At 33.9% G+C, this 101,006-nt stretch overlaps 1 protein-coding gene across 1 annotated transcript; it reads left to right on the forward strand.

Moving 5' to 3' along the window:
* The first annotated feature begins 1,474 nt into the window (after window positions 1–1,474).
* Window positions 1,475–61,417, forward strand: LOC149085633 (glutamate receptor ionotropic, kainate 2-like). The gene is made up of 16 exons (XM_089233793.1): window positions 1,475–2,000; window positions 29,480–29,635; window positions 30,594–30,848; window positions 37,831–38,009; window positions 46,374–46,427; window positions 48,491–48,646; window positions 50,679–50,834; window positions 52,123–52,227; window positions 52,464–52,577; window positions 53,141–53,344; window positions 53,836–54,200; window positions 55,026–55,224; window positions 56,289–56,514; window positions 57,828–58,096; window positions 59,760–59,804; window positions 61,077–61,417. The coding sequence occupies exons 1-15, from the start codon at window positions 1,895–1,897 to the stop codon at window positions 59,781–59,783; spliced, it is 2,568 nt and encodes an 855-aa protein (XP_089089919.1). The 5' UTR covers window positions 1,475–1,894; the 3' UTR covers window positions 59,784–59,804; window positions 61,077–61,417.
* Window positions 61,418–101,006: the final 39,589 nt, after the last annotated feature.

A 101,006-nucleotide genomic window follows, 5' to 3' on the forward strand; every position in this document is an offset into this window, starting at 1 on the left:
TTTTTCTTTTTCATCTTACGCAATGTTTGGTTAAATTGCTTTCAACCAGATTTGCAGTGATTTCTACTCTCAGTTCGGAAAAATTCTATTATTGACTTTGGGTTTCATTTCCCACAATTCCTGAAGTAAAAAAGAAAAGACTGTCGGACTTTTGATTTTCTTCTTCTTTTATAAGACAAAATGTTAAATTTTCTTCAGATTTAGATGTATAGAACGCTTCACAAATATTCAGAAAGTGTATACAGGGTGTCCAATAAATTCATAAAACTTGAAGGTATTGGTATATTTCACCACTGTTTGCGAAAAAGTTATTCTCACGGAGAAGATTTTTTTTTTTTTGGTACAGAAAAAAAAAAATGTAATTGAAATTTTCGTCTGAAGAGGGCACTACACGAAAGCAAATCACTGATCATGTAGGAGACTTACCAGATATTAAGCTGATAAAGAACAGAAAATCACTGGAAATATGCAAATCAGAGTCTTATAAAATGCAGTCTACGATAAACAGCTCATTTCTGTATTTTCTTGCTACTGGCACTTACATAAGGGTTTTCATTATGATATTAACATGATGAATAAAGTACTGTTGGTGAAGTGGTTTTACTTCAGCCACAAATTGCCGACTGAAGCTTAACGAATGTTTCGGACACTGAAAAGATAGAAGAAAGATTCGGTTCAAAAACAGTGTCTGTTATTTGCTTTCGTGCAACACCCTCTATAGACAAAATTTGTATTTTCTCCGTACCGAAAAAACCACCTGCGTGAGACTAAGTTTTTCACAAACCACATTCAAATATACCAATTTCTTCAATTATTATGAATTATTAAATTATTCACGAATTTATGGGACATCCTGTATATTAGTCATAGCAAGGATGTTATTTACAGTATACAGTACAACAAACGAAAAGTGTAGATGCATTTTCATCCACCCACAAATAATATTTCCCGGAAAAAAACTCACGAGTGAAAAATATATATATTAAAAGGAAACTTCGTTCGAAAAGTGTTGTATCATAACGATTTTTCAATAATTTCTTATTTCAAGGCTTTGTGCCTCGACAGTTATTCCAATTTATTAATTATGCGTAATATATACTGTATAAAACTGGAATTTTTGTTAAATACATTGCAGTTTCTGCAATTTATCATATTTGCATAAACATTAATTATAAAGTATTTAGATATAGAAAAAAGAAGCCGATACATAATTTCATTTTTTGGAAAGTACATTTTAATAATTATACTTAAAACTGGTTAAAAAATGCGCTTTTTTGAAGGGATGGCGAAACCCCACACTGAATGCCAAACATGTCAACATTTGGCTGAAACAGCGCCCCTCTCCTTCAGAAGAAGAAAAAACTGACTCCTTATCTTCATTTCAGGTTACTTCCATAGCGATTTACGTCAGAGGGGCAGTTGCTCGACGCTTGCGCAGTTTGCGACCGGGAAAAACCTTTCCTGGCTCTTCCGCATCCTAAAAGCTGGTGAGGGAGTCAGTTCAGAGATTCCAGAGGCTCCGAACAACACCATTGCATACCGACAATAAACGAGACGTCGTCCAAATACAAGGAGAAGACAAAAAAAGATCACATAAAGTGAATCAACCTTTTTCGATCTGCACGCGATTTTCGTTCGGCGTATATATCAAAGTTCTGTCTGTGAAGAGCATTCCTTCATATACTCTCCAAATAATTCCATCATCAACACGCTATAATTAACAACTGTATATTTATTTTTGATTTCTGTTGCCATTTGAAAGAGTTTATGAAGGACCTGTGTTTCTCTTCTGAAAGACAGGAGGCTGTTTTCGGTCACTTTTCACGATTGAAACATGACGAGATGACAATGATTTCAAGATCATCGGTACGTGTGTTTTGAAAGCACGGAGAGCATGAACGGAGATTGCAAGGGGTGTTGGCTGCACTCCGTCTCGGCTCTTATCGTGCTCTTGTTGATAGGACTGGCCAAGACAGACTTGCCTTCAGTCGTTAAAATTGGTAAGTTCATCTCATAATTTCAATGTACAGTTGATAACACATGTTTGTGATCTTTCACCTTTGTACCACGTTCATCTATTTCGTTTACGTTAATATATCTAAGCGGAGACGCTTATTTATAATGGTATAAATAATGATGATGATTAATGATAGATCACCATACTTGAGCAAGCCGCTGTGATACATTTCTGATGTTTACGACTGTCAATTATGATTTTCGATTAGGTACAAAATGATTATATGAGGCGTTAAATGGTTAAAGTGAGTTGTGCTAGTCACATTTTCAACAATTCTGACTTACCCTTTAACACCCGCACCTTGATGTGCTCTGAATTTCGTTTCGATATTGGGATATTTTGGTGAAATTGCACCAATCAAGAATATTCCAAGGGTTTTTTTAAAAACCAATAGCAAAAGCTGGACGACGAGTGTCTTCAATTGAGGATATCAAAATTTTACGACGTATTTGAAAGAAATGTTGAAGTGAAACGGAATTGAATGGTGTTAATTATTCACATTAAACTGTAATTGAAATAACCGTTACAAAAGAATCATTTGCATGAAAATAAGAATCTAATGTCGATAATAGGATTGAAAAAGCAAAAGTATCCACCAGATAATAAAATATACACACTTCAAGAGTCCATTTCTAAAGTAGAAATGGCTTCTCGAGAATTTATTAGATGCCAATCTGTGAGTAAAGATGTCATCTACATGTGATATTCAACATCTAGCTGCAAGGCTAAAATATTATATAAAGTCAAACCCTCACTATCCTCAATTGAGGACGCTGGGCGTAAACGGGTAAAGTCCAGAAATGCAATGTAGATGTGCTAAACTGTTGAAATAAAAAAATGAGCAAAGTCCTCAATTTCAATATTTCGCTTACAGATTATGAAATCACAAAATTTTTAACATGGGAACTTATGGCAACAATTCTAATAAAACCTTTTTCTCAAAATGAGGATTAATCGACTTTAACCCCCTCATATATTGACCACATTAAATTTTCAAAAAAAGTCCTAAAAAACACATTCTCTATTAAAATTACGTAGTTTATGATTCTGTGACAATGCGTCACAGAACTTCACAATGCGTCACAGATTCTGTGACAATGCGTGTAGGATGTTAATTTTTTTTCGAGTGGGAATACACGTGACCAATGTGGGCTTACGTGGTCAATCAACGCTTTTGATAATTATAGAAATATTTTAATTTTACTATAATTAACTATTAACTATAATTTTATGAAATAATCGAGTTGACGATATTTTTATTCTTTCGCATATGTTTTGTAATCTATTATTTTTGCTTCAAAAAGATAAACTAACATTGCATTTGTTTATGAATATTACAATAGAATTTTTGTATTTAAAACTACATTTGACTCATTTGCTGCGTAAATAACATGTTTGAACTTTTGTAGATTCTGAATGTGCTTCTGAATACGGAGTAAGGGTAAATTACGAAATTACGTCATTCAATATATTTTTGGACTCCATAAATTATATGTGGCAACATTAATTCTAGAAATTCGTAGCTGCTTTTGTTATCGAATTCCCGTTGCATTTTACATATCGTAAGTCAAAACAACGTAAACAATATTGTTTCGGTATACTGAGAGGTTTGTCATTGCCATAAAAGTCTAGTAATTTTCAATATATTTCTGAATTTTAATGGTAAATTACATGCATTAAACATTTCATAAGAGAATGTGTGGTTGTAATTCCAAAACTATTCGGATGAACTCCTGACTGATTTTTTTTCATGTTCCATTCTGAATAGTAGTCCGGATAGGGTAGTCCAATAGAATATTAGTCCAAGGGTCGCTTTATACAGTGAAGTTAATTTCTTATTCCATGCAATTTCTAGAACATTTTGCTCATAAGTAACTCGTTCTAACATGCAGTTTTCAAACAATAACAGTGGCTATAGGGATATTTTTCGAAAGTGGAGGGATAATAATTTAAAATGCGTTTTTCTCTCGCATCGTTGAAAATATCCGACTATACATTTTTTTGGAAAAAAAGCAGTAGGATATGCAGGATGACTATAATCAAACTGGCACTACACAAAGCCATGTGCGAATCGGTCAAACAACCGAGATGTAATGAAATTTCATATCCAGTCTAATAAAGACAATAGAAGAAGGATCTCTCGGTAATTTAAATTGGGTTAAAAATTAAAGTTTTAGTTAGATTAGATTAGCTTCAAAATTCACCGACGGGGGAAACATGTCACTTTAAAATTCTTAATTGCTTGTAATGTACAAAAAAATCGATTAAACTGATGAAACTGAACTGAAACCTCAGTTCCGTAAACAAACAGAAGTATGGCGACATGCTGAACAGTTTCGTCACCCAGCAACTTTAACGGGGACAATGTTTGGACGAGATAACTTTTGTGTCAAATCTCTATGCATAGAGCTATACCGGCACGGCAGTTTTTAAAGTATCACTATACAGACGAATCATCATTCGTTTCATTCTCATTGAATGGTCGCCTCAGTCCCTGGATCTAACCCCATGCAACTTTTGGCTGTGATGATACCTGGAGCCCAAATGTTATATTGGCAGTGTCCCGAACTTAGTAACCATTATAGATAATTGGACACGGGCTGTATATTAGACATTGCTTCAGAGATGTTGCGTTCGTATATTGTGTATAGGACAAAATTCTTATACCACAAAACTGGTAAGGGGCGGGGTACATTGAACTTCAAAGTCTGAGCGGAAATTGAAGTCTCAGACCAGTTTTGTCGCTGTAATTTATATTTCTGCCCACTGCAAGTTTGGAGGAATATATATATAAACCAGTGTATGTATGTTATATATATGTGCACACAATATGATTCCTGATTCAATATATAATTTTTAGAAAAGGAAATTTCAATGTGTTTGAACATTTTTTGAAAATTTTTCGGTGATAAAAATCTCGCAAATGGGATATCCGTTAATAGCATTTCGTCCATTTCATATTTTGTTCTTTTTTCATCTTTTTTTCTAGCTTTTTACGCTTTAGTTTGTATTTTTTTGTAAGTACGAATCGTAAAAATAGATAAAAAATGCATTAAAACATTTATTTAATCTTTATGGGGAATGCTTTAAGCGCAGGATATAGTGAAACTAGAATTATATGATTTCCAGGTGGTTTAAGACGATCCAGAATTCAGTTTTGAAAATGGTTTTCTTCATATTTGAAAATGATATTGAAGAATTGTAGGGAAAGGTTTCATGATTTTAGTAGAATCTGTTCTGTAGAAATTCTACAACTAGACCCCATTGTGAATAAAACCTCACGAATCTATGTAATTACTATTCAATCGCATACTACGGTAATTTACCCTTTCGTACGTTAATCACAAATTCAACTTTTCAGTGACAGTGCATTGAATAAAACCATGAATAATAGTTTGAAATGCTTGGAATGTAATTTCGAGCATAACAAGACAGAAATTTATAAAGGCTCTAATTCCCGCCTTACATGAGTCCAGACACAGAGCATCAACCGAAAAGATATCGACCGATTAAAACAAAAAACATTTTGTCATAAAGCATATTGTATCTTGATGATTTATGTATCGTCTTCATGATTCAATGATTTTTAACCGATTCAGAGTACTTATCACAATCGATTCGTTATTGAAACTGTTCTTAAAAGATTAAACCATTAAAGGATTCCAATCCGCATCCATACGTAATTGTATTCATTTATCTCCCGTGTCAATTGTTTTTGAATAAATTGATTGTATAATTTCTGAGATATTCCTGTCGATATCACCCCCCATGTCGTAATAAACCAGTAGAAGCGGTTATTTCAAAATAAAATGGTAATTAGCAATGCTATGGAAGAGATAATTGGAAATTAATTATTCCATTACATTAAGGAGTGCTAATATTTTTTGTTGGGAAAACAAAGAAAATTTTAATCCGAAAACCTCAATTTATATATGAACGTTATATATTTCTTCTTTAACCATCGAAGTCACTGAGTAATCTATAACCAGAAAAAAATAAATATATGATGAATAAATAAACCTGAAGTTTTTCTGTAAGAAGATATATGTATATGCAGTTATTCACCCGTTGATAGATGATAAAAATATTATACGATGACAGAATTCCTCTATGACGTGCCTTTGGATCTCATCAACATTCCCCAAACGAGATCACAATTCCTCGCAACCATTCATAAGTTAGTAAGTCAAGTGTGTCATATATATGGCGGAGGAAATAAAACATTGAGCTATTGCTCACTGATACTTCATTACATGGACAAAAAAAACGTACTTTATTGAATAGTTTGGCAGCTAGATTTAGATAGAACGTGATTTTATATTTAATAGTTACATCGGGGTAAGATCCAACGTTTACGATGTATGCGAACAATAAAGGTAACCAAAATACATTTGCATTTTTCTTATACATAACCTGTTTTCCAAAATTTTAAAATCAAACTTCACGGAAATAGTTCAGAAATATAAACATGAGTAATGTTCATGCGCATTTGATTGCATAAAAATAATTATCTTTTATTGAAATTAAAAGATGTATTTCAAATTTCGAAATTTTTTTAATTGCTTATTGTATTTACTAATGGCAATGTAGGTAGAAATATATTTTTTATAAAAGCGTACTTGCGTGAGATATTCGAGTCTGTTTCATCACACATTCTACTATTTTGCGTTTCGCAAACGCACTATTTCTCACTACTTCAAATACACAGATACTGTAGATAGATAAAGCCGCTCACAACCCCGGACTGACGCAAAGTAACTTACTTCCGTTACCTCCATTGAGGCAGTGTTGTATCGGAAAAAAGTTAGCGAAGACTTATAACAATGCCCCATCCTTGCCCCGTGCTCGCAAGTATCAAATCTCTCGCGTCGTTCTCCCCAGAAGACAGCCATCAAGTCGATGTAACGTACAAGCCATTTGACTTAAAAAAAAAGGATAGTTGAACCCAATGCCCAGGAGGAAACATTGCTTGTGCACCCGGTGCCTTTACATTTGCAATATGCAATATTCTTAACCACATTCACCGGATTTTTTTTCTGAGAATATTTTTTTCCATCGGGTATGGAAAACAAAAATAAGGTTTGCTTGGGCTGATCGTGTTTCTTCCTTTTGTATCCTTTGAATGTTGTATTACTTTAATGGAAGCGATACAAAATACTTCTGTTAGCCAGTCAAAAAAAAAGGTAGAAAAAATTTAAAAACAAAAAAGAAAATGTGAAAGAGCACTCAAAGAACTTACGCAATCTTTATTTGTAAGAAAGTGTTTCCCGGGAAACCAAATACTTAATGCACTTTTAAGGTAACTTTTCTGAATCGGAAGTATCTTCGATTCCATTAAATCTTCCTTTAATGTAAATAGACAACATCTACATAATACAACTTGGATCATATTATTTATAGCGAGTTGTATCAAGTAAATTGCCTATAATTCTTATATATTGCCGATTAAATATGATACATAGTTTCCAATCATGAAACTAATAAAAGAAAGTGAAAATATAAATTTTGATATGATGCTTATCATTGTTATAAAGCCCAAAAGACACTGATTCTATTTGAAAGAATGTTTGATTGAATATAATATTTTCTTTTTTAAATTTTTATACGCATACATTTATACGACAGTATGGTTATAAAAATTATTTCTCATATTTTATGATTGAAAACCATAAAAACATAAATCAAAGCAAAAATTATTCCCCAAGACACGCAGCTGGATCTATAGTTTCAAACATAGAACTTTGCGATATCATCATTTTTTTAATAATTCCAAAGCAATCAGTCGTAAGTTAATACTCTGAACATAAAAGATTGACACTATTATTTACGGAAAAAAATGTATGCGTCATTGAAAGGTTATTTTTCCATTTGGGTAATCATTCAACCTAATGTTGGCAGATGATTGAATGCTCTACCAGACCTTAGAAACAAGTTATTCAATCAATCATAGTGATATGATTCAGGATAAGCCCAAAAAGATGTTTCTGCTTCTTATATGGTAATAGGAAAAGAAAACCACATTTTTTCTTCCTTGTTTTGAGCATGTCACCTCTTCATATTTTTCGCATAAGGTCTGTCTGAATTGCATACATCTGGACTAATATTGGCTAAATTAATATTGGCTAATTAGCATCAATTTAAAATTTTAGAAGAATCTAGAAAAGTACAATCACATAAATTCTCTGAATATGGGTAATTTAAAAACAATATTTCCCTTATCTGGGGAAAAATAAATTTCTGAATGCCAAAATTAAATTCGGTTACTGCATTTTGTTAGAAGCTGCGATTTTAATAACCAATGTCTTGTATTACTCTTATATTATATATTATAATGTCACATTGGAATAGCTAACTTATATTGACATCGCTATTTCACTGAATTTTTTTAAATTAGAAATGAACGAATATACAGGGTTTCCATAAATGAATGAATGACACGATCTTAAATACTTATATTTTCAAAAATATCACACGTAATATAATCCGTGATCCATAAAAATAAAGAAAAACATTCAAAGTTTTCTTTCAAAATCGTTCAATAAATGAGAGCACTTCCCAGAACGCAGTGTCTGTAATTCAAACTGGTGAAAATGAGAGAAAATTTCTTTTGTGTATTAAATGTAAGTGTTGGAATATTAGAATATGCAAGGGTTGTTTCCCCTACTTCTATGCAACGTGAAATTAGAAATTTGTAAATGAAAAAAAATGCTATAGTCAATTTCAGTCACTGCGTTTTGCGCAAGTGATACTATCTATTGAGCGATCTTGTGGAAAAAAACTTTGAATGTTTTCCTTTATTTTTTATGTACCACAGAGTATATTATGTGTAATAGTTTTGAAAATATAAATTTTTAAAATCGTGTCAGTCATTTGTGCAAACCTGTATATTGAAATCACATTGTGCCGAATTTTTCAGAAATTTAGAATTAAATGACATTTTTCATAAAAATATAACAAAGTAGTTTTTTTAATCTTTATCTTATCTATCTTTCTCAAAAAAGAACTTCAAAATCATATCTATTCGCTAATTACTATTCAATAATTAGGAATAAAATGGATTTAGATAAAACACGATCTGAAATAAAAATCATTTATTTGGTTTTCTGAGATAAATATATGTTATAGTTTTTTTGTTGGAATATAATTATCAAAAATATACATAATTAATAAAATATCTAAATGGATCGGACAAAAAAAATTATAATATCATTATTATTTTTTTTCAAATACGGTAAATTTTTTCTCCCAGTTGACGTAAAACGAGAAGGAAAAATGTTCAAAATCTAGAATTTGAAGAAATCTAGAATCTATTTATTAAATTTGTTATCACTACTGTTGATAGAAATATGTCAGTTTGTAACAAAAAAATGGAACAATAATCAGATAAGTAACGAACTACGATCTTCAGGATTTCTTTTGTGTTATTTCTTGTTAGTACTGATCCGCGAGCTTGGTATCGAATTAAGGCAATGGACAAAAAAAATTAAATAAATAAAGGTACTCAGTAAGAAATAAAGCAATAACAATGTGGTGAAAGGGAGAGATTAAATATTTATTCAATTACCAGAAGAAAGGATAAAAGGAAAACACTATCTTGACATTTGTGATACAGAAAATCTTTATACTATTACGAAGAAAGAACGGTGTTATGTGTACGTACATGTGTGTATCTTTCCGTCTCTGTAGTCTGAGATTTAGTTCTCTGAAGAATTCTGTAAATATTTAAACATCTATTGCCCTTGGTATTTGTGCCAATTTGGAAATTAAATGATATGAGATTCGTGAAAATATTTGTACTATTACGTACTTTATAAGCCTTGATTGAATTTAAAACATTTACGATTTCATAACAAGTGTGTTGATAATAAACTTTTAAAACCTTAGACATTTCGTATGTATACAGTATTTCGTACTTCGAAGAAAAGCGATGAACTTGTTGAAAGTATTTCAGTTGCTTCATTTTCTTGCAAAAATCCGGACAAGTAGAATACTATGCAAAACAATTCGATCTATATACTTATAGCAAAGCCAACATTCCCGAATTATTAAAAAGCAATTTCAGGACCCAGGTGCGAAATAAAGAAGCAAACCTAACTCGATAACAAAACTAGGTAGAAGAAAAATGTCAATAACAAGTCATAGGACATTGTATATCAGAAATCGATATAGACAAATTGAGAAACTCACAATAATAGGCATCAAACGTCGGTGTGTGATACGTCTAACTTTAATTCAATCCTCTTTAACTTTATAATTAACTACTTTTTCTATCGGATGCACCAAACATTTTTAGTCACGGACATTTTCTACAGTAGTGAAAATCCAAACTATATTTTAGACGTTGTGCAGGGTGATTATAATTGAAGTAGCGATTTCAAAACGCTATAAAGTAAATACCGCTGGTTAGAATGATTTGAAAATTTACATGAATACTCCTGAAGCAATGGACTTTTTGTTGAGGAAAGAAAAAAAAGAACTTAAAAATTTACCGAGAACTGGCACTGTACTCGTGAAACTTCTATAATGCATGTCACAAAAATGAACACCGACAACTTACGCAACAAATGTTTAATATGTTGTCCACCGTGTCCTGCTAAATTGGAAGCTCAAAACTGCATGTCATAAAACTGACTGATCGGATTGTGTGCTTCACGAAGATCGGGTGCCGGTGGTAATGCTGTAGATGTAGTGCATAACACTGATTTAAAATTAGTTTATTTAAAACTAAATTTTAGTTTAGAATTTAGTTTAAATGTTAAACTTAAAAATTTAAATTTAACATTTAAACGTAATTTTGTTTTATATTTGCGGAATTTTGTTTTCCCAAACAAAATTTCATTGCTTCAGAAGTATTCATACAAATTTTCAAGTCACTCTGACCAGTAGTTCTTACTTAACTGCGTTTTTAAATCGCATGTTCAATTATAATCACCGTATACATTGATATGTTCTATATAGCACAACCTATTTCACAGAAATCCATCCTTTATTTTTAGTGTTCTAATTTTTACGGCAGAAAATACTGCCCCGCGGGAAATGAACAAAATGAGAACGCAATACATATCCCCATTTTAAAGTATGAAATATCGCATTCTTTCCTACTTCACAAAAGTAAAGTATATGCGTATATATTTATAACTGTCTTCTCGATGAAATTGCGAGTCCAATGAAGGAAACGGGTAGACACGAAAAATCTAAAATAAAATCTGGAAACTCGATGGACAGAAAATGATGAAATAAAAAAAATCCGACGCCAACTTGGTTGTTTGTTCAGTGCTAACGCCAATGGCTATCTATCCTGTGAAGGATCAAACCCCGTAGACCAGAACAGTCGGTAAAGATATCGATTTTACTATGTGTTCTCGCCCTCACTTTCTCCTGATTCCTCAACTAGATTCTGTGCTATATTTGTGAGCTTGTGTTTTCCCTTTCGACGTCTCTCGTTGCTGCTTCTTTTGTCCAGAAGGGCTCTTTCCTATTCCTTCCTCTGAAGCCGAACAGCAGTTTTCGAGGTGAACTGGAGATGAAAGTAGCACATTCTGTCGCTCTCTCACCATAACAAAGTATAGCTGCCATTTCCTCTACATTTCTGCGTCTCCCTTTTACCCGAAAACAGATCAAGTGTTAAAGTTTCGCTTCCTCCTCATTTATCCCAGATGTTGCTTTCAAACATTTCTCTCTCTCTCTCTCTCTCTCTCATTGCTTGGCTCACGAGTATTTCTCTCGCTCTGCTTTGAATTTTTCCCCTCTTCCCTTAGAGCTTAAACTATTTAAGAATAGAACAATCACCCATGTGTCCAGACTTCGACGACGCTCGTTTTGCTGTCCATTACGGCTGAGGCCTTTATACACGCTCATACCAATGATTATTTAGACCAAATAGCAAAGGAGCTGTTACAGCTATTTAACCCTTTAAGCCAGGTGTGCACAACCTACCTTTTTGGTACGCGGGCCAGATATGTGGTAATTCTACCACTCGCGGACAGAAATTTGTATATAAAGACTGACCATATGATCACTGTATTTTACGGGATATTCCGTAACTTTGTTGCGTGTGCGATCGCCTTAATTTTTTGTAAAATATCCCGATTTTCCCAATTTTCAAGATGACTTAATTGAATTTTTGAAATCGGGAATTAAGAATATTTTCCTAAGCTATAAATTATGCTCATATATAATTTATGATAATTACTTATAAATTATGTTATGGTAATTATGACTCTAACCATCATAATTAATTATAGCCATCTCACATATTTGTCAAACATATACGATTTTTTGGTGAATTACACTTTAATTATTACTTTTTACGCAATAAGACTTTTTCAGCAATTTTATGAATGGATTGCAATTTCGCTTGCCTTTGACAATTTTTCCGGCTGTGATTAGCAATTTTACTTGACTGTCACGGTTTTTTTTTGGCGATATCCTTTTTTTTACAAAGGTAATACTATCAGTCTAGGTATTTATCGTGTTGTGTATATTGATAATTTTCTACCGTAACAACTTTCGCGGCCGGGGGTTTTGCAGCCCTGCTTTAACCCTTTATAGGCCTCTTGGATAATAATTTCCCACCATTGAAAAATAAAGTAGTTATTGAAATTTATTATTTTTTCTTGTGAAGTTGAGAATTCTTTTCACAGATGGAAGCATTTTATTACATATGAGATACATTTCCCGCCTACAATGAAAGTTTTTCAAGAACTTGGGAAGTATATATCCCACTGGTTCGCTCGTTTCCGGCAAGGATATCATTGTTCTGTGGCGTTCGGATTCAAATTTTCCTTATTGATTTTTATAATAAGCAGTGACTTATTTGAAAGGCATGTAACAAATTTATTGTAATTTAATATATAATTTGGTATTAAAAATTTCTCGATGACGTCAAAAATCTTGCTCACAAGAGAGCTTTAAAGTGATAATGACCGTTTTAATTATACATTCTTAATTTTTCTTTTGTTTTTTGTCAGCAATGTGTTATAATTTATGATTTTTTTATTGTTTTCGAATTATTGAATGTGTAACCCTTATAAATAGTATTTTTTATTTTGTTCAAATGTTGACAAAGATGCTATAGGCAGTAATTCCTTTGTCATCGCATGCATAGATTCTAGCTCCTCGAAAGGCATCTATTCTAGGTATAGGCTTACAAGTAATAAGGAAATCAGGCTCCATAGGTCAAACAGAAAACATCTACATTCATAACTCATAACCATTAGAGATCCATACGTCATTCACAATTCTGTTCAATTTTAGCAAATGAATTGATAAGCACTTTCTGCTTCAAAAAAAGCCGTGGTTACGTACCCTTGCATGGAGTTTGTAAGAAGAGAAATAACCCTGATGCGATCGAAAATGAACTGCGTCTTTCAGATGTAGAATTACATATACCAATTCATATTGATAAATACAGGTGCTGTGTATTCTGCAGCACAAAGGCCAAAGAAAAAAAGAGCAACATCATTTGTAAGAAATGTGAAATGGCTTTATGTAAAGTTTTTTGTTTTGTTCCTTTTCACAGCTTTTATGTCTGATATTCATTAATTTTTTGTGCATGTATAATTTTGTGTATATTAGTTTTTCTTACGTTTTATACCTAAGAATAAGGTAATTTCATATAACTTCGATTTTAAATAAAATTTTGTTTCATTCACTTGATTTTTTATATAGATACAAAGTGGAAAATTATTATCCAATCACTCACTCGATGTAGCATGTTACGCTAAACGGGTGGTGGGATAAAATTTCCAACCCCATAATTTGCATAATATCAATGATGTTCATAAATAATTCCCACAGTAACATAATCTTATATACCTTCTGACATATAACAAGGTAAAAAAAGAATAAATAATCTGTGACTTAGTCTTTTGCCCTATAAAGGATTAAGTGGTTTATAAAATATTCCTGATTTGTCACAGCAGAAATCACTAAACTTTCTAGAAATCGCCACACCTATTTTCAAGAAGAATATTTTTTTGAATGCGTCAGAGAGAGCTGACAAATGCTCTCCCACCCCCAGCACTGAAAATAATAATAATAAATTCTCCTTCTTTCCTGCTATTTATGCAGTAAGCATTGTCCTATATACTACCTCAAATGGAAAGGAAAGACATGTTCTCTCTCCTTCAGCTATCAAACATTGAACAAAAGGTGACTCCGCTCACTGACAGTTGATCGACAAGTTGAAGGAAGACTGTAAAACGTGTTTGACTGTAAAAAAAACTTCAACACAGTAGTTGGGCTCGGGATTGGCGAAATGAGAGGGTTTTATCGAGCCGAGATGTTTCATGATTGCCGAAACGAAGCGGATTAACTTCCCCCATTAACTTGCCACTGTAAGTGTATGGTTAAAAAATTATAAATTCTTATGCTCGAAAAACATTATATAGTGAAACATCGACATGACGATACTCTGCGGACCAAGGAAATATATCGTTGTAGAGGGATTTACGTTATAAGGAGTATCGTTGTAGAGGGATTTAAGTTATAAGGAGTATCGTTGTAGCGATGATTCACTGTATTACATTATAAAAACTATTCATTACTTATTTTTCTACAGGATGTCTTGTAAGTACTAATGTGACCTATATCTCATCAACCGTTCGTCGTAGAGGTACGGTAACAATTTAAAAAATACCCAAAAGATGTTCAAAAATCACTCTGGGCCAGTTTTGACCTAAAGAAACTCAATTAGAAAGTTGTTGCCCTGTCTCATCTAAGGCCTACAAAAAAAATTCCACTTTTATAAGTGTCAATATTCATTGAGATATTTAAATTTAAAAATTGGAGATAAGTTGGAAAAACGACAGCACAAACTAACGGACAACGCTTTTCTTTCATTTATGCTGTTTTTCCCAACTTTCCTCCGATATCTTTTTTTTTAAATTCAAATATTTCAGTCACTATTCCACGTAGAAACGTATATTTCCTTTGTTGGCATCAGAAGAGACAAAGTAACAACTTTTTAACTAAGTTTTTAGAACAGGGTGTCCATATAAAAATTTTTACTGAGTGACACACTGTATTTTTACTCTCAAAACTAGCGCATGGGGATTTTTGATCACATTCTTAAATTGGTACCATACCTCTACGATGAACGGTTGATGAGATAATCGCCACATTAGGACTTAAAGGACACCCTGTATACATACGAAGGTTTTTAACCACTGTTTGATGCGAAGGGGAATTTAGGGAGTAAAATTTAACTGTCCTAGGGGAATCGAACCCACGCCCTCCCATTTGCCAGGTGAGCGCCCCAGACCCCTTTTTAGGCAACTACAAAGGCAACAAATTCCAATCTTTCCTTATAGCTCGTGTGCACTGCATGTGACCGAACATGAACGGTCGGACCTGACCATGTACACAGTCGAAGATTTTTATAACGGACATGTGTTATTGTGACCGTTTCATTATAATGACAGGTACAATGGGTCACTTTTTTCTAATCATACTATATAATTTTTCACCCAATATAACGACCTAAAAAGACCATTCAATCCAGTACAGCGCCAACCTCCGCTCTGCACCGCCTCTCTTTTGCAAAGACATGTAATTCATGCAAATTCTGAGTTTTTCGGTTGCCAAAACTGTGTTTTGACTTGTTTGGAAAATTTGTCAAACAAGTGCGTACATGTGATTAATTAACACATGCATTTTCATTGCAACTGCTTACATTATAACAAAATGCATGATATCCTGTTTTATTCAAATCAAATCTTTATTGATTTAGGCAAAAAGCCTCTGCAATAGGTGGCAACAAGAATACAACAAGAACAAATTGAAAATAATCATTTTACAAAAAAAATGTTTTATTAAACGTGTAAATATAAATTCTCTGGACAAACTGGTCATTATAACGAGCGTCGACATTGTTATACAAGTCGTCATTGGTTCGCCATTGAAACGTTTTTTGTTTTTAATAAGAATGTAAAATAAAAATAATTCTATTTTGAAATATCAAACTAGGAATTTTTTACACATTCATTTCCAAAAATCAGTGAAACATTTTTTCATAAATTTTCATAAAATTCTCCAAGCATGCATGTTCCATAACAGCAACAAATATTTCTGTGTTGACATGCGAAAAACATATATATATTTTTTTATAATTCATAAAACTCCTTCCGCGAATATGGAAATGAAAGAAATATGATACATGGAAATATCATATACTTGAAATCTCCTATTCGCCCATTATGATGGAAATTTTTTATACCGAAGCACAACGGTGCTTTTTCTTTTTCTTTGATTTTATTTTAAAAATTTGGACCATTTAACTTCAAAAGATACAAATTTCACATTTTCCGAATGCGTGTTCGTGTCTATTTATATCCATCTCGTACGCATAAAAAAATACACGCACACCGAATCAATTCAAACATTTTTATTGAAATAATTTTTGCAGAAAAAAAAAGGCAATACATTCGAACATTTTTATGCATGCGATTTGCATAATTCAATAGATAGACCATATTCGACTGTAGATCATATTTAGTATTTTACTACTCGAAACTGCATGCAAAAACGATATATAACCATGGTTTATAGAGGCCACTGCGTATATGACGAAATTTTTCGTAAATTTTATATATTTTCTGGAAAAATATATATATATTTAAATAAAAATAACGTGCCGCATGTTTTCGTTCGATAAAATTTCAACGGTAGTTGTAAGTGATTGGACGTAGAATCTTGTTTTCTTGTGGAGAATGCATTTGATATATTCACTTAAAAAGTAAAAATAACCTCTCCGGACCAAAACTGGCAGCCGTTTCGTCACAGCTATTCCTTGTTGTTGAATCTGTCAGTTGTCGTAACTTGACATTTTCGAGAGAGTAACCTAATATGTTGAGAAAAGGTTTTCATCTTTTTTGCTTTAAACTACCTTATTTCGTGGCTTATCCCAGGGCTATATAGTAAGGGCTGTCTCATGGCTTTGAAGTTACGCTTGCCGCCTTGGGTCAGTGGGCGTGGTCTCGAAGCTACTGCATAATGTCACTGCTTAAACATTTTTTTTAACAGACGACATCAGCACACGAGAAACGTGCTCTTTTTTTACATTTTTAGTTGATTATTTTACTGTTGGCTGGGATTACACGATAAAAGTTTTATTAAAGTTCTTTTACCGAACTTTTATAGTATAATCTCGACCTTAAGTGAGTGATATCTCGTTCAGGGTGCTGTTGTACTGTCATAAATATGCGCGTGTGGTATTTTTATAACGTTTTTTTATAATCTATAAGCGAGAAAATGGAATAAATTCAAGAAATAGTTGATAAGTAATAATGTCTATTGATATTAGCCTTCAAAAATGATAATAATTACTTCAAACATTTTATATTAAGATTTTCTTTATATTTGTTTCCCATGATTTCATGTTGCAGTTGTATTGGCAAAAACAAAGTACAAGGCTTCTAAAAGCTACACCTGATTCAAATGAAAACAAAAAGGTGATAAAAAATTATTAGAAAGTTCAGAAGATAATTTCAATTATCTGCCTAGAGTTGGCTTTCAATCAACCCTATAGAATATCAACTAACGTACGTGAATCAACTGAAATGGATCCGAGAAAAATATTCTCAGTTGAAGTTATCTCATGAGCAAACGCAAAATTTGTTAATTTAAATTTTGATATACAGTAGCTGAAAAAAGCAAACCAATGAATAAGCAGATACTACTGACAATGATCGAGAAGACAATTTTGGAAATAATTCAGGAATGGGTAGTAAGCTCAGCGATTGCAAACTATCGTAATTCTCAGGGTAGCAAAGCGGGCGAACTCTGTTCTGTTTGAGCAATGCCGTCACGCACGACGTCAACTGGTACCAACTACGACGCGTCATGAAAAACGTCCCGTATTACATAACACTGGGCTTATCCGCCCCGTCGCTTAGGTTTTTATAAATATTATTTTAAAAGTTTGCGGCCTTTATACTGATGCAATGGACACCTGAGTTTTTTGGATAGAATATTGTCGGATTGCCTTTGATAGAATCGTGTGGTTGTGAGATAGGTCACAACGGGTGATGGTTAACGGGGAATATTTGCTGATTGGACAGGTGTGAAGAATGGAGTTTTCAAGGAAGTGTAATTGGCCTATACTTCTTCACTTTTTACAGATACACTTGATCAGGGTATTGATGACATTGTTAGCAAATTCGCAGATAACGTTAAACTAATAGAGATAGTCGGGTATCCAAGCGATAGGGAGCTCCAGACGAACTTGAATATGATTACAACATGGGTTAATGAATGAAGCACGAACTCTAGTGTTGACAAGTTCATGGTCACAAATTTTGGTTGGAGCAACCCACATTTCACTTACGAGTTGAATGTTTCACTATCCCGGATGCAACTAGAGTCACCAGTTTGGGAATTCTCATTCACGATCGGCTTAGGTTTTGTGTGCATTGTTCAGAGGTGGTAAAAAAAAAAATATAGAATGCTCGGTTTTATTCTTGAAAAGTTATCTTCGCGTTTTTCTAAAATCATTCTTCCGCTTTTTCAGGGATTAGTTCACCCTGGCCTGGAGTATGCTGTACGGTTTTGAAAACCATACCCACTTGGCAGAATTAATCGTGAGGTTGCGGAGCGCTACGCGTGTTCTTGTTGGTACATGGGGCTTGAGCTATGCAAACACCAAACATGGCCCTCGCTCTGAAACAGATTACCTGCCAACTGGGCCATGCTGGAAAAACTCTCTTGATGTTCGGGCCCGGCAGGCATCCCCGGCCCGTAAGCCACAAGACCCAACCCCACAGAGGCCCTAGGTATCGGGGGAATATGATAGTAGCGTTTAAAATTTTCAACGGGATGGATTTTCCGCTGAATTTTCAGTAAGGGATAATTCCAGGTTGTGGTGTCGCAGGGAGTTTTCCTTTAATAGGGTTGTTAATAAATGGAATAGATTACCTCCGGGGTTATGAATTCCAAACAATTCTGCCTTTTAAAAAGAAGTGAGATAAACATAGAGGGATAAATCGATCGAAGCTATCCATACTTAGATAAGACAACCATAATTTTTTTTATGTGCAGTGTATTATATACAGGGTGGTGGTCTCCAAAACCTACAAAGGGACATAGACTTGGTTCAAGGTGTGCAGAGAAGCGTGCTCGTGTTGTCACACAAGGCTAGGGCTATGAATAAGGACTCGATTTCTTGAATATGTTTACATTGGAGGAACGCAAGTGTTGGGGGGGGGGGCATGGACATGATCGAAGTGTTCAAATTTTCAACGGGATGGATAGCATGGACCACGAGTTATTAATACACCGTCAATCAACTGTTTCGACAAGGGGACACCATATTGTTTAGTAAGGGATAATGCCAGATTGTGGTGTCACAGTGTGTTTTTCTCTAATTGGGTTATCAATAAATGGAATACCTTACCTCCGGGGGGTGCGAATTTTAACACAACTGACACCTTTAAAAAGAAGTTCGATAGACATAATGGAGTAAATCGAGAGAATCTATCCATACGTAGATAAGACAACCATAATCCCCTTTTTATGGACAGTTTATTATATATTTTTCTTTTTTTGGGATATATGCTTTTATGTTGGGTATTTTGGTTATATTTGACATCCATATCTTTTATGGCCAATTTTTTCAGCCACCTTGTTGGACAATTTGCTTGTTGTGGCCCTTGTATTTGTATTTGAAACAGGCTATCGAACATAATCAACAGAATTCTGTTTAAAAATGATTTTGAGCATTTAATAAGTATTTTTTGACAAATTTCATTGAATTATAATAAAACAGTGATTACATGTGGGATATAAATTTTGTTTGAAACGCGATGCTTATTCAAAGAAATACTGTTTTTTTTCTTTCCTTAGATGACTAATTTTGCTTATTCGAAAGTCGGAATAATAAATTAAATTTTTGCATCTCCTTATATTTGAAATGTCGATTATTTCAACTACAGATGCTCATTAAAAAGTATAAAATAATTTTATAAAGCAATAGAAAGATAAAACTTATGGATATTTTTGTCATCTTTTGTTCTCACTTTTTTAAAACAATGAGTTTATTCAAATTTTCCAATAAATATTAAAATAGCTTCTTTCAATCCACGGTTTCTTAGAAAATTCCTTTCCTAAAAAGTTTCTTCCCCTTCTCGAGAGTACAATTTAATTAATTAATATTACTCCTATTTAATCTCCTAGATGTACCAAAAATTGACATAAAAAAATAAATAAAATGAAAAATATGAGAACTTTAACTCGAGTTTTGGTTGTAATAGTTTGTTACAAACTAATTAATCTCTCTTGAGCTTCAGCTCTCAACTGAATTGATCCACTGATCATAATTCTTTTCATCAATTAATTCACCATGAACTGAAGAAACACAGCAAAATCACAAAGAATCATCAAAATTTATTCTTATAATTGACATGGAACTACGCTGACATTATGTTCAACTCAACAGCTGAAATATAATTTGATAAACATATTGGGATAATTTAGAAGACACCAACGAATAAGGCAAATACACAAAAAATAATAAAAGTCCTAATGCATTTCAACACCAATGGGTGCCGTCTTCAGAGGAAAAATTTAACCACTAGTTTCGCTGACCGAGTTTCCCATTTGGGTTGAATACCAAATTTTCACGCTCGGTTGCTCAGCGGAAGAAGTACGTCTGTTCACTTCAAACGTCGTGGTCAGCGTGAAGATTTGGTATTCAACCTAAATGGGAAACTCGGTCAGCGAAACTAGTGGTTAAATTTTTCCTCTGAAGACGGCACCCATTGGTGTTGAAATGCATTAGGACTTTTATTATTTTTTGTGTATTTGCCTTATTCGTTGGTGTCTTCTAAATATTCTTGGGCAAAGTGGATCAACTCTTCTATATTGGGATAAATCGAGAAGCTATCCACATAAGACAGCCATAATCTTATTCGTGGGCAGTGTATTATATACTGTTAATTGATAGTTTTTTTCGGCATATATTCTCTTATACTGGGTTGCTGTATTTTGGTTATAATTGACGAACATATTTTTATGGGAATATTTTTTTCAGTCACCTCGTTGGGCAATTTGCCTGTTGTGGCCTTTTGTGTTTGCATTTGTAATTGCACTTAGATTTTTTTTCCTTTGTTCTTAGATACAAAATTGCATACCGCATGCATATTTATCAACGTGTTAGAAGTTCCTCTTATTTTTTGGTCTACATTTTGTACACCCAATGGTACCCCACTTGGTACCAACGTGTAACACTCACCTGCTCTTCAGAATTTTTTCAGGTGAGTCTTATATATATGCCAGAAAATACCATAATTCATTTTGCCCCTTCATCACCATACACACTCTTGGCATAAACAAAGATGAAAGCCTCAACGATTGGCTCATTTCGACTTTCTCGGCGTTAATCATTACACATCATCGACAAGATATGATGATATCGACTCACACTGCATGAATGATCTCATCGATTAAATCTTATTCTAAACAAGTTTCAGTACCTGACAAAATCTGCAAACGAGTTAGTGCTAAAAATAGATGTCTTTTCTGCTAATAAACAAATCAATACTTCAACCGATGAAGAGATACGTGTTCAGAGAGTTGTTCTCCTCTGGCAAATTTTCCCAATTTTTTTTTTTTTTGGAAGAACACTCATTCATGATATGAGCTCATATTTATGGGTTTTTAAACAAAATAGCAGAAACAGATTTGCATTAATTTTTCGTGTTTGACGTTTAAAATTATTTGCTTACATCTCATGTAAAATAGAAAATAATAAACTCGAAAAAATAAGTGTGTGTTTTTCTTCTGGTTCAAGTTATTTACTTTTTTCAGAAAAACTCACAAAAATAGAAAATTAAACATGTTTTTCCCCATCACCATCATGGTTAAAAATACCTTTGTAAATTCAAATGCTTTCTTTCGACTCTCGCTTATCGCCTGAAGCTGTTTCTAAAAAAATAATTCTGATTCAGCCACGAAAAAAATAGATAAATATAACATACGCATTGTTATTTCATGAATCTACTAATTAATACCATCAAAATACAACATAAGTTTTTTAATCGCGATTTTTAGATTATATTTGAAGGGCTATCCGATACATTTCCAAAGTCTCTTGAAATTATCAACTATCTAGTTTTATTTTATATGAGTATATAATATTTCTGTTTGTCTGAAGTAGAAATCACTTCAGGATATTCAGCTCTGAGATTTGAAATTTTTATCTGCACAAGTCGAATTTTTATTAATTACGGTACAAATAAATTATCAATCCCTGCATAACATATCGAATTTTAAAATTATTCATCTTTGCGCACTTATTTTCAGATTCAAATGCTCATTTGTATTTTTAATTTTTAAATGTATGAACGACAACTAGTAAAATATTAAGCTGTTTATCGTTTCTCCTTTTAAATCTTCCTCCCATAATCATCTTCGTCCCATCTTCTTCATATGTAAATAAAAATACCGGAAATTCTTTTAGAACCGTTGCAAAATAACAACTTACATTTCTTATCAGTTCGAAGCTCTAGAGAGAAACGGATCAAGTTTGTTAATCTAGACACGACTGCAAGAAAACAAATGACTTACGTTTCATGTAAATATTCTATTTAAGACCGTCTTATTAAAACTAGTCTTCTAAAACAAGTCGTGAATATTCTAGAAAACCACAATTCCTTTATACCGATAATTGTATCGTAAATGTTATGTGTCGATATTTTCAATACTAAGTCTAAAACGATTAATTTTTACTAAATGTTCTCTTATTCATCTGATGAAAAAACTTACTGTTTGTACGAGGAGCGAATGCAAAAACTTAATTACCGTGCAATAGTGTTTCTCTTAGTATGCGTCAATCTTTGCAGGAGAATCGCGGTGAGCTGGAGACCTTCATTTGTGTTCCTATTTCGGCTTCCAGTGGTTCCTTTATAAGTGAAAATATCTACCAAACTATTCTGGGGAGCCGTAGATCGAATCATGAATTGGACAAGGGAACCGCAGGTGATGAAAGTTTGAGAACCAGTGTCGTGTAGTATATCTAGGATAATCTTTTCTAAATAAATTACAAGCACCATTGCATGTGACATCCATGTGAAATCGACATTATGCTTTGATCAATATGCAGGGGGGACGAGTCCTGGACGCATTTAAAAAATAAATAACAAATCAACCAATTAACATAAAAATATGCGGTTCGCAATAAATACTTATCACTGTCTAGAGAATTTTGGGTTTTTTATACAAGTAAAAAGTTTAAATTTCACTCACAGGTGGCACTGTAAAACGAAAAATTCGACATTACACGTAAAATGCAATACAAACTGCATAATTAATGTTTATGACAATTTGCGCTACACATAAAACTACCATATTTCAACATTTTTCAATGAACCATTTCACTCGTTCAGATGTAGCCCGAGCTAACAAAGTCGCTCATATTGAAATGTGATAGTTTTATATAGATTTAATTGTCATAAACATTAATTATTCACTGTTTGTGTTGCATTTTATTTATGTGGAGTTCAGCACCACCTGTGAGTGAAATTTGAACTTTGTTTCAATTTATAAAAAAAAGAACTTTTTTTAGGCCATGATAAGTATTTTAGTGCAAAGCGCATCTTTTCTGGACAGATAAGAAAGAATCACTTTGCCCGAGGAGGCTGTGATGCTGTTAAGACGGCCCTATAATTAATCAGAACAGTCGATTATTGACGTCATAACCGAAGTGTCGTTACAACCGTGTTCGTTATCACTGAGTTCAACAGTAAAATATATTAATACATTTTCTAAAAAATCTGCATAAATATAAAATATGCATGTAGTATGAATTTCTACTTCTTTATTTATAATTAGCAAGATAAAACGATAAATTTTATTAAAGAATTGAATACTCGTATAGAAATACGGTTAACCTCCGCTTAGGAGTTTTTAGGCTAAAGAAGATTTTTTCGCGATTTTTCTGCCTCGGCTAACGAATACGGATTCGTCTAATTCATTGATATAGATGCACATGGCTAACATAAAAACAGCCGCGTCGTGAGCTGATTTTTAGTGGCAATCGTCACATCAGAATTACTGTCACTCTGGCCCGACTAACTTATATTCACCTTAAAATCTTTTCCCAGATGTAACTCTGCTTCTCGTTCTGAAAGTTTTCGAACCATTTCACATAAAATGAAAAATTCAGCAAATAGGAAGTGAATTGGGAAAAAAAGGAGCCTATATTTTTAGAGGACGCGTTCTTTTGGTGCAAGACTCTTAGCATCGAACTGAGTAGTCTGGACATTCTAGGAGTTTATCTCTTCCATTTGCATGTATCAGACACAGAAATTTGCGGTCCAAATCACAAATGGATGGGGACACCGACGAACTCGATTGGATTATGTCAATACCTTTTTTATTTCACTCAATATGCACACAACTAACACCACCATTAGTCTAAAAAAGCTGGCATTGTTTGTGTGCATGTTGTGTAAAATAAAAAGATCTCGGTATCTCAATCTCTTCCTGCAGATTCTCATTTATCCAATTTCGGAGCTGCTCATTTTAGCGTTCGATCATTTTTTGTTTTTTTATAACGCTCCTTGGTGTTTTATAAAAATAAACTTGTCTCTAAATTTTGGGCTATACCTGAATCTAATTTAAACGAGTTTTCATAGAAACCTATGAGAAATCGCGTTTCGACTAACGAAGATTTCAGCTTACGAACGTGATTCCAAAACGAATTGTCTTCGTTAGACGAGGTGTCACTGTATTACCAAATATTACTCAAAAGATATTCAAAAATCAATGTCTAAATGGATATAAATTCCTAGATTCGGGTAGTTTAGTTTAATTTGATAAAATTTTTAATTTGTCGGGAAAACCTCACCATAGTCTGGGACAAATTGCAAATTTGAAAGAAATTCCTGACGAAAAAATAAATGAGCTTAATTCAAGGAAGTTTTCATTTATTGCTTGTCAACGCATTTTTATTTCGACCGAGCTTTCGTGAAAGCAGTTTTTATATATATACGTTGACAGAAGTAAAGAATAAAAATGAATGCATTAAGGTAAAAACTGCCGCAGGGTTGTTTACTTAGGACAGGAAAACGAATTATCGCTATCTTGATTAGTTTTGTATTCCCGATACGGAAAATAAAAGTTTAATAAAAATAGGAATCGAGTCCTATTTTCTCTCTTCCAAATGATTCTTGCACTTTTTTCTCAATTTTCTCCATCTTTTCTCCGTTATCACGAGCGGAAAATTGAATCGTTAGTTTCTTTACATAAAGTTTTAGCTGGTAGTAATCCTTTGTTTCCTCTCGTAATTGAGTTTTTTTATCCTTCAGTTCTAGGGTATTAATAGCTGGCTTATTTTTCCACGGCATAATATATTATATTACGAAATGTTTTTTTTTTTTTTGATTTTTTTTGCGATTCAAAAAATTGCACAAAACATTTAATCATGTTTTCGCTAACTATCCCACCATCAAATTTTGTAGATTACCATTTTTCCTTTTTAACCCATTTGTGCTCACGAGTATTTTTTCACCGAAAATTTTCTTTCTTTCAAGTCCGATCTATCGCCATGAGCAATTTACTACCGATTTATTTGTGCCGGAAGTGTGAGTGTACCTAGCAGTCTGAGTGCGTATATATTGTTTTGCGTGTGAGTTTTTAGTGCTGCCATCTATATTTAAAATTGTGAATGAAGTGTAATAATTGCATATCTGTGCCGTTGTCGGCCCGTTTCTCCCTCTGTGGCGAAACTTTTTAACGAGGAGATCAACTCGCATTCGTGCCTCGAAGTTGAGAACCAATTTCAGCCGACCTGCGACTGTGGGGTTTGAACCCGTGTCCTTGCGATGCGAGTCGATCACTATGGCCACTCGGCCACCACAGCGGATCCGAACAAACTTTACAACACATACGTTTTCCTGTAAAACTGTACTCAAAACTGGATACAAATGGGTTAATCCAGCATACATATTCTTATTGGCCTTCAGATGTTTTAAAAATTCAGGTCTGTATACAAGGTCCTGTAACTTCTAATTCGGCCTATATCTACTCAACTGTTCATCGTAGAGGTATGGCTCAATTTAAAAAATGCTGAAAATGTGTTCAGAAATTACCCTGTACCAGTTTCAAGAGTGAATATACACTGTGTCACGTAATAAAAAAAATCTAAATTTTCATACCCCTCCTTCCTTTAATTTCCAGTTAGAAAGTTATTACCTGTCTGTTCTGAATCCAACTAACAAATTCCATGTTTCTCGAAACAATATTTGCTGAGATGTTTGAATTAAAAAATCAGGGAGAAGATAGAAACAGAACTGCATAAATGAGCGAAAGAATCGTTGTCCATTAGTTTATACTGTTCCTTCTAAACCTTTCTCTTCAATTTGAATTAAAATATTTCAGTGAATTTTGCAGTTATAAACGCGCGCGTGTGTGTTTTTCGGGTTCAGAAAAGACGTGACAACAACTTTCTAATTATAAATCACAGAACAGTGGGGATATATACAAAATTTCATCGATTTTTTTTTCATTTTATGAGACGCTGTACCGTCACTAACAAAACTGGTTCAGGGTGATTTTCTGAACACATTTTGAGCATTTTTTAAATTGCAACCGTACCTCTAAGACGAACGGTTTATGAAACAAAGGTCGAATTATAGAACTTACAGGACACCCTGTATAGTTCCATTAATGTTCTTTTCCGCTTTTGTAGTGCTCATTAGCGGGGTTTTCAGAACAAAAAATATGAGTTATTATTCTCAACAAGGTCCATTAGGAAAAAGGGTTGTGTTAGAAAAAGAGTGTGTTGTTTACAAAAACAGATTCAAATTGGATTTGAATCAGATGAATTTTTACGTTTTCAAATGTTATGAAAATTTCATTATGCTTTCTATCATCTCATCGCCGCGGGAAAGACTGTAATGCTGATAGCCAGAAATAATTGTGATAGTCTGTTGTTTACCCTGGATTAGAAAGCTTGCTGTAAAGAAGCCGTACAACTTGGTGTCAATTTAATATTCAAAATTATTAACTATATTAACATATAGTTAAACTATATAATAACTATATTAACATATAGTTAAACTATATAATAACTATATTAACATATAGTTAAACTATATAATAACTATATTAACATATAGTTAAACTATATAATAACTATATTAACATATAGTTAAACTATATAATAACTATATTAACATATAGTTAAACTATATAATAACTATATTAACATATAGTTAAACTATATAATAACTATATTAACATATAGTTATTATATAGTTATATGAAACATAACAAACAATCACAGCAGTTAATAAAATAGGGTATCAGAAAACTTTTATCGAGAGCTTTTACAGCTATAATTTTTTTTCTTAAATTTACTAAAGGAAATAGTGATAAAATATATGATAATCATCGGGTATGTCATTATTAAACATATATTTCCATGAAGAAAACGTAAAATATTTTTTATCGTTTGGATGAAACAACTATTCATAATTTTCATAAAATTTTTAATTTCTATAATTTCTCTAATTATTTAACAGCAATTACATTTTATAGTTGTTTTCAACATATTTACTAAAATCTCCTTCAGTTACTTATATGAGTGAATGTTACTAACCCTTGTGTCGGATTTCAGTTTTAGACGTTGTTTAATAACAGAGTTCAATCAAATTAGCTAATGGATGTGAAGAAAGTTTGTATATAATGAGAATTGACGTTGCAGAGACGAGTATTGTACCTAGTCTGAAGTTGGATCAAATGTCGGTGATTATATTAGAAGTGAAATTGCAACGATGATCAACGGTTATTTTAATAAAATGTGCCGGGCCAGCGTTAAGATTCAAATTGTATTGAAAAAAGACATCCTAATTTATGGTTCACGTATGTGGTTTGTTAATAAGTATGTGTAAAGTATGTGTATATGGGTGGATAAGGAGTTCCAGGAAAACCAAATTAAAATATTCAGCCTTTTGGCAATAGGAATTGTCGTAGAAGACGACTGAGAATACGAATACTATAGGGAAACATAATAAGACATAAAATAGTGAACAAGATATCAATGGAAAAACTAAAGCATCTCCATCTAAAGATCTTGATCACTATTTACAACACTTATGATACGAAGCGATTGACAGTAAATCTAAAAGAAATAGTATAAAGTTGAAAGTTATGTTGCAAAAGATATGATCATCTCACTTATTTCAAAGAAATGACCCACAATGACACCCATCCCGTTACTTAACGAGCACGGATATTTCTAAAATCATAATCGTTTCTAAACAACAAATTCTGGTCTGACATTGGCCAACAAGAATGCGCGAACTTACAATTTTATCTTTTGCTTTTGCGATGTAAAAATACATGTAAAAAATGTTTGTGCTTAAGAAATAGAAATTCCTCAATCTTCTACGAATTTTGAAGAAATGCCCAAAATTGCAAGGTACAAGAGCAATTCAGAACTTGGCATCATAAATTCCAAATAACCCATTATGCTAAACATAAAAAGAAAACAAGTAAAACCGCGAGAGAATAGAACTTCAAGGATCATGACTTTGTCATATTGTTCGCGCTCGTAACTTTAAATCCAAGTTACGTATTCTTTCATTTTTTATGACCTGAAATTTCAAAATTTATACTTTTTGATTAGGGATCATTACCCAAGAGCGCTATCTTTTTAAAAGTACAAATTGTCTGCTCCTAGTAGATGAATAATACGACGTTGAATTATTTATGAGTTGCAAAGGTTGAAAACCACGTATTTGCATATATGTAAATGCTACTCCGTCTTCTCTTGAAAACTATTCCGTGTACCTAGCATTCGATTGCCCTTCCAGCTCTCTTTTATACATTGTACACTGAGTGAACTCTTCTTAAAAGAGAATGTTGTGACAGCTGCATCGGATCCAGACACGAGGTCCCTCTTATCACGGACGTCTTTGGAAATTATCATTTTTTTACTCTTTTTGTCTTTCTACGATGTACTAGAAATAAATAAATAAATAAGAACGATAAAAAAAACTATTGCGCATACAACAAGACTGTTTCTCTAGTAAGTATTTTTTGTATTCTCATAACCTTTGTGCTAATGAGGGAAAAAGATACATTTTAAGAAAAAAAAACAAAATAACGATTCTTAGTGTTATGCGAATTATTTTAATCAATTCATAAATTAGTTAAAATATTTGCTTTTCAAAATATAATTAAATTTTATTTTCACAATATATTGATAATTCATTATGCAATAGTTACATACCTGAATTTTTTCGACTTTCTGAAATTTTCGATGAAGTTTGAAGTCCCTTGACAATTTATAATTCTACATGTGAGAACATAAAACATAACCAATGAGTGCATTGTAGATTAGATAGAATTTAATAATAAGCTTTAAAATCTCTCAGATACATCCAATGAATAAAATATACTCATTATTATAGTCCGAAGCACTGAGAAAGTTTTTCTTTTGATATTTATTTTCAATTATAGGAGCCATATTTGATACGAATAGCGTTGAACTGGAGAAGGCTCTTATGAATGCAGTAGAATCAATCAACGGTGACATCAGCATACTCAAAACATCTCGGCTGGAAGCACATGCCAAGCGCATTGAGAGGGAAGATAGCTTTCATGCTCAAAAAGCTGGTACAAACACTAAGAATTATCGATTTTTGCATTTTTTTTTTAAATTTCCTATGTGTAGTAGTTTATTACTCTAAGCTTTCACACAAATTGTTGAAAATTTTGACAGAATTATTGAGATCTTTATTATATAAAACGAATGATCAAATGTACGTAACTTTGTACATGCAGTATATATTAGTTTGATCAAAAAAAAAGAGACCAGGCCAAGAGATGTATGATTATTATAAAATCCACTGAATAGTTAAAATAGAAAAGTTGACGCTCCTATCTATTTTTTAAAGTTTATCTACTGAATGGAAGAAGATTTCAAGTCCTTAAAAAAACATTCGACGACATTTTTCATTTTGCTATTTGAATTTTTAGTTCAATCATCTTTCGCTTAATTTAGATTACACATTTTGATGTACGGAAAATATTCGCTAATAACAGTAAAAATTTTATAAAAAAGAGATAACATCTGACATAGTATTAAAAGACTAAAGCTCTTCATTTCAACAATTACTTCCAATAAAAAAATGATGTACAATAACTGGGTTTGGAATAAAATTGTTTAAATGAAATGTCTAATTGCTTTAATTGGACATTTCGATTTTGGTAAAATGTTATTCGCTACCTCATGCTTTTAATTTTTTTCCGACCTCAAAAACTACAATTCATTTTCAGTAATGTAAAATTTATGTTAAAGTCACATGTTATTAATGCATCTAGTTACTTTTCAAATTGAAATCTCGCCATCGTAGGTTCTATCTATTTTTCTGATGTTCCTCCAACTCAAAATTATTGTTACTTATTCGTTGCGCTAAATATTTAAATCGTACAAACAAGGAATTCTCGGATTTGAAAAGTTTTTTTTTTTCTAGTATTGCTTCAGTTTAGTTTTTTAGAACAAATATTAAATAAACAATTGTACCTTTTCAAAGAAACGTTGGTTGTAAATAGTGCTCCTTTTGTTCCTTAGTATGTTCTCTGCTAGAAGAAGGTGTCGTAGCTATTCTTGGTCCAAGTTCAGCGGCAGCTTCTTCGCTGGTTCGTTCTGCAGCTGAAGCATTCCACGTCCCTCATATACACACTGGTCCCGATCTATGGCCATCAGTCGCCGAAAATTATACTATCAGCATCTATCCCCATCTTCCAACGTTAGGAAGAGGATATTTGGATCTCGTATCGGCGTTTGGCTGGAAAACGTACACTCTTATTTTTGAAGATACTGAAAGTAATATATAGTAATGTATAGTAGTAGTAGTATTAGTAATGCATAACAGGCTATACTTTATGTAACATTCAAATAGCTGAGATTCTCTTAAATAAAGTTCATAATTCTAACGTATTTTCCGATGCACAATGAGTGTTGTCTTCAAAGAAAGAGTTAATATTCGACCATCTGATCTCGCTGACCTGGGGGCCCTGTAAAAACTATTCTGACATTTCTGGACAGGTTGTTCAGTGAACAAAATAATAGCATGGCTGAGCAAGTCAGACGCTAAGATGCAGAACTCTTGATTGTAATTTCGTCTTTACTAGTTCTTTTCTTGATTGACAGTTTGACTGTCGTTGTTAAAGTATTACTGAGAGACAATACGAAAACGCGTTCGGCTAGCTAGGGCATTCAAAAATTTTCGAAGACTTGATATAAAAAAATGAAGATTATTCTTTCAAATGACTCGACCAATGAATTGAGCTGGTTGACGACACTTATTGCGTATCAAAACTTACGCTAGGGTTATAAACTATTATTGCCATTTCCTCTGGTTACAGAGTCTAAGAATTTTCCTTTTTTAGATGCTTATACTGTAAATATGTAAAATGTCATTACTTTCTAGCGAAGATATTTACAGTAAATAGCTATATCACTTTCTCATCATATTTTACTGTACAGTACTATAAGATTGCAACCGTCTTATAAGCATGTAAAACCTTTACCATCAGAGCTACAGCAGTACTTATCCAGTTCAGATCGTTACAAAGCCTCCTCAGTCGAGAGACTAACTCTTATTATGATTGTAAACATTTTTCAATCAATCATTCACATTTTGCTGCTCATAAAATGCTATACAGGTATCCCTCGCTTTACGCGATTCTTAAAAGTTGATTTTAGGAATTCCAAACTGCAAAATTCGGATTGAAGTTTAACGTCAATCCTGAAAATGGGCTTGCAAATGGAAGATATATATAACATAGTTAAATCCTTTGACGACGAAATACGTTGGATTTGATGATGTAGCTGAGAGAAATTCTCAGATACAACTCATCAGATATCACTGATGAACGACGTTTAGTAACACATTGACAATGCCATGAGAAATTTAATTAAAAAAAACGGTTCCAGTAAAGCTAAAATTTTCATATTTGCGAGAAATATGCGGAATTTTCTGGCTTTGCTACTAAATTTTTTATAAGGAGACGAAAAATACTGCTTGTCAGCCGAATCTCGACTGTTTCATTAAAAAAGAGTTATCAGCCTTCATTACCAGGCTCGTCAGGACAAAAGCATCCACGCTCACTAGAATCAATCAGAAGTAGTGAAGACAAAAAAAGTATTAATTTAATTCCTTCATATTGCCTAAATCCAAAGGGTTTATTCATAAGTTTGAAAAATTAATTCATTAAAAAAAGCTGTTGGGTTCAATGATTTAATCCTTCTTAAGAAAACCAACCTCTATTCCTATCTTTGCCATGTTAAATTCAACTCACTACACGATTTCGCCTTACGCGTCTACTTTGGCGAACCATTTAATCGGCTAAGCGAGGGACGCCTGTAGTTTCATTCTTTCTTTATAATTTAATAATTCCTAAATCGTATGACATTTTTATTAAATGATTTTAGAATTATAAACTTGAATACAGAAAATAACATTTTTTTCGATTTTAAGCTATATTCTTTTCAATAGAGCTGATTCAAAACTGAGCTCAATTTACGTAATTTAATCTCCCGAGCGTATATATATATATATATATCAAGGAATTTTTGTTTCCTTTACTTCAGGTAGCACGTAGTGGCTCTGTGTAACTCTTTTACTTTCCCAAACTATTTCAGTTTTTTCTTTTAGCCGTATCGAATATTTCTGCCATCTACCTGCAACGTTCGGAAATATACGAAGAATTCAATTTCGTGGCATTCTTTTCACGGACGGAACAATCGACCAACGAATATTTCGAAAAGCCAGAGAGGAATTACGGATTAAAAAAAAAAGGAAAAGTCCGCATTTCCTTCGTAATGTATATATATATATAAGAACTTTTTACGACAAAGAAGAGTAGAAGAAAAGCTGAAAAAGAAATATCTCGCAAAATCCTGTAAAAGCGACCACGAGTACCTCTTGAACAGCATCGTGAAAGGAATGGTTGTCCAACTTACTCTTTGGCAGAGGACACTAAACTACGGGTATTTGAAGTTGCACTTCAACTTATATATATATATATAGGAGAAAGAAAAAAATTCCCGTTAAAAGATCTTTGAGTGGACGTGAAATAAATGATTTCCAGTTTATTCCGTTGTGAACGAACTTTTCGAAAGTCGTAGAGAAAGGTTTTGTTCTTTTCTCTATATCATTGTCTGTCGTGAAAAAAAAGATCTCGTCGGTTTCCTGAAATATTTTCCGATCGATAGACGCTTATTATCATTCTGTCCAAAACTTGCAGCTATAATAATTCATATATATTTCTACGGTGATGCTTGTATGGATATTTTTTGCGCAGAAAATAAATTGGAAATTTCCAATTATAGAGTGTCATTGCTGTTCACGAATATGATCACTATCGATCCTAATTTCTTTTTTTTCTTTTTTTTTTTTTGCAACAAACACATACACATTCACATTACGCAAATACTGGACGATAACTAACAAAACTGAATACAATAGAAAAAAGATATACAAGGTGAGTAGCTAACAGTACTTGCCGCAAATTACTGACAAACCGTTGATCCTAGAGACATACTTCCTTGAAGATTTACATACTTAGAAAAATTAGAAAATGTATCTGTGTAAATGTAACGTGTAGATAAGTCGTTCATATTGCAAGGGGTTATACAGTTATTAAAATAAAGAAATTAAGTTTTTATACTGATACCCTGTGCTCATATACTCAATAAGAAAGTCGTTGCTTTATCTCTCCTGAGGCCAACAAAAAAATTCCACGTTTCAAAATGCAATGTTCGCTGAGATATTTGAATTCAAAAACCTGAGAATAGTTGGGGGGGGGGGAACATCATATAAACTAACGGATAACGCTTCTTTCCCTTACTTATGATATTTTTCGCTACAATCGCGACACTTTTCAGGACTTGTGTGCTCCCGAAACTAGAGTGCTGCACTATTATATGGAGTCCTCACAACAATCTAGACTCACTGATTCTAGAAAGAGTCCAGAACAGATTTCTACGTTACATGTTTTACAGGCAATTTCACGTCTACATCAATAACGTAAGTACAACTGAACTGCGACGTTTTTTCCATTTCGAATCATTGGAATGCCGAAAAAGGAGTTACCATCGCTTTTTGTATAAAATTGTCAATAATATAATTGATGACTGCTACCTTCTTCAACTTGTTGATTTTTTTGTGCCAATTGGAAATAGGCCTGTTCGGCGAACTTTTCGCCTCCCTAAACCCCGAACAAATATTTTACGACGGTCCCCTATTTTTGAGATGTGCGAAATATTCACATCAGTGAGATGTGAAACCCGATATGTTCGATTCAACTATAAGAGAATTTCTTAAAAGTAATGTGTAAGTATTGAATATTCATGTTATTATGCTTTTCCGTATGTATTTCTATTGTTCCACTCGTGTGTTTTTTTTTTTTGTTTTTTTTTCTTCTCTTGTCCATCTATCTCTGTAATTAGGAAATCCTTGCCTGTTGAGACGTGAATAAATAAATAAATAAATTCTTTCCAAACTTTTCTCCGATATTTTAATTAAATATCTCAGCGAATATTGCAGTTAAAAACGTGAGTTTTTGGTTGGGCTCAGAAAAGACAGGGCAAAATCTTTGTAATTGGAAGTTAGATGAAAGGTGAGCACATGAAAATTTATATTTTTGATTTTGTGACACACTGTATTTGGACTCTCAAAACTGGTACAAGTTGATTTCTGACCACATTTTAAGAATTTTTTAAATTGGAACCACCCACCTCTGCGACGAACGGTTGATAAGATAAAGGCTGCATTAGGACCTCCGGGACACTGTGTATATGTTACTGCTGTAGAGACTCAGTATTCTTATTTGTATTATTATTATTATACTTTCCACATTGGCTTTCCTACCAAGTACGCTCTGGTCACGTGAAACAATCTCAGTACATTCTGTACTGAAACACGAGATGATCACGTGACCGGAAGCCCCTTCGGAGGTTCCGAAGGGCCACGTGTGTGAGAACACCAGATCAGCTTCAGCTCTCACACGAGATGCATCCACGTCGTTTTTCTCTCTCTTAATCTAATGTAAATATGTAGCTGTAAATATCTTCTTTATAACCTCATAATTAAATATATCAAACTATGTCTCATCAATACGGAGTCAGATGCACTACCGTCACCCTTAGCACTGCTGAAGACATCCGCAATTCGGGATTTCGCCGGGCTTTAGCTGACCTTATATATCGATACCTATATATCCCTATATCGATCATTATGATTCGGGGTCCATCACATTGGCGTATTTTTGTGATAATTATGGCCATTTATAATTAGACATAACTAACCATAATAATTATTGTTAGCTATGGCAACCCTAACGATCAAAGGAATCTGAGTATCGATATCTTAGTGATACATATACAGGGGTTTATTTATACAATAGTGTTGGCGCTGGGGCCTGTACAACAGGATGCGATTGAAAGTGACAAAGATATTGTTTGATATTGAACAAAAAACTGGTGATAGAGTGGGGAAGTCGAAAATAGAGGTGGGGAGTTTGTTCCATTCACCAATGGTATGAGGTAAGATAGCAGTCAGGTAGAAGCAAAAATTGGCTTTATTTTAAAGGTTTCATCTTCTGGAGATGTAGGAGGGTTTGGCTAGGATACCAGAAGTATCAAAGTTGAGCTGACCATGAAAATTCTTATATAGCATTGTTAATCGAGAAATGAGACGAAGAGTTGAGAGAGAGGGAGGAGATTTAAGTGTTCATTTTCAAGTTCAGACACGGAAATAAAAGATGACCAGAAGTCGTGGACAAATCAGGTGGATTTATTTTGAATTGATTCGAGTTTTTCTGTATTATTAGATGTGTAGGGATCCCAGATTTCAACGGCGTAGGAAAGAACGGGAGAGATATAAGATTGGTAGGGTAGTCTGATATCCCGAGGGGAATGTTTTAAGGGCGGTGGAGAAAGAATGTTGAAACATTATTTCTGATAAGCATAGTCAACATGCTTGTTCCAACGTAGGTCGGCTGAGATTGTGACGACGAGGAATTCAATTTGAGAAACTTGGGATAACGTTAAATTATTGACGGAGTAAGAATATTCAAGAGGAAGTAATTTGCGAGTAACTCTGATGTGAACTGTTTTTGTGTGAAGATGTTATACTGAGATATGACTAGTGCTCATATGGCAGATGCCATAGTGATAGACAGATGCCATATGAACACCAGTCAACGATGGAAGCCAGGGTATGTTGGAGAAGTTCGTGATCGGACTCTTGGTGAATGATACAGTAAATTACAATCATCTGCAAAGAATCTAGTGACGCAGTTGAGGGATTCTGGGATGGCTGGATTGATGTGAATTAAGAATGATAACAGATAACAGGGAGAGGACCGATCCTTGAGGGGTACCAGACTTTACGGAAGCAGATGGGGAGTTATGATCTTTAAAATGTATAGGAATCGTATAGGTATCGACATATAAGGACCATCCAAAGCCCAGTGACGTGGTGGTAAGATGTTCGTCTACCACCGTGAAGGTTGCCGTCAGTGACCCAGGTTCAAACCCGAGGGAGGATATAAATAAGATATTTTCCCTAACGAACTTGAGGTGACCACCGATAGATAGCGCCTTCATTTCCCATCTTCTCATTAATAGCAGTAAATTACGGTAAAGCGATATGACCAGAGTTGGTGTTTGGAGAAGTAGTGAAAGCCCGAATTTCGGATATTGGCCGGGTCAACTAACCTGGACACTTCGCAAAATGGCCAAAGTATGTAAAAAAAATCAAGATATGTGGTACAACAGTTCATAGTACATATATGGCATTTAATGCTGTAAAACAAATGATGCGGGTATAATACACATATAGAAAGCAAACATATTTTGTAGAAAAAAATGTACGAAAGTATGAAGGGATTACAATTTTTTTTGGATATTATGCCAAGGTGAACTCAGAAAATAAAGTCAACTTGAATTGAACCCTTGATCTTCTAAACCGGGCAACTACCCATATACACCACTGGAGAGACGCAACCAATTCTTTATTATTTACGCACTGTGGCGTAAGTCGCTGAAATAGAGGCATAGTAGCCCAATTAACTTCATCAAATGCCACTTTAGCAGGTGGTGGCAGTAGCGAGATTGAGATAATGTTTCTCAGCCCAATACATGAAGAAAGACAATATTTTCTGGATATTACTCCGTGGTGAGCTCGGAAAGGCAAAGTCAACTTGTCTCCACCGGGAATAGAACCTAGTCCTCTTGCCAACCGTGCTATTCATATACACCACTGAAGACGACACCAATCCTTTTTAAGTGCTATGGCGTAACAAATTGTCTTTCCTCATTATAACGGCTGAGAAAAATCATCTCACTCTCAATACGAAAGTATGTTCTACATATGCACACAAGATGTTATAACACAATGTTAAATTTTTTTCCAATTAGCTTACCATTTAAATTTCTTATGTTTCTTTCTTTATTCTGTGGTTTATTTACTATTTTAATTTATCAGTCTATTTGATGAATTAGTCTCAGAACGTATCTTCACAATTCTGAATGCTTTTCGCGCAAATCTGTGAATTTCATTTCTGTTGTTAGTATTATTAGAGTTGTTACTTTTTTTTTTTAACTGAAATGAATTCAGTATTTTAGCAGCAGTAAATAAGAAACACTTTTGAAAGAGATATTTTCTTGTTTTAGGCACTTCAAAATCATGTCAGAATCTCGTAGCAGTTTTATTTGTTTTTTTCGGAAGCCAATCTTCATTTGAAATGTAGTTATGGTTCATCTGACACGGTGATGATTTCTTATATTTTGGAAATAGGCATACTCAGCCAACAAGAGCTGCTTAAAAGCGCTACTAACGAAGGTGTTAAAGTGACTTTGCGGCAACTTTTACAGGGACAGCCGTATAGAAAGCTTTTGAAAGACATTGGAGGCAAAGGCGAAACAAATCTCGTCCTCGATGTTCCAATACAAAAGATGCAATCTATCCTTAAAGATGTGAGTGCGAATTTCTTTCCTTTTGGACACAAAGATGTTTATTTTCTATCTTTATAATTTTTAATAGTGATAATTAAAAAAGAAAACTAAAACAAGATTGCAGTAACATAAAAAAAAAATTATCAATATATACAGGGTGGTTATAAATAAACTGACACTACTCATAAGGAAAGGATCCCAAGGTGTCGTTCCCAACATTATGAAAAAATTCAAGTACATTTATCTCCTCCAGAGAACACTAAAAATCAAAAAAATTAGCGGCGGAAGGCAATTAGCTATATCTATAAAAACTAAATTTTCACTTTCTTTCCTTTCTTTTCTTCAGCTTCTCCGTTTCTAGAAAAACGAGTTATTTCTCTTTCTGGTTAGCCCCGGTGTTGATTGAATGACGCCACACTCTAGGGTTGCGGGTTTTTAAGTTCATTCTTGGCGTCTAATGGCGTTCAAAATTTACTTCTTTTTTTTCAGTGACCCATATAATGCCGCCGGATTCTTTTATATTTTTGTGTGTATTAAAATGAGTAGAACCAGTTGTTATTTTTTCAATACTTCTCGAAGACGTCACCTAGAGACCTTTTCCTTGTCAGACATATGTAGCGCTCATTTTCATGAAACTTGCTATATAGGATATATATATAGAGCATGGGGAAAAGAAAGATTCGATGAAACAAATAGTTCAATTTTTGGCTACCAGGTGGAAAAGCGGCGCTCTTTTAACGCAGTTATCTGTTTGCCATGGTCAAAATAACGTACAGTATATACCAGTTCAATGAAGTAATAAGTTTCACCAAAACTGGCACTGCATAGTTCAGAGTAGTGTCAGTATAATTAAAATGACATTACTCAGATTAATTACACTGATACTACTCCGATCTATGTAGCGCCCGTTGTGGTGAACGTATTTCATGGAAACTTGATGTATATGTTATCGCCTGCTGGTCAAAAAATGAACATTTTATTGAATTTTTCTTTTCCCTATGGTCCATGTATCCTATGTACCAGGTTTCATCAAAATACCTCCATCAGAATGGACACTACATACGTCTGAGCAGTGTTAGTTTATTTATAATCACCCTGTATTACATAACTAAAACTAAAGTAGAATGTAACAAGTTTTAAAAAGGCATGCAACCGGGCATGCTTCTGGTTGGAAGTTTGTAATTTACTCATCACTTGTGTTATTTTCCATAAGATAGCATTATTTTATCAACAATGTAAAAATAATGTTCGTTATATAATATGATTTTCCTAAAACCATTTGTTATTATTTACAGGATTTGTAAAATATTTTTCATGCATGAAGGTTTTCAAAAAGTTCCGAACGAACATTTTAATAATCATATTTGTACATAATCTCATTTGATGAAGCAATTTTTATGGAAGAAAACATCGCGTATGAATATATAGTTGAAACTTAATAAAAAACACAAATTATATTTCCTGAGAATAAAAAATGTTAAAAGCGATAAAAATATTCAAGCTTAATATAATAAAAGCGATTTTTACAAAACGGTAAAAAAAAAGTTGTTTGCCAGCATCATTAGCTTAATTTTATTAAGAGCATGATAAAAAATAAAAACGCCATTAGAAACATTAACTTTGTTTTCTCAACATAAACGGAGGGGGAAAATTCATGACAAATTGAAAATCCAAAATGACATGTCCAGGAGTTGAATAACAAAACTTTCTCGTTGAATCATTTATTTTTCCGAATGAAACAGTTCCTGACATAAATCACACGAACCTTAACTTCTTTTTAATACGCATTCATGCACAAATTTAACACAATATCATGCATTTTAAAAGGTAGAATTGATTAACGTTTTAGGGATACCATCATCAATTACTTTATTTCTTTTTATTTGATAGTTTTTTCCTCAATCTGAACATTCTTGACCAACTAATTTGTTAATGAGGGATTTATTTAAGTGTTCGGTCTTGGCAGATGGGAGAAAAATGTTAAACACCTCACACATTGATCGAATTTTATCCTCATATATATGAAAGACGTTAAATAACAACCACATTTCATTCAATTTTTTCCCATAATTAATTTTTCAGAGATATAATTGATATCGTCGGCAACTAATGTTTCAACTACATTCACGAAAAACATAAACCATTTCGTAAAAAAAACCACATCTCTCTCTCCCATTGATGAAGGTATTGATCACGCCCGATTTATTTTGTATTTTTCAACCCATAACTATTAATTTTGCTGTTCAATATGTGCTAAGATCTCTTAGAAATGGGATCTTTATCTAAATTCGTTAATCTCACAGCTTTTCCCCTTAAAGTAAGAATTATTTCGCCTAAAAATATGCGTTGAAATAGTGGTGAAAATCATGAATTTTATACACAGGGAGTAAAGCAGGGCTGAGCAAATACCAGGTGCCACGTCGCTATGGCTACTAGAAAATTGGTATTGGCGCCTAAAATTATCTTCGTGAAGGTGCTAAGTTTCAGGCTGAGAGGGCAACACAAAATATTTGGAATTTATAGCAGCATAGCTGCCAACATAGTCGCTATATGCCCTAAAAAAGTCAAAAGAAGCATTATTTTGTACCTTTTTCTTCAGGTAAAAATAATTTTGTCCCCTAAAATTTTTCCATCACCTAGATTTTTTTTGCAATGTGTCCAGCACTGGTGTAAAGTCATATCCTTATACATCCTTTTTTAATTTCCAAAAATATCCAAATAATGTGCCCATTTCAGATATGTGTCATTTTTCTAGGGGCAGTATATGTATTGTAGTACAAAATATTATTTTTATACGGCCCTCATGTCCTCTAGCTTCCAATTGAAAAAGGTGTTGCCCTGTCTCTCATGAGCCCAACAAAAAAAATGTCAGAATTTGGGAAAGTTTTAGTAAAACTGCAGCTGTAAAAGAATGTTCGGAATTTTTCCTCGAGTTTGCACCTTAGTTATGCTGTTCTTTCTTTCATTTTCAGTGATTTTAGAATTCAAATATCTGAGTTAGTAGTGCACTTATAAACATGGAAGGTTTTTTTTTTCTCTGAATAGATGGAACAAAAACTTTTCAATCGAAAGTTAGAGGACAAAACGACCATATATTAACAATAAAATTTAATATCTTGGTACATATAGATCGCAAGTAGAAAAAATGACGTATCTAAAATGGAAACACGATATTTGGAAATTTTTGTAACTGATAGTATGTTTCTGTGTTACCAAAGGTTCAAAAGATAGAGGGTGTGCAGGGTGCCCTGTAAGTCCTAATTTATCGTTCATCTCATCCACGGTTCGTCGTATAGGTATGGTTCTAGTTTCAAAATTACTCAAAAAGTTTTCAGGAATCACTCTGTACCAGTTTAACGAATGAAAATACAGAGTGCCCTAAAATAAAAAACCTAGATTTCTATACCCCTGTCCGCTAACTTCCAATTAATAAACTCTTGTCCTGTCTCTCTTGAGGTCGGAGAAAATCCATGTTTCGAAGTTCAATATTCGCTGAGATATTTGCATTCAAAAATCTGAAGAAAGTTAAAAAAGAACAGCATGAAATAACGGATAATGTTTCTTTCCCTCAGTCATGCTGTTCTTTCCCAACTTTTCTCCGTTTTATGAGTGCGAATATTGTACTTAGAAACGTGGAATTTTTTTGTTGGCTGCAGGAGAGATAGCGCTACACCTTTTTATAAAATTTTACGGTATAAAAATTTTGATTTTTTTTTTAATTTTGTGAGACGCTATATTTTGGTACAGAGTGATTCTTGAACACATTTTGAGCATTTTTTAAATTAAAACCATACTTCTACTACGAACGGTTGATGAGATAAAGGCACAGAGAAACAAATTTGTCTGTAATTAGAAAATTTTTATTCTCGGCGGTTTAACCATGATTCTCTGTCATTTAGCAACGGTTATGTTCCCCATCAGTACTAAGCTGATTGAGGTTTTACTGTATTTTTACTACACCGAACTACCACGAGTTGGTTTGGCGTAGTTGATTAAAATATCTGTTAGATGTACATCTAACAGATATTTTCTGGGTATTATGTCGAGGTGAACTCGGAAAGAATAGTCATCTGATCTCCGCCACGACTCGAACCCAGGCCGTCTTACAAACCGGGCAGGCATGCTGAGGGCTGGGTTCGAGTCCCGGCGGAAACTAGATGACTTTTCTTTTCGAGTTCACCTCGGCATAATGTCCAGAAAATGTCTGTTTCCTTGATATCTTGGGTTATAAAAAAAGCTGTCTATCTCTCTCTACCACATGTAAATTATCATTTTTACTGTGATAATTAAAACCTAATAATAAAATAATTGCGTGGGAATTTGTATTGGAGTTATTTTACACCTTGCAGAGTGTTATTATCATGATTACGGTAGATTTAATAAAAACCACCCATAGCTTTATCAGGTATCGCTTTTGTTGCGATATTTCTTTAATTTATAGACACCACTGAATGAATGAACGCCAGAACGCCACTGGACTAATCCCGTTGCCGAGATCTCTTCCAGTCCAGCTTCGTGGCAGAGTCTGGAACACTTTATTTTGTGGCAAAAAAGACAAAAAAGAACAAACAAAAATATTTACAACATATTTTCCCCGGACAATTGGGTACTGTCGCGATTAACAAATTTTGTAGTGATTACTTATAGACACTACTGTAGTTGAGTAGCAAAGTTGGTTATCATAGGTACAAAATGAAACACGACAGTACCTTAAGAGTACCCCGGTAATTAGCAAGGTTTGAAATATCCAGAGGAGAAAAATTTTGAGGGGATTATATTAAGCGAATGAGGTACTCTGAATGCTAATACGAGGCATAAAAATTTTATTGTCAATATTTAAAAAAATTTGGAACATTGCAATAGTTTCAAAATGACATTTATCGTTTGCCAACTTACTTTTCTATTGTGGAAGAGATGCGAGCATTTTTCCCTCCGAAATGCCAGGGTCAAAAATCGTTCTTGCTTGGCTTGTCAAGAAATAGGAGACATGTACCTTTGAGTCATTCTGCTGGTAATTATAGAAACTTAATGAAAAGCTCACAAGTAAAAGTTGAATTTTACTTTCGAAAGATCGAAGCATCAATCCCAAAACGAGTTCAAAATATAAAATGCCTTTATTTAAAAAATATAAGAAACTCAGGCTTGAGAGCAACACAGCTGAAGAAAGGGTCAATTCGACAAATGTTTCCCTTCTAACATTTCTCTCCCGAAACGCTCTCAAACATGATATTAGCGCTTCCAAAGAATTTTTTTATTAGAGGTTCCCATCATTCAACAGTGCCTTCGGGCGTTTCTTTTAACCTCCAGTGAGTCTTAATAACCGAGGTATTCGGGAAGTTTCTTTTTCTGACAACTTAATACACCCACACTCAGCGCACTTTCAGTGTTTCACCGAAAAATCTACGTATTCCCATCTACTACATTAACTTATGTCGTTGAAGTTCTTTTCATTTCTCGATCAAAAGTTGAGGACGTTAATTAAATTTTCAAGGATTTTTATACAGTTGTAACTCGATTTACGAACGGACACGTTTTTATGAACTAGTCATAGTTTAAGGTCACATACAAAGTGCCGTTTCTTGGATAGCTTTTCTCATTTACAAACTAATACTTAAAGTCCAATCAAATTCGAAAAATAGGGTTAAGTGTAACTAGAATATATCATCCCAAATTTGCTGATATACTTGTACAGGGTGAGCATAAAATAAGTTGTCTTGTTCGGACCATTCTGCCGCTGCAATGATCGATACAAAAAATTTTATACATAATATCCAAATGATGCACTCAAAGTTTTTGTAATGGAAAATAGTTTATGTTTAAAATTATGTGTATTCGTTTCCATATTTCATGATCACACAATTCAGCATGGCATGTATCAGGAGTATTCAGAGTGATCCAATAAAAGGATAACCCGACTCTCTAGTTTTATCTAATGAATGTTTCGAAAAAAACATTCGAGACTCCTTTTATCCCGGTTTCTTTGGTTTACGTATTCAAGCATTTAATGAAATTAAATGATATTTTAAATACTCAATTGTAAGCATTGTGTTCAGAAGGACTAGAAAAGGCGATCAGAATGGTGATTTGTGACGTGAAAATTTCAGAATCATCAGAAATCGCTCCACCGAAAATTGAAGATCAGATAATATTGAGGCACTTCGAAGTTTCAACATAACAACTTTTTAGTTTAACGGAAATTCCTCTCACCAACACTTGGAGTGACTTTGCCGAGATTCAAAATTGAAATTAAAAGTTTTCATTCAGCCCGTTTGTTTAGAGTCAAAAATGAAAATTTTCGTGTTTGGTATATGGTTTGTAAATATGGTTTATGTAGTTTTTATTTTAATGGGTGACGCCTCCTTTTTATGAAAAAAAAAAAACAGGGTAGGCAAATTCGCAGGACATAATGGGGTGACTTTGTCCACCACCTGATTTGTGTACATGACAACAAGTGAGTGGATTTAGGGAAATATGACCAACACGGGGAGTCAAGAAAACTGCACTGACAACAATAATAACGCAAAGCAATGCAATCAAATTTATTTTTAAAAAGATGTGACTCAGTTATGACTCTTCCTTAATACACATCCATCAAACATTACGACAAACTTAAAAAACTGCACGTTAAAGTTGAAATTACGTAAATTATATATATTAAAAATCCATTCGTTATCGTAATGATGTGAGCTTTCTAGAAAGGGAAATTTAAAATTCGAATTCCGAAGAGAATGAAGAAAAAAAACCTCCAATGGTGGTTTCACTGCAGTATAAGATACTATACACAAAAAACAACGTAGCATATTGTTAAGCTACAAGTACCGATTATCTTTAGAAAATACGATAAATCTAATATTGAAAGAGATACACCGTGAATCAACTGCTTCGACAAAGGGACACCAGTATCATTTAGTAAGGGACAATTCCAGGTTGTTGGGTAGCAGGGACTTTTCCCCTAACAGAGTTGTTAAATACCTTCGGGGTTATGAATTCTAACACAATTGATGCGTTTTTAAAAAAAGAAGTACGATAGACGTAGTGAGATAAATCGAGAAGCTACCCTACATAAATATGGCAACCATAATCTTTTTTATGGGCACTTTATTATATATTATTAATTATTATTTTTGTGATATATGCTTTTATATTGGGTATTTTTGTGATATTTGACGTACATATTTTTTATGGGCCTAATTTTTTCAGACACCTCGTTGGGCAATTTGCCTGTTGTGGCCTTTGTGTTTGTATTTGTATAAGAGTTGGAAAAAAAATCCGAAATCGAAAGGAAAACATATGAGCTGAAGCAGTAAAAAAGTTACAGGTTGAATGGTTGCCACAAAAATTTCCTGAGTCCGCCTTGGAACAAATCATGAATAAAGTCAGGCTTTCTGTTTATATTTGTTCTTATGTAAGAGTAAATCTCGTGTATAAAATTATAACTTCTGGTTTTTTTTTTCAAGCAGTTAAATAGTTTCAACTCATATTTACGTTGTAATATTTCATTCATTTGCAACTTTTCAGTTGGTACTCTGAGAACAAAATGACAATTAGAAGGTGAGCAAAAAATGACCCCGAATTTGCTATGGAGAAACTAGGGTGACATTACCCACTGAAATAAAAATATTCTGGTGAGTTAGGTCAAAAACCAAAGTAACCAAAACTCCAATCTCTTCACAATCTTCATTACATCTACTAATTATAATAATAACAACTCATGATACTCACCCCCTGGTTATCAAAAGTACTGTACAAATAAACATTTCAGGTTATTAAATTTTTTTTTAATGTTGAATCTCGTCGAAATATCGGCTTATTGGCGATTTCACGACTGCAGCTCCACAAACGATCAACCAAGTAAATTTCACACCGCCAGAAAACATTTTTTTTTTCAAAACTGGGCACAGGCACCCCAGATGACGGTATTTACAATCGATCTATATAAATAATTTTATGAAAGTATTACAATAATCCTATTCTGTTGCATAAATACTAAACAAACCCGTACAGGGCCCAGAGTTTATCCCCAATACACAGCCTTATCCATGCTCCTGAAATTTGTCACTGAAATGCACTCAAGTAAGAGTTCATGTATTTATTAATAAATTTAGAAATTTGTACGGTTTCTCCGTTTTGCATGATTTGGCCACCATACCCCCAGAATCGAAGTGGATGCGATACCAGATTGGGAGGAAGCACGCTCTATATATTGATCATTGTTTTAATTATTTGTTACAGCTGACGAGTTGCAGAATACTCTGGAAAAGCGATCTTATTTTATGCTCATCCAGTACTTTGCTCAAGAATAATGGTCATATCGCTATTTCATATTTATACTTTATTGTATCGTACAGCTGTAATACATGAAATGGTTTTTCACATGTTTTTTAGGCTCAGGATGTTGGACTGATGACAGAGTACCACAACTATTTTATAGCCAATTTGGTAATTCAGATTTCAGCATTTTTTTCTGAATTCATCTCTTATTTTTCAAGAGTACGTTTTAAATTAAATATTTACGGATGATTAAAATTTTACCACATTTATTAAATTCACTCTTGGAATGATAAAGAAACTACATTCGGTACAACTTTTAACCTCTCTTATACCGAAACAATATGCTCCGTAAATTTAATTTATCTGATAATAGATAATTTTTAGAAGATCAAAATAGGTAACAGGGATTTGGTCAAGATATCAGTAGTTGGAATTTTTTGGTTTTTTTCCACTTTTTAAATCTATTTTCGTATTCCTTCGAGACTTGGTCATATTAGAACGTAAAATCGTGATTGAGAACTAGATCAGAACGGGTTTTGGGGAAACCGGGATAACGGGGAATTTTCCGATTGGACAGGTGTAAAGAGTGGATTCTCTCAAGAAAGTGTCCTTCGGCCCATACTTTTTCAGAGTTTTATCGATAAATTCGATCAGTGTATCGACGGGATTGTTAGCGAATTCGCAGTGAAGCTAATGGGGATAATCGGGAATCCAAGCGAAAGGGGAGAGACTCCGGATGAACTTGACTATGGTTGTGTTGCAGCGATTATGAATGGAGCACAACCTTTAGTATTGATTAGTGCAAGGTCGCTGCCGCTACGGTGGTCGAGTGGTCATAGTGACGGACTCGTATCGCGAGGACTCCGGTTCGAACCCTACCGTCGTCACAGTGGTGGTTATCTGGTTTTCTGTGGTTTCCTAACTTCGAGGCACAAATGTGGGCAGATCCCCCGGTTAAAAAGTCTCGCCGCAGAGAGCAACAGGCCTACAACGGTATACTATTCAATCTTTACACTTCCTGCATAGTTAGAAAAATTTGTGGCAGCACTAGACATAACAAACATTACACAGAAATAAACTTCACGGAAGGTTCACTACACACACACATTCCAGCATTTACCAATTCGTTAGAAGTTCTGCAGAGGAATATGGAAGAGGTGCATGTCTGGTTTAGTAGTAGTGCATGGTCGCTCATTTTGGTTCGAGCAACGCACATTTCACTTACGAGTTGAACGGTATTACTATCCCTCATGCTACTAGGTTCACCGATTTGGGAATTCTCATTAATGAGTGGCTTGGGTTTTCCGAACATTGTTCAGCAGTGATCAAAAAATCGAATAGAATGCTCGGTTTTATTCTTGAAAAGGTCTCTTTGCGTTTTCCCAAAGTACCAACCACGGTAGCCGTGGTTCCTTTTTGGGTCGACATACGTTGATCTTCCCTGGTATTATCCAATCCAAAAGGTAATTCATTTCTACTAATTGTATTTTTATAAAAAGTGGCAGAAATCAAGAATTCCAATTGTCGAAAGAAAAATATTCCGCAGATACTGCCTCTGAGGATCTAACTCTGGGTTTTACAATGCAGATTCATCGAGATGTCAGACAGGGGCTGGATATAAACAAATACATAGAAGTAATCGCTTGCCGCTGTGGTGGTCGAGTGGTCATAATGTCGGACTCGAATCGCAAAAACCCACCCGGGTTCGAACCCCACCGGCGTCACAGTGGTGGTCGGCTGAAGTTGGTTTTCTGTTTCTGTGGTTACCAACTTCAAAGCGCGAATGCGAGCCGATTTTCCCGTTAAAATGTCTCGCCACTGACAGCAACAGAGCTATAACGGTACAAAAATTCATTCACTACACTTCACTTAAAACTTGAAGTATAGATGGCAGCTCTAAAAATTCACATACAATACTATATACGCACTAAGACTGTTAGGCACACACACTCACACCTTCGGCACAACTTAATCGGTAGCAAATTGCCCATGGCGATACACTGGAATTGTGCGCTGTTTGAAAGAAAGCAAGTAGCAATCGTTCATTATAATATTGCAAGTTCAACGACGACAGAAGACGAATTCATCAATCAGATAAGTTATAAGTGCTACCTTTGTTTAAAATATGAAAGCACAATTGTTCTTGTTTTTGTTTATCGTCATGTTTGTCCATTTAGGAATGAATGTTTTGTTTTCTTTTCATAAATTGTTCCCTTTTTGTTTTCACTTAGGACGCTCACACATTGAATCTCGCACAATTCCAGCATGGCCGAACGAATATTTCGTCTTTCAGATTAGTTGATCCTTCTCGCATGGGTCTATCGGGTTTTCTTAGTGACAGAGAACCTCATTATCGACGGAAACCACAAAAACACGAACTACTGAAAGTAAGAAAATTCAACGTATATTGTGCTTCAATCTGGTCAATCCAATTAAGTTATTATAATGCAGTTAAATTTGAAGCAAAGAATCTTCGTTTTGTGAAATTACTATACGTCCATCACGGAAACATAAATACGTGAGAAATTAAGCCATATATAAATACATATTTCCCTCGCTATTATATTCAGTCTTAAATACACTCATGTCCATAAATTAAGGATAATTCAGAATCATACGGAAATCGAAATCTAAAGTAAAAATTTCACCTGTAGAATTATCACACATCTGCAAGAATGATATGCAAATTTCAGGAAGCCACCAGATGATGCCGATAGTACGGCACAATGACGAGAGTGTAAGAGGGGGGTATATAAGGAATGGTGGCAAAGAAGTAAAATTGTTCACAAGAGTTCTGTAAGGCGCTCAGTGCCATAAGCGAATAGTTATGACACAGAGGACGCATGTGGATGAGTTTTTACGTGGTAGAATTATCGGCCGCCTGGAATGTGGGCGTACTCAGATGGAAGTATCCGAGGAACTTGGAATTGCCCAAAGTGTCATCTCTAGGCTTTGGCAACGATTCCAAGATAACGGAAATGTCAGTAGACGTTACAGTACAGGTCGCCCCCGAGTTACAACGCCGAATGAAGACCATAATTTGGCAGTAACTGCCAAAAGAAGCAGACGGAGCACAGCATCCGACCTGTCTCGTCAGCTATCTGCAGCCACGGGTACCACAGTTTCAAGGCAAACCGTGTACAGACATTTTGGAGATATTGGTCTATATGCTCGCAGGCCTGTCAGATGTGTTCCGCTCACGGCAACTCACTGTCGGCAGCGATTAGCCTAGAGTAGAGAACATGCAATGTAGACATCGTCACAGTGGGATTGTGTGATGTTTTCCGACGAGTCCAGGTTTAGCTTGCAGTCTGATTCACGTCGGACTCTCATATGGAGAACGCCAGGTTACCACCAAGACAGCATCATTGAACGACACCGTTACGGTGGTGCAGCATTGCTCGTTTGGGGTGGAATTATACTGGGTTCCAGAACAGATCTGCATGTTCAAACCGGAACCATGAAAGCCCAAATTTATCGGGACATCATTCTGGAACAACATGTACGTTTGTTTAGGGGTGCCATGGGCGCAGAATTTGTGTTTATGGATGACAACGCCCGTCCTCACCGAGCAAACATCGTAAACAATGCCTTGAATCTGAGGATATAACCCGTATGGAATGGCCAGCATTCTCACCTGACTTGAATCCGATAGAGCATGTGTGGGACATGCTTGGCCGACGAGTTGCAGCCCGTCAACCACTTCCTACATGTGTACCGGAACTTCGGAGAGCATTGCTTGCTGAGTGGAGTGATCTTCCCCAAGATCAGATCGATAATTTGATACTCAGCATGCCTAGGCGTTGTACGGAATGTATTTCATCGCATAGGAGACGTACAATGTATTAACCATCATACCAACCATGTAATAGTAAGTTTTTGTAAAGGAGATATTTTTTACAATTGCTCCAGGGAGCAAAAATCGTAGTTTTTATGAATGGTATCATACATACACCATCGTTTTTGTTCTTTATCTTTTGTTTAATAAATGGGCTTTATGAATAAGTAACGTTTGTTTTGTTTCTGAACCTTTATTTGCCGGAGCTGGCATTATCCTCAATTTATGGACATGAGTGTATATGCTACAATGTATCTGATGAGAGCTGAAAACCCTTAAACCGTTTTAATTTAAAATACATTAAAGCAGGCTTCTTGTAAGAAGAAATAATTGGATCTAAATAAATTGTGTGTATTACAAAAGCGTAATTAAATTATGAGTTAAATTATGATATTTTTTGTTTATAATTTTTGTAGTAAATTGGCATGAGATCTTGAGATTCATTTTAATCTGTTATCAGGGAGATTTGAAGTTTTATACCAATATAAAAGCTTCAGCTAAAAGCTTTTAATGTGGCGTATGAAGTATTTGTATTTGTGATTCGAGAGCTTGACTTAGAATGTACATTTCTTTTTTTTCAGACTCAAACTGCTTTGGTTGGCGACGGTGTTCGCTTAATATCACGGGCACTGCATGATCTTGCTTCAACACAAATCAGCAAAAATATCCAATATACTTCTTGTCAACATCCGAGACCTTGGTTGCTTGGTTACCCTCTCATAAATCATATGAAAATGGTAAACATATTTTTTTTTCGTTCCATGGTCTCAAAATTCATTAAATTCAGTTGAGAAATTCCAACGGAACAAGCCTGTAAAAATTCAGATTCTTTTATCTAACCTTGTATAAAGTTCTAAAAAAATGATTGATGATATTTTTTGTTAAACAAGTTAATTAAAAGGAAAGAAGCGGAAACTTCCTCCGCTTACAGGTATAATCATATGCACAGAGTCAATTAATTTAAGGAAATTCTTAACAACGAGTGTGTGTTTTTAGCGATTCTGAATGAAATTATCAAACAAAAATAATTGATATTGTAACTTAACATATCAATAACATTCTAAAAATTTAATTTATTCATCAGTAAAGATTTCTTAACAGCCGATATCGCCCAGGATTAAATATCTGGTTGTTATTAATTATACTGTGGGTGATTCCATAATTTCTCTTGCCGCATTTTACTGCGGCATACTTCTAAAAGAAAAGTATCAAAATAACGTGTATAACTCAGATACGCCATTCATGTTGCAAGTGGGTGTATAGTTATTAAAATAAAATAATAACTTTTTATATGGGCAACCTGCGCTCAAAAACCCGATTAGAAAGTTGTTGCCCTTTCTTTTCTCAAGCCTTCTAACCAGAACATGGCCCGCTGCTCTGTTAATATAATTGAGATATAAGCAGGTGGTCAAAGACTTGGGCCATGATGGAAAATTTTCCTCAGGCCAAGAAAATGAATTCTATGTTCCTAAGTGCAATATTCGCTGAGATATTTGAATTCAAAAAAATAAAAAAATTGAGGGGGGGGGGACAGCATAAACTAACAGACGACGCTTCTTTCCTTCGGTTTATGCCATTTTTTTTCCAACCTTTCTCCTATTTTTGAATTCAAATATCTCAGCAAATATTGCAGTTTAAAACGTGCTATTTTTTTATTTTTTTCAAAATAGATAGGGTCACAACTCTCTAATTGGGTTTTTGATGACAGAATGTCCGTATAAAAAGTTAATTTTTTATATTTTAATAACCATAGGCTACATGAATGACGTATCTGAGTTTTACACGTTATTTGGATACTTTCTTCTAATTGAAAGTATGACTCTAGGATCAAGGGTTCGCCAGTAAAGTACTGCAAAGGGAATTACTTTTAATCACCCTGTCTGCGTTAGAGTACAATGGTTTGGTTTATCCCTGTAAAATTAAAAATGACATCTAGTTACCTTGACAGCATGATAAAGAATAAGAGCATTGATTTTATTCCCTATTTGGAAACTTCAGTGCTACAATATATTTCCCATTTTTCAGATTCAAGTAAGAGGTTTGACGGGAACAGTTAAAGTTGATCCTCGAGGACAAAGAACTGAATTCAATGTAGATATCGTCGAGCTTAAAAGAGAAGGATTCACCAAAGTGAGATGCTAAAATTATTCATTCTGTTCTTATACCGCAAACACATATTTTTGGGTGATGTACCAGAATTTATTTTAGATTTAATTTATAAAATTATACAGGGGTCTCTCCCGTATAACACTGTCGTTGCGTTGTATCGGCCCCGTAGCAACATAGTACTGGGATGCGAGTAATACATAATTAACAAAATGCAAAACAGGTACATTTCCCTGATTGAAACTTCAATTCTTTTTCAGATTGGAATGTGGAATATAAATGCTGGCATTCGCTTCACGCAGGACTATAGCTCTGTATATAGAGAAGTATTGGACAGTTTGAAAAATAGCACCTTGCGTGTATCCACAATTTTGGTATGTGTGAAATATTTTTTTTTTAGTTCTATCATTTAACATACGATTACGATCCATAAAAAATCAACATATGCTCAAGTGATTTGCAAACACGCAGATAGCTATAGTTATAGTATGAACGTGATCCAAGTGTAAAATCATCTAGAGAAAACCCAAGTCGCTAAGTAGGTGCGTTAGGACTTTAACATCCACGTGTATGAGTGTGTTTTCTGCATTATCAATTTAGAAAAATTATATACGTTATTATATATGGTTTCACTCTTTCAATGCTTTATTTTTTTTAATTTTTATATATTTAACGAATGAATTCGACAATTTCGAATTTCTTACCAGACACAAGCATATCAATCTAATGCCATGACATATTTGTTGATTCGGCCTATATGTTACATACATGCATATTTGATCATTATCTATTTCTCTTATACCTATTTATAATGGATAATAGTGGATTGAAATTATGACCGGAGTGGAATGATTTGATAAAATTATATTTTATATCTTCTACGTGATGTTGAAATTAAACTTGGGCTCTTTCATGAATCTTTTCATGCATGTTACAGAATCCACCTTTTGCCATGTTGAAACCTACAGAAGATAAGCTCGTAGGTAACGATAAATATGAAGGCTTCTGTATAGATCTATTACATGAAATTTCAAAAATGTACAGCTTCAAGTACGAAATACGTCTCGTTCGGGACAGCTCTTATGGTTCAGTCAATGATAAAGGAGACTGGAATGGGATGATAAGAGAATTGATCGACAGAGTAAATATATTTTATCTTTTTTCTTCTATTTAGGAATATAAGGTCATAACAGGTAAAATGTTAAACGAGGTGGCTGAATTCTACTAATTGAATTGAACTTTTCAATTTCATTTGTAATATTGGTGGAAAACATTTAAAAATATTTGTTAATCGATCACATTTTGAACTATGAAGAATAAAATTAAGTTTGAATCAGAAATGAAAAAAAAAATTGAAACATAATACGTATGAAAACATAAGATACACATTATAATATTTCTGAAAAATGTTTCTTTCATAAAATTATGAATAAATGTTTTCATGATTCCCGGAATCTGTTAAGAACCCAATTTCTGAGTAAACTTTCTTCATCATTCTATTCTTTTCCTATTTTAGTTCAAACCGTCTTAAGAGTTCTTTCATTATCTGTTACGCTACTATTTGTTTGAAATTCATGTTTCTATATGTACCATAGATATTCATTCTTGTGATTCTGTACATTGGTATTGCAGGAAGCCGACCTTGCCGTGGCTGATTTAACCATCACGTACGATCGTGAAGAAGCTGTGGATTTCTCAATGCCTTTTATGAATTTAGGAATCAGTATACTTCATAAAAAACCTAGTAAAAAAGTACCTCGTTTATTCTCATTCCTCGCACCTCTATCCATAGAGGTGTGGATGTATATTGTAGCAGCTTACGTTACCGTAAGTCTGTTTCTGTTTTTCCTTGCACGGGTTTCGCCTTATGAGTGGGTCAAACCAGCTCAGTGCAGTGCCTCAACAAACGTCCTGGAAAACCATTTCACCCTGCTCAACAGTCTATGGTTCACCATCGGCTCACTCATGCAGCAAGGATCTTCTGATATTTCTCCAAGGCATGTATAGAAATATTTTATGTACGCTCACACTATTTTTTATCCCTCGAGCAATCGATACTTTGGTCTACGCCCTATATTAGCCATTTCTCCTTAATGAGTGTTTTTCTCGCATGTTTTTCTGTACACAAAAATCTTAACGATAACTTTTGTGTGCGTAATTTTAATGAAATATTTTAATGGCAACACGCTCAATTCTTTACCTTAATCAATTAGAAAAGTATATTGTTTTAACTTATAGAGATCAATTTTTTGTCTCTTCTCTTGTGAGATGTTCTAATGTACATTTGGTAAGTAGATATTATTAAATATTGAATGGCCAAGAAAACATGGCAAACGGTACAAATGGAAAACATAAGAACGGTAATGTGAACGATATTTTTGTTTCAAAATGATAGATAATATTTAGACATTTTATGTGAAACGGTTGGTTCATCGAAGTTTGAATAATCATAGGTATTTAATTCATATGTACAATGTATGTATTTACATAAGTTGTATGTAAATTGAACTTTAATTATAAACAGTATATGTTGTATGTGTGTTTCTTTTTTTTTTCATTAACTCTCTTTCTCAATATATATATATATTTCAAACAGTAAAACCAGTTTTGTCAATAAAAAAGACATATCAAGATTTAAAATTAGCATGATTGATACATGCATGTACAGCACTACTTAACTCAACTACTTACTAGAATAGAATTTCTATATATAAATCTCTCAATTTTAAAACTGATGAGTTATATATATATAGTGATTGCAATAATTTTGTAATATGGCGTATATACTTTATTAAAGAGATCTTTTCATTCCCATTCTTTAGAGCTTTGTCAACTAGACTCCTTGCTGGGATATGGGGATTTTTTACACTTATCATGATATCATCTTACACGGCAAATTTGGCAGCTTTCTTGACCATTGAAAGAATGAAGACTCCCATAGAAAATGCAGAGGATCTCGTCAAGCAAACTGTAGTTCAGTATGGCACAGTTGATTCTGGTTCAACTCAGGCCTTTTTCAAGGTGAGAACTTCATTATTATAATATTTCTATTTCTTTTATCCACAGATCAATCATCATCCGTTGACTTAATTATATTTCTGTGTTCCACTTGATATTCACACAGTATTCTCAGGTATAGTATGTTATCTATATATAAAATTTTCATTTTTGATACGTCAAATCGCTAACATAGCCCATATCCTTCACGATGACAAGCTAATACTTATCTCCTAATGTAGCCTGGGCTACGACTTAGTTGGTATTTATAGGTCGCAAACAATATGATTAACTAAAGCTTAGATTTTGGTAACAAGTACTCACACACATTAAATAAAAATGTTATAATGTTAGACTTTTAATTTTCATTTTGTTGAAGAAAAACCCTTCTTCTGTATGAAATATCAAGTATGATAGTGAATATACTTATAGTATAAAGACCAAGCAAAAAAATGTTTAATAGAAATACTTATTAAACATTTAGTTGTGTATATAATACTTATCAAACATACCAATTTGTCAGCGATTTGCATATGTGGCGTGCATCAATATGCATTAAAATTTATATGCATAGTTTTACACACATTTCAACCGTTAAAAACTATTTTTTGTTAGCGAATCGTTATATTTTAATGGCAAATGCTCAAATTTTCAAAGCAAGCCTTCTGAAATCTGAAATAGTTCTTTTCACAGTTTAGAGTGTTTGCTTTGAAAATTTAAGTATTTATCATTTGAATATATCAACTCTCTAACAAAAAATTGTTTCAAACGATAGTAGTATAGATATCACCACCGTTTGTGCTTAAACTCGTGTACAGGGTGTCATGTGTGGTGTAGCAGTAGTAGGTAGGGCTCGGGGATCCATGATGTTCTTAAGTCAGCCACCTCGTTGGGCAATTTGCCTGTTGTGGCGTTGTATTTGTATTTGTATTACTCATCACACTTTGAATACACCATTTTAATAAAACAATTTATCTCCTTTCAAGTACAACTTATTAAAAAAACATTTACTTTTCATAATTTTTTCACAGCTTCTACTTACTGCACTAGATACTGAATTATGTTTAATGAATCTTGGTGTCTTCTAGGGATCAAAAGTTGCCACATATAAACAGATGTGGTCCGTAATGGAATCTGCAAGCCCAAGTGTTTTCACAAAATCTATCGCAGAAGGCGTCGAACGAGTTAAAACCGGAAAATATGCTTTTCTAATGGAATCGACAGCCATTGAGTATATCATACAAACAGAATGTGACTTGATTCAAGTTGGAGGCCTTCTTGACTCTAAGGGATACGGGATCGCTACTCCAACAGGTTTAATACATATATTTTACTAAACAAATAAAGTTCTATTAAAAACATCTTGGTGCTTTTTAAAAATTAAATATTTGAATGTAAATGTCACAAAAGAAACATTTATTTTACTTACTGTCTTTAAAATACCTGAAATTATCTGACACGTCTCGCATGATCTCATTGCTCCTTGAATTACTTCAAGTATTACAACATACGAGAAATGTCGAATAACATCTTATTCCTCATATATAGAGGGTGCATAGCTAACAGCGGACACCGCAATCGAACCGTTGATCCTACAGGCATACTTCGTAACAGTATCGAAATAACGTGCGGACCTCAGATACGTCATTCATATTGTAAGGGGTTGTATAGTTATTAAAATAAAAAAAATCTACTTTTATATGGACAACCTGTGCTCAAAATCGTGCTTGGGGTAAATCGAGAAGCTATCCATTCTTAGAATAAGACAACCATAAGTATTCTTTATGGGCATTGTATAATATTTTATCATGTGTATATATTGTTTGTAATTTGTGTTAATTGCATTTTTAATTGGGTTGCTGTATTTTTGAAACATATGACAACCATATTTTTATGGGCATCTTTTTATCAGCCACCTCGTTGGGCATTTTGCCTGTTGTGGCGTTGTATTTGTATTTGTATAAAAAATCCAGTTAGAAAGTTTTTGCCCTGTCTATCCTGATACCAACAAAAGAAATTCTACTTTTTTATTTTTTTATTTATTCATTTTTATTCATACATCATATACATCTCGGAGAATAAATAAAATCAAATGATGATACGATCCATACTGGTGATCATAGATGGAAAAGATACAACTCATTTCATGTACATAATTCACGCAGGAATATATAAACACGATTCATCAGGCATGTATGAAACGGTTTTCGTTAATATTGTTAGAATTTATTAGATATAGGGAGATAATTTTTTGAAAGAAACAAATAAACAAATAAAAACAATTTGTAGAGTAAAATATTAATATCATTATATGGTAAACAGGAGTGTCAGTTTTAATAAAATACCATAATAGTCATTACCGTGTTATTTCAGAAGTAGGGGGAAAAATAGATGACAAATAAACACCAAGACGTCAGATATGATATTTTGAAAATATTGTTCAATATTAGTAATGGAAAGTACGAATTTTTTTTAAACAGTTTTTTTGAAGCAGTATTCATTTTTTTTTTTTAATTTTTGATATCGATGGGTATGCATTGCTTTGGGGCTAAGTAAATGAAGTTTTTACACAAAATATTTATAAGAAAAGTAGATAAATGGTTTTTTTTTCTTGTATTTTGTGGTAGGATCTCCATACACTGTACCCCTGTCAAGTGCAATACTGAAACTTCAAGAAAATGGCGTGCTCCACGCTCTAAAAGAAAGGTGGTGGCGTCAACGTGGAGGAAAGAAATGCATCCAAGAAGAAAAGAAACCAACAGATACAGCTAATGAACTGAGTTTAGCTAAAGTTGGGGGAGTGTTTGTTCTTTTATTGGCCGGCTTAGGCCTTGCCTGTGTTCTAGCAATAGTAGAGTTTGTATGCAAGACAAAATCAATGTTAAATCGCAAAAGGGTGAGTAAAAATTTATTTGGTCGATGTAATATCTCTAAGTACTTCAAAAATTAACAACGTAGAAAAGAACAATGATGAATGCAGGTTTCACTCACTAAAAACACTTTTTCACATCTAAAGTTTATTTTGAAATATATGTTTAATCGCAAGAGGCGATTCACACACTTTTCCTTAAAATTCGCAATATTTAAAACGTAAAAATAAAATATTTAATAGATTTCTACTACATTTAAAACTTGCATTAAGAATTTCTCACGCTGTGCTTGAGAAATTCTAAGTATCTTAATCTTTAAGTAATCCTAAATACTGTATTTTGAATTTCAGGAAATTATTCTCAATATATCTTAAGATATTTTCATATACACCAACCATTAGGCTGGATCCCAGGACTAGGGTGTAATCCAGAAAAAACTCACATACCCCTCCTCCCCCTTTTCAAAAAACACACAGAAAAATTCAACAACACTTGTGGTGTTGTAAAACGTTCATAACCATTAATTTTACACCCGCCCAAGATATTTTTTTCATTTCCCATTTAACAGCACTAACTTACTTGTAAATAGTGAATTAGTCATCCTTCTAACTAATTTCAGTTGACTGAAAATCTCATAAAATATAGTTTCTTATAAACAGAGATCTTATAAAACTAATTGATGATAAAACTGAAAAACTAATTAATTATATCAATTTCTCAATGACCAAACATAGTAAATTATAATTTCTGAACCTAAGTTATGAATGCTATATTACCGATTCGTCTGTTTCCAAGTACATATGCAATCAATGAATACTGGACGGATCGTATGTGGGATCCCTTAGGTAAACATTATAAAGTAATATGTTCGTATCTGTGTTAACTGTATTGTCTTTATGTTTTATGAATTTATTTATTTAATATACAAACCTGTGTAAGGCCAGTAGACTCTAACTTTACAGGTGCACAGTTCAAGCAATCAAAATAAAATTTTAAAGAAATAGCAGGGAATATCAGTAAAAAGCAATAATATATTCACACACACGAACATCTGCGAAAGGGAGAATGCATAACAGATGACACAATAAATAAGTTTAAAAAAATGTGTTAATTAAATTACAAATTACAATTACTCCACTAAAAAGAAGTAGAATTGAGTACAAACTGTAAATTTAGTACTGCAACATGATTGCATTCGGGAAAAGTAATTTCATTTCCATCACATAATGTGTGATTAGACCTACAATCAAAACAATTCTCTTAAATGCAATAAAAAAGCGTATATTTCGAAATTTTTTACCTTGAAAATATTTATATACAGGGTGTATGGCATTTTGAGGTGAACCGTTGATCCTAGAAAGCATAGTTATTGAAATAGAAAAATTAACTTTTTATGAACACGCTATCCTCAAAAACCCAATTAGAAAGTTGTTGCCCGGTTTCTCCTAAGGCCAACAAAGAAAATTCGACGTTTCTAAGTCTATTCACTGAGATATTTGAATTTTCAAAAAAACCGATGAAAGTTGGGGAAAAAACAGGATCGCGCGTGTTCGCTTGTAAAATGCCGTACGCCCTATTACTTACACATGAAACAAATAACTTTGAATCACAATATCAAGATACAAAATTCTATTTTTGTATCATCCTGTCGAGAAGAGTAATGATAAGAATTATCATATATTGTTTCAGAAAGAAGAATTAAGTGCACGGTGATAGCAGACGAATATGTCAGAGGTGAGAACGAACCTAATATGATTCAAAATCATATTGCTATATAATCATTAATGTACTCATACAGGGTGGTAACTATGTACCACTCAATAATTACACACGTGATTCCTCGTTTGATTGATTTGATCGATTCTATTCACCATGCTTATCGTGTGAATCAAGTTAATTGTGTTGCAGAAATGCTATCATAAGCTGTGATTCCACATGTAAATATTTCAAACTTCTGAATTGCAACTGGAAAAATACAAACCTCATTGCAAAATTGTTAGCGATACTTTATTCATTTAATGGGAATCACGGCCCCTGAAGTCGATTTTTCAAACATTGCTTTAAAAAAATATAACAACCCTATTAGAGAAAAACTCCCTGCGGTACCACAACCTAGAATTATCTCTCACTTACCAATCCATACTACTTTTCCAAACACCAACTCTAGGAATATCGCTATATTGCAATTTGCTGCCATTAATGAGATAGGTTGGATATTAAGGCGCTATCTATCAATGCTCACCTCAAGTTCGTTAAAGAAAATATCTTATCTATATAACTCCCTCGGGTTTGAACCTGAGACCGTGGTGGCGATCTCCACGGTGGTCGATGAGCATCTTACTACCACGCTACTCGGAGCCACCAGTCAATACTGGTGTCCCCCTGTCAAAGCAGTTGATACACGGTGTATTAAGAACTCTAGGTCCATCTTATCAATCCCGTTGAAAATTTCAAACACTTGGATCATATTCCTCCGACACTTGCGTTCCTTCAATGTAAAAATATTCAAATATTATAGACATATATTTTTCAAAACATGTTCATAAATGTTGAACACGGTATATGTAAACGTATTTACAATATCTTTATATATTTCATCACCCAAACTTTTAATAAATAATATGATCACTAGTAATCACACAATTTAAAATCATCATGGTTATTGCTATGTGTTTGTAACTTATTACTTATAGTCATTACTCGTGATGATCATTGAAATAATATGATGCAACACAATATTGAATCTGAACCGAATTGATGCCTCGAATACAAATTAAGAAATATTTTCACCGTTTTATAAAAAGTATTTGCTATACAATAGGCAATATTTTCAATTTAAATAATTTATAATTAGATTTAATTAGGAATTTACATGAGAGGACATTTACAGTAATTCTCAATAAAATTGAAATAGTTCGTCGAAAATTATGAGAACACTAATAAAACAGTGATGTGTGTAATAATCAATCAAAATATCCTATATTAATTACTTCTTTATCTTTTTAGAGGAGCACCAGATGTTGGAAAGAGTTCACCCTCGGGTCTTGGTTTGAATACATTCACTGTTTCAGGAAATGCAGTTCTTAAATGACCAGTCAAGTATGTCTTCACAGTGATGGACGTGCGATCATTTCACTTTTACTGTCCGAAGCAACAAGTGAATCTTGCACATCGATATTGAAGAAGGAGTCTTCCATCCTAAATATATTGCAGTATATACGAGACACTCAAACTGAGCATGATTATTAAAATAAAAGGAAGGCATTCTCTGTGTAATAATCTGTTTCGGAAAACAAAAACTACTAATAAAATTCACCTGAAGTTTTTATCGTCCAGCAAACAGCAAATTAATGTTCTCAGTGAATATTTGTAAAATATCTCTTATTCTTTGTAATAATTTCATTTTTTTGACATTGAAAAATCACACGTTCTTCTTTTGTATCTATTCTTTATTTTTAATCTTTCACCAAAAAAAATCATCCATATTTGACCCGTGATTCTATAACCAATTGCCTCTAAATTTCATACAATGTGCATAAAACCCATCCATTTTCATAGACATGATAATAATCACGTGAAACTGTACTCGTTCAAATCCAAATAAAAATTTCTCATGATCATGTTCAAAACGTCACAGTTTGTTGATAAAAAAATCAAAATGAAAGTAGTGGCACGACAAAAATATTCTAAGTATCAAAAACAAATCAGGCAAAAAGAGAGTATGATATCCTATCACTCTATCACGTGTATATTATCAATTTTATTTTATTTTAATTAATTAATTATATTGTTAATCCAATTGCATTTGCTCCATATTTATTATGAGCGTTATCGTAAAATATATTTTTCAATGACGCGGGTAAATTGATTTGAAATTGTACAAATGATTTGTGTTTTTGTCGAAGAGAAATAATTTTTCAAACAAACAATAGTCTTTACGAAGGATTTTTTTTTTTTTTGAGCAGCTGGCTGATGCCAAGATGAATTTAAGAAAAAGATAAAATTCAACTGCCCTTGCGGGGAATCGAACCCACGTCCTCTCTCTTGCCGGGTGAGCGTCCTAGACTATAAAGGCAAAGACTATATCAATTTTTCTTCAGAACTCGTGTGCACTGAATGGGACCGTAATTCAGGCAAAAGCTCACAATTGCTGACACTGCCACCAGATAGTGACTTATTTCTCAGATAAATCGCCATCTGGCGGCAGTGTCAGCAATTGTGAGCTTTGGCCTGAAGTAGGTCCGACCGTCCATGTACGGTCTCATTTAATGCACACGAGCTCTAAGGAAAAACTGAGATATTCTTTGCCTTTGTAGCCTAGGATGCTCACCCGGCAAGAGAGAGGACGTGGGTTCATTTCCCCGCAAGAGTAGTTGAATTTTCTCTCTTTGTCAATTCATCTTCGCATCAGTCAGCTGTTAAAAAAAGCTTCGTATGGATAGCGGAAAGTAACGTCATCCTCGAAACAATAGTCTTCTTGTAATGCACCCCGTCATTCACATAAGAAATCATTTCACATTGAACGGGAATAAAACATTATTTAAATATACAGCGTGCAAGGGTAACAAAACGTATGATATTCTACTGGCAAACCGTTGATCCAAGAGGCACACTTTCAATTAGGAAAAGCATCCAAATAACGTGTAGACCTCAGATAAGGGATGTAATTTGAATGCGGGCAAAATGGTTTATCCGTATTTAACTCTGTTTTTCCCAACTTTCATTTTCGAATTCCAATATCTCAGTGAATGTTGCATTTAGAAACGTGGAATATTTTTTGGCCTCAGGAAAGATAGGGAACAGCTTTCTAATTGAGTTTTTGAGGATAAAGTGTCCGCATAAAAAGTTAACATTTTTATTTTAATAACTATACAACCCCGTGTAACACACACACATGAATAACTTATCTGAGAACTACACGTTATTTGGATACTTATTATAATTGGAAGTATGCCTTTAGGATCAACTGTTCGCCAGTGAAAAGCCATATGTCCTGCTACCTATCCACCCTGTATATTATACATACTCAACACATCATTTGACATCTAGAATAGTTTTATCATGTTTTCCATCATGAAAACTATTTTAAAAAAACAGCAATATATGTGTATATATATACATACATACATAAAAGTGAAAGCGGATCTTTCTGCATTCACATTCGTATATTGTAGAATTAGCAATTTACACTATATCAATTTCATAAAAATTCAACTTGTTTGCTTTTTTTTAAAAAAAATACTTCCTTTTTTAAGAAAAAAATGTCTTTTATTCTTTTCTGATTGTATAAATTAACTTTTTTTCTTACTGAAAAAACTGTTGCATTTTTTGCCAGCAACAATTAAAATGCATACAACAAACAACGATCATGTGATTTTTTTTTCTAAATGCAAATAAAAATCTTGCTTCTGATTTTATTTGTTTTCAATTTTTGCATCTTTTTATTACACACACAATACCATAATATTTAATAAATGAAAGAAACATCCCAATCAATTTACAATCTTTATAGTATATCCAGGGTGAATTAATTAATTGCCCTTGCCGCATTTCACTGGCGAACCGTTGATCTCAGAGGCATGCAACAGTAGAAAAACTATCCAAATTACGTGCAGAACTCAGATATTTTATTCATGTTGCAAGAGATTGTATAGTTATTAAAATAAAAAAATTAACTTTTTATACGTACATCCTGTCCTCAAAAACTCAATTAGAAAGTTGTTGGCCTGTCTTTCCTTGGACCAAGGAAAAAACCTTCACGTTTCTAAATGCAATATTCACTGAGACATTTGAATTGAAAAATTGAAAGAGAACAGCAAAAACTAACGGACAACGTTTCTTTCTCTTATTCATATTTTTCTTTCCCAACTTTCCTCCGACATTTTAATTCTATGATATCTCGGCGAATATTACACTTACAGAACGTGGAAGTTTTTTTGTAAACATCAGGAGAGGCAAGGCAACGACTTTGTAATTGGGTACATAAGCGCAGGGTGTCCGTATAAAAAGTTAATAGTTTTATTATAATAATAAACAACCCCTTGCAACGTGAATGGCGTATCTGAGATCTACACGTTATTTGGATAATTTTTATAATTAGAAGTATGCTTCTGAGATCAACGGTTCGCCAGTCAAAATCTACATTTAAATCTTCAAAATGTTCTGTTTTGAACAAACATTCATGGAAATATTACCGAGTCGAGTGGTTAGGGGGCTAGCCTCTCACTATGCAGATCTGTGTTCGGACATTGATGTCTACTAACACTAACAAATTCCCTGGGCAGATCATGCTGGTCCCTTGGGAATACGTGAGGATCATATTATTATTTTATATATCTTTATTACTTATTTTTTTGTAAATTTAAAAAAAAATAATTAAAAAACAGCTTGCGACCATAATTAATTTGTAAAAATTTAAGTATTAGGGATAGACAAAACTTTATACTGACTTAGGATAACATATACAATTAAAAATGTGTAACAAATTTGAAATAAATCAATGGTTAAAAGTAGTATTTTTAAGGATATTTCTATACTAGAGTCTTTCACCATGTTAAAAGTTATGAGACCCCTTAGGGCCCCTTCAACTGGAGCGGATGCGGGTACTGGTCCGGAAGAAGTTTTAACCAATGGTTTACAAAATGGACCCTTTCAGAAGATGCGGAATGCGGCCCGCAACTCGAAAGTGTTCGTCAGGGCCAGAATGGCGTCCACACATGTCAAAACTTTGTGCGAGCTCCGCATCCGCACAATCAGGTTTTGTACATTAGGTTAAATGGAGGTATTCACACAGTGCGGATACGGGCGGTACTCGCCCGGTATGTCATTGATTGAAGTCAAACTGTAGTTCGTCTGTTGTTTTCTAGATGGCAGCACGAGTTCAAATATTCAAATGTAAATGTAATGACAACTGACGTGCGAAAAAAGTTTAAGAACTTGTCACTGTCCTCCCTAAGCTTGCCGTAAATACCCTTAAAAACACCATATCAAGATCTCTGTTCATTAATAGGATGTACCCACGTACGTCTATCCCTCCGTTTCCTTCTAAGATAAAGGAAATATAGCAACCGTAACTTCCTTTTGTCCATACTTTAGAATTTTATGCTTAAATAAGAAAATAAAACTTAAAAAAGAGAACTAAATACTGTTATTTAACAACGCTATCCCCGTACTAGGTGAAAACAAAATCACAAACTTATAAGATGCGGGCGAAACATCCGCAAATACGTGCTCGTATTAAAAGGTAACACTATTGTCCCCAAAATTCTAAAATTTTGCAGAAAGTTTATTTGGCATGTTTGAATACAAATACAAATACAAATACAAATACAACGCCACAACAGGCAAAATGCCCAACGAGGTGGCTGATAAAAAGATGCCCATAAATATCTGGCCATTCATTGGAATCTATAAATTTTTAAAGTAGAAAAAAAATATTTATAAATTTCAAAAATCTAAATTCAACATTTTTTAAATATACTTCCAATTGGCCAGTTGTTAAATCCGAGTTTTATTTTACTAGCACATGTCGAATAAACATTTCTGCAAAATTTCAGAATTTTTGAGGCAGTAGTTTTTTTTAAATCTTACCGATGAGCTCAAAAACTGCAATCTCAGAAAATCGCGTTCAAAGTGTTTTTCTTGCGTATACGCGTTTACACTATAATTCACACATTATTTATTTCTTTTATTATGAAAGAACAAATTAAGTGATTGACGCAAAATTTTTAGTATTTTATTTGCAATTGAGTGAAATATTTTTTGAAGTCATTTTTTTGAAAATTTGACTTCCAGGATCTTGCATGTGTGCTTTGTTTCCATCTTCAAATTTAATCATTTTCATTCGACAATCTTCTATATATTCTGCAGACCTGAAGAGAGAGACAGAAAAAAGGACCCAGCCAGGAGAAATTTTTTCACATTAAAAGTGCGGCTTTTTCTTTTTCCAGGTAATTTCCCAGCATTTGGTATAAGCGATATTACTCCTCTTAAATGATAGCTTTTATCCATCGTTCAATTTGAACTACTAGGTCACTTTTCAGTGCATGAATCAATTGAAAAGTTTTAAAGAAAACTTTTTCTCTTCAGCTTCATTCAAAAAACTTTTCCTCATCATCAATCACGTTGATAAAAGTTTTTCTTTGACGTCTTTTCAGGATTACAGAGCCATCTTTTACTTTACTATCTTACTTTACTTTTTTTATCAATTGTTGCGTTGGACATCCCAGTCTAACCATAGCTTAACGGTAATGACTTTGATCGTTACTGTAATTTATTTTATTTTCCTGTAAGAATAATCGTGATAAACTTCTAATGCTTATCGATGAGGCATTTAGGTCGTGTCAGAAATCGAATAATAGATTTCATAGTTATAACGTAATACCGAATATACGATTTGATAGATGACACAGCCCCCAGCAGGCCAACCCATCGGGGCAAATGGTTTGCATCCCTATCGGGACAGAGCCAGGGCATTTTCTGGTCCGCAGATGATTTTCACGTGTAATTTTGCAAGTATATTCGTTTGAATTCCAGGTGAATAGTAAGAAAACTTTTCAAACCGAAATAAAATTTCAAGTGTTAATATTCGAAAAATTAAATTGAATTTTGAATACCAGCCAGATCACATTGCATATTTTGGTTGTTTATTGATTGTAGCGTAATATCTGGTATCGCGCATGATGTGTTTATGAATCAAATATGATTAAAATAAGCAGGGATTTCTATTAACGTACAAATGTTTTGATTTAAAATTTTTGTTGTCTGAACTGTCTACAGATATAACTGTGAAATGTATATATTACCGTGAATGTGATAAATCTATAACTATCCATAATTACCGGCAAATGCGTGTAATTATCAATCGTCTTGATAAGTTAGATAAGTTTTCCTACATTTACCACTTTTACCGGTGACTATGCATAATTCCCGATTGAAGTTGGTATGATAAATATCGAAGAAATCATGTGGAAATATCACTCAAATTCAATTAGTTATCAACTTATTAGTTTCTCCCGTACGTGATTGATGTACTACACATATTTTGCGATAAAAATTTAATTAAATGAAAATAAGTGTTATAAGGATAAAAACGTATAAATTTTTATGACCATTATAATGTTACTTTTCTTCCTATTTATCAACATTTTTGAACATGATCAATATCATGGATGGAATCCACCATTCTAGGCCAAGGTTTGAGCAAAATGTCCGGTAATTTTAAATTATTAATTGACGATTTATATCATATTTACCAATACGAGCTGGAAGTTATACATAATCGCCTGTAAATGTGATAAAAATTCGCAAAGTTTACCAAAAATTTACCGTAGGTAATTATGCATAATAACCGGATTTATCACATTTACCTTAACATATATAGTTTTTGATTTTACTACTAAAAATACTAATTTTATTATAAGTCTATTTTTACTTCATCCAACATGTATAAGAACTAACAAACCATTTGAGAAGGGAATATACTAAGAAAGAAAAAAAAACGTATATATACCGTTTGAAAATTCACGGCAAGGTAATGAAGCTATAGCATACGCACGCAATTTTCAGATACATTTGGTCGATGTTAGTTTTAAGCTCATAATTGAAACTTTCTCTGTGAAAGATGAAAAATATTTTATTCATTTTTTTTAACTTGTAGGAAATCTGTTATTTGATGTTGTAATGTTAGCTTTCTTCACATTCATCAACTTTTACCATAATCAACATTATTGATCGAATCCACCATCCTTGACAGAGTTTGAGCAGAATGTCCGGACATTAATAAATTAAATTAAGTAATTAATTGAGAATTTATCATATGCACCCTACAACCTGGGGATAATACACAGGTAAATGTGATGAATTCGCAAAATGTATCAAACTTACTAAAATGATCGGTAATTACGCACAATGACCAGACATGCATAATAACCGTATTTATTATATTACCGTAACACATACATATTATACAGATAATAACAACGTGCATGCATTTACAAGGTGTTAACTAATGATGTCCAAAAAGAATAAAAGCTCTATGGTCGATTCTAAAATTAAAATGTCAAAAATATCAATGAAAAGATAGAAATACCTGTGACAGTCTCCATTTTTAATCAAATGGATAATCACGTGAAATAAAAAATTGATCACTTTTAACAGTCCCACAATCGTCAAAATGTGAATGTGAGCACGATTCACGTCTACATCTATTATGTAAAAATTAATTTACCACGTAAAATTTTCATCAAAACTTCGTAGAGATAGTAGAAAGATCGATTTTCTTCCGCTCAAATCAGATCAATAGAGATGAGGACTAACAACGGATTATTTGCCAACATTTTGGAAATCTAAATTGTAAATATTGCTTAGGGATACAGGACTCAGCTGTATTAATAATGATTATGACTGTCTGTGTCTAAGAACAAGCCGTCTGGAAAGATAAGAATGAGCATTCAGTAGAGGAATCCCAACTCACTTCCATATTGTTGAATGTAGAATCGTTTATTACATGTATTTTTCGTCAGCTATCTGGGATGATCAAATTCTCTCTTTATATATATACAGGGTGTCCCGTAACTCCTAATTCGGCTTTTATCTCGTCAACCGTTCGTCGTAGAGGTATGGTTCTACTTTAAAAAATGCTCAAAATGTGTTCAGAAATCAATCTATACCAATTTGGAGAGTGAAAATGCAGTGTGTCACAAAAAAAAATCAAAATTTTTGTACGGTCAACCCTGTCCTCCAACTTATTATAAAAAAAGTTGTTGGCCAGTTTCTCTTGAACCAAACAAAAAAACCTCCACGTTTCCAAGTGCAATATTCGCTGAGATATTTGAATTTAAAAATATGTTAAAAAAGTTGGAAAAGAAATAATTAAACTTGCGGACAATACTATCTTTTCTCATTTGTCCTGTTCTTTCCCAACTTGTTATTTCTCCGATTTTTGAATTAAAATATGTCAGTGGATATTGCACTATGAAACGTGGCACATTTTGTTGGCCTCAGTAGGAACAGGTCAACAACTTTCTTGATGGAAATTAGAGGACAGGGGACCTCCATATAAAAATTTAATTTTTTTTTACTCTATCGCACGCTATATTTTTACTTTCGAAACTGGTACAAAGTGATTTCAACACACTTTGAGGATTTTTTTAAATTACAACCATACCTCTACGATGAACGGTTGATGAGAAAAAGGCCAAATTAAGACTTACAGGACACCCTATATATATTTTTTATTCCAAATTTTGTTTTGAAAAAACCGCATTTATTTTTTCTTGAAACAATAAATAAATAACGCTCGTTCATTAATAAGTAACTGAAAATTCACGATAAGATAATGAAGATATAGCATATGATTACTAAACTGATAATCAAATTCTCATTTAACGAAGTACACGTTTATTTTTATTGGAGCTGGTATTCGGGCACATTATATGGATATAATGTTACGATAAATGTGATAAATTATGCATAATCATCTAAAATTTTGGTCAGTTTGATAAGTTTTCGCAAATTTATATCACTTTTACACACAAATGATAATGCATAATACCCAAATGTCGTTGGTAAATTTGTTTAAATGCTGGAAAAAATTATCACTTTTACCGACGATTATGCGTAATTCTCAATCGTCGTTGAAATCATTATAGCAGGGTTGGGATTGACAAACATATTCATACAGGGACAGAATTTAAAAAAAAATCGTAAACTCATGAAACCCATTAAGTGAGAATTCGTTATATCGGTGTCCGACTATATTTGTCAAACATACTAGACTTACTTTGGAATTTTTTTCATATTTATTAAATTCAACAATTACACTTTTACGCATAATCACCGATAAAAGAGATAAATTTCAAGTATTTATCTAGTTTACCAGGTACGTTTGGGTGTAATGTGTAATCACCGGTAAAAGTGATAATTCTTGAGCATTTATCAAATTTACCAACGACACTTGGGTATTATAAATAATCACCGGTACAAGTGATAAATTTATCAAACGTACCTAGACGATTGGCGATTAGGCATAATAACCGGTTATTGATAACCGATTCACATTTACGTAACAGACAGTATATATAAGACGATTAATTTTGAATGAGGTATCAGAAATTCTTAAATATTAGACTTTTCGTTTAATATATTATTGTAAATATTTCGTATTTTTATCATGACTTTCTTCTCGTTTTGTTCTCTAACACATGAATATTTTTTCTGTGGTGTTTTAAATTTTTTTCTCTATGGAATTATTAATATTAACCCCCTTAAAACATACTATTCGTTAGTTCTAAAAATGGTGTATAGATGGCGGTGTCTAGATTTCGTAAGAGATGAAAAGTAATGTTTCTTTCGATATGCAAGTATCCTGTTCGCGAACGACAAGGAATTTCTATTATCTGACTTTATTTGTGCAAGTTATTACAATCGACTATACAGGGTGGCCTGTAAGTGCTAATACGGCCTTTATCTCAACAACCGTCCATCGTAGACGTATGATTCCAATTCAAAAAACTGCTCAAAAGGTGTTCAAAAATTACCCTGTACCAGTTTTGAGAGTGAAAATAGTGTTTCACGAAATAGAAAATCTAAATTTTTGTACGGTCTCCCGTCCTCTAACTTCCAATCAGAAAGTTGTGTTGTCTCCTAAGGAGAACAGAAAAAATACTTTGTTTCTAACTACAATATTCGCTAAAATATTTTAATTCAAATATCGGAGAAAAGTTATGAACGAACAGCAAAAACTAACGGACAACGCTCCTTTTCCTCATTTATGCTGTCCTTTACCATATATCTTAGAGAAAAATGATATCCTACTATCCATTAACGGACACTCCTCGTTAATGAACAAACTTTCCGGTCCCACGGTTGTCCGTTATGGAGAGGTCCGTTATCGAGAGATGAAGAATACTGTAATGATGAATAGTGTAAGGAAAAATTGGATATGTTCCCTTTTGATATAAACGACTAACATTGTAATTTCTACCAAAAAATATTCCAGTTTGAATAATCCCAGTAGCATAATCTGACAAAGTTTATCCCAAAGATACACATAAACAGTTAGAAAGTGCATTTCGGAAAAAAGTGAAAATGCCCCTTTTGAAAATAAAGTCCTCAAATAACGTGTCCTTAGATACAGTCGAATTTAAGATAGATACAGTCGAATCTCATTATAATCAACTCCAAGAGACCGGAGAAATCACTTCGTTATAACGAGATTTCGTTATAAAGCAGTTCCAAGTTTTTGCATTATTCCTATATAAACTTATCTGGGAGATTAGAAAAGTGTTCGCTAAAACAAGGTTTTCGCTATAACGGTATTCGTTAAAGCAGGATTCGACTGTGTCTCATTCATTTTACTTGGGACCATATATGTATTGAGATAGAATTTAATTTTTCATACAGTCCTCTTGTCTTCGAATTTCTAATTATAAATTGTTGCCCTGTCTTTCTGAGCTCCTCACAAAAGAAAATTTCATGTTTCTAAATGCAGTATTTGCTAAGATATTACTGATTGATAAATGAAGGAGAGAGAGTGAAAGGAATAGAATTTAAAAATTTTTTAATAAACTTCAATTGTCAAAGAATGCTTCCAACTTTGTGTGTGTGTGTGTTTATCCTTTAGTATATGCTGTTTCTCCCCATTTTAGCGACGTTTTAAACTTAACTGTCTAGGCAAATATTGCACTTGGAAACACGAAAAAAAATTTTTTTTGCTTGTTTGTGAGCTAAGAAGTGACAGGGCAACAACTTTTTAATTAGAAGTTGGAGGACTCAAGAGTACCATATAAACAAATCAAATTTTACATCTCGGTACATGGGCACGTTAGTTTAATAATTTTACTAATCAAAAGTATGTTTCAATCCCGAATGGTTCAAAAGATAAAGAGTGAACAAGGATTTGACTCTACACTTTGTACATCAAAAGCAATTGATAGACCTGATATTTCGTGATACTAGGTTTTTACGATTCAAGTCTTAACTTTTAATAGCTTTTTAACAGCTTTTTTTTTTCATACAAACGATTAGTTCGGAAAATAGCGCCCGAGTGGCGTGGTGATAAGATGCTCGTCTACCACCGTGAAGGTTGCTGTCACGGTCCTGGGTTCGAACCCGAGGGAGGGTATAGGTAAATAACGAGCTTGAGGCGACCACCGATAGACAGCGCCTTCATTTTCCAACCCATCTGATTAATGGCAGTAAATTGCAATAAAGCGATATGGACAGAGTTGGTGTTTGGTGAAGTAGTTCAGAAAAAATAAAGTTAAATAAACTTCTTTTCTAAAACAAGTTACTTTCAAAAAATATCTTCGATATACAATTACTTCAGAATCTTATTTCAAGCAGTGTGTTTAAAATTTGCTCTTATTTAAGATTACAATAAAGAACATTGCAATTAGTGTTGATGATTGGAAGCCAAATTACATTTATTTGTTTTTATTAAATTATAATCAACCTCTATCATCTTCGACTCATCTAATAGCTCATGAAGTCCGTAAGCTACTTATTCACAACAGCAACATTCGTGTATGCTGGATCAGGACAGAACAGAAGAGAATCAAATTTCTTTTCTACCGATTTTCGGCATGTATGCCATCAACGCGGCTTAAAAACTGACTTTAGAGACTTCTAAAGCCTATTTAAGAAGCTAAGGATAAGACTGTGCTTCTTGTGCAAAAAGTGAGTGCGTGTTTGTAGCAGTAATTCAGGAGAACAATTTAGACACGATCGGGAGTTAGTGACTATGTTCTCTTTAACAAAATGAACCTCGATTTTTGTAATCACACATGGGACTAAGTATAAGAAAAGTCTGTTTTTTCCTCCTACTTTTTCCTTCTTTTTCTCGACCCGGATAGCAGAGGCTTTTTCTTACTTGATGTATTGTAGGCTTGCGCCTTTTTGTTCTTTGTTTTTAAAGTCGTATAATGATTGCAGCATCAGCATCACAACCGTCTTGTGACGTCGTTTCGTCGAGTCGTTGCTCTCGAGTTCTCAGACGAGTAGGATCACTCCCCTCGGTCAGAAGACTTTTTCTTTCTTGTTGTGCGTTAAGCTGTGATCTGCGAATATTGGTTTTTTGTTGTTAAGTCCTGGAATGGCTGTCGCTTGTAAAAGCGTTAGTATCACTACCATCCTGTGACATCATTTCGACTAGATTGTTATTTTCGTCTCTCAAGTGAAGAAAGTTCTTCTGGATGGGTTGGAAGAAATCCGCTCTATGCCGTACTGACGTACAGCAGGGACAGCTGTACCTCACATCTGGCTTCAACAGCAGAGACTTTTTCTTTCTTGATGTGTCGTAGGCTGTCATCTGTGACCATTGGTTCTTAGTCGTTATGTCTTAGAATGGTTGCTGCTTATAGTAGCATGCATCAGCATCGCTAACACCATGTGACATCATTTCGACGAGTCGTTAATCTCGTGCTCTCAAGTGATTAAAGGGCTTAACTGTGCTAGATTGTATAATTAATTTTTTTTTTGCAATATCATAAGGTCATTATACCCGATCTACAATATACATACTAGAAAAATATACACACTTGAGTTATGCAGTAATATTGAATCCAACCAATAGCTTGTGCTACCTAGCACGCTCTAGGAGCCACATATGAAGGTAAGGGTCTTGATCTCCTACTCCTTCTCGCCCTTACTATTCTAGGCCATGGGGTGTCCATATTTTTAGGCCTTCTATACTTCCAGATTATTCTGGGATTATAATCAACAATATCACGCACTGGCGCTCATTCTGTCAAATTGAGCCCTAGCTAACTTTGAGATGTAATGAAAAATTCCTTCTATGTTCAGATCTTTATGAATGTTGGCGCCTCTGATATACCATAGGGCTCTGAGGAGTCTGCGTAGGATTTTATTTTGGTTTGTTTGAAGTTTGTCCATAATAACTTGGGACGAGTAGGCACATGCTGGGGCTGCATATGTGATTATAGGCCTGGTCAGGCTGTTATAAACAGTTTCTCTGTTATATATTGAAAGTTTTGCCTCTGGGAATGTTATTCTGTTTAGCATGCCCACTGCTTTCAGTGCCTTTGTTTTGTTATGATCTGTATGTCTCTCGGGTGTTCAAATAACACCCTAAATATTTTAAGTTTTTTGTGGGTGCGAGAAGTAAATTACCAATTTGAATTGAACTTGTGGGCAGCTGCTTTTTCTTAATAAACCAAATAAATTTACATTTCTCAATATTCAGTTCGACCGCTGAGTTCTCACACCAATCTTCGATGTCAAAATTGACTCCTCCATGTTTTCATATGCCAATTTTTTTTCTTTCTCGGTGGAGCACCATAACTGTCACCGGCGTATTGGGTAATAATATCATTTGTGGGTGTGGGAAAATGATTAATGTATATGAGAAATAATAGTGGCCCAAGACACGATCCTTATGGAACAGAAGCTTTAATGGCCCTGATTGTGGACAGTGTTTTATTCATCCGAACTTGTAAACTGCGTTCTGTTAAATAATTTTTATGAAAAGAACCATATGAACCCGAAAGTTTAATTTTATCAGTTTGGCGAGTAGTGTGTAGTGCTCCGTTTTTTCAAATGCCTTTGCTTGGTCAAGAGAGAGCACACAAACGCTGTCTTTGAAATTTAGGGCTTGCGTAATGAATTCCGTAACACGCAGTAGTTGTATTACGCACGAGTACTCGCTCCTGACACCATGCTGTTCGTCCCGTAAAATATTGTGTGCATCTATGAATTTACTTATGTAGAAAAAAATTTTTCCTTTCATATAGTTTAGCCAAAGAATTTAAAAGGGAGACACCTAAAATTCTGTGAAAAAATTGGATTAGTGTCATGTTTTGGAAGTGTGATAATGATAGCTGATTTCCATACTTTTGGGAAATAATTGATGTGAAGTAGTGCATTGAAAATATTGTTTAGTGTGTGTAGAGTATTGTGTGGTAGTGGAGGGATAGCTTTGTTACTGATTTTGTCTTCTTTGTTTTTAGATGCTAATGCCGGATCAAAGCACACAACAAAGATCCATTTAATGAGTGACTTTCTCGCAAAACAGGCTACCAAAGAAGGAACCCTCTACCTCCTACCGATTCCTCGATCTGCATACAGAAGAAAGTGGATGCGACAAATATTACATAACTGACAAGAAAGCTGGGGTACCGAAAGTGTGTACAGAACGTAAAATACACGAAATTCTACCCAAAGTCAGTACACACCACATACCATGGCCTAGAAACACATCACCATCTTCTTCACAGAACATGGGCCACCCCCGGCCTATCTGGCAAGATTCAAAATAGTTTTCTCTGCGTCTGCAAAAAAGGGAGAAACCGTTTTTATCTCAGAGTGTCTCAAGACCACAGAGTTCCACTTTAAATTACCAGGCCAGAACAGGCTGACATTCTGGAAACGACGCATCATCAGAAGTCCCATGAATGCAAATCACATAATAAAATTCGTGAAACATCTCAAAACATGTAAAACAGAATTCAGACGCCCCCCCCCCCCAATTAGCCGGAATGATGATTCCGAATATACCGTTTCAGAACCAAGACCGAGAAGTTCCAGCCAGCATCCAATTATCACAAGACTCAGGAGTAGGGAAAGATCTATGTAGGCAGGCTTTCCTCTCTCGGAGATACCCTCTACTTCCTAATTACAGCATCTAGATGTAAATGTACTTAGTTAATTAGTATAAATTAGTATGTGTTTAATCTTATTTTCTTTGGTATTTCGCTAATATTTTATTTTTTATTTTATCTTAATCCTGATTGTATCGTGCTCAATGTTTTTTGATGGATTGTTTCCACAGAATGTATATAATTATTTCGTTTGTTGAATGAATAAAACATGCTTTTTCCGACATGACCCAGCCTTCCAAGAGGTGAAGAGAGAAAGTTGTCTTGTGTGTGCATAACAGCTCTGGGCGGGAACGGTCATCAATCAATCAATCTATGATCTTCGAGGTGACCCGATAATTTAGTAAGATGCTGAATTGATATCAACAATTACCTAATAGCGATTTTATATAATTTATAATTTCTTTAAATGCAAAAAATAAATTTCAATTAATCTAAAATTTCCTATATTTGTTATCTACGTCAGAGATTTAGAGGTTTACATAACATTAATGATGGATACTTCAACAATGGCACGATTTTCAATGTCATACTCCCGATTAAAAGAAAACGCCAATTCGAAAGTATGGAGAAAACAAATGGTAGTTTTTTGTTACGAATTGCGATATACAGAAAAAATATAGATTATATCTTGTTAATCCTAACACAGAAGAATCGATATAGTTATTGAGTTCTTTGCTCCAAGTAAGAAAACTGGTTGTTTTCTTATAATTTTTATCTCCAAGTTGCTCGAAGGCTTTTTTTTTAGCCAGAAAACTTATGAGCAGCGCTGATGACTCATGAGTAGGAAAAGTAGTTTTAGCAAAGTTTACTGAACCAGTTAACTATCGCTCCCACATGACCATTGCATCACCAAAACTCTAACGAACAACTCGGTAATTCTAGGACATAACTTTTGAATTCACAAAACAGAGAAATTCAAATTTTGGCGTCAAGGTTGGCTTATTAGACAAACACGGTCTTTTTTACTTCCTTCCGCCGTATCACGTAACTTTAAGGAAGGGAGAAAAGAATACCTTCAGGCCACACATGGCATAGTTTATGTCTTTTGCATTTTACGCTGATTTTAACGTAAAAGAGCCTACCTATATACGAGACATCGAAATGTACCAAAGAAATGAACCATCATCAACCGAAATAAAAATAGCATTTTTAAGCTACCCCGAAGTACAAAAACGGTAACTTTAACCGTCTCCTCATCCACATGAGAGGTCTTATACTGCCTGGTTTCATTCAGCCAAAATGCATCCTCAGAATTTATTTCGTTGTCACGTAGGCTCTTAAACTTTTAACTTCTCTGGAAAACACAAATTGTATGAACACACTCTGGAACAACTCCAAAACCCCCGTTCCATTTCACGTTTAAATGTGAGACCAGCAAATTTTGCTCTTTCTCAAGAAATCCGTGTTTCGTTTATTATTTATTCAAGCTTTTTTATGCACACCAAACCACTCTGTTTCTGAAATAATTTAGGACGGGAAAAAAACTTCACGAGTTAAAAATGTTGTTTAAGATTTTTTTAAGAACTTGACAATTTCGCATTTCGATGTAACTGCTACCACAAGTCTCTAAAGACATTTTTATTTTGTCTGAGAAACTTTTACTGGCAAATAAGCAACCACGAAAATTTTCATATGTAAAATCTCGATATTACTGCTAAGACTTCATTTATATTTCATTATACTGTGTGCAAAAGTACGTCTGAAGTTACATTGATTACTATGTTTGCCAGTATCGGGGAAACATTAACTACGCATAGAAACATATTTATTTAAGCTGCATAAATTTGTTACCAGGGAAATTTAACTTATTTATCCTAATGGCGTAAAATTTCTACAAGTAATTCGCAATTTTTATGTAAATGTACAAACGCCGAATTTTGTGAAAACTGAACATTAAAAAAATATATTGAATTTAAATAGCAAATACTGTCAACAAGGGTGACTTTGCCTAGTTTTAAAATTGAAATTAAAAAACATTTTCATTCAACCCCTTTAGTTAAAAGTCGAAAATAAAATTTTTAGGTCATCGTTCGTCATTTTACAATCATCGTTCGTAGATATGATTTATGTAGTTTTTATTTTAATGGGTCATCCCTCCTTTTTATGAAAAAATAAAAATAGCGTGGGCAATGTCATCCGGTATAATGGGGTGACTGCCCACCAGCTGATTTATGTATGAAACAAGGATAGAGAGGACTTAGGGCAATGTGACCAATACAGGGTGTCAAAAGATCTTCAGTGACAACAAAAATAACGCAAAACAATGCAATGCAATTTTATTTTAAAACATATGGCTTAATTATGACTCTTCCCTAAAGCGGGTCCACGAAACATTACGATAAATTAGAAAAGCACACGTTAAATTGGAAATTAAGTAAATTATATATACATTGAAAATTCATTTGTTATTATAAGAATGTGGGCTTTCTATAAGAAATTAAATTCAAATTCGAATTTCGAAGAGAACGAAGGAGAAATAATAGTTCAACCGAAATGATGGTTTGGTTTCACTGCCATGTAAAATATTATGCACAGAAAACAACTTAACATAGTTCAAACAGTATTATCTTCAGAAAATAGGTTAAATCTAATATTGAAAGATATATTATATTATATTGATATGCTATTGAATCCGGAATCAAAAGGAAAACTGCTTCAACGCCAGTAAAAATTACAGGTTGAATGGTTCTCGCAGGAATTTCATGTCAAGCTATTTTGTGTGTATATTGGTTCTTTTTGTAAGAGTGGATCTCATGTTTATATACATCTATAAAATAAACTTTTTTTTCCAAGTTGTTGAATAGTTTCAATACATATTTGCGCAGTAAGATTTCATATATTTATACCTTTTAATACATTTTTGATTGACACTGCATTTGTGCAAAGCTTTGTTTAAAAATTTTTTCAAATACTTTAATTAAAATTTTTGCATGAAATTTTTGCATTTAGACATTTTCGGGAAGAAAAAGGTCTAATTAGTGTGTGTCATAGTATTTTTAAAATTTGTTTACAATGGAATTTGATTTTTTGGAAATGAAATTTTCAGAAATTTTATATATATTCTATTTCTATCTTTTTTCTTTCCTGACCATGAACATATTTTTTGTTAAAAACAAATATTTTCTCAAATTCCTTTGTCACATGGTACATGAAATTCCCAAAATTACAATTACTAATTATTTTGATTAATCAAAGAAAATTAATTTACATTAATTACAAAAAAAACATGATAAATTAATGTCCAATTTTTTAAAAATTGGAAATTTAAAAATTGTACATTCCTGACTAGAACATGACTGAAAACAGACTAGCTGGTCATCATTTATAAAAAAAATTGTGCGATTTAGTCGCGAATTGTAAGAGCGATCAAAATTGGATTAAGTTGATACTCTGACACGAAATGACAATCAGGAAGTGGGCAAAGTGACCTCGAATTTTCTATAGAACCTGGGATGACATATATTGGCCACTAAAATAAAAATCTTCCGGTGAGGTGTAAAACCAAATCTCCAATTGCTTTATCATCTGTACGTGTTTAAAATTATGTAATTATCCTTGACTTGTTATCGTTGTACACGTTTGTGCATAAGCGTGATATATTTTGAATCATTGTGCAGTAAAATTTAAATTAATCTTTGACGTGATTTCATATTTTTGACGGAAAAAAAAGTAAACACCGATACTTTTCCTTTTATTTCGCTGGGGAAAATATGTATCTTATAATAACATAAAAATGCTGCATAAAAAAATTGATTAAGAATTCAGAAAGAAGTAAAAACGGGAAGTTAAAATAAGCATAAAACGTAATTTAAACACAGAAATTTATAATAAAAAGTTTGTAATGGATAGAAAAATGTTTCTGATCGTGGTCTGGGTGTAAAATCTTATGGCCGCAATGATATATTAATTTGTATCATAATAATATTATGATCATAATTGGGATTTAATAATAACTAGCTGTAATATCCCGCGTTGCCCAGGTTTTCTCGACATACTGGGAGCACTGAAGAAGTGACAAAAAAACCATTGTAAAGGAATGAACTTGTTAGCGCATTGTTAGGGAACCGCGGTGAACAAAATAAACATTCCGAAAGTCATTGTTGAGGCCCAAAAACCATTGTGGCCCGACAATTTCGGGCATTTGACCTGATTTTACGAACTTTTACAGTGGCCTATCGTTCAAGTCGGGTCCTGCTTCGTTTTCGAGTGTATGTAAAATTTGGTAACGATCGATTTAAAATTGTGGATTTGTAGAGAGAACATATACACAGACACACAGAAAATCAATTATATATATATATGTAGCTATTGCTGAAATAGCCAAAATTAGTTTTGGATTATTGAAGACGTTTTGCGGTAAATTTTTTCTTCGTTATTTCCTTATGCTAAATATGAAGTGATGCATCAATTAATAATTTTTTATGATCCATCTTGAGAATTTTTGCAAGAATTTTTTAGAATTTATTCAAGTTTTTGATGTATTTGCGCTGTTTCCCTAATGAATCAGTTATGTTCCTTCTTTTTATTTTCTTATTAGTCCCATTAAATTCTGATATGTGTTCGGCACCGATTACTTCTGTGTACAGTACTTCGCACAAAATGAGAACGTTTGTTAAGGCCAGTCGAGTCTTGAAATTCATTCTTTTTGCGTTTTCTCTACACCCTTCAAATTTTACTTAATTTAAGCATTTAAAACTTCATTATGTGTTCATTTCAAATACAAATACAACGCCACAACAGGCAAAATGCCCAACGAGGTGGCTGAGAGATTTCTTTAAGCGATTTTCTAAATTAGTGCATTGCTGCTTAAAATTTAAGCTATGATCCTTTATAAGTATTTCGTTAGTGAAGCACGTTGAGTTTGAAACTAAAAAAGACAACAAAAATCTGAGGGATGTTTTTTAATTTTTCAGTGTTAAAGCTCAAATAATCTGCGGTTATCGGTTATCAGAGCAATAATCTGCCATTTTGAAAGAAATTTTCTCAACTTCAAATCTATTCCGACTTTGTATAGGCAAGCTTCAGCTATGGCATGTTGAAGAAAAGTCACTGGGGTCAGCGGAGTAGCAGATATTAGCAGCTAATTTCACCTTTTTCATGAACTAAATATGTTAAAGTATGTTGAGAAATTAATTTCAGGGGGTCACATCAGGTCATTCAAAAATGAACTTTTTAAAAAATGACTTGGTATTAACAATAATTTATTTTTTAATAAAAATACCAAAAAAGAAATTCAAAATATATTTCTGAATTGCTAACACACTTGAAAGAAAACAAAAATAACTGCCTAAAATTTCCTGGAGAGCTGCGAAATTTCTGAACGAGAGCGGCTTTGTAAAAGGTTTAGATTGATGTGCGGTATACTGCTATTTGAATCACCACATTGGAGCTCCTTCTGAGCAAAACTAAGAGGTGATGAACGAAAAAAAACATACGTCGATAAGCCGGAGTTTATTCACTCTTCATCTGTGAAAAATCAGGGTCGAACGACAAAACTTTTTTTGGGGTTTTAGCCACGATTTTCGCAAAATGCACCACTGTGCGGTGGCTGTATAAAAAGTTAATGTCTGTATGTTTTTCAGTATACGACCCCTCAAACAAATTTTGAAGTTTTAAGTAACTGCACGTCATTTGAAAACATTTTGTAATGTGTTTCAAAAAACAACGGTTACAGAGATATCTGCTGTGCAAACAATTTGGGACAGCCTATATATACCAACAACATTTACAGGTTTTTTTTTTGAAATATGATGTCTATGTTGAATATCGATTCAGTTTTACTCTTTTAGGAGCATATTTTTTAGTGTGTGTGCGCGCGCTCGCAAAATACATAAAATGCGACACAAACAATTCATAATTAATGTTTGTCATTATTGACATTTACTGTAAAAGCCCGAAAATTGGAGTTTTTGTGAAGTGGCCAGCCAGTTCGCGAATTGGCCAATTTCAGTGTAAATTGGCCAAAATCCGAATTTCGGGATTTGACCAGTCAGTTCACGAAGTGGTCAGAGATCCCTGGCCGAAGTCCGATAACAAAAGGCATGATCCGTGGCCATTGCAAAGTTATCGTATGTTTTCATGATAATTATGTTCACGTTAGCTATAGCAACCCATCAAAATGCAGTCATGATGCTACAATATTTTCTTTCCAAAAATTTGACAGAAAAATTATGTATAAAATATTATGTTAATAGTTTTTCCCTCGTCACATAGAGTTAATCCAATACAGCTACTATATATGGACATGTATCACACGTTGGCGATGATTAGGGATCTCTGGCCACTTCGATTATTGGTGGACCAGAGCACGAATCATTTCTGCAAATCGGACTTCGGCCAAAACTCTCGGCCATTTCACGAAGAGGATTACTGCACTTCGGGCTTGTACAGTAACATATACAGAATGATTATAATTAAAGTTTCCGTCTACTATGAGTAATTTTTCTCAAAACTACTCATGAGAATACAGCCAAATTTTTAGGATATTTTAATGAGACCATGCGAAAAAGATTTATGCAATAAAAAATAGTGGGCTTTTCGTACACCCTGATTCAGTGCATATTAGGTTGGAATGACTTGATTCTGAGGGATTGATGAAATCTCAACAATGCTTACGATCTTCAAAATGTTTATATATTTTCGAAAGCTTTTTCTCCAAGTATTTAGTAATCGTCAATCGTACAATCAACTGAATTGAGCAGCTGAATAATTATGCATATATATATTTCATAGTTTATTCGCAAAGGAACCATCGTATTTTTCAATACTTCAGCAATCGATTAATTAAATTTCGCAATTAACGGAGAATGTTTCCAGAATATTCGTTCCGTTTTTCTCGAGTATATATATAAATACTTTATTTCCCATAATAAAAGTATTGTATTTATACTGACGCTTATCGAATTGAGAAAGCAATACAATATGGACCGCTAGAGTTGTGACATACATGACTTACCTTCTTGTTTGGGATTTATTTGTTGTCTTCTTGAAGGAAACAAAAGTCAGAACAAAATGACAAAAAGGAGAAAAAAGACTGTACTGCACTGGATACACGTCTATTTTTTGGTTCACGTCTTCGTCAAATGACAAAATTTCTTTGAATGCTAGAAATAACGTCAAATAAAGGGAGAGGCTGAGTCACGTTCAAACGACATCTGCACTCATATCGAGCCATTTCCTTCGGCCACTTTCTACGCTCATATTTTTCCCATTCCGCGTGTTATTTTTATTGGTTTCTTTTCGTTTCATATGTTTTTCATATTTTATATTGCTTCCGTTTTCTTTACTGGTTCAGATTACAGTTTCTGTTTTTATGGCCGGCTTCTCGTGGCACGGTTAGTCGCTGGAGCAGTCACTTGATAGAGTGTTTCGTCTTTGAAAAATCCCCCCCAAACATAAGAAAAATATTCTTTACTTTACTAATGCATATGTATGGGGGTGCTTATGTGCGTGTATTTGAAACATTTTGGACTTGCGTCTTTTCTTTGAATCATGTGGCTATAAAATCTGATGGAGTTTGATTTGAAATAGGGTGTAACTAGTCAAACAAGACAGTTGCTTGACAAATTTCTACTGCCGCGGAAACGGAATGTTTATTCGTTTATCTTGTCTCAACACGGTCAGTTAACGCAGACGAGGGGCAATCCGACCGAGACATAGTGTTTTAAGCTGGTTAGTAATGGCTACACAAAGACGTTCGGGTCTTCTCTAGTTTGACAAACAAAATCAACTTCATTAAACCACAGATCGCTACACCAACGATTTTGGCTATCAAATGGCATCATGGAAGAAGCGGCGTGACGATATGTCTAAATTTAGTGTAATAGTTTTTGTGATTGGGTACAACGATAAAACCGTCATAGACAGATTCATCTCGATTCAACGCAAGTCTTTGTATGTATACATACTTCCTCCAAAACGAATTGAATCAGTGTACATTGGTTTACTTCATGAACTTTCACTTACTGTGACAACAGCCTTTCATTTACTAAATTAACTTCTATCACTCTTCATCTAGCATCGAAACATTTTTTCTGCTGAAAATTGGAACATGGATAGTAGACCTTTTTAAACAAAATACGCTTCAATGATAAAATACACAGCTCTTCAATATCTGAAAAGTAGAGTTTGAGAAAAAACTCATTGAGACGTTTTCAGCCTGGAAATCATTCTAAAACTTAGGGAGTCATGTTTTGCAAAAAAAAAAATTCATAACATTTTATTTATTTTTTCGAAAAAAATGCACTGAATAATTTAGTAACGTACACTAAACTTGTGTTATATATGAAGTTGTAAGTTTTTATATTGAAAAATCAAAATAATTGAAGAACCTCCAAACCATTCTATTTACCAATTGAGCGTAACAATCGATCAGTCATTCTCTGTAAGTACTGTATATATTACTTGAGAAAACATGCCGTTACTCAGAACGATATAGTGATATGCCGTAAAATCTACGAATAGTAAAATATATATACACAGGAGAATTTAACACACTTTCAGCTGGACCTGGTTCCAGACTGACTTTGCAGTGCCTCACCAAACCAGACTAATATGATGGAGTAGTTCAGAACAGCGAGCCAATTTGTTTAACTCTCTCAGCGGCGCTAAAGATGTACACCCAGTGGCCAAAAAATTAGGAACACCCTTCTACTCACCACTAATATCATGTTGGACCTCCTCTGGCTTTGATGTAAGTAGATATTTTTCTAGGCATGGACTCGACGAGTTGCTGAAACCGTTGAGGAGGAATGTTAGCCCAAGCTAACGAAATGACAGCTCTTAATTCCCTCAGACCTCAGATTAGAAGGTGGTGTTTGGTCTAGGAAGAACTTTCCTGGTATATATATATATATATACCAGGAAGACCTAGACCATGATTCCGCCACCATCCCCTTGAACAGTAGTCATGTAGCATGTCGGATTCATCATGGCATCGTGCTGCTTGAGCCACACACGTATTCTGCCATCTACGCCATGGAGAGAAAATCTTGACTCGTCAGACCAGACAGCTTTCTTCCATTCATCAAGTTTCCTATTTTGGCGTTCTCTATGTCCCGAAATCCGTTTTTTTCGGTCGGTTTTGCAGCGAAATCGAAATCAAAGGGACTCTTGTTGGTCGCCGGCTATTAAAACCAATTGGTTCTAAGATCCGTCTTGTAGAGTGTACGGATATGCTTTGCGATGATCCTGAGTTGTATTGCGTTGCAGTAATGATAATATTGACGTCTCACTCCACAGAAATATGGTGGATGAGTCGATCTGTGGGTTTCCGGGCACTCTACCTGGACACGACTTCAGAATAAAAAATGACTTTTTCCACTTGAAATTATTTAAAATTTCATGCACCAGGCCTATTTCTATTTCAGAAGAGTTTATTTCAATTTGGTTTTGAGGTGAAACAAAAATGGAACAATTAAGAGTAAACTAAAAATTCAGAGCACTTGCACACGAAACACCGACGCACATTTATTTCTTTGGGAGAATAAAACATCGCAACGAAAACCGAATGTGCTGCTCATGAAATAATAACAATATTGGAGCATCTTATACCCTTGGGTAAAAGAAAAGCCAACATAACTAATGGTTAGTAGAATAAGGCACTTTCCGAGTGAGACGAGAGAACACAAAGTCCTTGCTATTCCCCTTGGGCAGAACACGGCAGTAACAGGGTACATTTTCGGCCAAAGAAAAATGGCTACTAAGGCTATAAGAACTCCTAGCGGTTTTTCCTCCTTCGAATTTCTAACACGAAAAAAGAATCTATGTTTTGCTTTCCTCTTTTTCTCCCACACAAAATCCTGGGTAACTCGCTCAAAAATTTAGAAGTATGCGACGTGAACGTATTTTGGAATCATATCATCCACTGTCTCTTGCTTGAACGTGACTTTCAATCATCATTTTAAAACGAATACGGAATCTAACTTACATAGAGAATATTTTAGGTAGTAAATCTCGGGAAAAATACGTATACAGTTTTACGTATGTCGAAAATTGGACGACAAATGTAAACCTAATTTTCAAAATAATAATAACCAAAATTGAAAATAAAATATTGAAGCAGACGAAAAATCTCAATAATCCCATACCATCAAATATGAATCTGTGAAATGATTTCGTGTAAACTTTTCAACTTCCTAAAAAATATTACAGAATACCTTAATATTTAAAAATTTAGGAAATGCGGGGATTGTAGAACAGTAGGGTTATATGGAATATACCAGGTATATACCTGCTTTCAGATATGGCTGCCAACTAGAAGTTATAAATAGAGCCTCAATTATATGCACTTAAAATGTGGAAAAATATGCACTAAAAAGCACTCAAATATACCCAAAAACTCTAAAATATGCCGATATATACTATGAAATCAACCATATGCCGATGTTTGCCGCTAAAGACTAAAAATTAAATGTATACGCAAAAATTCTAAAATATCCATTTGAAAGTGTCGAAAATGGAAAAAAAATTCATAAAAATAGTGAAAATATATATATTGCATTTAAAAATACCGAAACATGAAAAAATAAAAAATATACATGAAATTAAGAATATCAAAATATGCCTTAAAGATTCTTCACTATGCCCTAATGGGTATTTATAAGTATACTGAAAAATAGAAGTGAAATGAAAAAAAAATGCATAATGCTGAATTTCTCTAAAAAATGAAAAAATACCCATATAAAAAAGCGTGGAAGTATGGCCTAATCTAAAAAAAATAAAAATGTGCAGTAAAACTAAAACATATGCGCAAAAAATGAAGAACACATCCATTTAGAAGTGCAAAAATATGCGTTTAAAATTGCCTAAGATTATGCCGCTAAATGAACAATACTCAATAGTGAAATATTTTCTTTAAAAAATTGAAGACATTTGATGAAATTCGAAAAATAAAAGATAAAGAATAATCTTGTAAACATTAGTACAATACGATTATTAGAAAAAATGCTAAAAATATTCATTTATTCAAAAATTTCAGTGATTTTATGCGTTTATATGCACTAACTATTAAAAAATGCTAAAATATGCAATTACAAATGCGTTTATGCATTTGCATATAATCAAGGCTCTAGTTATAAGCTATTTCAAAATGTCCTCGCTGATGTTCTATGGTCAGTGCCGCTCGGTTGTGACTGTCATTACGACAGCTAGTTTTGCTTTTCAATTTCCAGAAATTTACTCATGCAGGTGTTGAAAATTTAATCAAGCAGTAGTTATAAATCGGAAAATGAGTAGTTATCTCCGGGTTCAAAAAGTGGTCCCCCAGGGATCTCTCTGTTTTGGGTCCCACATTATTTCTCATTTACGTAAACGACTTCAGTAAACTGAAACTAAACGGTCAATTAATTTCATTTGCCGATGACACAGCTCTGTACTTAGAAGATGACGACATAACAACTTTAATAACCAAACGCAGAGGATGATCTGAGACGTATTGATCAGTGTATGGTTCCAAACAAACTTGAATTGAACGTGCAAAAAACCAAATATCAGATTATTAAAAGGAGAAGCTTAAATTCCGACACAGAAATCTCCAGTAAAGTTCATATCTGTCATCATCAAGCACAACAAAACGGCAACTGAAAAAAAATCTAAAGAGTGCATGAATACGAATACTTAGGGGTAACAATACAGGATGACTTGAAATGGAATATTCATTGCTATATAAAATAACAAAAAAAATCGATTTTACACAGCTCTTTTAAAGAAGCTCAAATATTTGATAGGGGAGGATTTTTTGAAAGATGTTTTACGCGTGGGTTTTCTCAATTATAACTTACGGTTTATATGCGTAGTGTGGAGCATATCATTGTAATATCATGAAACTAAGTAACACATATAACAAGGTAAGAAATATGCTAATACAAGCGTATACCAAAAACGATAGAAAAATCAATTGTCACATACTAGACATCAGACAATTATATATTTACCGAACGATAAACTTTGCGAAGAAAAATAAAAATTGGCTTCAGGGAAAAACAAATACAACAGCAGCGAGATTCAAACATGATTTTGAAGTGCCGAAAACAAAAACATCTCTTTCAAAAGTGTTTTTCATTTACTGCTCCTAAATTAATGAATTCATTTCAGTCAAAAAAACCAACTACTAATAATACTAGAATTATGAAATTTACATATATACATCATGTCTTAAATTTTTTGTGTTCTTTTTCTGTATTATACCGCGTACTTGGTGGCTCACAATGTAATACAAATTCTTTTTGGCTTCCTGGAAGGACTTAAGTGTCCCTTGGGGCAAACATAGTGTATATTTGTTGTATGTGTGTTTTTTCTTTTTCTGTTGTATTCCTTTTCGTTTGTTATTGTCCAGTATTTGTGTAATGTGTATGTGTGTGTATTTGTTTACCATAAAAAAATTTTAGTTATCGGAAAATTGACTAATAATTTGAAACTAAGCACAATGTACGTCAATGAGTTCCATTTATGCTGTACTCATTTTGTAACTAGCAATTCTTTCCGGTTAAAGTGAACGCTATTTTTTACAAACATGGTGCGTCGGATTATATGGAATACAATAAAAATCATCTGAGTTGGACTAGAATATTAATTCTGGATAGAAAGTTTTCGATGAGAGGGAAGAGGAGAGATCTGCGAATAAAGTTTGTCCTGTTTCTCTGTAGGTCAAGGGTGCTCAACCTTTTGGAGAGTGAGGGCCACTTCGTTTGTTTGAAAACGTATCGCGGGCTACTTAAGTAATCTGAAACAGCCCCCCAGGTCACTTTGTTGCTCTGGAGCTGTGTTTCAGGTTATTCAAGTGATTTGTAAATGTGCCGCAAGTCACTCACGTGATCTGGAAATGTGCAGCTTAGTTCATTTTTACAAGATTCTATTTGAGGTCGCAGCCCTCGTCAGATGACTCTGAGGGCCACATTTGTCCCGCGGGCCATGGGTTCACATGTATGCTGTAGGTCCATTGTTCTATGGCAGAGCAGAAAGTGTCTGTGAAGGACAACTGAGTGAATCATCAGACCAAATTGACTTCTCCGACAGTTGACAATGCTGAGCCGCTGAGGTGGTCGATTGGTCATAGTAATGGACTCGTCACGCGAGGAGCTGGGTTCAAACCCCACCGTCGCCATGGTGGTGGTCGGCTGAAGTTGGTTTTCTGTGGTTCCGAACTTCAAGGCATGAATGCGAGCCGATCTCCCCGTTAAAAAGTCCCGTCACAGAGAGCAACCGGCCTACAAACGGTACCAATATCCAATCATTACATTACACTTCACTTCTGAAATACGGATGGCAGCACTGAAAAATTAGACACAACACTAGATACGCACTCAACTGTTAGTTACACACACTTACACTTACGGCACAACTCACTACGCAGTAAATTGCCCATGCGGATAGACCTGAGTTGTGAAAAGTATAAGGGAAATGTTTGAAAAAGAAAGAAAGAATGGCATCTGAGACATTTGTAAATAGGCTAGAACACCATCAACTATAAAAACAAAAACTGTGACTTTCTTTTTTTAATTTTTGATTGTCATAGACTCGTGAAATCTATTTTTTTATCAATCTCTTTATTGGTTCTTACCCGTTCCTTCTCCCCAACCATTCCATATTATGTGACTATTTCGTGTGTCACTTTGCAAACTATCATTTTTTTATAAATATCCTAATTCTCGGACTGAAATATCATACATAGTCAATGCAACGACAAGAATCAAAATTTTATTGTTTCGGGTTTTCTGTCATCCTCTAAATTGGAATAGTAATAAAAAATGAAAATAATATTCCATAATCCCTGCATTTCCTGTACGTATAAATCTGCATAGAAAGCGGGGGAGCTTTAATTCTAGCTGTATGACATACTGAAAGATTACTGAGACCATAAAAATTGACAGTTCATTGATTTTCCTTCTCGATTTATGGAGTAAATCTCGAATCAATGCTACAGCACAAAAGTTTGTGCCAAAATGCCTCGAGCACCCGATATCTAGGAAACGTTGAGAAACACTGTTCCAAAGTGGAAAGCTTCATAGATAAGACGTTTTTGATGAATGTACCGGCAACATAATGTACTGTACTGTCTTTCATCGCGCGTTTGTTTTTACAACAAGAAGATATTCCATTTTCCCGCTTTTATTTATTCCAAGTATGATGTCTTTGGAATAGTTTTTCCCCCGATCCCGTAACGCAACTGCCTTTTAACGGAATTTATTTGTAGGTTTTTGATAAGAAAATGAAAAGAAAAAAATTCCAAATACAAATATTTTTATAACATCCAAAATAGGTATTTGATATATTTTATGTGCATACTGTATATTACTCGTTATATACGCTGTCCCAAATTGTTTGTACAGCAGATATCTCTGCAACCGTTGACTTCTTCTTTTCTCTTGACTTTAGAAACATTCTTTTATTTACGAATAGTTCTCAAAAATGACACGAACACCTACTTAAAATTTTAAAATTTGTTTAAGGGTTCGTATGAATAAAAAAATAAATACAAATACAAACACAAAGGCCACAACAGACAAATTTCGAAACGAGGTAGCTGAAAAAGATGCCCATAGAAAATATGGATGTCAAATATAACTAAAATACAGCAACGCAATATTAGAGAATATATCACAAAAATTAATAATATATAATGCTCTGCCGATAAAAATATTTTTGTCGTATCTAAGTATAGATAGCTTCTCGGATTATCCCAATATGGTTATCGTACTTCTTTTTAAATGCGTCAATTACATTAGAATGCACAACCCCGTGGGTAAGCTAGTATACCCTATTAGAGAAAAACTCCCTGCGACACCACAACCTGGAGTTGTCCCTTACTAAACGATATTCATGTTATCTTGTCGAAGCCGCTGATGGTGTAATAATAAATCATTGTCAATCTTAGCCATCCCGTTGAAAATTGTAAACACTTCGATCATATCCTCCCAGACACCAATGTAAACATATTCAACAAATCAAGTCTCTCTTCATAGCTCAAACCTTGTGCACCAACAAGAGCACGCGTAGCTCCTCTCTGCACCCCATCAACCAAGTTCATGTCTCTGTGTAGGTATAGTCTCCAAAACCTTACGGCATACTCCAATACAGGACGAACTAAGCTTCGGAAAAGTGGAAGAATGACTTTAGGAGTACGCGAAGAGACCTTTTTAAGAACAAAACCTAACATTCTATTCGACTTTTGGCCATCGCTGAACAACGTTCAGAGAACCTAAGCCGCTCGTCAATGAGAATTCCCAAATCGGTGACCCTAGTTACATCCGGGATAATAATAGCATTCATCTCGTAAGTAAAAGTGGGTTGTTCGAACCAAAATGAGCGACCGTGCACTTATCAACACTAGAGGTCATGCTCCATTCATTAGTCCATGCAGCAATCATATTCATATTCGTCTGGAACATCTCCCTATGGCTTGGATTCCTGACTACCCCCATTGGCTTCACATCATTTACGAATATGCTAACAATCCCACAAATATTGCATAAGGAAATCCCATATAGAGAAGTTAACTTCTTATACACTTCCCCTTACTCAAAAACCCAATTAAAAAGTTATTGTCGTGCTTCTTCTGAGGCCAACAAAAACATTCCACGTTTCTAAGTGCAGTATTCGCTGATATATTTGAATTCAAAATCAGAGCAAAGTTGGGAAGAACGGTATAAACGAATTTTTCCATCATTTATGCGGTTCTTTTCCAATTTTTCTTCCATTTTTGCGCGCAAATATTTCGGCAAACATTGCACTTAGGAACGTGGAATTTTTTTCGTTTTCCTCAGGAAAGAATTTAGAACTTTCTTATTGGGTTTTTGAGCACACCGGGACTGCATAACATTTAGTTTCCTTGTTTTTTTGTTTTGTTTTTGTTTTCGACCCTTGCAAACAAATTTTAAGATTTTAAGGAACTCCACGAGGTTTGAAATCTTATTCTCATTGAAAGTATGTTTCAAGCATTACACAGATATTCGGTGTACAAACAATTTGGGACACCCTGTATACTACGCATTTTTGAAACTGATATAATTATTTTTAGTCGAATGAAAAATACACACACATATATATATATATAATGCCAACCCTTATTCCCCGACGTCTGCCTTCTCAAAAACATGTTGGACGAAAAAAGACAATGAAAAATATAAAAATACAATATTAGAAAAAAATATATTCAGAGCGTCAGATTATAAGCTCAAAGAAGCATGAGAAAAAAATACATATACAATGTTACAGGAAAAAAAATAATTACAGTGAATATTTTTGCGAGGATTATGAAAGTCAAAAAAAAATTCAAAATTCAAAAATAAATTAAAAAGTCCTACGAATTTGTAATAATAAACAGGAATTCAATACAGCCCTCCTCGATCTTTTCAAAACTGCCTCTGGCAACAGTATTCCAACCGCCTTCTTCAACGACATTTCCAGAAAAATCGTCAAAACAACAACAGTCTCTCCATTCTTGAGGTATGTCGGGTGATTTTTTGACTACTTTTTTTACTTTTTAATTTATTTTTGACATTTTTCATAATCCTCGCAAAAATATTCACTGTAATTATTTTTTTTCCTGTAACATTGTATATATTTTTTTTTTCTCATGCTTCTTTGAGCTTATAATCTGAAGCTCTGTATATATTTTTTTCTAATATTGTATTTTTACATTTTTCATTGTCTTCTTTCGTCCAACATGTTTTTGAGAAGGCAGGCGTCGGGGAACAAGGGTTGGCATTTTTAATGCAATTAGACATAACCATCCTTCAGAAACGCCTACATTTTTCGAACCATGCATGGGGTTCCCCCGATGAAGACCCACTGCGTAGGTTCTATTTCACTCTCATATCAAATTCAATTTTTTTTTTCCTTTTTCTTAAAATAATTATTTTTTGTGTGTATATATATCTACTCTATAATATAAAATCACAAACTCGAAAAGGGCCTGTTGCTAAGCAACCGAGTGACGGAAGTGGGTGAAGTTTTGAGTGACGGAAATGTGTTACGTTTTTGTGTTACGGAAGTCGGTTACGATTTTGGGTCAAGTATTCATTTAACTCTAGCACATATTGGGACCCAGTTGACCCATCGGGGCCATGTTATGTGCATGTACCGAGAGGCTCCCACATCCTACAGCAGGGCCCTTAGGCTGGAATTTAGATGGCGAGCCCCCAAACCAGCTTTTCAGGGCCCCTCTGTGGTTAATTTATAGTGTGAAAAATCAAAAGGTGATAAAAATCGTTCTGGTCCTGTCAGCCCTGCCCTTGTGGGGGGGGGGGTCATACCGAGAGGTATGTATATGTATAATATACATATAACAACAGTGCTCCCAACACACAGGGTCGGGGTACCCGGGGGGGATTGTACGTATACCTTCATGGGAAAGTTAAAAGTTTTCATTTCCAGGGGCCCTTGATGGATCTTATTGTTTTCTTGCTGCTTTAACGTTGAAAAATTTGCGATAGCGGAAGCACAAGATATATCCAGTCTGGGGGCTCCAAAACATTTGCGAATTCGGTCACGGGTAGTTGCGTGGGTGGTCCTGGATTTTATTCGTTGGTAAAACGAATACAAATGAAAATTTTTCATGGCATTCGCACCGGGGGATGACCGACAAGCTTCCAAGTCGGGGCCCCATGTTTACAGGTTTCATTTTGGGGGCCCTGGATGAATCTCATTCTTTTCTGTTGTAGAATTTGCAACAGCGGAGGCCCGAGATAAAGCCAGTCTGGGGCCCCACTAAAGGTATGCGAATTGGTGTCCCGGGTAATTGGTGGGGGGCCCTGGATTTTATTCGTTGGTAAAACGAATACAAATGAAAATGTTTCACGGCAATCACAGCGGGGGATGACCGACAAGCTTCCAAGTCGGGGGCCCCATGTTTACAGGTTTCATTTTGGGGGCCCTGGATGAATCTCATTATTTTCTGTTGCAGAATTTGCAACAGCGGATGCCCGAGATAAAGACAGTCTGGGGCCCCACTAAAAGTATGCGAATACAACGGGCAACTGATTGGGGGCCCTAGCTTTTATTCATTGGTAAAACGAATACAAATGAAAATGTTTCACGGCAATCGCAGCGGGGGATGACCGGCAAGTTTCCAAGTCGGGGGCCCATGTTTACAGGTTTCATTTTGGGGCTCTGGATGAATCTGATTCGTTTTGTTTTTCAACATTATACAATTTGCAACAGCGGAAGACCGAGATAAATCCAGTCTGGATTCCCCACTAAAAATCTGCGTATTGTGTGCGCTACTGGATGTGGGGCCCTGGATTTTATTCGTTGCAAAATTGAAAAAAAATGAAAAATTTTCGTGGCCCCTTACAGGGGTGTGTCCGACAAGCTTCCAGGTCAGTGCTCCATGGGAATGTTGATAGGTTCTAATTCGGGGCCCCTGGATGTATCTCATTGATTTTTGTTGTTTAACATTGTAAAATTTGCAACACATCGGTAGCCCGAGATATATCCAGTGTGGGCCCCACTAAAATTCAGCGAATTGAATCTGGGGCCCCAGTTTCTGGGGGTGCTTGATGAATCTCATTTGTTTTTTGTTGCTTTATCATTATTTTTATTAAACTTCGCTTCTTCAGTAAGCTGGTGCTTTCACGAGTCTCTTTCCATAGCACGCTGATGAAGTGGGACGAGATAAACAAGATATGTTGTGAAGAGAAGGGGGGGCCGCCAAAGGAGGCAGGGGGGCAGAGCCCCCCCCCCTTAGTATATATGTATATATATATATATACACACAGAAAATACTATATATATATATATATATATATATCGCACAAATAATACACAGGGTGTTTCACCAAAACCGTCCGAAGGGAATAAAAATCTTACGGTTCGTTTTAAAATTCAAGTAAATAGGAGAAATTGTCAGCAAAAAGAAAATTTTTGCGTCGGTTGAACCTTCAAACAAATTATTATTGAAAGGAATACAGAAATTATGACTTTATACGTCTTCCGAACAAAAAAATAATATCTTCCTCACTATTCTACGGACAACAATTTTCCCATTAGTTGTATGAAAACTCGATGAGATACCGTCAATTGAAATTCTTGATTTTCATTCCATTTTCCACGTCCTCACAAAATCCTAGAGTTTCTTGAGAAAGTTATTCTACCTCGTAGGAAATGACAAAAATTAAGATAATTGCCTATTTACTAATTGAATTTTTCGTGTTTTTCTCATCAATATACATATATATATTTTCGAGGCACAGGGTACAATTTCAATCCCTTCGCTTAACCTTTTTCATTTTTTTATACATACAGTATAGGTAATTGTTTTCTCTGTGCCATGGGAAAAACGTTTTATTTTATTCATTTGGTACATAAAGGGAAAGCAAATTTACCGTAAGCAAATATATCTCTTTTATCTGAGCCAAGGTGGTTTTACCGCCTCAGCTCAGATAAAAGATTTCTTCGTTATTACGAAGCTTCGTATATTTTGTCGATGTAATAGAAGAAAAAAAATATGTGCATGAAGAAATGACACTTCTTAGAGCATGTCAATGACTTTCTTTCCTCCTCCCCTTGTATCGACCAAAAGCGTCAAAAGGCAACAAGAGAATGATCGAACAAGAAAAGCATAATCATTTCTGCTTGGACAAGAGCACTATCCGGTCTCTCTCTGAGGTTTTTCGTCCTCCTAGCTTATATTATCTAACAGAATGAAACTACAACATCGGCTCAGTTTTATCGGAGCTAGCTCTAGATCGAACCGCTTTCATGCGTATGAAAAATTCAGCATTTGCCTCGAGCAAGTTTTTTCCTTATTTTTTCATTATTTTCCTTACACCAGTTTGTTTCCATCGATCAAGTCATCAAAAACAGGGATAAAAGAAGTAAACTCAAACTTAAAAAGAAATAAGGAAAATACATTTTTTCCCCTGACTTTCACCTGCTTCGATACATTGTGAGATACGTTCTTTGAAAATTTCGTTATAAGTCGTTATAACGGAACTGAAAAAAGAAAGTATGTAAATGGCTTCCTAAAATATTCATTCCTCAATGACTTCTTCCAACTTAATTTGTCATATGAATAATTAATTGGAAAACAAACATTTTTCGGACGATGATTGAAGTATTTCTGAAATACACTGTTCATGTTTTGATGCGAGACTTTTTTCTTTTTGTTTTGAAAAAGGAGACATGATTTTACACGTTGATTGTGAAATAAGTCCTCCTACTTGAAAGCCACAGGAGAGCTGTCTAGTACAGTCAAACTCGTTCATAACGAAGACCTCGTTTTTAGCGAAAATGCTCATTAAATAGGGTCACTCGCCAAATCCGTTTTCAAATCAAAAGAAATGAAACTGCGGAAATTAAGTGCTCAAAGCGAGTTTGAAAAGATTACATAGATATTTGACGTATAAAATATTTTTTAACGTATTTTGAGTAATCTGATTGTTTATTTTTAACTTTGATAGTGAAAACAAAACTTTGCTTTTGGACATTTTTCGCAAAAAAAAAAATAACGAACTCAACACACGAAGAAGGAAAAATTCCGTTTGTGATCTTCACACTTGAACACATGGGGGTCACTACTGGAAGGTAAGCAATAGCTTAATTGGCCATTTTTTTAAAATTCTGATTACTTAGTTTTTATTTTCATTTTCCATTCCGATTTCTTCCTTCTAGATGAAGTAATGCTGTTCCTGCACATTGACAACAAACCTAAAGGGGATGATAATCTTTTTGTCGAACCATTTGATTCGATAGTAAGCCTTCATAAAGTGAATTAATCTGGTCTAAGAGCACTGTCTCCATATTATGAGCTGATGAAACAATTTTGAAGTTCTTCTTGCATTTTCTTTCATTTTTTATTCATTTTTTCCAAGTTTTCCTTGTGAATCCTTCGTTTTCGTTAAATCCGAGCTACATTAAAAAACTTGCGCGCTACAAGCAACAGAATTGCTATTCAAATTAGCATTGAATCAAACAAAATGAATTGATTTTCTCGTCAAATCAAGAATTTCACTAAAAGCGATCTCATTATAAGTGGGTCTCATGTAGTCAGAAATTTGTTAAAGTTACCGCTACCAGATGGTGTTTTTCCATCGTAAATGTATGTCACAAAATACTGATTTCAGACTTGTGATGTGACGATGCAGGTCTCAACAACAAACCATTTGACGTTTGCAAACGCATTTAAATAAGGAAAAAGTGGTGATTAATTGCTATCAGTGAAACTACAGCAATAGCTTTACAGTATTTTCAGAGTAACATGGTTTGAAAATACTGCGGAATGTGCCGATCAAAAATGAAGTATTACGATGTAAGATGAAGAAGTGTGAAGAAACTGATGACTTTAAGATGTGGCAGCCTTTGAGAATATATACTTGCTTTAAAGGGAAAGCATTTCTGGCTTTAAATATTTCCCATGGCCCCTTTCACCTGCATCGACGAGATATCTCACTTTATTAAAATCCTTTATTTGAGCAATAATAAGCCCAGATACTTTTTAAAGCTTATTTTTCAAAGGAACACATTTTCCTATCTCCCTTACTTTGCACCTGTTGAAAATCGGGAGTAAGGCTACTTCACAAAAAAAAAGGCATGGCAATTTTATTAGGCGTTAAGTTGTTTCTGCTGTGCCACTCAAAGAGTTAAAGGTTGGGCTTATCAGGGAAATGTGTGTTTGTCACCTGAACTAAAAGACTTCGCAGCACAATGTGTGTATAACTTTCTTTATTCAACACTTCATGCGACTATTGATCATGTTTTCTTATGGTGGGGTGGCAACTTGGTGGAATATTCGCCTTGAGAGAAACGAACAATACATTCAACATTTGTTTAACCTTTTGTCGTGAGAGCGTTTTCCCATAAGTATTTTTAATTCCTTTATTTGAATCATAAACTCAAGCATTTTTTTCTTTGCTCTCTCTTGCCGATCCAGGCCTGTCTCGACTTATTTTTTTAGCGAAAGCCCTTTAAGATATCCTCTATTACAAACTGTTTTTTATACAGACACAAGTTGTTTCTCTTGATTCCTAGATGAATTCCACGGGAAAACCACCATGTGATCACTTTTAGCCAATACGCATCCTTGGATAGAAAACATCTTTAGGTTCTTGATAATATAAGGACAGCCGAGAAGTTGCCCATTAATCTCTAATTTTCTTTGTTTTAGAAATATTAAAAATATAAACTTAGTCCCCCCCACAGAGGCCCTGGGCAGAAGGTTGGTAAGTGGTAATGTAATGTAGTATAAGTGGTAGTTGTAATGTTAGATTGCTTTTTGTTTTATATAAAATTAATCTCTCATTATTTGTTTTAAATTGTCTAATCGATTGATTATTTTCAGCTAAATTAATTGTAGAGAATTTTTGAGTAATTGACTAAAGTTAATATTGCGGCACATAACGGTGTAGATGTTTTCAATGAGTATTATTTATTAAATTTTAATACGTAACATGAGGTCCACGACACCTTTAACTGGCAATGACGAGATATCTCGTCTTCATAAAAGCCTCTTATTTGGGCATTGACAAGCCCAAAAATTTCGTAAAAATAATTTCTCAATGGGAAACTTCTTCCTATACCCCTTAGGTTGCACCTGCTAAAAATCGGACGAAAAACCTACTTCTTTAAAAAAGATATGGCATTTTGAAGGGGGGGAAGGGTTTAGTGATTTTTAATTGCCACCTAAAGGGTTGATAAAAATAGAGTTTAGAAGTTTTATAATTAGCGCTTTTCTCCTGAAAACGTCCCATTTTACCTTTTAGTTGAAATAGTTGAAACTAGTACTTCTTTTTCGTCAGTTAATTTCTTTTTCATGAGATGAACAGCCTAAATACCAAAGTACAGAAATCCGATCACGAGAGCGTTTTCCAGAGGCCTTCAAATAGGGAGAAAATATTTTATAACTACTCTGTATATGCACGCTGTAATATAATCTGCTCTATCTTTTAGATTGTCTGAAAATCTTAAATAAAAGTATTAACATACTATGATTTCTTTATCATTTACTGGAAGAAATTTCCTTCTTCTCCCACTTTTTCCAAAGATTATCAGTCTTCAAGAGTCGGAATTATCTCGTTGTGAATCGGATACCGTTTTTATCCCGAAACGAAACAGAAAGAAGTTTACAAGGATCTAAAATTTCATTCGAGTACATCTACTCAAAATAAAAGAGTATAAGGTCAGAGGTATATTAGGAACAAATAGAGACATCGGATAGAATAAAATACACATATATATGTAGCTCTTAAAAAAATCAGGCAATTCTTAGAAGTCATAAAGACTAACTCAAGAAAGGCGGAAGGGGTCTATAAAGCTCTTACAAGCAAGCAGAAAAAAAACATAGCTTAGGAAAATCTAAAACAACGTAAAAAATGAGTAGATCTTAACGTTGAAAGTGCGTTTTGTAGGGGATTCAGTCTTGCAAAGATGGAAAAGAACATTTGTAAAAAAACTACTCCTTGTCAACCAAATAAATGTACAAATTCGCATTTAAAAGAAAAAATGGTATTCTTATTATTAAATGTATTCAAAAATATTATTCTTATTATTAATTGTATTCAAAAATATTATTCTTATTATTAATTGTATTCAAAAATATTATTCTTATTATTAAATGTATTCAAAAATATTATTCTTATTATGAAATGTATTCAAAAATATTATTCTTATTATTAAATGTATTCAAAAATATTATTCTTATTATGAAATGTATTCAAAAATATTATTCTTATTATTAAATACATTCAATGGCTATCCGCACGTTAGCAAATTTGTTAGACAACAACTGAAATCTTCAAAATTTTAAAGCCGAGAAATATAAAAGAGGAAGAAATAACGATGCATTGGGTATTACTAAATACCCAAACTGTCGACGTAGTAGAAATTCTCATGAAAATGCTGAATTTGCGCAAAACTTCGGGTATTATTTTTATGTTATCTGTCGTTTCCCTCGAAAATATCTGAAACGCGAGATATTTTATTTTAATGAGCTGCCAACTTTGCAGAAAATTAATGGTCAACGACACATCAGAAGCAACATTGGAGATACCGTAAACGGGATACAGGTACTATTTTTAATGAGTTAGCGATACCATGATTATCTATCATTAAATGAACTCTATTAAACTTTCTCTTCGTCAAGACAGAAACTGCGTTAGTAAAATGCGCAAGTCTAAAAGCTTGATAAAAGTGAAAATGGAAAAATTTTAGTATAAAATTATTTATTGACTTTCAGAAATTTTCAAATAAAACCGGTTTACTTGAAATTCGATTACCATTTCTCAAGTTCTTTCCATTATTATAACTTCTCAGTTATGTAAAAATATATATATAAAAAATCATCATATTTTGTTTTCAGGCAATTTTGAAAGAATTCTTGTATTTGAAATCTAACGTTACATGTCTCGAAATACAAAACGTTTTATCTTATGAAAAAGCTTTGATTTTATTGATTATTATCGTTGAAATTCGATGCGAAAATATTTCATCACGGTGAAAAAAAAAAAACATTTGAAAAGATGAATATAAATTCAGATTTATATCTGAGTTTGTTGTTGCTTTTTTTTTCATACTTATTTCATGGAAAAATTGGCGTAGAAAAGTTGATTACACGAGATGAAATGTAGGTTGAAGTATTTGTAAAAGAAATCTTTAAATGAAGCAAACTCTTACTTCTTTTCGCTTCTTTTCACTTTTTTAGAAAAAAAAAATAGTCCGTCTCTCCTTTCCTTCATCCAAGATAACGTATTTTACATAAACATTTCCATAATAAAGGTTTCACAAATAAAAAGAAGTTGTTTGCTCGGAATTCGCATTTCTCGTTTTGCAGAAAAATACGTGAGAAAAAATTATATACAGCCTATATATTTTATTTTACTCTGTAATGGTTTCGTTGTTCATTTCACTCTGATTCTTGCGACAGTTTTTAGAAAACAATTTTTTTTTTTCATCGGTGGATTCGTCGTGTCCACTAAGATTTTCTTTTTGTACTAAGTTACCGTGGTATTTTAAAAGAATGTAAATAAAAGAAGTTATTGAACAACAAAAAACCATCAACACGTGGTGACGGTTTACGATGTCTTTTCTCACTCTTTCAAGTATTGTCAGAATACGAATGTTTTTATGTTTCTATTAACGTTATAGTTTGACAGTATTTACCATGTCTTACATTCATATCCGAAGTATAGAGGAAAAATCTGAAACATTCGAATTTAGAATAGATGCATTTTTATCCATTGAATTGAAAGTACCCTAGATCAGTGTTTCTCAACCTTTTTAATGTCGCGAAGCCCTTATAGTAAAGGTGACACCGCGGACCCCATATAGCGTCAGAAGGTAAATTTCGACGCCACTCTCCCATAGAATCCGAAATGCGTTGTTTTTT

This window comes from Pholcus phalangioides, unplaced genomic scaffold (genome assembly GCF_987345545.1).
Source record: "Pholcus phalangioides strain wild (caught in Gottingen) unplaced genomic scaffold, Ppha-v1.0 ptg000007l_1, whole genome shotgun sequence".
In the NCBI taxonomy this organism is placed as follows: domain Eukaryota; kingdom Metazoa; phylum Arthropoda; class Arachnida; order Araneae; family Pholcidae; genus Pholcus; species Pholcus phalangioides.

Excerpts from the sequence above, each read along its gene's own strand:
- LOC149085633 (XM_089233793.1), top strand. The coding sequence starts at position 1,895 with ATGAACGGAGATTGCAAGGGGTGTTGGCTGCACTCCGTCTCGGCTCTT. Across the intron at positions 38,010-46,373 it reads TGCAATCTATCCTTAAAGAT|GCTCAGGATGTTGGACTGAT; the intron begins GTGAGTGCGAAT and ends CATGTTTTTTAG. Across the intron at positions 54,201-55,025 it reads TCTTCTGATATTTCTCCAAG|AGCTTTGTCAACTAGACTCC; the intron begins GCATGTATAGAA and ends CCCATTCTTTAG.